Source organism: Primulina huaijiensis, chromosome 3, assembly GCF_012295235.1.
Source record: "Primulina huaijiensis isolate GDHJ02 chromosome 3, ASM1229523v2, whole genome shotgun sequence".
NCBI lineage: Eukaryota > Viridiplantae > Streptophyta > Magnoliopsida > Lamiales > Gesneriaceae > Primulina > Primulina huaijiensis.
This window is the reverse complement of record NC_133308.1, coordinates 2651879-2790572: the sequence shown is the minus strand read 5'-3', so window position 1 is coordinate 2790572 and position 138694 is coordinate 2651879. Positions and strand designations below refer to the sequence as shown.

At 34.6% G+C, this 138694-nt stretch overlaps 20 protein-coding genes, 2 long non-coding RNA genes and 2 pseudogenes across 39 annotated transcripts in view; 13 read left to right on the top strand and 11 right to left on the bottom strand.

Moving 5' to 3' along the window:
- The window catches only part of LOC140973063 (telomere repeat-binding protein 5-like), a 5139-nt gene extending 3345 nt beyond the window's left edge, over positions 1-1794 (top strand). Inside the window, exons 6-10 of the mRNA XM_073435611.1 lie at positions 7-86; positions 175-419; positions 511-828; positions 1156-1219; positions 1425-1794. Coding sequence (XP_073291712.1) covers positions 7-86; positions 175-419; positions 511-828; positions 1156-1219; positions 1425-1619 — 902 coding nt within the window. The 3' untranslated portion in view covers positions 1620-1794. The remainder of the gene's footprint in view (positions 1-6; positions 87-174; positions 420-510; positions 829-1155; positions 1220-1424) is intronic.
- Positions 1795-4396: 2602 nt separating this feature from the next.
- LOC140973061 (scarecrow-like protein 14) lies at positions 4397-7765 on the top strand. Of its 3 annotated transcripts, none has more exons than XM_073435608.1 (2): positions 4397-4603; positions 5238-7765. In XM_073435608.1, exon 2 carries the CDS (start codon positions 5257-5259, stop codon positions 7495-7497), a length of 2241 nt encoding a protein of 746 aa, XP_073291709.1. In that variant the 5' UTR covers positions 4397-4603; positions 5238-5256; the 3' UTR covers positions 7498-7765. The 3 variants fall into 3 exon arrangements, with proteins under 3 accessions (XP_073291709.1, XP_073291710.1, XP_073291711.1); XM_073435609.1 differs by having other exon boundaries at positions 4456-4635; XM_073435610.1 differs by having other exon boundaries at positions 4456-4730.
- A 2540-nt stretch (positions 7766-10305) lies between these two features.
- LOC140974650 (scarecrow-like protein 30) lies at positions 10306-12411 on the top strand (annotated as a pseudogene).
- Positions 12412-16531: 4120 nt separating this feature from the next.
- LOC140973060 (scarecrow-like protein 33) lies at positions 16532-19296 on the top strand. The gene has a single exon (XM_073435607.1). The coding sequence runs from the start codon at positions 16900-16902 to the stop codon at positions 19066-19068; it is 2169 nt and encodes a 722-aa protein (XP_073291708.1). The 5' UTR covers positions 16532-16899; the 3' UTR covers positions 19069-19296.
- Positions 19297-19687: 391 nt separating this feature from the next.
- LOC140974649 (uncharacterized) lies at positions 19688-21707 on the bottom strand (annotated as a pseudogene).
- A 7826-nt stretch (positions 21708-29533) lies between these two features.
- Positions 29534-30112, top strand: LOC140972240 (uncharacterized). The gene is made up of 3 exons (XR_012174480.1): positions 29534-29794; positions 29879-29997; positions 30084-30112. It is a non-coding gene; the product is annotated as an uncharacterized lncRNA (long non-coding RNA).
- A 1574-nt stretch (positions 30113-31686) lies between these two features.
- Positions 31687-38211, bottom strand: LOC140973059 (ATP-dependent zinc metalloprotease FTSH 3, mitochondrial-like). The gene is made up of 8 exons (XM_073435606.1): positions 38018-38211; positions 37658-37913; positions 37491-37562; positions 36793-36926; positions 35214-35708; positions 34331-35098; positions 32572-32799; positions 31687-32467 (listed from the first exon to the last, which is right to left on the bottom strand). Exons 1-8 carry the CDS (start codon positions 38066-38068, stop codon positions 31988-31990), a joined length of 2484 nt encoding a protein of 827 aa, XP_073291707.1. The 5' UTR covers positions 38069-38211; the 3' UTR covers positions 31687-31987.
- An 8834-nt stretch (positions 38212-47045) lies between these two features.
- LOC140974648 (E3 ubiquitin-protein ligase RDUF2-like) lies at positions 47046-47414 on the bottom strand. Its single transcript, XM_073438198.1, has one exon. It carries the CDS (start codon positions 47412-47414, stop codon positions 47046-47048), a length of 369 nt encoding a protein of 122 aa, XP_073294299.1.
- Positions 47415-48988: 1574 nt separating this feature from the next.
- LOC140973058 (pumilio homolog 2-like) lies at positions 48989-56431 on the top strand. The gene is made up of 10 exons (XM_073435605.1): positions 48989-49131; positions 49910-50647; positions 51693-53218; positions 53296-53437; positions 53555-53662; positions 53889-54101; positions 54206-54316; positions 54832-55026; positions 55478-55652; positions 56029-56431. Exons 2-10 carry the CDS (start codon positions 50015-50017, stop codon positions 56073-56075), a joined length of 3150 nt encoding a protein of 1049 aa, XP_073291706.1. The 5' UTR covers positions 48989-49131; positions 49910-50014; the 3' UTR covers positions 56076-56431.
- A 602-nt stretch (positions 56432-57033) lies between these two features.
- On the top strand, positions 57034-59779 carry LOC140973057 (transcription factor PCL1-like). Of its 3 annotated transcripts, XM_073435603.1 has the most exons (3): positions 57034-58077; positions 58176-58211; positions 59347-59779. In XM_073435603.1, exon 1 carries the CDS (start codon positions 57111-57113, stop codon positions 57957-57959), a length of 849 nt encoding a protein of 282 aa, XP_073291704.1. In that variant the 5' UTR covers positions 57034-57110; the 3' UTR covers positions 57960-58077; positions 58176-58211; positions 59347-59779. The 3 variants fall into 3 exon arrangements, with proteins under 3 accessions (XP_073291704.1, XP_073291703.1, XP_073291705.1); XM_073435602.1 differs by having other exon boundaries at positions 57034-58211; XM_073435604.1 differs by having other exon boundaries at positions 57034-59437; positions 59690-59779.
- Positions 59780-60010: 231 nt separating this feature from the next.
- On the bottom strand, positions 60011-64025 carry LOC140973056 (D-xylose-proton symporter-like 3, chloroplastic). The gene is made up of 14 exons (XM_073435601.1): positions 63585-64025; positions 63396-63472; positions 62794-62872; positions 62667-62726; positions 62514-62580; positions 62300-62424; positions 62100-62201; positions 61636-62013; positions 61405-61452; positions 61239-61301; positions 61047-61127; positions 60838-60936; positions 60549-60686; positions 60011-60455 (listed from the first exon to the last, which is right to left on the bottom strand). Exons 1-14 carry the CDS (start codon positions 63801-63803, stop codon positions 60321-60323), a joined length of 1671 nt encoding a protein of 556 aa, XP_073291702.1. The 5' UTR covers positions 63804-64025; the 3' UTR covers positions 60011-60320.
- An 837-nt stretch (positions 64026-64862) lies between these two features.
- LOC140973055 (DNA-directed RNA polymerase II subunit RPB7) lies at positions 64863-67129 on the bottom strand. Its single transcript, XM_073435600.1, has 6 exons — positions 66862-67129; positions 66543-66708; positions 66418-66468; positions 65979-66044; positions 65804-65872; positions 64863-65212 (listed from the first exon to the last, which is right to left on the bottom strand). The coding sequence occupies exons 1-6, from the start codon at positions 66975-66977 to the stop codon at positions 65147-65149; spliced, it is 534 nt and encodes a 177-aa protein (XP_073291701.1). The 5' UTR covers positions 66978-67129; the 3' UTR covers positions 64863-65146.
- A 1530-nt stretch (positions 67130-68659) lies between these two features.
- On the top strand, positions 68660-70664 carry LOC140973052 (metal tolerance protein B-like). Of its 2 annotated transcripts, none has more exons than XM_073435597.1 (2): positions 68660-68808; positions 69288-70664. In XM_073435597.1, the coding sequence occupies exons 1-2, from the start codon at positions 68695-68697 to the stop codon at positions 70413-70415; spliced, it is 1242 nt and encodes a 413-aa protein (XP_073291698.1). In that variant the 5' UTR covers positions 68660-68694; the 3' UTR covers positions 70416-70664. The 2 variants fall into 2 exon arrangements, with proteins under 2 accessions (XP_073291698.1, XP_073291699.1); XM_073435598.1 differs by having other exon boundaries at positions 68700-68808; positions 69159-70664.
- Positions 70665-71459: 795 nt separating this feature from the next.
- Positions 71460-74006, bottom strand: LOC140973054 (ras-related protein Rab2BV-like). The gene is made up of 3 exons (XM_073435599.1): positions 73747-74006; positions 73366-73588; positions 71460-72201 (listed from the first exon to the last, which is right to left on the bottom strand). Exons 2-3 carry the CDS (start codon positions 73528-73530, stop codon positions 71713-71715), a joined length of 654 nt encoding a protein of 217 aa, XP_073291700.1. The 5' UTR covers positions 73531-73588; positions 73747-74006; the 3' UTR covers positions 71460-71712.
- Positions 74007-75555: 1549 nt separating this feature from the next.
- Positions 75556-81575, top strand: LOC140973051 (uncharacterized). 5 transcript variants are annotated; one of them, XM_073435592.1, is made up of 6 exons: positions 75556-75906; positions 76015-76133; positions 76485-76710; positions 76832-76923; positions 78826-79370; positions 81169-81575. In XM_073435592.1, the coding sequence occupies exons 3-6, from the start codon at positions 76662-76664 to the stop codon at positions 81386-81388; spliced, it is 906 nt and encodes a 301-aa protein (XP_073291693.1). In that variant the 5' UTR covers positions 75556-75906; positions 76015-76133; positions 76485-76661; the 3' UTR covers positions 81389-81575. The 5 variants fall into 5 exon arrangements, with proteins under 5 accessions (XP_073291693.1, XP_073291694.1, XP_073291695.1 ...); XM_073435593.1 differs by lacking the exon at positions 76015-76133 and having other exon boundaries at positions 75556-75738; XM_073435594.1 differs by lacking the exon at positions 76832-76923 and having other exon boundaries at positions 75556-76133; positions 81169-81573.
- A 1602-nt stretch (positions 81576-83177) lies between these two features.
- Positions 83178-89499, bottom strand: LOC140973050 (cytosolic enolase 3). The gene is made up of 12 exons (XM_073435591.1): positions 89191-89499; positions 87002-87176; positions 86747-86818; positions 86547-86663; positions 86386-86466; positions 85919-85995; positions 85754-85857; positions 85100-85198; positions 84896-84981; positions 84571-84657; positions 83966-84163; positions 83178-83287 (listed from the first exon to the last, which is right to left on the bottom strand). The coding sequence occupies exons 1-12, from the start codon at positions 89448-89450 to the stop codon at positions 83219-83221; spliced, it is 1425 nt and encodes a 474-aa protein (XP_073291692.1). The 5' UTR covers positions 89451-89499; the 3' UTR covers positions 83178-83218.
- Positions 89500-98617: 9118 nt separating this feature from the next.
- Positions 98618-104006, top strand: LOC140973049 (asparagine synthetase [glutamine-hydrolyzing]-like). Of its 2 annotated transcripts, none has more exons than XM_073435589.1 (13): positions 98618-98950; positions 99728-99866; positions 101030-101125; positions 101258-101399; positions 101504-101694; positions 101785-101946; positions 102032-102112; positions 102210-102431; positions 102514-102648; positions 102723-102809; positions 102905-102991; positions 103297-103404; positions 103506-104006. In XM_073435589.1, the coding sequence occupies exons 1-13, from the start codon at positions 98871-98873 to the stop codon at positions 103749-103751; spliced, it is 1776 nt and encodes a 591-aa protein (XP_073291690.1). In that variant the 5' UTR covers positions 98618-98870; the 3' UTR covers positions 103752-104006. The 2 variants fall into 2 exon arrangements, with proteins under 2 accessions (XP_073291690.1, XP_073291691.1); XM_073435590.1 differs by having other exon boundaries at positions 98619-98950; positions 102729-102809.
- A 2539-nt stretch (positions 104007-106545) lies between these two features.
- LOC140973048 (acyl-coenzyme A thioesterase 2, chloroplastic) lies at positions 106546-109361 on the top strand. The gene is made up of 5 exons (XM_073435588.1): positions 106546-107173; positions 107485-107662; positions 108114-108577; positions 108720-108848; positions 109071-109361. The coding sequence occupies exons 1-5, from the start codon at positions 106787-106789 to the stop codon at positions 109215-109217; spliced, it is 1305 nt and encodes a 434-aa protein (XP_073291689.1). The 5' UTR covers positions 106546-106786; the 3' UTR covers positions 109218-109361.
- Positions 109362-109733: 372 nt separating this feature from the next.
- On the bottom strand, positions 109734-113865 carry LOC140973045 (uncharacterized). Of its 2 annotated transcripts, none has more exons than XM_073435587.1 (2): positions 113295-113518; positions 109734-111245 (listed from the first exon to the last, which is right to left on the bottom strand). In XM_073435587.1, exons 1-2 carry the CDS (start codon positions 113323-113325, stop codon positions 109918-109920), a joined length of 1359 nt encoding a protein of 452 aa, XP_073291688.1. In that variant the 5' UTR covers positions 113326-113518; the 3' UTR covers positions 109734-109917. The 2 variants fall into 2 exon arrangements, with proteins under 2 accessions (XP_073291688.1, XP_073291687.1); XM_073435586.1 differs by having other exon boundaries at positions 109738-111286; positions 113295-113865.
- On the bottom strand, positions 111943-113284 carry LOC140973047 (uncharacterized). Its single transcript, XR_012174567.1, has 2 exons — positions 112549-113284; positions 111943-112503 (listed from the first exon to the last, which is right to left on the bottom strand). It is a non-coding gene; the product is annotated as an uncharacterized lncRNA (long non-coding RNA).
- Positions 113866-115116: 1251 nt separating the features above from the next.
- On the top strand, positions 115117-118779 carry LOC140973044 (ribonuclease 2). Its single transcript, XM_073435585.1, has 9 exons — positions 115117-115422; positions 115969-115997; positions 116214-116287; positions 116882-116983; positions 117090-117093; positions 117216-117307; positions 117696-117857; positions 118077-118176; positions 118474-118779. Exons 1-9 carry the CDS (start codon positions 115196-115198, stop codon positions 118527-118529), a joined length of 846 nt encoding a protein of 281 aa, XP_073291686.1. The 5' UTR covers positions 115117-115195; the 3' UTR covers positions 118530-118779.
- Positions 118780-120101: 1322 nt separating this feature from the next.
- On the bottom strand, positions 120102-124211 carry LOC140973043 (uncharacterized). Of its 5 annotated transcripts, none has more exons than XM_073435583.1 (6): positions 124051-124209; positions 123114-123467; positions 121411-122540; positions 120556-120730; positions 120397-120472; positions 120102-120313 (listed from the first exon to the last, which is right to left on the bottom strand). In XM_073435583.1, exons 2-4 carry the CDS (start codon positions 123457-123459, stop codon positions 120656-120658), a joined length of 1551 nt encoding a protein of 516 aa, XP_073291684.1. In that variant the 5' UTR covers positions 123460-123467; positions 124051-124209; the 3' UTR covers positions 120102-120313; positions 120397-120472; positions 120556-120655. The 5 variants fall into 5 exon arrangements, with proteins under 5 accessions (XP_073291684.1, XP_073291685.1, XP_073291683.1 ...); XM_073435584.1 differs by having other exon boundaries at positions 120397-120446; XM_073435582.1 differs by having other exon boundaries at positions 120102-120446.
- Positions 124212-124466: 255 nt separating this feature from the next.
- LOC140973042 (GPN-loop GTPase 3-like) lies at positions 124467-129288 on the top strand. Of its 3 annotated transcripts, none has more exons than XM_073435579.1 (10): positions 124467-124524; positions 125256-125321; positions 125493-125601; positions 125670-125751; positions 125904-125989; positions 126960-127063; positions 127147-127277; positions 127360-127453; positions 128076-128131; positions 128920-129288. In XM_073435579.1, the coding sequence occupies exons 2-10, from the start codon at positions 125277-125279 to the stop codon at positions 129011-129013; spliced, it is 801 nt and encodes a 266-aa protein (XP_073291680.1). In that variant the 5' UTR covers positions 124467-124524; positions 125256-125276; the 3' UTR covers positions 129014-129288. The 3 variants fall into 3 exon arrangements, 2 of the variants coding, with proteins under 2 accessions (XP_073291680.1, XP_073291678.1); XM_073435577.1 differs by having other exon boundaries at positions 124486-124523; positions 125083-125321; XR_012174566.1 differs by lacking the exon at positions 124467-124524 and having other exon boundaries at positions 124532-125321; positions 128920-129126; positions 129159-129288.
- A 1987-nt stretch (positions 129289-131275) lies between these two features.
- LOC140973041 (large ribosomal subunit protein uL18-like) lies at positions 131276-134721 on the bottom strand. Its single transcript, XM_073435576.1, has 9 exons — positions 134596-134721; positions 133913-133982; positions 133738-133829; positions 133198-133324; positions 133036-133115; positions 132779-132895; positions 132136-132270; positions 131820-131992; positions 131276-131605 (listed from the first exon to the last, which is right to left on the bottom strand). Exons 1-9 carry the CDS (start codon positions 134596-134598, stop codon positions 131494-131496), a joined length of 909 nt encoding a protein of 302 aa, XP_073291677.1. The 5' UTR covers positions 134599-134721; the 3' UTR covers positions 131276-131493.
- Positions 134722-138694: the final 3973 nt, after the last annotated feature.

The following is a 138694-nucleotide window of genomic DNA, read 5'->3' as shown; positions in this document are numbered from 1 at the left end:
ACTCAGTGAAACTTAAGATCAAATCATTTAGGGTCCCGGAGCTATTTATAGAAATCCCAGAAATGGCAACCATTGGTTCCCTTAAGGTATTTGAACTTCAAGTCAGACTCGTCTGGCTGATCCTTCTGGCTACAATAAGCTTCATTGTTTACTTCCGGCTTTAATATCCCGCAGAAAACCGTAATGGAGGCAGTGAACGCAATATTAGGTGGCGGGCTACGAGTTGGAATGCTTCTTCGGGGTAAGAAGATTCGGGATGATACCAAGACTTTATTGCAGGCTGGAATTTCTCATGATAACAAGATGGATACATTGGGTTTTACTCTTGAGCCAAACCGCCCCCTTGCCCCATCATCACAGCTTTGTCCGGATGATCATCCATGCCAGCTTCTGCACAACAATCCTCGACCACTGACAAGGTATTCTTTCCTGTGTACGGGGACTCTTGAAGATTATTGTTCTGCATCTGTCTTGTCTTTTGTCTCACAGTTTATCTTGGTGCTCTGCCAGGTACCCTTCGAGTCCCAATGCCCCTCGAAGTGCCATCCAAAACCGGAATCTTGATACTCCACCAGATCTCTCGGAAAAAAAATTCAATAATTCAGTAGAAAGTGATAATGATTCAGCTCCTGATTCCTCATTAAAAATACCTGGTGCACAATCGAGAGCACTCGTTCCTGTCCGTTCGATGGAACCAGATGCATTGGCCGTGGTTCCTCTGAGGAAATGTAAGAGGTCCGATTCTGCACAGCGCCGTATCCGCAGACCTTTCACTGTTTCTGAAGTAGAAGCTCTAGTTCAGGCTGTTGAGAAACTTGGAACGGGACGGTATGTCAGTTGTAACTATATGCTAGAATTATATGATAAAGGGTATGGCGATACATGCTTGCTGAAACCTATGGAACCATTAGATTATAACGATAGTTTCAACTAATCCATCAATTTTTTGGCTTCCTGATCTATATTGTTTGTTGGGGGGTCATAGTTGGCCCATACTTGAATGTAGTTTCTTATGTGACTCAACAATTGAGTCATGGTACTTGTTTTATAGTTTAAACGATTTTGAGTTGCACATTAGTTATAGCTTGATAAAAATAAATATAGTGGCAAGTATTCGATCGTATATGTTGGCTCACCCATTTAATTTTACTGCAGATGGCGGGATGTTAAGCTGAGAGCGTTTGATAGTGCTAAACATAGAACATACGTAGACTTGAAGGTAAGAACATCGATCCACAACAGTTTTCTCATCTGTCTCTCTTTCTTGTTGATTTTGATGCATATGCTGGTTTCCAGCTATGCAAGAATACCGGGAAATCATATTTTGTGTTGCGGTTTTTTATAAAAACACATATACATTTACCGTTTGAATCCTCAAGCGGTCAAGTTCTACCCTTTTCCGAGTAACTGCACTTGTATTTCAGGACAAGTGGAAAACACTGGTTCACACGGCGAGAATATCACCGCAACAAAGGCGAGGCGAGCCTGTGCCCCAGGAACTGCTGGATCGAGTCTTGACTGCGCATGCTTACTGGTCGCAGCAGCAAGCCAAGCAGCACCTAAAATCTAGCTCCATTCTCACATTCTTCTCTGAAAATAGTCGCTGTACAAACTCCTAAGTATACCGGGGAAGGTGGAATTAGTGGTTGTAGCATATATATATAGGTCTTACTAGGTGAAGAAAGATATTGTTATTACATTGTAACATTTGTGATTAATTTAGTATCTGCAATAAGTCCTCAGTTCTTGGGATCGAGGACTTCTGTTTTATTTTAACCAACGACTTGTTTGGTTTAACTCTTTTTTTTTTTTTTTTTTTTTTTTTTTTTTTTTTTTTTTTGAGGATACGATTTGTTTGGTTTATCTGACAAAATAGAATGAGGTAAAAAAGGAAGAAGACATTTGTCAAAAAATAAACTTATTTTTTTATTATTATCATTATTATATCTAATTTCACTATTTAAATTCAAATTACATAATCAATAAATTCATTAATAAAATGAGCTGACTTGAATATGTGTCTGAGCTAGAGAGATTGACAATAAACAAACCTAAGTATGATTTGGTGCATGGAATTTGTCGATTTGACTAATACTATTACACAAAAACTTATCTGAGATGATATCAAATGTTCATTTTGTGAGATGAATATTATATTATTTTTTACGTAAAAATTATTAGTTTTTATTGTAAATATATATATTATTTACCTGTTTCGTGAATAAAAATCACTGAAATTGTATATAAAAAAAAAAAAACTACTCTAATTATGACATGGGTTCGACGGCAAAACATATGGCAATTGGAATATTTAATTAATTATTGATGAATCTTTTTTTAAAATGATTATTATTGATGAATCTTGGTTAACAAGACACGCTTTTCTTAATTGAATCTAATAATAACAAACTTGGACATTACGCAAATAAATGCTCAAATTGGGAGGAAAAATGGTAAAAGAAATTTAATAAATGCGTTTCGTGAAATTTCAAGTCAGCCAGAATCTGACTTGGTACTTTAGCTTAAGTTGTCAAATCAAATTATTATGAAATCTTCAGCTCACTACTATTCCATCTTCCTCTTGTCTGTTGCTTACATATTATTTCCGATTAATTTTTGCATTTTGAAACTTTTTTTAAATTTATCAAAATATTTCTATGAATTTTATTGTTTCGACACATGGTCAACAAGAACTATGGTTCATATTTTCAAAGGTAATTTGTTGTGGTGGTATTTTTTTTTTAAACCTCGATCAACTCTTTTTTCAAGATAATAAACTACTCCAGTGTATTTGTTACTTTAAATTTAACAAGTAGGCATAAATTCCGGGATGAACATGGATGCAAATTTATACCATTTTTTATAATTAGTAGCTACTTTGCACACGCAGTACGTCTGTACAGTTTTTTTTACAATTATCAAGAAAATAAAGTGAAATTTGACAAATTATCGAGGGGCTAAAGTGCTATTTGAATTATTGTAATTAAAAAAAATAAAAACAAAATTATTTGTTGAAATTAAAAAAAATGTAATATTGATATTATATAAGGGCAAAATTGGAAGTGTCAAAAACAAACCAAGACACCATTTTTGTCTCTATCATAGAGATTCTTATTTGCTAAAGTTACAATCAATATATCGTTACAGCGATATTTACAACCATTATATCGCAAGATTTTCTTGTTATATCGCGAGATTTTGCATTCAATATATAGTGAGATTTTGACAAATTGAATTTTTGCATTGAATTCTTTGTGTTGTACAAATTGATGTACAAATATGGATATACATATAGCATCACTCTTCTTAATAATAGTAATAGATATTCGGGGAAGGAGATTATGATTATCTCTCGAATTCGAATATCCTGGTACGGAGGATTAAGTCACATTAGTGATATTTGTTATGCGTTACGTGTTGGTACATTTTTTTATAATTAAAATATAGGTAATATCATAATTGTAATGATGAACCATACTGCAATTTGAAATTATTACAAATCGCAATATGATTTGATTATATTTAAATGATAATCATATCATAATTATGAAAATTGATGAGAAACTAAACTGCAATTTTAAAATAATGAATAAAAAAACAAAACAAAAAACAGATCATGTCATCAAGTCTTTTGACTTTATTATGCTCAAACTTAATAACCAGTAAGATATATACTAATATACTTGTACCATTTTCTACATAAATTGAAACTAGAGCTGACAATTCGAGTTAGGCTCAACCGATTGGCCCAACCTCCAACAAATTTAAGTAGGTTCAACCTATTTAAAGGCAGGACTAGGTAGGCCAATAGTCGGTTGAATTTTTTTAAAAAAATTATATATTATTATTTTTGTAATGAAAGTTGTGAGTTTTTTTTTACTAATTACTTTTAAAAGTGTGAAATCAAGGATGGATAATTTTATTAAGATTTTTTTATAAATATTTATTTAATAAATAATCAAATTCAATTAATTATTATTATTATTATGAATTTGTTTGCGAACCAGCCTATCTGAATCGCACCCCGACTAGCCCACTGGTTAGCCCACCCCGTTGGACAGCTTTAATTTGAAACACTAGACGGACACCATTTATAAATCTTCACAAAAATCAATTGTGAAACGGATATTCTCTATGTATCATTCACGAAAAAGTATTATTTTTTATGTCAAATATATTAATTTTTATTGTAAATATAGATATGAGTGATCCGTCTCACGAATAAAGATCCGTGAGAATGTCTTACGAAAAACCTTCCCTATAATCTTACATTATTATTTAAAAAATATAATATAATATGATCACATGGAAAAGTCGCCATGTCTTGGGGAAAAAAGGGTATAACGATAAGATTTGACCATGGAAATCAAATGATCTCTGAGTGGTTGGGTGAATCTATTCTCCTTCGTGGAAGCTTCAACTTTCACCTTGGAGCGAAAGTGAACATTTTTCTTAGGTTCTTATTTATTCATTCTCCTTTGACACAGACTTTCACCACCTATTTTATGAACTTTGCCAAATAAACTCAGTCAGTATCGCTCAGTCACCTACTCCAGATTTGTTAACTTTATCCACAGTCATTTATTTCATCAAGAAATCTAAGGTACAGACTGCAATTCCTCCTCCTTTTTGTGGGTATGTCTCGGTTTCATTGTTGACCTTTTGATATAATTTTTAAGTACTTTTTTTAAGATTATATTTGTTCATAATCTGTTAGCACAGAAAATTTGGTGAGCTGTGTTCTTTAAATTTCTTTTCGTCTAGGTTTTGTATTATCATACCTTGTGATTTGATTCTCCTGTGCTATCTTCTTTGTCAAAAAGACTGAAATAATAGGATTTTTGTTAATGGAAATGTGAGTTTTAAACATGTATTTCACGGTTCTTGTCAAGTTGGATTGTGTGCAAAGTGTGCGAGGTAATTTTCTTCGTGTGCTTGTGGGGTTTTCGTTAAAGAATTTTGGTGATTTTTTTTTTTTTTTTTTTGTAGAGTAAAAACTGTCTCGGGGGGTTGATGGTGTGGAAAGTGATTTTTTTTTTGCCGTGTAATAATCCTAAATATACTTATCTTTGAGATGGATGGATAAAGTGAGTTCCATATGAATTTTAGTTTGGTAAAGATTTTGAGAATTTCATTTTCACTTGATAACCAGTTTGATTTTCCTCCTCTTTTATTTGTCCTGTGAAACAAGTTATTTTAGTTTGACTCATTCAGGGATGATGTTCTATTTGCCATAGGAATTTCTGTTGTGAACTTATGGAATACCAATTCAATGGACTGAACGACCCTATAAATGGATTCAAATTCGACGATGAAGATTTCTTATCCACTAGTGACCAGCAATCTGCACACCCGTTCAATTGGCTTAAACATGAATCGTTAGACCTCGATGTCCTGGATATTCCTTTCCTTCCATTAAGCCCGAACTCTTTAAACTTCGCTCCATCATCAACTGCTAGTTATGAGGCAGAGTCTCCAGATGATCAAAATTCAGATCCGGTCCTAAAGTTCCTTGATCAAATACTGATGGAAGAGAACATGGAAGAAAAACCGAGCATGTTTCATGATCCTCTAGCTCTACAAGCTACTGAGAAAAACCTGTATGAAATTATTGGGCAGAAATACCCGCTTGATAATGTGGTTGATCAAACTTCGGACAGCCCTGATAGCTTTTTCGGGAGTTCTAGTGAGAATACAAGCAGTAGTAATTGTGGTAGTTTTTCCATTGACCCTCAATGCATTGTTGATCGCGGTGAATATAATTTGTCATTTGAACAGAGTTATCTTCTTGATTTGTTATCAAGTTCATCCATGCAAGTTGGATCACAGGTCTCACATTCTACAATCGACGGTTTCAATGATAATGCGAACTTTCAAGCGAACCTTTCTGAAAAAACTGGTGTATTTCCGAATATGATTAGTGATAGCGAGTCGATCTTGCAGTTCAAGAGAGGATGTGAAGAAGCTAGTAAGTTCCTACCGGCTGAAAATCAGTTGATCATTGATTTGGAGCAATACGAGTTACCACAAAAAACAGAAATCATTTCACTTGATGCTGTGGTGAAGGTAGAAGAAGACAAGACTGAGCAGTTTCGTAATGGTTCGAGGGGACGTAAGCATCACGATCGAGAGGATAGTGATTCTGAAAATGTGGAGAGAAGCAGAAAACAATCAGCTACTTACAAAGAAGATGTTGATTTATACGACATGTTCGACAGAGTTCTGCTTTTCCGTGATGCTTGTTGCGATGACAATGCTAATTTGCCAAGTCGGGTGGACACAACCATTCAACAAGCTCTTCTGCCAAATGGATCGACGGGCGGAAGAACTCGTGCAAAGAAAAATGAGAAAAAACGGGAAACAGTTGATTTGAGGACCCTTTTGATCAACTGTGCTCAATCTGTGGCTTCTGATGATCGTAGGACAGCATACGAGCTTCTAAAACAGATCAAGAATCACTCTTCTAATACGGGCGATGTGTATCAAAGGTTGGCTACTGTATGTGCCTCTGGTCTCGAGGCACGCCTGGCAGGCACTGGCACGGAGCTGTATGCCTCCCTTGCTCGCAAGAAGATTACTGCCGCTGAGAAGTTAAAAGCCTATCAGGTTTATCTTGAAGCATCTCCATTCAAGAAAACATGCATTATCTTAGCTAATAAGATGATTGGATCGATGGCATCAGAAACAAATACGCTGCATATAATAGATTTTGGCATTCTTTACGGTTTTCAATGGCCTATTCTCATCCAACATCTGTCACAGAGACCTGGTGGACCTCCGAAGCTGCGCATAACCGGAATCGAGCTTCCACAACCAGGTTTCAGACCAGAAGAACTAATAGAAGAGACAGGGTCCCGCTTGAAAAAATATTGTGAACGTTTTGGAGTGCCGTTTGAGTACCAAGCCAAAGCAGTACAGAATTGGGAGGAAATCAAAATCGAAGACTTAAAAATTGTGAGTGGAGAGGTTCTTGCAGTGAACTGTCTGTTTCGGTTCGGTAGATTGCTTGACGAAACCGTTGTGGACAACAGTCCAAGGGATGCGGTTCTCAACTTGATTAGGAATCTGAAACCAAATATTTTTGTTAATGCCGTATCTAATGGATCATATAGTTCCCCATTCTTTGTCACACGTTTCAGGGAGGCTCTCTTCCATTATTCTGCTCTATTCGATATGTTTGACTCTACCTTACCTCGGGATAATCCACAGAGAATAAATTTTGAACAAGATTTTTCTGGTCGTGAAATAATAAATGTCATTGCATGCGAGGGAGCAGAGAGGGTGGAGAGACCTGAGACGTACAAGCAATGGCAAGTACGCCATGTAAGAGCTGGTTTCAAACCACTCCCCTTGAATCAAGAGATTATGAAGAAACTTAAGCATAAGATTGCAGCGGGTTATCACAAAGATTTCCTGTGTGATGAAGATGGAAATTGGATGTTACAGGGATGGAAAGGCCGGATCATGTGCGCGATCTCGTGCTGGATCCCTTCCTAGAATTTCCAAGAAAATTCAAAGGCGCGAGTCCTTGCTTCTCTACTCTTTGCCAAGATGATGAGGGTGTTTAAGAGTTCGTTAACATGGCCTAGTTAGTTGTGTTTTTTTAACTATATTTTGTATTGTTCAAGTGCTTTTAGGGAATATCCATTGCGAATATATAATTGAACTGGTGACGTGTAATCTTAGTATACAATGTTGGATCAGACAGTTTGATGTTGTATTGCTGTATTGTATTGTATTGTATTGTAGTATGGAATCCTCAAAATCAATTTTGTTAGCCTGACGTGGCTTTGGCTGAGCTTTTAGGTCCTATCCCAATTAAGCTTAACTTTGAGTGCAGTGAGGTACATAGGTATGCATACACGTTGGTATATATCACGATTTTGGTCCACTGACAGCACGAAAAAGGGCTGCGTTTTATATGATTATAGGTCGATTAAGCTTAAATATTTAGCTCAACAACGATATGAGTCGAGCTCGAGCTGAAAACTAAAATGCGATATGTAGCTTGCTGTCGTCTAGTTAGGATCGAGCAAAAATTAATTTAACCAAACCGACATATTTATAGGCCTCTCCCCTTACCACAGATGGTGTAAGAACTAAGAACCGAACTAATACATCGATCCAATTAGATTATTATGTATTCCATTACTTTTGGCGACATTCAACTTTAACTTAGCCGCCACCTTCCCAGACTACCTACATAAAAGTATTGATGAAAACTAAAACTGACATTTTCTTCTGTTTACATCTTGTCGGAAATTTCTTCTGTTTTTTTACAAAAGTCCATTTCAAACTTTGTCCTTTGGTAAAGATGCCCTTTTGCACCAATAAAAGTTGGTCTTCAAATTCAACTCATATTCTTCCTCGGAAAACGTTGTCATGATATAGTGCATGTTGTTGGATTACTTCAAACGGTCAACTAACTTTTGAGCTCGAAATAAACTTGATTGACAAACTAGCTGTTATGAAATTTATTATAATTGTAGAAATATTTAAAGAATTACAGAGCATGCACAATGGATAATTTACCTTCAGCCATTGACAAACTTTGTAGTTCGAGAAAATCTAGGAACGTGTTTCACTCTTCTACTCTTTAATAACATCTTATATATGATGACGTATAGTTAGATATATATGGTTTGGTTCGAAAGAAGATATAATGAATTATATATAATATATATAGTTAATATAATGATTTATAATTATAATAGAAATACTTATTAGTATTAGTGCATATACTTATATAATTAAGTATTCGAAAACAAATAAAAAAAGATAAATATGTAAATAAATGTGACATTTTTTCAATTTCTTTTTTAAAATTCTAATTTGAATCTTATGTCTCTTGAATATAATCTATATTTAAGCGTTGATTATATCATTTTATTTAATTTCAGTTATGATTTTGAAATTTGTGTTACTTTTTATCGATTGTCCGCAAATGTCTATTATTATTATTATTATCTTCTAAATTATAACTTTAATATAAATATTTTTAACATATTATCACAAATAATTAAAATTTATTCATCTAATCGATTTTTTGAATAATATTTATTTATTTTTTTAAAATTTTGATGATAAAATAATATATGATTTTTTAAATATGTATTTTTATTTTTTTATTAGTAACAATTTCATTTAATTAAAATAAAGAAGTCAATTTAACGACATAATATTGTTATTCTTATTTGAACATTGTCTCAAATTTAATAAGCATATTTTATATAATATTTTTTATAATAATATTTCAAATTTAAATATATTCATTACGTTATATTGATAATTTTAAAATACTTGTTTACTGCAAGAGTGAAATACTAGTTTTACTAAAAAAATTAGATGAAAAATATGTGTCATTCCCACCAAACGGTTCAATGACATGTCAAGACCCAGTGATGCATTAAAAAATCCAATGACTTAAATGGTAGAATTGAGTCCAAAGTTTATGGAACACTCGTCCTAAGTGTAAAATTTATGTGTTCGAGTCGAGTCGGGTCGAGGTCCGTTAATCCTCTATTTTGGGTCCAATTTGACCATTTTTTTTTAATTTTTTTGAAAAAAATTGAAAAAAATAATCAATTCTTCTTTATTTAATTATTTTGATTAACACGTAGAAATGTGCAATTATAGATGACAATTTAAAAGATAAATTTCTCATCTTATACATTTACAATCTCTAACCAATTTTCATCCATAATAATTTCAAAACAGAGTACATTGTTTGTACGAGATATTGGCCTTCAATCCCCAGCCGTCGTTTTTTTTTTGTGTTCAGTCCCTGGGTATTTTTTTAGTACCACATTTCCACATGAAGTGTACCACATTTCCACATGAAGTGTACCACAATTTGTATGACATAGTACCACATTTTTTTGGATAGAGAGTAAACCCAAAAACATATTTTGATTGAGTATTTTTCACCAATTTCCCCATGTTTGTATGACAACCAACAATCACTCTATTTTAATTTTTCTTTTAAAAAAATAATACCACCTGTCGGGTCGGCAGATTTTCTCTCGGTTATTGGTCAAATCCGTTGACCCAGCTCGGGTCCCAGATGAATCTTTCATTTGCAACATGTTACATGCTCCATCGGAATCAATTTGGCAACATGTCCCTCTTTATATTCGATGATGAATACAAATCTTTTTCTCCATCAGCTCTCGTTGAGTCTCATCCAGTTTTAGATTCTGACATCTCTTTTCCCTCCTAAAAAGAGGAAAAGAACAACGGAAAGCAAAATCACCTGGTGGAGTTATCCAAATTTTCGATTTTTTTTAAAAAAAAACTGGGGTTTTAATGAGCACCGGCTGTGATCCTATCAATGAACTTCAATTTGATCGATCAAATTTCATGAACGAATGTAACTATGATCGTGGATTTTCCGACGTTCCCGGAATTCTTGAGGACCAAGTGCAGTGTCACGCCGATGCGAATCCGTGTGACGGAGAATCCCCGGTGGAGTGCGACTATTTCTCTGGGGTTTTCGATTACATAAAGCAGATGTTAATGGAAGAAGATGACTTGCAGGACGGGCCTTGCATGTCGCAAGATTACTCTGCGCTCCAAGCTGCTGAAAAATATTTCTACGATGCGCTGCTAAGTGATACAGACCCTTCTGCTTCTCCTAATGCTGGTTTTAGTTATCAGAATCCTGATTTGATCGGATCGGAACCTGGGTTTGGTCAAGTCTGTGGAGAAGGCTCAGGGACTGAAGATTTTGAAAAATATGTGTGTGATTTTCGTGGGTCCTTGCATTCCCCCTTTTTGCAGCAAAATTCCTCGAAGTTAACGTTAACCCGAGAACGTGGAGCTTCTAGTATCCGAATTGATGCATGCAGCAGGAGGAGGAGATGGTGAGACAAATTTGACGAACAAGGACTCATTCAGGAAGAAAAATCATAGTCGAAGTGATTCAGATGTTTGCGCCGAGTCTCGGAGCAGTAAGCAAGTGGCGAGTTTTGCCGATGAACAGGACCAGACGGAGAAATACGATAAATCATTGCTTTGTCGGAAGATGGATCCAGGTTTCTACAAGAATCTCCGGTTTGCCACTGCGAGGGACCATTAGACGCCCAAGATGAAAACCTGAGATTGTTTCGAAAATTGACAGAGGTTAGACGGGGCAGGCCAAAAGGCAGCAAGAATCACGATAAATCGAGAGAAGTTATCGACCTAATGAATCTGCTAAATCGTTGTGCGGAAGCTGTATCGATCTTCAACATAATAGGTGGCGAAGAAATACTCAAGCAGATCAGGCAGTACTCTTCTCCTTATGGAGATGCAAACGAGAGATTGGCGCATTGCTTTTGTAATGCCCTTGAGGCAAGAATGGCCGAACAGGGTCGGCTCTGCATACAGCTTTTGCTGCGAGGCGAATCCCAACGTCCGAGTTGTTGAAATCTTATCAAACATATGTGGCGTCATGTCCCTTTAAGAGGATGTCAAACATATTCGCAAACAAGTCGATAGGGAGGTACACGAGGAAGGCACCAAGGGTTCATATCATTGATTTCGGGATCCTTTATGGTTTTCAATGGCCTTGTTTGATCCAAGGCGTGTCATTGAGGCCGGGAGGCGCTCCTCGGTTGAAAATAACGGGCATTGATTTCCCTCAGCCGGGATTCAAGCCGGCTGAGAGGGTGGAGCAGACAGGGCGTCGTTTGATGAGCTACTGCAAGAGATTTAATGTCCTTTTGAGTATATTGTCATAGCTAAAAAGTGGGAGAATATTTGTATGGAGGATCTCGAAATTGAAAGAGATGAAATGGTGGTTGTTACTTGCTTGTACAGGCTGCATCATGTGCCTGATGAATCCGCAGGTGTGAATAACCCGCGGGATAGAGTCGTCGAACTTTTCAAGAAAATTAACCCGGATCTTTTTGTACATGGAGTGATCAACGGGACATACAACACCCCGTTTTTCATGACAAGGTTCCGGGAGGTTTTGCATCATTACTCGTCGTTCTTTGATATGCTTGAGGCGACGATTCAACGGGAGGATCAAGACCGTTTGATGCTTGAGAGGGAGATGCTTGGAAGGGAGGTGATGAATGTCGTAGCGCGCGAGGGATTGGAAAGGGTCGAGAGGGCGGAGACGTACAAGCAATGCCATATGAGGGACTTAAGGGCTGGGTTCAGACAGTTACCATTGAATCGTGAAATACTGAAAGAAGTGAAGACTAAAGTGTGTAAAGGTTACCACAGTAGTTTTTCCTTGGAAGAAGATGGTGAATGGATGCTGCAAGGGTGGAAAGGCAGAGTTATGTATGCCCTTTCTTGTTGGAAGCCTATACACGAATGAGTTTCGATGAAATTGATATTAAAATCTATGTCCGATTCGTTTCTTTTCTAAACTTTTTCAAACAAGTGCTTGATATTGAGTTTTACCTATCTATTGTACAACTATGTAGTTCAATTGGCTTTGAGATTATCATGCTGCAATCCGAGAGTTAGTCTATGCTCCATCGGTGTCTCCTTATATCTCAACATCATTAAATCATGTGATAATCTCATATTTTATTAGAAGTCGACACCATGTATTGACTATAACACCGTTAAACTGAGTTGGCCCGCCAAAAACCGTTAACTGGTAGGCCAACCCGTGGATCGACCTGTCTTTCGGCGGGTCGAGAAGGTTGAGAAATTCTCCACCCAGCTCAACCTAAGGTCGGTTGCGTGTTAGGTGGGCTGGCCCACGGGCTAACTCATTCAAAAATAATTTTTCAACCCAAGGTGGGTTGCGGTTTTAGCTGTGCTCACATCAAATTTGACAAGTTTATAAATCGGTTTCATTTTGTAGTTCTGCTTGTACACATTTGTTCTACCTGGGATGGTAAATAAAACTATTTTTGACCATTCACGCCAAGCATAAATTTATTTTTCTTCTTAATAGTGTAATATTTGTGTTTCTCAAATCGATAAAATTTATTTATTAAGAAAAATAATTGGAATTTTTTTTGTAAAAAACATTCTACTAAACATGCTCAGGATATGTGTGACACTCCAATACTTTGGACAAATTCAACGAATGTAGCTGAAGAATTAGAAATCTGGGCTTAATTATTGTCTCCAAACCCATTTCCCAAACTTTACTTCAATTTGGGCTATTGATAAATTGAAGATATTAACAAAAAAAAATATTTTTATATTTAAAATTTTCTGAAAACCATTATTTTCTCAAATAACATTTTAAAAAATCCCAATAATTTCATTCCAATTCCAACAAGTGATCAAATTTAAAAAAAACTAATACAAATATCATAATAAAAATATAAATACTTGAGACGTAGCTTGTCTTTATATCATATGGCTGCATTAGAGGCTATTTTTAGTGAAAGTTTTTGTTTATTTTCAATTTATATTAAGAGTATGTCTCTTGTGAGACGGTCTCACGAATCTTTATCTGTGAAACGGGTCAACCCTACTGATATTCAAAATAAAAAGTAATATTCTTAGCATAAAAAGTAATACTTTTTCATGGATGACTCAAATAAAAGACTCGTCTCACAAAATACGATTCATGAGACCGTCTCACATAATTTTTTGTCTTGTATTAATTCATATTCATTATTAACCTTAAATAAAGAAGTTTCAAAAAGCGGGCCTTAGACCAGTCAATGCCAAGTCTTGTCATATTACTTTGGCAACCTTTTACCGGTGGCTCCAGGTTGATTATTATTACACCTACATTGAATTATTTTTCTTCGTACATTAGTTTTCTATTATCCTAAATATTTTCAAATTTTTTTTATTAGTATATCATTATTAACTAAAGCATGAGAAGATGTGTAAAAACAGTTCTTGAATTAATATTATAAAGATAAAACAAAAAAATTTATTTAAATATTTAATTTTCAATGATATTTTAAATATGTGTGAAAAAAATAAACCGACTTGTATATTTGACAGATGAAAAAATGTATGAAATGGAGATATATTCATAATTATCCGCTTCTTTTCTTTTTTTTTTTTTTTTTTTTTTTTTTTTGCCAAAGAAGATAAATTCGTATTTTCAATGAGAAAAACCTACCAATATTTAATTAATTGCTTTTCAATTTTAATTGCTGAGGTCTACAATTTGTCTTTGACTTCTACTTGAGATGGATATATCTACAAAACTTATTAAAACTCTTACGATTGGTTTTACGGGTCATATTTATCATAAAAATTAATATTTTTGACATAAAAAATAATATTTTTCATGAATGAGTCAATTCGAATATCTATATCACAAAAATTAACATTTGAAACGGACTCAAGAGAGTTTTTATTAATTTATTATAACGAATTAATTTATATAGTTTATATCTTATATCCACATGATCCATCCAAAATTCGATTATTATTTAAAATTAAATTAATGTATTTATAAGTATTACATAAAATTAGTTGTTTGTGTGTTTTTTATAAATGGGGAAAAGTGATTCATGGATTAAATCGTCATCCCTTGACCGTTTACTTTCCACATCCACATATATACACGTGCATTTAATTAATGAAATTTGACAAAATGTTACACATTTCCATCTAAATTATAGTTTTTTTTGTATACAATGTTGGTGATGATTTCTTATCTAAATCACCTAAATACGCACATAAGTAAAATTTGTACCAAATATTTCATTCTCTCCAAACATTTTTTAAAAAATACCTCCCAAAGTGTATTTGAAATACACTATATATGTCACGCACCTATATTTCGCGTGTTTTCTGATATATTTATGCTATCAAATAAAGTTAAATCTTCAATAATAACTAAATTTTGGCACGTGGAGAAATATTTTTTTATATTTCAAAAAAAAATATCATTTAACTACCAATTTCATATTTTATATATTTTTTTCATTATAACTTCTCTCTTAACATTTCTATTTTAAAAAAAAAAATCGATGATTTTAATTTTTTTTTAAAAATACTTATTTATGATTTTTTTTCTACAATCTATACGCATCACGTGTGTCATAATCTCCTATCTAATAATAGTCAAACAATAGTTAGCCACCATGCCTACAATAATAGTTTGTGGTCATTTTAACATAATTCTTTTGTTTATTATTGATATGGCTTCTTACACTATATTTGTTCTCTTAATCTATATCATTATTGATCTCTTTATTTATCCTTTTCTTATTTTATAATATTTATTTCTCTAATAATGATTCAATTAAATAATAGTATAATATAATAAAAATATCATAGTCATGCAAGGAGTGACATCATAAAGTAAGTAAACGCGTTATAGTGAGACTCCACACTTGATCAATCTTGATTTTTACTCTAAACATGGATGGATTCACTAAGTGGAATTTATTGAAAGACATGCAAGGAGTTGGAGACAAGGCTTTTTTTTTTTTGTAACAATTAATATTGTATAAGTGCAAAATTCATTAATTTAGTAAAATATTTTTCCCACGTGTAATCTACAATTTTTTTTGTTAGAATTAAAGAAATAATTTTAATTAATATTGCTAAAAATGGATCAAGAAATTGAATTAAATAAATAATTATATGGTATTATCTACACATTTTGTTTGTTCCATACTTCCATTGTCTAGGAAAGATCACGATACATCATATAAGGTGGGCAAAAACTTGTGTGATACGGTTTCATTGGTCTTATTTTGTGAGACAGATATTTTATTTGGGTCATCCATGAATAAATATTACTTTTTATTGTGAATATCGGTAGAGTTGACCCGTCTCACAAATAAAGATTCGTGAGATCGTCTCACAAGAGACATTTGATATGTAGATTATGGTAGAATATTTATTGGTCGACGAGAGGCCAAGCATTTAATTACAATTAATTAGGGTATATACTTAAGACTATTGTGTTTTGAATTTATATAATCTATTTTAGATAATATCATCATACTAGAAAAATCCTAATGAAAAAGTCAAACCTCTTAAAATTAACTTTTTAGGATTTAATTTTTTGTTATTTTATTAAAAATTATAGTCGATTGTAATAGTACAACTCAAATTTTTTAACCCTCATAAATAAATAAAGTGTCATTTGTCGATAGTCTTCCTAGCATATACAATTATTTTACTTCAACATTCTCTCTCCGTAATTGGGTTATTTTCAATCATTAATAATCGAACACCCTGTCTTGAATTTGATAGTTTTTAAAACTTACATCTTTTCGAGTGGAACGTGATGAGCGCTTTCCATTTGCTAAACAAGTGCACACTATTCCCCTTTGAAACTTTCTTCAACATGAACACATCGTCAAAGAATCCTCCAAATTAATTATAATATATAATCAAATATTCGATCTTGTAATCAAGATTTATCCTCCACTCGTTAATTTATAATGCATGTCTTTCAAGAACAAACAGTCAAGACGAAGACAACAGGACTTTCTGGACAGGTTCATGTATGAATCTTTGTAATATATTCGAATCTTAGAAATCATTACACAGGCAGTGAAAAGTCAAGGGTGGGTGACTACTTTAATGGCTGACCGGCTCCACTACTTTTGGCCCCTGCTTTAAGCATCATGAATTTCCTCGAATCTTCTTTTTTCCCCTTAGCCATTTTCATCAGCATTTACTTGTATAAAAACCCGACCCTTTCATTTATTCGGAAACTTTCGGTCAAACTTTTTGTTGTCTCCATCTTTTTTTTTTCTGTGGCTGGAAACCTGTCAAGATTCAATCTTTGATATTCTCCTCCAAGGTACTCAATTATTTTGTTTTGAGGGGAATTGCTTATGATTTACGAGGAAATTTTTTTATTCTATTTTAGGGATTTGGGCCTTTTTTCACTTTCTTGTCCTGGTTTTTTGGATAGGGTAGCTAGCTATTTTTTGATATAAAAGTATCAAATTTCAAGATTTTTCTGTTTTAACTAGCTGGTATAAAACTCGATTTAAGTTTGAGTTTGGAATGAATACTGTAGTCCATCAATACCCGGTTGCTACGGAAGATTTTCAATTTAATCACCACGCAAAACCAAAATTTCCCGAAGAAAAAGGATTAAATGAATACAACTTCAACCATGATTTTGATGGATTCCCAGTTAACACAAAAGGGTCGCCCCCTGCTGATGAATCTTCATCTGAGGGGGAAAGTCCTACAGAATTTGACCATTCTGATCCGATGCTTAAGTTCATAAACCATATGCTTATGGAAGAAATAGACTTAGAAAATAAGCCTTGTATGCTTCATGATTGTTTGGCTCTCCAAGCCACTGAAAAATCCTTGTATGATGTTCTTAATAATGATCTTGGTGAAAATCCCGGAAGCCTGAGTGATAATTTCACGAAAAATACCTGGGATAGTGTTAGTGCAAGCTCCTCTGATGCCTCCAGTTTTATTGAGTCCAATTGGAATAATCGAAATCAGTGGGAGTTCGAGTCTTTTGTTGCTACCCCTTCATGTGAAGTTCTGAATTCTTCTTCGTTGACTAGGCAGTTAGATTCACAGTCATTTTTTGGTTCCTCGGAAAGGATCATTAGTCATGGTGGTTTTACACTGGATTGCCCTCCGTTGAGTCAATTTTCGGTTTCCAATCCATTGAGTGATAGCCCAGAACTCAAGCTTAGTGATAACTTTGTTAGCCATTCCTTAAAAACTAAGGATAAAAATGATGATTGTACTGAAGTCGTGGGAAGAGACGAACTTGACTGTTCTCCAAATAGTTCAAAAGAGAAGAAGAACCGTGGTAGAGGAGATGGTGATTTTCTGGAGGAGTACCGGAGTCGCAAACAAGTGGCTGACGATCTAGGTGAAGTGGAGCCACTGGAGATGTATGATAATGTGTTGCTTTGTTCAGATACCAAAAACCCCCTGATGCCCGCCCATGACGAAGTCAAGAAAAGTGAACCAACAAAGAAATCCCGAAAAAAAGATAAATCCAAAGATTCAAACAAAGGAAATTCGAAAGGTGGTAAGAAGCGAGGCGAGGCGAAAGAAGTGGTGGATTTGAGGGGCCTATTAATACAATGTGCACAAGCTGTGGCAAGTTTCGACAGGAGGACCTTCAATGATCTCTTAATCCGGATAAGGCAGCACTCGTCTCCTCATGGTGATGGCTCGGAAAGGCTGGCTCACCATTTTGCCAATGCCCTTGAGGCTCGTTTGGCTGGGACTGGGACAGAATCATACGCGGTGTTTTCTTCCAGGAGGATATCAGCTGCGATGATTTTGAAAGCTTACAAGACTTATATCTCAGCATGTCCGTACAGGAAGATGTCGAATGTGTTTGCAAACAGGACGATCAAGAAACTAGCCACTGGAGCTAAAAGAATTCACATTATTGACTTTGGAATTCTGTATGGATTCCAGTGGCCCTGCCTGATCCAGGCTCTTTCTGATCGACAGGAAGGACCTCCAAAGCTTCGAATAACTGGTATAGATTTTCCGCAGACAGGTTTTCGGCCAGCAGAGAGGGTCAAGGACACTGGCCACCGTCTTGCAAACTACTGTGATAGATTCAACGTCCCATTTAAGTTTACGGCCATAGCTCAAAAGTGGGAAACTATCAAACTTGAAGATCTCAGGATTGACAAAAACGAGCTACTCGTGGTCAATTCCTTGCACCGGCTTCAAAATGTGCCAGATGAGACTGTAACCGTGAACAGCCCGAGAGATTCAGTTTTAGATTTGATCAGGAAGATCAATCCTGATCTGTTCATCCATGGAGTCGTCAATGGGACGTACAACACCCCTTTCTTTATTACTCGATTTAGAGAAACACTCTTCCACTTCTCCTCCATGTTTGATATGTTTGAGGCTTCCATAGCTCCGGAGGACCCTGAAAGGCTTCTTTTCGAGGAACACATCTTTGGTAAGGAAATTATGAATATTGTAGCTTGTGAAGGCAGTGAGAGGGTCGAGAGGCCAGAGACGTATAAGCAGTGGCAGGCCAGGAATATAAGAGCGGGTTTTAGACAGCTCCCGCTCGATCCAGAAATCGTTAAACATGTGAAGAACAAGGTGAAGAAGGAATATCACAAGGACTTTTCAGTGGATGAAGATGGGATGTGGATGCTGCAAGGGTGGAAAGGTCGTGTCATTCATGGTCTCTCATATTGGAAGCCTACCAGCAAGTGATCTAACGATAGTACAAGTTATATCAAGATAGAATTTTTGTGGAGCATAATGTACGGAGCATGTTTGTAGAGCTCTTGCCTTAGTTGTGGATAGCTCTTGTCTATGTATGGAACTTTTCGTCTTTCGTATGATTGACCCTTCTTGCCTTGCCACACCTGCTTTTGATGTTACTCGTTTGTTACTTCCATAATTAATTTCAACCATTCAGCTGAGTTGTGTTGGGATATCTTACTGGTCTATTAGAATTAATCATCCAATGCGAGATATGTACAATGTGTGATGATGACCAAAAACTATTAAAAATTCTAGTAGGTCGTAAAGTTGTAGCCATATTGCATTTCAAGTACTGCATTTTTTTTTATCCATGGTACATAGATGACTACCGGGGGCTTGGATGGTTCGATAATTATGGATTCTCAATAAAAAATAGATTTAATCATGATATGGATGCAACGTAACTGATATAAGGAAGGTGGAGGATAAATGCATGAGAAAATTGCTACTGTTATTAAAGTGATCAGGTGGATATGGTAAAATCCACATCCATTAAGCCAAGCAGTACAGTTAGGAACGGTAAAAACAACGGTTATTTCCAATACTAGGAAGAAATACAGGAAAAAGAAATGAGCGAAAACAAGAAGTTCAAATTTGTATGTTCTCGATCTAGTGATGGAGCGTATCCGTCTTCTCTCTGGCTTCCCACAGCTCTGGCAAGGCCTCCTCCATATTGTGGATGCTCTCCAATGAATAATCTACACCTTTTTGGCTTATGAGGTTTGCCAACCTTTGTTCAAGAAATACAAGTACTTGGGAAAAATGTACACGTTTTATACTTTATTTTTTGTCCTGGGGAACGAGTGGTGGATTCAAATACAAGAACGGTTTGTAGGCTAAGGGCTTTGCTGTTTGTAGATTTCGAATAGTCATCAAAGACCAACTGGAAAACAAATTAATTCTGTTTACGATGTATTTCCTATCAAGGATCTAAATGTTGTTAAAGCTATATTTGTTAAGTATGCAAACGGATGTATCGGTCAGTATGAGATGCCAAGAAAAAACTAGGAATATAGTGTGCTTCATCTCCTACCGTTTTGTGAGGATTAATATCTGCGACCTTAAAGGCTTGTTAAAAGGCATTTTCAAATGGCTTGCACACAAAAGGGGACTTGGGAAGTCCTAGAACAAGAGAAAATCAAGAAAATAGTCAAATATAAGCCTAAAGCCTGACAAATTGCAAAATGCTCTTCAATCTTTTCAACTCATCACCAAAATCATCAACTACTACATCCTTGTGTGTAGGATTCAACGTCTCAAAACATATAATATCATCAGAGCAATCCTCTGTTCCTAGCCAGCTAAGAATTTGAGCAACATGAGCGTCTTTTCCATTCGAAAAAATCTGTATCAAGTCACATTGTCGAAGTCCAGACACTTATTCACTTCTACATATTAAAAGAAAGGAACTTCCAACTTTTCTTATCGGTAAGCTGTTACAACCTCAAATTTCTATCGGTTTATCAGCAATAATGAATCGAAATAAGAGAGGAACTTACAACTTTTCTTATCGGTAAGCTGTTACAACCTCAAATTCCATTGTGATGAAATATAATGGAATAAACTTCCTTCCCTGGCAAAGCTAGTCTCACTCACACAAACAAAAATAACCGAATGACCACCCATCTCTCCTTCCTCACACTTTATTCCAACATCAATTTGGGGTGTAACATAAGCTATGCAGAAGACTCCTTGATATTCATAAGGTAATCTTCCATGCACAAAAGAATATGGCGTCTTGAACACTTCCACGAAGACAAAATTTGACAGGTACAATTCTATTATGAAAGACAGCAAGGAATACGTTTCCACATTTGTTTCATTTCAAAGGAAATGCTTGTAATAATATAGATATGACACTTGGCATATCATTTCAATTTCTGATTTTATTTTTTAGCAAGATATCCATTGAAAACATTAAACTTTGATAATGATTTTGCTATAGAGGAGACTGCAGTAACAAACACTTCTCCTATGTACATTTCTTAGCAAAAAAGAAGCTATCATCAAAACAAAATAAGAAGATTTAAAAGGAACAATTTTAAGTACCTGTGACAATCATTATAATCAAAATCATATTCAACGAACTGAAAAAAATAAAGGATTTTTAAGTTATGAAGTTATAAGTTCTGATTCAACGGTAAATTGTTTCTCTTCAATCACCTTCATTGTCAAATGTGGCATTTAACAAAAAAAATTCAAGAACACATACCCTAAGACCAGCCATAGTGGTTCCATAATCCTTGTACAATAGAGCACACATTTCCGGAGCTTTATGCTTCTCTATCTGAAGCTTATTGATCATGTGCTCTAAATCAAATGAGAAGTCAATGAACGAATAATAAAATGAAATTACACCACTTTCACAAATTATATAAATAAACATTATCAACATGTTACCTGTGATGTTCTTGGTGCATTCAACAGGTATACCAGAACTCAGGGGATAAAGGGTATCATCAACATCTGCAAATGTCACAAGAAAATTGAAATTTTAATATAACCATCAAATAATCATTTCCCCATTTTTCCATTCATATTTTTTTGAGCAAAAAAATTACTCGAATGGACTTACTCAGATTCATGTGACCTAATCCTCTTGGTTCCTAATTTATACATGAAAATAAACATATTTATAGTTATTCAATTAAATGATTCAAAAGAACATCAAATTTAAGGACTATTACAAAAAGAAATAATTAAAATTTCAAAACCTGATATTTGAAATTCAGCGATTCACAATTCGTCGTATTATCGTGAGACTGCCTAATCTGAAGTCGTTCATGTCCATTGTCATGCATCTTCAAAGTTACAAACCAAAAAGAAAGAACCCAAAGAATTTATGAATTTGTCTTAAGATTGTTGGTGGGGGATTCTCCTTTATCATCTTCATTTAAACTGCAACGTTATGATAACTTAATGCATGGAAATATATTAGCCAATTTGAAGTCGAGGCAAGAGAAAACTCTTTGTCCTTAAGACGAATTTTCCCACGGGATATAGTTATCATCTCCTATGATACAACGACTTTCAACTTGTGATAATAACATTATAAATCACAAGTTTCATAATCATAAAATTAAGTAAACTACCTTTTGAGAATAAGAAAAGTTCAAAATGAATGTAAAATGCTTTTCTTTTGTTTATCATCTCAAAGTTGATGTTATGTTGTCTCTCCTTATGTAATTCATTAAGAATAAAGAGATTCATTAAGATGGATTGATATTTAAGTCATAAATCTCAAAAATGTGACAAAGAGACACATTTTGATGAAAATGATCCATAAAAACTCACAACCCTTGGTAAACAACGCCATCAAGCGCTTAGGCGACTCCTCTCTACCCTGGAATTTCCAGGGCATCGGGGAAGTGTTGAGGCGCCTCAGCACCTCCCTTGCTGCTTGAGAAATTTTCTCTCAGCTTTTAAAGCGCACATTTGAACATTCTTGTTCGGTCGAGTTTTCTTTGTCTTTTCTTTTGCTTAATTTATATTCACTAAGCTCAAACATTCCAGCATTTATCAGCCAATACGAGTTTTTTTTTTAAGTTTGGTTTTATTATAGCTGTATCTAGAACTTGATATCCCATCCAAACTTAACTAGTATCAGATAAGTTATAAGTCATCTTTCAATCAACATGAATTTGATTCAATCTTCGTGTCATAATATGATTATTTAGTAAATTAAAAAATCTCAATGATTTTTTTAAGCCAAAAATCTCAATGATTTTATGGACAAACATATGTTAATTTCCTTCCTCTCGACATAGTAAATAATTTTTAATCTTCCTAGGGTGGGGTAAAGAAACAGAGCATAGCAGTAATATACTTAAGGTTCGAAGAATTTTAAATTTTTGTGGAGATTATAAAGATTCTTGCCATATATCACCACTATGTTTGAATCTTTTAAAATTTATTTTGAATCCAAAACTTGAAAACTGTTTAGAAAAGAGTTTTGAAAGCGCATTAGATAGTAAATTTAGGATGTTGATTTGGATGTACTACAAAGATTTTTTTTAAAAGTGGCTGATTAATTCTAATAATGGGAAACGTAAAAGATGAATTTTAAAAATTGATTGAAATAAAGATTAAAAATCCAAACTCGTTTAAGCAATCATAGAATGCTTCCACATGTTGGTCACATATACAACATCTTGAGATATAAATATGAAAATAAAAAATAAAATTGGACACCGATATTTACGTGAAAAACCACTAAAAATTATTAAGAGAAAAATTACGGGCAAGATGAAAAGAATTCCAATATAATATTTTATGGTGTACAACCACTCACTATGTTTCCAAAAAGAACACACTCTCTTAATACATGAGAACAAAATACCTCACAAATATTATAGAATAACACACGCAAATAAGAATATATTGAGATGAGATAAAAACTAGAGAATGGAATGATTTCTGAATAAAGGGAGGGAACTCTATAAACCTCTTCCTTGTGAAAACGAGTATTCCCATATAAATGTTTCCTTTGTCAAATTTGCATCTACCATCATTAATGCATTTCCTGTTGTCATCTATTTTTTCGTCGACATTTTTCTCACTTGGAGATTTGATTGAGAATCAAATACATCTCTACACATACTTTCAATCTTGTCATTATGTGCTGCTTACGTTTCCGTTAGGCCACTTGAGGATCTACACGACTCAAAATTATCAGTGTTCACTGGCTTGGTCAGAACATCAGCTGTGTTATCCTTTGTATGAATCTTTTTCATATACACACTTCCTTCCTCTACTACTTCTTGGATAAAGTGAAACTGAACTCCAATGTGTTTAATCCTGGAACGAAAGGCTAGATTTCTTGAGATATGCAAGGCACTCTGACTGTCACAAAACAAATAAAAATTCTCTTGTTTGTGTCCAATCTCCTCAAATAATCTTTTAATCCATATTGTTGCCTTGCAAGCTTGAGTAGCTGTCATATATTCTGCCTCCGTTGTAGATAACGTCACAACTATTTGTAGATTTGAAACCCAGCTTATTGCTCCCCCTGCAAGTGTAAACACATAACCAATAGTAGATTTTCTCTTCTTAGAATCACCTGCATAATTTGAATCGACATAGTCCCTAAGTGTAAAATTCGATCTTCCAAAATATTATGCAGCATTTGAGGTACCTTTAATGTATATAAGAATCCTCTTAACCATAATCCAATGCTCTCGTCCAGGATTCGTCATATACCGACTAACTGCTCTAATTGCTTGTGCAATTTCCGGTCTTGTACAGATCATGACGAACATCAAACTTCTCACTACTGATTCATATGGTACTCAAGAGATCTCCATCATCTCTGCTTCACTGCTAAGATATATCTCGGATGATAACTTAAAGTTTACAGGAAAATGGGTGGAAATTGGCTTACTATCTTGTATTTTGAAGCGTTACAAGACTTTCTTCAAATAATTGTTCTGGGAAAGCCAAATCTTTATGATACTTTTGTCTCGGTAAACTTGCATCCTTAGAATCTTGTTTGCTGGTCTCAAGTCCTTCATATCAAATTCTCTAGCCAATTGTACCTTCAATTCTTGGACCTGATTTTTTTTAGGGCTGCTACCAACATACATATCCACATACAACACGAACCAGAGCTCTTGAAATATGTACAAGATTCTGCACTCGGTTTGTTGTATACAAGGTTCATGATATATGAATCAAATCTCATGTATCAACACATCGGTGCATATTTGAGACCATACAAAGATTTGTTCAACCTGAAAATCAAGTTCTCTTTGCCTATTTTCGCAAAACCTTCTGGCTAGAGTATATAGATTTCTTCTTCAAGATTTCCATGAAGAAATGCAGTTTTCACATCTAACTGCTCTAGATGTTGATCAAACACCACACACAATACCAACATTACTCTGACTTTTGTAAGCCAAACAACATGAGAAAATATCTAATTGAAGTCAATGCCTCCTTTTTTAGCATACTTTTTTACCACAAATTTAACACAATACCGCTCCACTTGGTTGTTGTCATCACGCTTGATCTTATAGACTCATCTATTACCAATGGATTTCATCCTTCGTGGTAGTGTAACAATATCCCAAGTTTTATTCATGTTTAATGCCTCCAATTCTTCTTGCATTGTTGTCATCCACAATGATTCATCTGAGCTTTGAGTAGCCTCATAGAAAAACTTGATGGCTCATCATCATCTGATAATAGATATTATGCAATATTACTTTCAGTGATATATCTGAAAGTCAACCTGGTGGTCTTCTCTCTCGAGTTGACTGCATCACTTTGAAAACCTCGGAGTCAATATTTTCTTGTTCCTCGTGCTCCGGTACTGCTTCACAAGAAATTTGATATTCGTTTATCTTATTTTCCACATGAATTATACTATTTTCTAAATTCAATGTGTTTTTGTCTCATTTTATTTTATCTTTCTCGAAGATAACATCCATGTTGATGACAAGCTTGTGGACAGTAGGATACCACAAGCGATCCCACAAGCGAAATTCATTTACTGCATCAGCATAACCTAAGAAGATACATTTTTTAGATTTTGAAGACGTGGAAAACATCTGCTTTCTTCTTGATTGGATACATCCAACATCTCGTATAAAAATCATCAATAATTGATACTAAATATATCGCTCCTCCTTGGGATATAACCGGTGCTTTCCAAATATCCTAATAAATCAGCTCTACTTCTGACTATAGAAGTTCAAAATTTTAAATTGTGATGTTTAATGGTAACACGATGCTTACAAAAATATAGAGCCACAACAACAGCTTCCGTTCTGAGAGAATTTTCATCTCATTCCACTTTTCGTGATCTGTCATTTCTCTCCGTAAATTGACAACAACATTAGCATTCATCTCATTCTACTTTCCATCATCAGTCATTTCCCTCAGTCTATCTCTAATAGCCTGTCAAGCAATTATCTTTTCTTAAAACTGCTTGTATCATTATTTTTCATATCATAAATTTGCTCTCATTGAACTTTGTTATCTTGTATTTGCCTGTCATTATGTTTACAATAATTTATTAGACTGGACAAAATAATATCGATTTAATAAAAAAAACTTCTCTGGCGTGGAAGATCAGTTTAGGTTGAAACCACATAGCATAGTCAGAATTTTAAGAAATTTTAAATCAATACTCTAATACCATTTGTTAGTCTCATGTACGGCATCTTGAGATATAAATATGAAAATAAAAAATAAAATTGGATACCGAGATTCACGTAAAAAATCCCTAAAAGTTATTAGGATAAAAAACACATGCAATATGAAAAGAATTTTATTATAATATTTTATGGTCTACAGCCACTTAATGTATTTAAAAAAAATACACTCTCTTAATACAAGATAACAAAACATCTCACAAATATTATATAACAACACATTTAAATAAAAATATATTGAGATGAGAGAAGAACTCAAGAATAAGAAATTTTAAATGAGACGAGGGAGCTCTACAGACCTCGTCCGTGTGAAAATTAGTCTTCAATGTTTCTTTTGTCAAATTTGCATCTACCAAGTCATCCATTTCTTTGCCGACACCACGTTTCGTTTACTTGTTGGGCATTTCTGGATGAGGTTTAATATTTAATTCAATGCATATATATATTTCCCTCGTTTTAATCACATTCTTCAAAGAATCCTTGGAAATCGTGTAGAACAATTTGTTTAATGTCCACATTTACATGTCACAATGTAACAAATCACCATAGTTTCATGGATTTATATCTATAATATTTTTATGGATTGATTCGATTGAAGTGAAAAATAAAACTTTCGATTTATAAAGTAATATATTTTTATTGTTGAGATCGGTATAAGAGATTCATCTCACAAAATTGTAAAAAAAAACGATCTTATATAAGTTTTTGTGCTATAAAATTTCAAAGATTAGTAAGTTGTGATATTACTAGTTTTTTCAAGAAAATTACTATTGCTTGGTTACTCCATAATTATAATAGCAAACAATGTTTTCAAAATCGGATCTGAATAATCGGTTCGACCGAAAACAGGTCACGAGTCCAGAACACACTCTAAAAAGGTTTTAGCAACCTATCAAACCCTGTCAAGAACAGATTTGGGCTTTTTTTAAAAAATATTATAAATTAATAAAATCATTATAAAAATATTGCAAATAGGAAATTTTTATAAAAGTAGTATAATCCGTGTAACACTGCAACAGATTCATAAATTTTTTAAAAAAAATAAAAAAAAAAGTAAAATAGGAGGTCACGGAACCCAGTCCCGTGACTTCCCCTTCTTTAAATGAGGTGTGCACTTCCTCATTTTCAATCACCGATCGAGCACTTCTTCCTTTTTTCTTAAGAGCATTTTTCTTTCGATCACCGAGCACGTCTCTTTCCGGCACCGGTCTTCAGAATTTTCCATTTATTCATTAACGTAACTCTTCGACATTTTTTCATAATATTAAGAGATAACGATATTATTTTTGTTTATTATATTTATTATTGTTCGTTAATTATAGTAATTTTAAGTAATAACAATAGTTATAATATTAATTGTATTATTGGAAATATAATACTATAATTTAGAATTTTTGCATCACCGAGCACTTTATGAACGCAGTTTTAAGTAATAATAATAACTATACTTAATTTAATTACAATAATTATAATATTAATTGTATTATTGGAATTAGTTATAATATTAATTGTATAATAATAAATATATAATTATAATATTAGAATAATTATAATATTAATTGTATAATNGTATTAAAACACAAAATAAAACTGAAGGGGACTGAATCATAAATCAAACATGGTCAGATGCATTTTTCTCCAAATTACCGTAATAATAACTATATAATTATAATATTGGAATAATTATAATATTAATTGTATAATTGTATAATGATGAACGCATTACGTAATAATTATAATAGTAATTGTATTATTGGAATAATTATAATATTAATTGTATAATAATAACTATACTTAATTTAATTACAATAAATGTATACGTTTTATAACTATTACTATACTTAATAATTACATGTTATAATAAATAACTATTACTAATGTATACGTTTTACAACTATTACTATACTTAATAATAACTATTAATAATGTATGTATTATAATTACATGTTATGTTTTATGAATTATTATTGATTTTTAAAAGAAATTATTTAATTTACAGTAATTAGTTTTATTATCAATTTGTCATCAACATATAAATTTATTTTTTCGAGTCGGAAATTGCAAATAAATTTTGTTTATTATAAAATATGTAGTTAAATTTTGTTGATATAAAATATAATATTTGTTAACTAATGATTTTTTGTTTGCAAGATGGCTGAAAATACGAATAATGTGTTGTATTTGCAGGGTAGACAAATATCAAATAATATCAACGCTGAAAACATGGATGCACTAATTCCGCCACGCCGATCTGACAAATGTATTTGGAGATTGCTTAATGCTGGGATTTACATCCGTGTCCGCCTATGTCTTGCACGCATGGGCTTCTATGGTGTCATTCAGTGTGGTCCAATTAAATATTATGATAATCATTTGCTTACATCCATTGTTGAGAGATGGCGTCGTGAGACACACACATTTCACCTTACAGTAGGGGTGTCAATCGGGTGAGTTGGGTCGGGTTTCGGGTCACCCGCGAAATTTTTTTTTTTTTCAACCCGAACCCAACCCGAACCCGAAGCAACCCGAAAACCCCCAACCCGAACACGAACCCGTATAACCCGACTCAACCCGTCTAACCCGCGTAACCCGAATTTTATTTTTTTAAATTTTTTAAAAAAAATTAATGAAAAAAATTCAAAAAAATAAAAAATAATAATAATATTTTAATTTAACACATAATAACAAAATTTCCGATTTAAATTTGAAAGTTTAATCGTAGAAAATTAAAAGTATATTTACTAAATCAAATAAAAAATTGTTAAAAAAATAAAAATATGCAAAATAAATATTAAATTATGAAAATTTATCATATAAATATACAATAAATTTTGTTCAAACATACAATATATAAAAATATAGGTAATATTTTAAATAAAAAAAAAGTTCGCGGGTCAACCCGCGACCCAACCCGAAACCCGCCTAACATGGCACTAACCCGAATCCACCCAACCCGAACCCGAAAAAACCCCAACCCGAACCTGATTTTTTTCGTGTTGGGTCGTGTCAGGTTGACGGGTCGTGTCGCATTTTGACACCCCTACCTTACAGTGGGCGAGGCAACAATCACCCTACAGGACGTTGTCCTTATTTGAGGGTTGAATATTGATGGTATGTCCATCACTGGTGTAGATACCGCGTACAACAAACATACTTTACAACAATGCTGCGCTACTTGGTTGGGTTTTACTCCTACATCTTCTCAGATTAAAGGTGCATATCTTTATCTGACCGCTTTGATAGATCATTGACTAAATAATATGATTAATGATCAAAGCACTGAAGAGGACGTGGCACAATATTCCCGTTGTGTTTCATTAATGATCATTGGTGGATGTATATTTCCGGACTCGAAAGGTGCTGCTGTGAAACTTATGTATTTGCAGTTTCTTGAGGACATAGAAATAGTGAATACGTTTAGCTGGGGTTCTGCTGTGTTGGCATATCTTTATAGAGAGTTGTGCGACACATCAATGAGATTAAAGGTTGATTTGTGTGGCACTGTTCAGATATTGCAGGTAATTTTACACTTCTACGGTCATTATATTTGTTGAACTTAATTTTTCTTATGATTTGACTATTTCTGTTGTATGTTATTGCAGATTTAGGTATGGTCTAGAATTACTCTTCTTTGCTCTGATAGAGAGCAACAAGTATCTATTTCAGAAGAGCAGGCTGCAGATGTGATTCTGGGTCTACCATTCCCACCATACGGCGCACGGTACTAATAAAAAATAGTTAACATTTATTATTATTATTTTGTTATTTAGTTTTAATGATTGTATTGTGTACTTTTAAAAATTGCAGGTGGAGACGCGGTTTCTCTTGGACACACGGCCCATCATTCGGTCCGTATAAAATTATTATTATTTTACAATTAGTTTTTTTCTCAATTTATTTTATTACATTATTGTAATTAATACACTAAACAGTGACAAAACCGTTAACATTAACTCATTCTCGTACTTAAATAATATAATATAATTTCATTTAAAATACGAAATTTGAAAAAAAATTTCCAACATCAACAATTTATATTTATTATTAATTTATTATTAGTATTCGTATTAGTAATTTTATAATATAATAATATTAAAAATACAAAATATAACAAAATTATACATAATATTATAATGCAACCGAAAAAATTTATAATCACATTAATAAAACATAAATAATACAACTAAAATATAAGAAATTATTGAAATTACCTTTTCAAATGTGGTTGTACGGAATTTGTAAATGAATTAGCGAACAATGTTTAATATCTGCAATAAATTACAAACATTATCAGAAATATTATACAAAAAAAATTAATATAAAAATAAATAATAGAGATTCGACTGAGACTCGGCGCAATTCTCCCAAATTCTGATACTCAACACAATTCTCCCAAATCAACTTCTGAATTACTGAGACTCGACGCAAATATCTAAAATTCTGATATTCGACAGAATTTCCTCAAATCAAATTAGAAATTCTAATAATCACACGATCGACGCAATTTATAAAGGGAAAAGAGTCACGGATTCTAAAAATTATAACTACCAAAAAAAACCACGGAGCGAAGAAAACAAAAATTGTGTAGGAGAATGTCGAATATTTGCGCCGAAGATCGATTAAACAATATCAAATACTCGGTGCAATTTATAGGGAGGAAAAGAAGCTTGGGAGGTCCCGGATTCAGAATCCGGGACAGTGTCACAGATTCATTTGTCCCGGATTCTGATGAATCCGTGACACACAATTTATTTTTTTTTAAAAAAAAACTCTGAATCCGGGAGTTCAAATTCCGGATTGTAATAATTTTACAAATCTCCCAATTCTACAATATTTTAATACATAAGTTTTAAAAATATATTATTTTTAAAAAAACCCAACAGATTTGACAGGTTATGAACCAATAAACCGATTCAATAGGTTTTCAGTTGATCTCTTTGAAAAATTTATTTTTCTTATTTTTTAAAAACTTAAATTTAATATTTTTTATATATATATGATTAATTGAAATTAAGAGTTTGTTAAGAATATTATTTTAGCATTATTATAGTTTATTTAATCTATTTCTTGTTTTAAATTTATATAACTATAATTGATGCTTTAAATGTACAATTTAGTTTTTAAACTTATGATAAATATATATTTTTTGTTTATTTATATGCATTTCTAGGTTTTAAATTTAAATATATTATTCATTATATTATATTAATATTTTATATAATATCACAGTATTTCAATTTGATGGATTGGCATGTTCTTTAAAAATAGATCGATTCGATTATTGCTCCGATCATGAAAATATTGGTAACAAGATAAAACTTGATTTCGTAAGTGCAGTCATTCCATAAAACGGACAGGATAATTGGAGAGAAGAAATTTTGAGTGAACAAGCGAAATTGGTACAATGATGGGAGAAAGAACAACGAAACCCCTTTTGTCGCCAAGATTTTATTGTCACTACGTTACATTTACAAACCAAATAATTACATCCTCCGCTGTCTTCTCTAAAATCCAGATTCCCTCCGCCAGGTTAAAACGAAGCGATGATCAAATGCAGAAAAGTTTTTAGTAATAATACATTTTTATGCCATGTATCGATGAATTTTTCCAGTGAGTACAAGAGCACCCCGAGGCATCATAGGTGCAGGTAGAACTTTGCACTCTGGATATGTCGAAACAAACATCAGAAATAAGCAAAGATCAATGGAAACTTATGCGGGAACTACTTCTGGAATAAGAGGTGAAGACCCGTCATCTTCTGTTATCCCATCCTCAAAAGTTTTCCCAACCTTTTGTTCTTCCTCCTGAAATCCATGCTTAAATCTGTCATAATTCGTCAACTCGCTTGATTTGAAAGGACGCTCGCCAAGTACCTGGACCAAATCCTCTTGATGAAGAGTTTCTTTTTCCAGCAACAACTCAGCAATCTGTGCCACTTGTTCTTTGTGTTCCTCTACGAGTTGCAATGTATGTGTGTATGCCTTTGAAACCCAGTCTCGCACTTCGGTATCAATAATAGCTGCAGTCTTGCTGCTGTAGGGTTTGCTCATCTCAAATCCATCATCCCTATGTGGAAACGAGAGAAGGCCTACTTTCTCACTAAAACCGTATACCGCAACCTGGGCATAAGTCATTTTCGTCACTTTCTCCAAATCATTCTGAGCTCCAGTTGAAATTTTCCCCAGTAATACCTGAACCAAAAAATGGCATAAAAGTATGAAAGATTTTATACATAGAGAAGATGGAATTAAGAATTTCAAAGACATTTTCAAAGTCAATTAAAATACTTAGCAACCTGTTCTGCAGCACGCCCACCAAGGGTCATGCAAGTCATATCAAAAAGCTGCTCTTTAGTCATGAGAAGGTTCTCACTGGGAACATATTGGGCGAAGCCGAGTGCTGCTGAACCACGAGGAACAATAGTCACCTTCAACAAGGGTTCTGCATGTTCCAGAAACCAACCGACTACAGCATGGCCTGATTCATGGTAGGCTACAGTCCGCCTTTCGAGTTTACTTATAACCTGTTGAGGGAAGAGCAGAAAAATGTTGTGCTTAATTGAAAAGAAAGGGGTCACAAAGTCTGCAGAAAATCAATTACGTTACTATGAAATCATAAATACATTATGCACCAGTCGATCTAAAGAATATAATTTTAAATGCAGTAATATATCATCGGGATTAGAGTTCGACTGCTATGAATACTTTGCACCACATATTAAAGACTGTTTTAAATGATAATGAGACCTATGGAAACTACTTCTCCAGGAACTTATTCCAAGTTCCATGAAAGAGAAAAACAGAATGACTTCAGAAAAGCACTTCCGTGCTGACGCCCATTTCTATATCACAAACTGCAGAAAGTCGACAAAGATAATAGACTACAAGTCCAACTCGCAACTCAAACCCTTACATCAGACCTTTGAGAGGGAAAAGGACGCCAATCTCTAAATCACAAACTGCAGAAAGTCGCAAAAGATAATAGACATAAGCCCCTCTAGATCCAACTCGCAACTCAGCCCCTTATATCAGACCTTTGAGAGGGAAAAGGAAAGAATAGAAATTCACTTAATGTGGCGAGCAAGTGGCATTCATAAGTAAAGAAATAAGAACATATATAATGTCAATTACACATCATGTTTAATGAGCCCATAACCAAAATCCTAGGCAACACGTTTGACGTGATTGAAATATTGCTAGAAAATTAAGGGACAAAATTCAAACATATTTTAGAACTTTAAAAGGAATCCAGAAGCAATTAAATGTGGGCAACTGTCAACTTTACATGGAGAAAATGTAAGATTTATATCATCATTCAACTGTCTCGAAATGAATGTTGCATTGTTATCAACTTTTGAACATGCTAACTTCAGCTATATATGAAGTCACCCCTCCAAGACATCCAACTAAGCTGTAAAATCATTACTCAACCATCCAACTCCAGAAAACTTATCATATTAAGCTAGATTTAGATTCTAAATTACCATGAAGATAATATTGTCAATATTTTGTTTGGATGAAAATGTGAAGCGAATACACGTACAAACAGTGACAACAGAGAATGCTTTCTTCGAGTTTTACATGATACTCAACCAATATATTAAATTTAAGATATACTATATTTTTAAGAAAAAGACGAAGACCAGCATATTCTGAATTTGGCATTTTCTTCTTATTTTCATCATCCCAATCAATAATTGTACTCCCACCTCATGATTTTGAAAACAGTGCATAATAGATGAAGAATTGACATCTCAGCAACTTATCAGTGATCACTAAAGTAGGAGTGTCGAGCGACGAGCAGTCCTCAATTTGTTGCTTATGTTAAATATAACTGAAGTAGGAGTGTCGAGCAGTCTCGATTTGTTGCTTATGTTAAATGTAACTTTAAGACTTAAATTCCTAAACAGTTGTTTAAAATTAGCCATGGTGATGAGAGGCTAAAATTCCATAAAATAAACTCATTTGCCTCGTACCAGAGCTTCCGCAAGCAGTAGAAAACTAGAAACAATTATACCCAAATAAACAAGAAGATCCCGATTCATAATGACATACCTTATTTTTCTTCTCAAGACCACCAATGATTCTGTCTATTGCTCCATCAAAATGTTCCATTTTCACCAGAGTTTCATCACATCTGGCAGCTATCAATGCAGCTTCATTGCAAACATTTGCAATATCTGCACCAGCAAATCCAGGAGTGAGGGCCGCTAGTCTCTGAGAATAATAAGGAGGTTCATGATCTAGTTTAAGCTTCTTCAAGTAGATCTGAAATATCTGATCACGGCCTTTGATATCCGGTTTATCTAAGCTGATTTGACGATCAAATCGACCAGGCCTCAACAAGGCCTTGTCTAAAATATCAGGTCTGTTGGTGCCAGCAATAACAACCACACCAGATGTAGTTCCAAATCCATCCATTTCTACAAGCAACTGGTTAAGGGTGCTTTCACGCTCATCATTAGAACCAGCAAAACCCCCACGTCCTCTCGCTCTTCCAATTGCATCAATCTCATCAATGAATATGATACTAGGTGCACATTGCCTTGCCTCTTGAAACAAGTTTCTAACTCTTGACGGCCCAACACCAACAAACATTTCCATGAAATCAGAACCAGATATGGACAAAAAAGGCACACCAGATTCACCAGCAGTCGCTTTTGCCAAAAGCGTTTTACCCGTCCCTGGAGGTCCAACCAGCAGAGCGCCTTTAGGAATTTTGGCTCCCAGCTCCTCATACTTCTTAGGGTTCTTTAGGAAGTGAACAAACTCCATAATCTCCTGCTTTGCTTCATCACAGCCGGCAACATCTTTAAAATAAATCTGAAACAAAAGGAAAAAAGAGAGGACAAAGACCTTTAGCCTCGGAGACTCATATCCATAGAATGGAAAATGGCTCAAAAATTTTGGTTCAAGATGGTAGGATTTGATGACAAACCTTATTTTTTGCATTTTTGTCCACCTTCGTGATGTGCGCTTTTCCGATGTTGAAAATCCCACGTGCGCCCTTTCCACCAGTACCTCCAACACCGATTCCCCCTTGCATTTTCCGACCCATGTAAAAGAGGAAACCCAATAACAAAACCGTAGGAGCAAATCTCATTAATTCTTGGAACCAGACCATTTCAGAAACATAAGTAACAGGTACATAATCATGTCGGTCAATCCCCAATGCTACCTGCGCTTCCTCCAACTTTTCTTCAAACGAATCAACACTCCCAATATTAAAATAATATTTATATTGGCTTGTTTTCTCACTTGCAAGGGCACCACCAACAGGATCTTCAAATTTAGATTCTTCAGTTGTATCATTGCTATTTTGACTTCGTGGTGAGCTTCTTACATAAATTTTAGCAACTGACTTATTAGACACAACAATTTGGTCCACTAAACCTGGTTCCAGCAGCTTGTTTTGGAACTCTTGAAAACTAATCTGCTAGGTTACAGTCAATAAGTTTATTTCAAAAGACTAAAGTAGAAAATTTATAGAAGTGTCATTGACATCAACAATCGTCACCATATCATTGCAAGCCTTAGTCCCAAATTAACCAGGCCCGACCACATAAACAATCATTTCCATCTTGCTATGTCAATAAGCAATCAAATGTTATCCAAGGCAGACATTAGTCTAAAAACATATGTTTTAACATTTCAGTGCCAGGACATTTTTGAAAATGACCTTAATATCAGAGTAATTTAAATATATCATGAAATTAAAGCTCTTGGAAGTTCCTCATAAATGGCGTCTGGAATAGTACATATACTGTTGCTTAATCCAATACTCCTCAAATTAAAGAGTAGCAATTTTTTTGCCTTTTTTCCTCTTTAAAACTATTTCTTAAAACCTGACATTATGTATCTATCCATAACAGAAAACCAATCTATACTAATTTTCTCATTTTCCTCTTCTTTTATGCCATGAATGTGAACATCCACCGCATAAAGTAAATTAAATTGTGACAGTTCAGCAAGTAATTACCAAGTACCAACAAGTGCTGATTCAGAAAGTCAAATTATTTGAATTGCGCTGCATATAATCTTTGATTATTGGCCTTTAAATGGTTTGATATTATCGTTAACAAAGTTATAGAACTGGTATGCTCTCCCACCACAAGAATGAACAAGCATAAAGAACATTATAACTTGCCCAATTACTTTTGAAGTCTAAACCTTATAGATATATACTCAAATGGCATTTGAAGTTACATGAATATGAGAATTGCAATCGAGCAATCAATACCAATACAAAATCAAACCAGTTCGTGACATACATAAAAAATAGCATGATGATTATTTTTCCCGGAGAAACCAACGGATTAGTATTCAAGAGAGAGACTGTAAATAAATCCACGGAGTTTTAAAAATTGTAACATTGTAAAATTTATATAGACTACTTATCCATCTACATTTTTAAGACAGAGAAAGCAACACAGATTAACTAGCCAAAGTCCAGAAGAGCAAAGAGTCCCGCAATTCTTCATTTTAGTATTAAAAATGGTAAGTGCGCATAATATTACCTGTTTCTCTTCATGCGGCATGTGTGTAAATAATGAAACAACCAATGCAAGCGCCAAGATTGGTGGGACGATATTTAGCAAATTCTTGGTGAAAGTGTCTTGAAAATTGCCATGATCGTCTGTATTTCCTTCCTCTGAGATTGAATAAACCAAGGTCACAGAGAGATATTTGATATGGCAACTTAAAAACATCTAAAAGTCTAACATTCAAATGTTGCGCCAAGATAAAATCTCAAAACTCAATTTCGTATTGTGGAAATTTCACGGCACTCATATAGTTATACAGAAGACACTTGGCCAAGCACTCAACTGTTATTGTGGAGCCATCACAACAAAGGAGAACATAGCCAGATGGAGCCAATTGACGAAAACATATTCCAAACAGTAGCAAAATTCTTAGCCATGCACCAATTGAATCACATATCTGAAGAAAACTTGAGTAAGATATGCATAGATGCATGATACTGCTAGAAGAAACACCAAATGAAGATTTGTTCATTAATCAATACAGGGTTCAATATAAAAAGACAAACAACCATGGGACTCAACCCTCAGGTTTATGTATTTTAACTGTCATAATTTATTTTAACTGAGTCATAATTTCCGCAAGGACTTAACTTGCAACAAATATAGCTTTAAACATCTCATTGATTCCACCGACTGTCTTCTATGCAAAAAATAAGGAAAGAATAACAAACCTTTCGAACCAGATTTCTGCTCATTTTGCTTCGGAATTTCCTTTTTCTGCCTCGGATAAAATTTTTCGTAGTCTAGCAACACAAAACACAACAAACAAATTAAAAGGCGCGACCTATGACACACAATTCCAAATTTTCAACATTGAACTAAAAATAGAAGCTCTCACTTTTCTTCTTTGGCGCTTCACTGGAGAAAAATCTACGTATCCGGGCGTTTTCAATTAAGTGCTTAGAATTTGATGAATAAGATCTAGAGATCAACCCATTTTTAGCTCCTTTCGTAGCTAAATACCCCCTGAGAAAACCTAGTTTTCCATGAGACGTATTATTCACAATATAATTCGAATGATACACATGCCGAGCTCCGAGAATTTCCTTGTTCAACAACAAGGACCCGCCGTTATCAACACCATTAATCACATTCTGCAAACACAAACAAAACAAAACAATAAAAATACTCCGATGAAAACATCTATAAACTTCACCCAAAAGATATAGATCAAAGCGGAGGCTCGAAAGTGGCTTACTCTTGAACGAGAGGCACGCGACAAGGAACGACCGATTCTGGAATAAATCATTATTGGGCAATCTGATCGATTTCGCGTGGTAGAGATGGATTTTATAATTTATTCTAATCAATTGACTAATTTACGATTGTTCAGATTTTTTTTTATCGAAGCCAATTGAAACCCAAACAGCATGAATCGAATGCTAAAAATTCTTTTTTCCAGTAAAAATGATAATAAAAAAATATTTAAGCTAATCTTTTTATTTTATTTTATTTGATTATTTGTTAGACCGGATCCACCCAAAATATGGAGCCAAGTCGAACATATTAAAAGGCGACTTTTCTTTTCCATTGTTTATTTAAAATTTCACAACTATATCTCTACTTCATGGAATAAATCAAACTAATTAAAAATTTATTAAAATCTAATAATTGAGTGCAACGAGAAAATAGTTATTATAATTTACAATTTAAAATAACTAATTTTGATGTCATTATATATTTTTTTATAAAACATAAATACTTATTTTCTGAAATTACAAAAACATTGTGGTACATCTTACCTATATTTATTATATCTCGATAAATTTTTGAAAATTTTTAAATATTAAATTAATATCACCTATAACATAAAAAATTTATTCTGAAAAACTTTAATCATGATTGTACTATATTGCCTTTTATTAGTAAATTTATTTCCATCATATTTATTATCTTCTATTTTTCCAGTTAAAAAATTGAATATATCATTTCAACTTAAAATTTTAATAAGCTTCATTTTTTAAAAAACATTGATTTTTATTTATTTTTTAACATATCACATGTAATATGTGTGCTTCGACTCGCTTAAAATTAAATATGTGACACTCTGAAAATTTGTAATTTAAGGTAAAAAAAAATGTATGTTTCATTAACAAACCCAATTATATATTATTTTACCTTCAGTTTTTAGTAGATTAGCATGTGAAATTATATACTAGTAATTATTTTTTTTAAAATTTATTTGTTATTTGATTTTCTATTGGCGGTATTAGAAAACTGTGTGTGATGAAATGAGCTTGGGAAACACGACATTTGACGTGTCAAAACAATCGCCCGAACTGCTTGACGACGTCTTTCAAGTTTCAACCTTATAATATAAATTAATATATAAATAATAAAAAGAGTGTGATAAATATTTTAAAAATATCAATAAAATTTCTACTTTTGATTTTACACTTCTAATTTAATACAAAATAATTAATAAAAAAATTCACTAACTTTCATTAAAAAAATCGTATCTCACTAAATTCATAATGTAAAAAAAAAAAAAAAAATTCCTACTCACTTAAGCCCACAACTAGCACGAGTTGACCGGCCTAGACCAACCTTCAAATAATCGAAAAAAATTCCAAACTCAACTCACTTCAATTGTGTTACAGAATAGACCGATCCAAAGAAACCAGCATAAATTGACGACTCTAATACAAAAACCAAACCCATAAAAGTCCAAATTACCACTTGTAGTAGGCCTTCCCCTCTCTTTATGGCCAGAAAATTAGCCATTTTTCTTACATTTTAAAGATCATACACAAAAATTTACGTGAAATGATCTTATGATTAAATTTTGTGAGTAATAGATCTTCCACCGCCAAAGGTGCAAGTGTAGCTGTTTCTGTCTTCTACAATTTTAAATCTTTGGTCCCATTTTGAATGCCGGGAGTAAGATTAATGTGATTTAATAAATCTTTTTAATGTGGTTCACCATTTGTGTATGCAAAATCCTTAAAGATGCTACAAAACCACACCACAATTTGAACAGAATATATAACAAAAATTACAGTTACATCGCGGGAGCAGAAGAACCAAACAAAAGCCATCTGCATCAACTCTTTGTCTAAGCGCAAGTCTCACGCCGAGACCACAAAGAGAAGAGCAGCTCCAGTTCCGGCGGGTGAAAGTACCCGTTCTTCGGAGGCTCTAGTTTCTTCCCAGCGCACACCTTCGGAGACTTTTTCCTCGGCGGAGGCGGAGGCTCTTTCCTCGACGGTATCCTGCGTTTAGGGGTACAGCAACCTTCTTCAACCGCCGTCATCTCAGTACCACAGGCATCAGTCATCTTCATTTTCTGGTATGTTTCTCGGAAAAATTTGCGTTACAGAGAGAGCACCGAGACCGGAGGGTTTGAGCTGTGTAATATAGGGGAAATGACACTGTGGGTAGGAATTCGAGCTGGGTGTTTATTCTGGAAGGTGCCAAGAAAATGTGGCGGAGAATGGAGGAGACAGATGGGTGGGGCTTCTGAGTCCACGAGTTCGAATGGAAGGGGTTTTGTCCCACGTGCACAGCACATGTGTCAGTATCGGAACCGTCGGATTAGGGGTAAACTTTAGGCGGGCAAATTCTACGTGCCTCTTTATTTGAATTGCGGTCATCTGTGACCCACTGACCCTGCACTTTTCCACGCTGCTTCTTGGACCCACAAAGCACCATCCTCCTCCGACTCGGAGCTGCCTACGGCACACCTAATATTTTAAAAACGATGGCCATCGATGATTGGAACAGTTGACTATTTGAATGATAATCAAAACACAACTACATATTATAATCTACAAAATATTATAATATAATTTTTTTAATTTTGTCTATTATTTTACTCTAATAATTATTAAAAAAATTCATTCGGTGTCTAATTTTATTTTTTATATTTAGTATTCAAGATGTCGTATATGAGACTAACAAGTGATATCAGAGTCTTTGTTTAAAATTTCTTAAAATCCTCAATATCATATGTGGCTGTATCCTTGTCTGATCTTCCACATAAGAAAAAATTTTGACATTTTTTTATTAAAGCATGATTATTTTATCTAATCTACTAAATTGTTGTAGACATAATGATATGAATTTACGATATTGTTAAGTTTAATGAAAACAATTTTATGCTTTGGAAAATAAATATACAAATAATTTAAGAAATGAGAATTGTTTGGCGATTGTTGGAGATAGACTGAGAGAAATGACGGATAATAGAAAGTGGGATGAGATTAATGATAATGTTGTTATCAATTTACAATTGGATATAGTCGATTAAGTACTGTCAAGTATCTTTGAGAAAAATACGAAAAAATATATTTGGGATACTCTGGAAAAAATTTACAAGGTCAATTCACTATACAACAATGTTTTCCTAAAAAAGGCTTTATATTATTCGGATGGCTGAATTCTCATCGATGACCGATTATATCAACACATTAAATATTATATTTGTCCATCTCACATGTATGAGGAATAAAATAGAGGAAAATGAACGTGTAGAGCTTCTATCTCAAACTATACCAGATTCATATGATCAACTTATCGTCGACTTAACCAAAGATCTTCTTATGGGTTTCTTAAAATTCGACGATATCTTAATGGTGGTTCTCGTAGAAGAAAACTGGGTCAAGAATAAGGAATTTAGTTTGGTAACTTCAAATCTTTACCGATGATAAGAAGAAGATTTATGGATCATGACTCCAGTGAGAGCCAAATTACACCCGATTTTGACAGAAAATCAGGTTTTTATATAAAATATTACTTTATCCCTCCATATATTTAGATTTGAGTATATTTTTATACAAATTTAAGAAGTTCATAGAAAAAAATTAAATTTTACTAAAGGAATTATTCATCCATTATTTGATAAATTTTTCAGTAACTAAATTAGTAATAAAAAAACAGAATAAATAAAGATAAATTAGTAAAAGAATAAATAAAATAATATTAAAAATGAAAATTAGACGGTATATTTGAGATAACTGAAAAATAAAATCCAAGTTAAATATATGACAATCGTTGTATTTTAAAAAAATTAAACAAGATGATCTTAAGCTTGGTTCACCATCTTTTCAATTCCTCAAATATTTCTTCCTACATAATGATTGTAAATTTAGCTTTTTTTATATAAATATTAAATTTATAAATATACATAATAAATAAATATTTTTAAAATGCGTATGCCAGTTGGAATGTTGACTAAATTTCCATTCATTATTTATTTTCAACGTAAACAAACAACACCATAAACCAGTCTTTCCAAACTAGATCGAAACGATAGATCATAAGATCGGTCGAAATAATCTTATAAATCATTTTATTGTACGAATCATTCACCTGCTTTTTTTAAAATATATATGATTATTTAGATTTTGAATTTTATTTAAAATAATATTTTAATAATATATATATATCACATTTAAAATATTTATAATTTTAAATATATTATTATTTTATACAATACAATATTTCTCGATCAGACCATCGATTCAACCAATTCGACCAATTGAACTGTTTGTCGAAATAAACTGGTTCAATCACCAACTTTTTTATAAAAACATCACGATAAACTATAGGTTACAAAGTCGTATTAAACAAATATCACATAGAAATAAAAAATTAAAATTTAAAAAATACTCCAACAACAACTAATATTTCTTTGGCGTGCGAGCAATGATCAACCTACTGAAGAGAACCTTTTCAGGAGACATATCCATGCATCAGGATGCTGTTTTTTCTGTGGTACGTCGGATGCCACGACAAGCCATAGTCTCATCTTTTGCCCCAAAGTTCTTGATGTTTGGAAAGCTGCCAATTTTTGGTCTTGTTTAAAGAAAGGCAAGCTACTGCCATTCATCTTCTGTAGCTTGAGTTTAATGAATTGTTTTTCTATAATTGAATTTGAGCAGTTCGCCATGCTAGCTTGGGCTATATGGACAGATTTATGCAAAATAAAGCACAATATTCATATCCCTAACAAAGAAATTAAGGTAAATTGGGTCTTCTCTTACCTTGAACAATTTCAGAAAGCTCATTGATACCCTGGTAAGAACCCGGGTCATGGATGACCCGGGATATTAAATGGATTCCCAAGTTAGGGTCAATTGGCAGGATGGATTCTTCTGAAGCCGGGCCGGTGCAAGCCCGAGCTCTACTCTCCGGGCAACCAGACGCCCGAGCTCTTGTATAAATCTCCAGGGAAGAATTCTACCTGGGAACCTCGAAAAGCGTGATGCACTTGAGTATATTGATATGGACAATCTTATCTGTCAGAGCAACTTGACTTTGGCGTGTCATATAAGTCATCAGGAGGTATGGACGGCCGACTTGACATATTTAGTAGGTAGGCGCGGGAAACGAGGTACCTACCCCATTTTCTCCTATAAATAGCAGGTATCCTTCTCATTTACTGATTCTGAAATCTTTGAACTCTTAAGCATTATACATATTTTCTCCCAAATATTGCTTGTGTTCATCTTCAACCTGCTGACTTAAGCATCGGAGTGGCCACGCCGGACACCCCTCCGGCGCCCATTCACGAGTTCCTTTCATTGTTTGCAGGTGCTATTGAAGCCATTATCTTCACTCAAATTCCCTAAAAACTATAAATTATTGATTTGACCCGTTGGAGCTCCTTACCCGGCTCATCCATTTCAACGAAGTCACATCATTGGCGCCGTATGTGAGAATTTGAGCTCAAGACGTAGATATGGTTTCCATTCAAAAATAAGTCCAACTCTGCTTGGCAAACATACAAGCCCGACCAGCTCGGCACTCAGATCTTATCTGTGGATTTCATATGGGCTCAAAGCTCAGCAGCTATCCCGGATTGGCATGAAGGGCATTTGCTATGCACTCAGTAGCATATAGCTATATTAGTCACCTAATTTAGCTCAACCAGAGAAGTTTCACACTACCGAAAATGAATTCGGATTCAGTATTTCCAGGTTAGTGATTTAATTTTAAGAAAACTAATATAGCAGGAAAAGCAGAAAAGTTAAGAGCCTGGGCTCTACTCCCCGGCCAGACCTGCCAGACCCCAGCCAAACCTGCCAGAACCCGGGCAGACTATGCCAGAGCCCGGCAGACATGCCAGATCCCGGGCAGATCATGCCAGAGTCCGGGCAGACATGCCAGAACCCGGGCATACCATGCCAGACCCCGGCCAGATCATGCCAGAGCCCGGGCATACCATGCCAGATCCCGGGCAGATCATGCCAGAGCCGATCTGCCAGAGCCCGGGCATACCATGCCAGATCCCGGGCAGATCATGCAAGAGCCCGGGCAGACATCCAGAGCCCGGACAGACATGCCCGAACCCGGGCATACCATGCAAGAGCCCGGCCAGATCATGCCAGAGCCCGGGCAGACATGCCAGAACCCGGGCATACCATGCCACCAGACCCCGGGCATACGCCAGAGCCCCGGCAGGCATGCCAGATCCCGGGCAGATCATGCCAGAGCCCGGGCAGACATGCCAGACCCCGGGCATACCATGCCAGAGCCCGGCCAGATCATGCCAGAACCCGGGCATACCATGCCAGATCCCGGGCAGATCATGCTAGAGCCCGGGCAGACATCCAGAGCCCGGACAGACATGCCAGACCCCGGGCATACCATGCCAGAGCCCGGCCAGATCATGCCAGAGCCCCGGCAGACATCCAGAGCCCGGACAGACATGCCAGAACCCGGGCATACCATGCCAGATCCCGGGCAGATCATGCCAGAGCCCGGGCAGACATCGAGATCCCGGACAGACATGTTAGACCACCCCGACACCTTCTTAAAAGTCCGGGAGGCATGAGGCCAAAGCATTCTTATTTAAATACCGGGAGGCATGAGACCCAGGCACCCTTAGCTTAAGCCCAGGGCACACACACCCTGGCTCGGGGAACCACACCTCGATCAACAAAAAGCCCCGGGCACTACACCCTGGCTCGGGGAACCACACCTCGACCAGTCACAAGTCCCGGGACATGTTCCCCGGCCCAAGGCTCCGCACCTTGGTTCTAAAAGCCCAGGGCACTACACCCTGGCTCGGGAAACCACACCTCGACCATTCACAAGTCCCGGGACATGTTCTCCGGCCCAAGGCTCCTCACCTTGGTTCTAAAAGTCCGGGGATCCGTAACCTGGTTCGGGGCTCCGTACCTCGACCATTCATGAAGGCCAGGGCTCCGCACCCTGGTTATCTATTAAGTCCAGGGACCCGTATCCTGTTCCGGAGCTCTGCACCTCGATCATTTCGAGCCCGGGAGACACGAGACCCCGACATCTTATCTCAAGTCCATGAGACGCGAGACTCCGGCTCCTCATCCCATCTTTGGGAGACATGAAGCCCCCGATGATTTTATATAACAAGATTGATCATCTCTTTGGGAATCCAAGCATGACTAATCGGGACAGCGAGTATGACTCTAGCCCGACTACTTAGGGATGAGTGGTGATACCCTGGTAAGAACCCGGGTCATTGATGACCCGGGATATTAAATGGATTCCCAAATTAGGGTCAATTGGCAGGATGGATTCTTCTGAAGCCGGGCCGGTACAAGCCCGGGCTCTACTCCTCGGGCAACCAGACGCCCGAGATCTTGTATAAATCTCCAGGGATGAATTCTACCAGGAAACCTCGAAAAGCGTGATGCACTTGAGTATATTGATATGGACAATCTTATCTGTCAGAGCAACTTGACTTTGGCGTGTCATATAAGTCATCAGGAGGTATGGACGGCCGACTTGACATATTTAGTAGGTAGGCGCGGGAAACGAGGTACCTACCCCATTTTCTCCTATAAATAGCAGGTATCCTTCTCATTTACTGATTCTGAAATCTTTGAACTCTTAAGCATTATACATATTTTCTCCCAAATATTGCTTGTGCTCATCTTCAACCTGCTGACTTAAGCATCGGAGTGGTCACGCCGGACACCCCTCCGGCGCCCATTCACGAGTTTCTTTCATTGTTTGCAGGTGCTATTAAAGCCATTATCTTCACTCAAATTCCCTAAAAACTATAAATTATTGATTTGACCCGTTGGAGCTCCTTACCCGGCTCATCCATTTCAACGAAGTCACATCACTCATCTTGCTTAGTGTGTTTCTTCTGAGACAACAAAGCTTGTTACAAATGAAAAATGGGAGCCTCCTCCCATTGTAGATTTACGGCTTGATGTGGATGCAGGGCTTAAGGAGAATCTTGGTTTATGTAGTGTGGGTGCTGTTATTCGTAACCACCTTGGTATGATTTGCGCAGCCTCTGCATCTTGTTTTCGTTTCTCAGGTTCAGTGGTGGATGCAGAGCTTCATGCAATCCATTATGCCATGTTGCTAGCTTTGAAATGCGACTTCCATAACGTGTGGCTATTTTCAGATTCTAGTGTTGCGGTCAAGCTGGTGACTTCGCTTACTGTTAGTTTAAATCACCAAGGAGTACTAGTTTCCAACATTTTGGATCTTCTTGATTATGGTAGTTTTTATGATATTAAACATGTTAGAGGATGTGTGAATCGAATAACGCATAGTCTCGCTCATTTTGCCTTTTCCCACCCTTCACCGTTGTGTTGGGTTGATGCTTGGTACCCATCGTGGTTGATTTCTTTGGATTTATCTAATATTTAAGTCTCTTTTATCCTCAAAAATTTTTTTTTTCCCTCTATTTCTCTTCACCGCCTCCTCAACTAAAAATAGAATAACCCAAACCCGATGAAGAATCGGACCTTAACCTCCTAAAAAAAGATCCGTAGTTATAGAAGAACCTCGGAATTTTAACGCCCTGTCCGCCGCCTTATCCACAGACCTAGCTCATTTTCCCTCTGTGCACCACCATTGAGACTCAAACAGTCAAACTACTCCATTTCAGGAAAAACCGTCGGCATATCGGCTTCTCTTCTCCCAACGAAACCCCCCCCCCCCCCAAACACAAAATCACCACCGTGTGACTCGGAATTGCGTCATGGCAATAAATGGGCAACTGGTACTGGCAGACTGGCGGGAATTGCAGAAACTCAGCCATGGGAGAATGCACTCCGGATGATAAATATGTTTGCAAGGAATTTCGCGGGCCTCGGATCCTATTGAGACAGCTTCTGTGCAAATGGCGCAGTGTGAATCTGAACTCACGTAGGTCGAGAGAATTTTCACCACCGGCAGGGATTCACCTGCCTTCTTGCTCGTCGAAGGGTTTTCAGGTCGGTTCCAGAGGCTAAACCCGATCTGCGAGAGGCGGTTGAGCAACAATTTGAATCCGGATCCAATCAAGACTCTGACATCGTCCACAACAAAGGTCGTAGACCCGAACTAGTGTTGTCTTCGTAGTAGAGCTCGTAAATCAGCCTGCCGCTCCCCTTATCTAGTGGAGGTCCAACTCCGACCGGCTGCAGAGTACAATCAGCGGGTTCAACGAGACAACGGCAACCCGTCACAGCGACGGTCGGGACCAGTCCGGGATAATCGAGCCTCCGTAAAGGGTGCAGCGAGAAATCCGTCGGATCCACGACCTGTATGAATCCACCGTCGCAGTGTGGACAAGTGACATTGTTCCCGCATGTGGACATCACGCTGACTGTGCTTGTGCAGGTGTAACACCAATACCCCGACGCCGTGGGAATGGTAGCTGAAGCCATTAGATTCTGCCTTTTGGGATCTACGCGAATATTTAAATTGAAACGATACTTAAATTATTTATCCTCAAAATTATAAAAAAAATTCGAAGGAATATAGATAAGACATAACAATATTAATTAAGAATCTTAAAATTTTGGATAAAACAAACAAAACGTAAAACCAAACCGAAAAAATCAAATATCGAACCAAACTGAAAGTCGAATTTTGTAATTTATATATAAATTGTAAAACGAAGTTTATTTAGTTTGGTTTTTATAAGATTACATATGTCAAAATGGAATCGACAAAAAATTGAAATTTTACTAAATTAATTTTTTGTTTTTATTTTTATTTTTTGTGATGTTATTTAGATAACGATAATTTTATTAAATAATTTTTAATTGATTATTTTTATTTAATTCATTGGGACTTTATATTTAAATTTTTTTTATTAAAAAATTACTTAAAAAGATAAAATATTATATTTTACAACATATTTATATTATTGATTTAAATAATTGTATAAAAACGAATTAANGATGGTGATTGTGTCAGAACACAAATTCATAAATTTGTGATTTGCCATATAAGTAAAATGATTTATTTCAGCCATAATCTCATTATATCACTGACAAAATTTTTTTTATATATAAAATTGCAAAGTATTTTTTATAAATCCCAACTTAGCCAACTTAATTATTATCAAAAGATGGCAATCTTTTTAGTTATAAATATTCGATTCGACTCATTATGTCAGAAGATAAACGAATAGAATTGGGTTTGTAATTGACTTGATAAACGTACAGAAAAAGTAAGAGTTGAGTTCAATGTTTTATAATATACAACGACAAAATGATTATACTTTAACTTCATCCCTATTACTTAGCTTATACTCTTCCACTAACTAAATGACACTTTACAAAAATTCATGTCATGATCTTACCGATCAATTTTATGAGACGAATATTTTATTGAAATCACTCATGAAAAATATTATTTTTACGCAAAAGTATTATTTTTTTATTGTAAATATAAGAATAGTTGACACATGAATAAAGATCCGTGAAACGATCTCACAAAAAAACTTACTTTTTGACACTTATGTTCCGATTCTTTAGTCAGGTAACTGAAAAAAAAAATGAATAAAAAAGCACATTATACTAAATTTAAGTGAGAAGTAAAATAAAATAATATAGCATTATTTGTCGATAAAAACCACGATTGATGATTTTATTGTCATCCTATAAAGTTTATTGGATTCAATTTTTAATTTTATTTAAAGTCATATTGTTAAACGGGTTATTATAGTTTGAGTTCATTTTTCGATTCAATCCCTCGAATTATTCATGTGTCTGAAATAATCATGGATGTTAGCTCAAACATAAAAAAAAAATTAATGACCAAGTGAGTCTCACATTATTTATTCCGCTCTAACATTAAAACCCCAGGAACTCTTATTTTCATTTATCATTCAAATGAAGAAAAATGATGTAGCTATGTCGGGGCATTTGAAAATTTTTAGGAACTAAATCCGCACATGAATAAAGAGAGAGAGAGAGAGAGCGAATCGGAAACGAACCAAACCATCAGGATGAATTAATGTGTGATTCCGTATGTGAATGACAATGGATAGTTCTATAATAAAAATAATAATAATCTCGGAGCCTAGTTTTTAGGTAAGTTAGCAGCAGTGATTTGGCAACAAGTGGTGCTCGCAGTTTGAAGATTCTCCAAAAGGTAAACGTGTCATCCGGATACTTCATTTGGAACACGCTCACGTCCTCTTTCTTCAATCTCTATCTTCATGCATCGTATTCGAGACTTAATGATCTCTTTTCTAATTTCATTTTATTATTATTATTATTATTATTATTATTATTATTATTATTACATATAGTAATAAATGACATTTGGAGTTGGTTATCCATCACCGAGTCAATTAGGCGTCCTAATATTTAGGGAAATTGTTGAAATTATGTATGAATGATACGGAAAAAAACCTGCCCAGAATTACCAAATGCTTTTAATGCATTTTTGGAAAGAGAGAATATATATATAGTATGTTAGATACAGTCACAGTAATGAGAAACAAAACCCTAAATGGGGCTTTGTAAGAACAATTCGCCGCCAGTTTGATCTTATCCCGGCAGGCTTTTTGCCCCACCAACACTTTCGTCTCACCCACTTCTGAGCTCAGCTTTATTTTGTTTTTATTTGTTTCACTTTGTGTTTTTGTCAGCTGAATTTATATGCTTATTTTTCTTGAAATTCATTGTGAAAGGAACATGAACCTTTTGCCAAGGCTCAATTTTCTTTAGTTCGTAAGCCGTGAAAGAAGGTCGTTCTTTGTTTTTGATCATCATATTTTGATATCCATCTTTAAGAACCGAGCTTTCTTGAAGCTTGAAGGTCAAAAGGTCGAATTTTTATGTGTTTGAAGCTATGTTGTTCAATATGCGCGTATGATTTTGTTTATCTTTAGTGTTAAATGGATATAAAGCTTTGATCTTGATAGCTTTCCAGGGCTTTTGGGATTGGTGTTTGTTGGTGGCCATTTAACCTTGTTTTACTCGCGGGATGCGCAATTAAATTTTTCTGGGTTTCAATTCTGTAAAGAAACATGTTATCTGAATTGGGTAGGAGGCCAAGGATTGGAAATAATGAAGGTTCCTTTGGAGACGAGTTGGAAAATGAGTTAGGGTTGTTGCTCCGTGAACAGCGGAGGCACGAGGCTGATGATCATGAAAAGGAATTGAACCTGTATAGAAGTGGGTCTGCTCCACCTACTGTGGAAGGTTCATTGAGTGCAGTTGGAGGGCTGCTAAAACGGGGAGGTGGAGGTGGTGGCGGCTTGGGTGAGTTTGCTGAGTTTGCGAGGAATAAGAGTGGCAGTGTTTTCTTATCTGAGGAGGAGCTTAGGTCTGATCCTGCGTACTTATCTTACTATTACTCAAATGTCAATCTGAACCCAAGGTTGCCGCCACCTCTGTTGTCAAGAGAGGATTGGCGGTTTGCTCAGAGGTTACAAGGAGGGAGTTCTGCAATTGGGGATAGGAGGAAGGTGAACCGAACAGATAGTGACACTGGAAGATCAATGTTCTCAATGCCACCGGGTTTTGATCCAAAGAAGCAAGATAGTGAAAAGGATATGGACAAACTGCAGGGTTCTGTCGAGTGGGGAGGTGATGGACTTATTGGTTTGCCTGGATTAGGACTTCATTGCAACCAAAAGAGTATTGTGGAGATGTTTCATGTGAGTCACCTGTATCGTTTTGCGATTATTTCCTTATATAGCAATTGAATATAAATTAATTATTACTGATTAATTTAATCTCCTAATAGAAAAAATTGATCTGGTATGTCGATACAAAAAAATGCTGATGTTTACTATGTTGGTTTGCATGTAAAATAGATATGCAATGGCATAAAAAATGCAATTTTGTGTGGTTTATTGACTTGTATGAATGTAATTTGCAACATCATGGGCTGTTGTCATAAGGACAATTGGTGCATTTGAATATCGTTCTGGGCATTGCCTGTTTTCCGGCAAATTTTTTTTTTTAGATTGAAAATCAACTTGGTTCCTACCAGTTTCACTGCTTTTATATCATCACAATCAATGTAACTTCATCCTTTCATTTTCGAGTATCAAACATACCTTATATCTGGTACCTACAAAAATTAGAATTATAGTTCCATACTTCCATTCCCAGTGCAACAACATTATTTATGTGTGAAATCTATCTATCTCCATTAATCATCTTTACCCCACGAGTTCAAAGATTTGGTAATAATTAGAAATTCGTGTTTTTATTTTCTTGGGGTTTTTCCTTCTCTCTCTGTCTCAATCTAGCGAAGATTATTTTTCCTCTGTATTAGTAACAAACAATGCTGAGTAGTTATTATCGATCGATCAATCATGTGAGTGAATTGGTGGGCGTTAATCCTTTATAGCATTTGCATTCATTATGATTTGCTTGCATACGGTAATGTTGCTCTTATCTTCTCTTCCCACCTTAAATAGACTGGCATAATTTGATTTCTCTGTTTCAACCTATCAAAACCTCGTGATGTGAATGCGATTAATGAATGGATAGCTAGGCAAATGAACGTGTGTGTAAGTTTTTCTGTAGTCCCCTATGTGACAAGAATATTACCAAGCATTTTTACACCCTACTCAGTGTTTTGTATGTGATTTAATCATTTATCATGTTCTTATATTTCTGTCCCGGAGCAAGATCAGAGATGAAGTTCGTTCAAGTCTTCTTTACTCAGCAGGGTAATCTCTATTTGTGCAGGATGACTTGAATCGTGCCACTCCGGTTCCTGGAAACCCTTCACGCCCAGCTAGTAGAAATGCTTTTGATGAAAATACCACTACAATGGGTTCTGCGGAAGCTGAGCTGGCTCATCTGCGTCATGGTTTGACAACTTCTAACCCTATACACTCTACTAATAGTATTCAAAATTCTTCGGCTGCTCATCATGCTAGGCAACCTGCATCATATGCCGCTGCGCTGGGTTCATCGTTGTCAAGAAGCTCAACTCCCGATTCTCAAGGACCTCAACGCATTGCAAGAAGTCCTAGTCCTTGTCTAACTACTATTGGAGGAGGCAGAGTAGGAAACATAGAAAAAAGAAACATTAGCAGTCCTAGCTCCTATAATGGTGTGTCTGCTCACCCCAACGAATCTGCAAATCTGGTAGCTGCTTTATCTGGCATGAATCTTTTGAATGATTCTATGGATGCTGAGAATCTTCCATCATCCCAGATTGAACAAGATTCTGATGACCATAAAAATTATCAATTGACTCTTCATGGTGGCCAGAATCCGTCAAAGCAGCAAAAGTATCTCAAGAAACATGAAAGTGATCAGTATAGTGCATCTTTTGTTCCTCAGCCAGGGAAAGTAGCCCGTTCCGCTTCAACCGTTAACTATGGCGGCGTGTCAAATTTCAGTAAGGCTAACCTTACGTCCGAACTGCCAAATAATACAGTTCCTTCTAATAACTCACATCTGAAAGAATCTTCTGCAACTGCTACCAATTTTGGGGGAGGCCTACTTTCTCAGTATCAGCATTTTGGAAGTCCTAATTCAGCGTGTTCAAATTATGGATTAAGTGCATATCCTATGAGTCCAATATCTGGTCAACTCGGCTGCCCCAATTTGCCACCTTTATTTGAGAATGCTGCTGCATCTGCTTTGGCGGCACCTGGAATGGACTCTTTAATGTTGGGGGGATCAGATCTTGGTTCTGCTGCTGTACATCAGAACCTCAGTAGAATGGGAAATCAAATGGCTGGGGGTGCGGTTCAGGCACAGTATGTTGACCCTTTGTATCTGCAATATTTGAGGACAGCTGACTATGCTGCACAAGTTGCAGCTCTTAACGATCCTTCTGTTGATCGGAACTACATTGGTGATTCATATATGGACCTGCTTCAGAAAGCTTATCTTGGTAATATGATATCTTCTCCAAAATCACAGTATAGTGTTCCACTCGGTGGCCAGACTGGTGGCTCAAGTCCACATGGCTACTATGGGAATCCTACCTTTGGGATCGGGTTATCCTACCCTGGGAGCTCGTTTTCCAATCCTGCTGTTACAAATTTACCTGGCGGACCTGGTAGCCCTATGAGGCATGGAGAGTTGAACCTTAGATTTTCTGGTGGAATGAGAAATGTAGCTGGTAGTGTCATGGGACCATGGTACTTGGACAAAATGGACAGTAGTTTTGCATCATCTCTGCTAGAGGAGTTTAAGTGTAATAAAACAAAATGTTTTGAGCTTTCTGAGATTGCCGGCCATGTTGTGGAGTTTAGGTATGTGTTTTCATCAGAGAATCTATATTATATTATCGTTCAGATCTGATTTTCTAAATCATATTATCTATGACTAGTACGGATCAATATGGAAGCCGGTTCATTCAACAGAAGCTCGAAACTGCCACATCAGATGAGAAGAACATGGTTTTCCAAGAAATTTTTCCTCAATCTCTTACATTAATGACCGATGTGTTTGGTAACTATGTAATCCAAAAGGTACCCAGAAATGTGCTAGTCATTCTGCAATAATCATGCCTCTGTAATACCAAGTCAGGAATCGGAGCTTTTTGAGTATGTTAGTTCATCTCTGATTCTAATATTGTGTTTTCCCAGTTTTTTGAACATGGAATGGCGCCTCATAGAAGAGAAATGGCCACCAAGCTTCTTGGACATGTTCTTACCTTAAGCCTCCAAATGTATGGTTGTCGGGTGATACAAAAGGTAAAGTTACCTATGGATCTAACCACCACCCTAATCAAAAGTTTTTGTTTGACAAATTCTGACTAGTTTTATCCAGTGGTGATAGAGCCTGTATAATTACCCTGTCAGTACATAATTGCTAACTCTGTTGAATTTATTCTAATTGTTATTCCTCGTGAAATGTTATAGCTAGTTCAAAATAGGACTTGCTCAAAAACCTAAGTGACATACTTTTCCAATTATTTAGGCGATTGAAGTCGTCGATATGGATCAAAAGATCAAAATGGTAGAAGAGCTAGAGGGGCATATTATGCGTTGCGTGCGTGATCAAAACGGGAATCATGTCATTCAAAAATGCATCGAATGTGTCCCAGAGGCGCATATTCATTTTATCGTGTCAACATTTTTTGACCAATTCGTGACCCTCTCTACTCATCCATATGGGTGTCGTGTGATACAGGTCAGCAAAATTATGGTGTTTCGTCTGTTTTGGGGTGGTGGGGGTGGGATGCTTGGGTTATTTTCGTGGAACATGCATTCTGAGATACGCTTTTTGTTCGGTAGCGAGTTCTGGAGCATTGTGAGGATGAAACAACCCAGAGCAAAGTGATGGGAGAGATCTTGGGGTCTGTTAGTATGCTCGCACAGGATCAGTATGGGAATTACGTTATACAGGTTCTTTTTTGAAATATTACTTTGTTAAGTATGCTTGTACTATAGAATATGCTTTTGCCATTATGGGACTTTTAATGAAGGTCTACAGATGTCTAATGTTGATTTACTTGTTTTTTAGTATCTCTTTTCCGATTTTTTCCCTAAAAGAGTGCCTACTTGAATGTACATTGATCACAGTTTCCTTCTTTTCCCATGTATTTTACATTATTCCTTTTGTGTCTCATTTCTTCCATGGAATAAGCAGTCACTATTTTTACAAATCTGTGTCAGGTTTTTTTGTTGAATAAATTTAACATCTTAGAGACATTCATTGATTGGCGTGTATTCCAAGATTTTCCGGTTCATATACTCTACTGCCGTTCTTTTACTGGTTGCAAAGGTCTTGAAAGGATTCAACTTTTCTAGTTGCTGATGGTGCTGTGTTCTTGTGAATGTTCTTCGACGGAATGCGATCTGGTCGTCAGAAGAGGCCACATAGATTTCCTCTAATTTGTTTCACGTATTGTTGTTATTAGCATGTACTGGAGCACGGAAAGCCACATGAACGGTCTGCCATTATCCAGGAGTTAGCTGGAAGGATAGTTCAAATGAGCCAGCAGAAGTTTGCATCGAATGTGGTTGAGAAATGCTTAGCTTTTGGCGACCAAAATGAATGCCAACTGTTGGTGAATGAGATGCTTGGAACAACTGATGAAAATGAGCCTCTTCAGGTGATGTCAGCATATTCGCACTGTTTCAGTTTTTGCTATGCGATTATTTTCTACTAGATTTAATTGCATTTTTATCTTGTCATTTCGGCATTCATAGATACATTTTTTGTCTTAGGATTTATTGCTTGAATGCCGAGAACTGTTTTATGTTAATCCACTTGAAAAAGAGTTAAAAAATTAGTTAGCCATATATGTTGTCTAAATAGTCCATTGTTGCAGTTAGTTTAAAACTCTGAGTTTCCAGCACCTTAAAGAGTAGCTTGCGTTTTTTGTGAAATGATATCTGCAGTTTTTTCTTATTATTGGAACGTAAAGTAGCATCAGATTATCTTACTCTGATGGTTGGGTGGGTGTTCAGAGTGGTGCACCATACATGTTTTTTCATTTTTTTTCCTCATTTTTCTAGCTTATGCGATAAAAAAAAGTGACATTTTTTTTTCCTTTCAACCAGGCAATGATGAAAGATCAATTTGCGAATTATGTCGTACAGAAAGTACTCGAAACTTGTAGTGATCAGCAGCGTGAACTGATCATGTCCAGAATCAAAGTCCATTTGAATGCTCTAAAGAAGTACACTTATGGAAAGCATATAGTAGCTCGTGTAGAGAAACTCGTGGCTGCTGGGGGTATGCTTATTTTGGCTTGCTATCGTTTATTTTAAAGTTCATCTTTTAACAAGCTTTTGATGTGAAAGTACCTTGATTCATCTATATCCCCCTCAGAGACTGACTTAGGTTCTTCAGCCTTTTATTCATCTCAATGGGTCATGTAATACTCCAGGTCGCTCCAAAATCGACGGCTGGATGCCTGGAATTGGAGTGGAGTTTTGAAAACAAAAACTGAATATTTCATTCTCGTCTTTAAAAAGAAGACACATGACTCTTAACGAGCCGAAATGCAGTCAACTCGGACCATTTAGGAACTAACGTTTGTGTGCTGACAATGATTCTTCATTGATACACTTTCTCTACGCCCACTTTAACTCACTTTTCTTGGTGACAGAAAGGAGAAGTGCTGCTCAATCCTCACATGCCGCTGCGACTCTTTAGGAAAGGAAGTCATTGTACAGCTAACCGAGGCTAGTTTGAACTACCCATCGTCTTTTTCTTGATTGCAAATAAAGTCGTAGTCTGTATCGAAACCTTCACATTCAGTTTTAAGCTTACTATATATACAAGTCTAGTGAGCCGACGAAGCTCAGAGGCGGAATGTTGCTAATGCTGGTGCAGTGGATTTTAAATTTAAGAATACAAATGCAGAGGGTGTGTATTATACAGAGGTGAGGGAGTGGGGTTCATGTATAAATGAGGCCTTGTGGAAACTTGTTTTCCTGTGTAGAGCCAACTGGGAGGATGTATGCCATTGTGTACGCTAAATTTAACATTTTTCTTGCTCTTCCTGTTTATTTTGTATTTGAATCATCGCTCCATTCAAGCTTTACTAATTTGTAATTTTCTTTTGTTCAAAATTCTAATTGATAATTTTTTAAAAAAATTTACAGTAGAGATATTATTAAATTATTTTAAATTTTATTTTGATGTCAACGACCAACCAATTTTAGTACGAACCGAAAATATCTTCTTCTCAACTTACAAAATATTCAATTTTTTTTAAAAAAAATTATCATAAAAATCTAAATTTGTAAATTCAATTTTATATATGAATATCGCTCATCCGTTTTTCTAAATAAAAATGTCATTTATTTTTTCATCCATCTCAAAGATTAGTCTATTTTTAATATTTTTTTATTATTATTGTAGCTATTTTATTTATTAATATATAAAATTTGTTATATATATTTGAGTATTTAAAAATCATATATTAATGTGAGATCTGAAATATTTATTACTCAAATATCATATATTAATATTTGATTTTTAAAGTTTTATATCGAATTTTCTTTGGGAAAAAAATATCATTAATATCAAATTTTATTTTATATTTTATAAATAAAAAATAACTAAGAATCGAGATATTTTAGAAAATATATGGGTAAAAAGCAGCGTGGCTAGTCTGGAATCTCCCACCGCGTACTCCACTCGCCTCTCCTATTTAACTCAGCTATCTTGATAAGAATCTAAATCATGGATGATCAGCTGAGGATCGAGGAGGATGATGAAGTGGCGGAATGGGAGGCCGGCCTTCCCTCCGTCGACCAACTGGCGTCCTTGTCTCTGTCTTTGATACCGGCGGATCTGGCGTCGGCGTTTAGAATCTTACCGGAGCCGCTGCGGACAGCGGGTGATGTCAACCTTGCCTCACACTCTACTCTTACCTCCCTTCGTGATATTAAGCCCGCTAGGGATTGCGAGGTGTACGAACAAGAAGGATCCGACCCGAAGAAGAGCCGGTTGATGGGCCCAATCGACGAGGAGGGCGGTGGTGATTGCATGGATTACCAGTCCATGGACGTGTCGGATAAGGCTGTGAAGAAATCGCGGCTTGTGTGGACCCCTCAGCTGCACAAGCGATTTGTGGAAGTGGTTGTGCACTTGGGCGTGAAGAACGCGATGCCGAAGACGATCATGCAGCTCATGAACGTCGAGGGTTTGACGAGGGAGAATGTTGCCAGTCATTTGCAGAAGTATAGATTGTATATTAAGAGGATGCAGGGGTGTTCCAACGAGGGGTCCTCCCCGTCGGATCATTTATTTGCTTCAAGTGAGGCGACATCCAACGGAGGTGGTCCCATCCATGAGACTGTGAATCGAAATGAAAACCGACTTCATAACAGTGATGAGAGTGGAAATCATGAAGCGTGCAATGGTAGAATACCGATTCAGATGCCATATCCGCTGCCACTACACTTTACGCCCGTTCCGGCTGAGAATGTTAACTCCGGGTATCATGGAATTCAGCAGCAGCACAATGCTTTGATGATGCAGCAGCCGCATCATAATAATATGATGATGATGCAGCAGCAAAGAGACTAGTCTGGAAACATGTATAATAGTATTCCATATCATGTTATGAATGAAAATCGGAAGTAACCAAAATTTTCGCAAATGGTATTGGGAGTGGAGATAGAGGATAAAAAGTGAGGTTTTATTGGCGAGGAAATTTTTTTTTTTTATCACGCCTGGTCGTTTCTTGTTAAATGTTGTCCTGTTTGTTCGTTATTTTACTTCGAGTTTAAATTGGTAATACAGGGTCTGGTGGATTCATTGCTTTGGGAAATTGGCTAGGTGAACAACTTTTAATACTTTCTTATTTTAAATCCTGGATGCTTATTTTCAACAATGATAAATTTCTAGTGGTTTAGAAGATTTCCCTTTTGTTGTTATTTGGTCCCTTTTGTTGTTATTTGGTCTACAACATAGCCCCATAATTTAACGTTCCCATTGAAAGATTAGTTCTTTGACTCAATCGATTTTCTTGGAAAGGAAATTAAGATAATTCGAATGTACTTTCTGATTCCTGAGAATTTTTGGCTGGTCGTGTTGCTTCAGGATGTCATATCTGAAAAGAATTGCAATATCTTTCTTTTATATATATTCAAATGAAGGGTAAATTGTATTCTTGATTCATTGGACTTTATTTCATATAATTTTTCCTAATTGAAATTGTCATTTACTTGTTACCTATTTTACTAGTTACTGATTACTGATTTGGTTAGTACCTAGTTATTTTTATTTCTATTTTTCTTTGGGAGAAGTATACTTTTTGAAATATTCTGATGCTACTTGTGTCCCCATCATTTCGTTTATAATGCACGACCTTGAATTACTGATGAGATGAATTAGTTAGCAGGAACTTACATGAGAAAAACCAATTTTGTTGACATGCAAAATAACATTGGAGTTTCTTAATTTAAGATTTATTAATGATTGTTCGTTTGTAATGTCTCTTCGTTTTAGACTGATGTGTAATTCTAAATTCGCCGCGTGTTCCGAATTTCGAATATGTTCAGTTTCTAGCATTATCAAGTTCGAAATATCTTGGAATTCAGTTGATTAAACTTTAACATTGTCTGTGTGGGATTGTTGAGATTTAAAGTGGACTTATTCTGGCAAATGAAATTTCTTGGTCGCATCTTTTGGGATCATAAGAAACTACTGAAATCTTGCATGTTTTCTGAAATGCTATACAATCGATCAGGTGAAGTTTAAAAATCCTGTGAGGATTTCTTTTAAAATTTCTCAGGTTTCATGCTGCTTTGAAGAGCTGGAAGTTGTTTACATTTTGGTGGGGACGAGTAATAAAATCTGTGTTTTCCTGAAATCTGGAGCATCATTTGTTCATTTTAGTCCTCGTGTGTTCAGAATTACATTGTTGACTTCATCTCCTGATAACCTGGATTTGTTTTACTGGATCTGTCAGGTGACGGATTTCTAAGGGTATCAGGCTACCAACATGGAATCTCCTCAGTGAAAGTCGACAATGGACGTGTCTTGGACACTGCAGGGACCAAGTACAAGCTCCTTTGATGATCTAGAATTGCGTTCATTATCTATCTATACAATTAGTTTATAAATCCCAGACCAACTTAGTTTTTTCGTTAGCTATCTTACATCCTAGGCGAATGTTTTTCCAGCCACAGTTAGCAAACCTGATGTTTGCTTGCCCTTAAAGTTGCCACAATCACCACTATTATAACATCTCGTCGTTTCCCTGTATTGGTGAGAACTTTTACACTTGATGTGTCTTATGTGCTATGTTGCAGCTAGTAAACGAGAAAACATCTCAAGTGCACGCACAATGAAGTACTAAAGAAAGGAACTTTCTTAAGGTGCTATTCAAGTTGCTTCCTTGATGATGTGAGCTGATTGAGTTTTGGAAGAATAAATTTTTTAACCCCACTCGTGAACATGCCTCGACTCATGAATATGATGATCACATAGCATGTTAGTCAAGATCTCGTGCTATTGATGAAATAAGTCCAGTAATATATATGCAAAGATTGATTGATTTTTTCAATTCTCATCTCCAAATCTTTCATAATGTTAGAATAATGCTAAAAAAATTTAGAAAATAAGTCGTGGAATGATTCTCTCATTTGTTCAAGGAATTGAGACCTAACATGTCGCTAAAATAAATTCGACTTAGATCAAAAGATTTGGAATACATTGATGCCTAGGACAAATTTAATAGGCTTTAGTGAAATCTTTCTTGAATTTGCATACGCCATAACAGATCATCAAAGGACAACACGCTCAGCAAGCCCGATGTTCTTAAGTTTACAGCACAAACATTTACACAATTATCTCTGATGGACAATATAAACATTGTGTGACAAATACCATTTTGCTTAAAAACCAGAAATCCGTGATCACATTTTTCCCACCTGAAGACTTTTACTGCAAAATTTTGGATTCAATTTCTTCTAAGCTCAAGCCTTTGGTCTCAGGAACATTTACTGTCACAAAAACAACTGCAAGTACAGCAATTGCCCCAAATAGAAGAAACAGATTCCCTGCTCCAAGCAACTCCTGAGAGAGGGATACCATTCAATATATATAACAATTTACTTGCACCTTGAATTTGCGATGAAAGAAGCCCGAAAGATGCAAAATGACTACTACCTTTAGAGGGGAGAAAGCGAAGGTCACTATAGCATTTGAGCCAAAATTTGTGAGCACTGCAAGACTGATACCCTTTCCTCTAGTGCGAAGCGGGAATATCTCTGATACCATAAGCCAACTGATAGGCCCGAATGATATCTAAATTTTGGATGAATATCGAAACATTTACTTCATCGGCTGACCGGTTCAAGAAAATATTACGAGGCAAGTTTTTGGTTTTTGATATTGATACTCTATTTCCATTTTTATTTCTGTCATAAAATAGTTTTAGGCGGTCATTGTCAATTACCTGATAGCAGCCTACATAGAGAAGTAAAGCAGCCACAGCAACAAAAGGAAACCCTCCGAGGAATTGGTAGTAAGCTGAAAGAAGCAGCAGAGAGAAGGCCTGTCAACACGAACACCAAGTTAAAAGATATTCATACTTTGGCTTTGAATTTTGGGATGAGAATATAAATTCAAATTTAGTTTTGGGAAAATGATGACGATGGCACATACAAGACCACCGACACCTCCAATGAGCAGGGGTCTTCTCCCAAGATCATCAACCTTCAGAACGGCTACCCCAGTCATTAGAAACTGCATATAAAAAAGGAAAATGTAAACGTCACAACCATTATTGCATGATGATCTGGTTTTGAGACAACCAACAAAAATATTCAATAATTTTGGTTGTTCCTCGCGAAGTACCTTAAACACACCGATGACAACTGAAAGTTTTGTGGCATCAGCAGCTGCAGAGAAACCAGCACTCTTCCGAAAAATGATTGGAGTGTGATCAAACAAGAAAAAGAAAAAGGTACAAGATTGGCATATGAAACCAACTGAAGTCAATCCAGTTTATAAAAAGAAGTACCTGAAGTATGGAGCCTGCATAGTACAGAACACTTGGTTGCCCAGTGATCTGTATGCAGTTGAATCCAGAAATCTTTGTCAAATATTTGAATTTTATGAACCAATATATGATGCGACATTTCTATAATTCAGTGGCATAGTAGGCAATTACACAAGTATCACATGAACTTCGAACAAGACAATAGAAAACATGAACAGCTAAAAACATGTGACTTGTAGAGATTATGTCAACCTGCTGAAATAGAACCAATCCACCTCCAATTATAAAGGCTTTCAGACTTGGTCCCTGGAACACCTCAAGTAAATTTCCCTCTGATTCCTGATCACTATAAGCAGATTTTAGAGAGATAAGCGTATCCTCGATTTGTTTTTCAGATACTTTGTCATCAAGAGATCCGCCTCTTAGTTTTCTCAATGCAAGGATAGCCTTCTCTTTGTATTCTTTTAAGGACCCTTTGCCTTGAATTGCCTTGAGAAGCAACCAACGTGGAGATGGCGGCAGACTCAACATACCTAAACCCATAATAAAGGCAACTGGGGCACTGAATCCATACATATAACGCCACCCTCCAACAGCATTAATTTCAAAACTTCCAATGAAATAGCCCAACTGCGTCAAGAAACCTAATTGAATGTGTATTGTTGCGTTTTGAACTAAAAATAAGGGAACAGTTGTGGGTTGGAGAGAAGACTAACCAATATCCCTAGAACTATGAAAAGCTCCTTTAGAGATATCAAAGTTCCCCGAATTTGAGATGGACAAGTTTCTGCTATGTAAAGAGGCGCCCCGTGCATTGCCTAAACAAGATGATCATTAATTGATGGATTATCATTTTATCAGCACCACATCACTTTGACTTCGAAGACAAAGTACAGGAGAATATTAGAGAACCAACCATGCCGATACCAAGACCATACACAAGCCGAGCTATCAAAAGAACTTCAAGGCCAGGAGCATAGGCAGTCAACAAACCACCACTTAAATACAAGAGGGATGCAATGATAAGTTCTCTCCTCCTTCCTATATGTATCAATCAAACATAATCCTTAAACTGTAGTTACAACAGAAGTTTTAAGAAAAAATATGTAATGACTGGTCGAAAACCATACCAAGGAAATCAGCCAGGGGATAAACAATGAGAGAACCAAGAAGAGCTCCATAAAGGGAACCACTAACCTTAATAAAAGAAGCAATCAAAGAAAAAGGGTCAGAAGTATTCCATGTAATTAAGCACGAGACATTCAATAAAATTTGAAGCTTACCACTAAACCAAGTTGAACTGCTGAAAGGTTGAACCAAGTTGTCCCACTTAGCTCAGGTGACTGTAAAATGACAGAAAAATTTATCGAAGTTCCAACAGAGATCCGGGACATCAAGTGGGAATGTTACCTGCAATGAGATGGTAGCTCCGGAGGTAGCAGCAATATCATAGCCAAATAATAAACCACCCAATGCAGGGAACACAAATCTGACAATCGAGTATAGCAGTCACCGTATACAGAAACAATAAAACTGTGGGAACATAGATATGACAGAAATAAAATGCGGAAAAGAAATGTTCACAATCCAGTCCCAACCAGCAACTCTGGAGAACTAAAGGAAACCAAACTCAAGGAACTTTTCTTCCATTCTTTAAGGTTCATACCTAGATGGGCGTTCTCAAATCTTCACCAACTGAGCACTACTAACAGCTTTTGTAGAATACCATGATATGTGTTTTACTCTAGGGTGAGGCAGAACATATTCATCACATTTTAGTGCATATATTGATCCAAATGAGAGAACATTTCATTGAGTCAAATTAGATATCATTTACAAACAAATTCGTCATTTTGCTGCGTTTCATGGACACGCCTACAAGTTCAAAATCAAAAAGGCCAAAGGAGAAATGGAAATTGAAATTAACCCGATCAGGCTTCACTACACCGGACAATTTATCCAAAATTGAACCGGGGCAAATAAACAACGAAGGAATCAAAGGAATGACTTACGGTAAGATAACAGAAGACCAAGAAAAAACTTCTTGCTGTGCTGCTTCAGATTTAGCTTCCCCCGACGAAGCTCTTACCTTCCAACAAGAAATAAAAAAAGTCTTCACAAAAATCTATTAAAATGCAACCAACCATTTTAACACAACCCAAGTAAAATACCAAGAAAAAAAATTAATCTTTCTTCATTACCTTCAACAAACTGGGTTTGGCAGCTGAGAGCAAATAAGGCATTCTAAATCTTATTTCCTTGGCGAAAAATGAGCGGCTTTGTGAACACAGATTAAAAGGGTCTCCACCTGCACGTGTACTAGTCGTACGAGTGGATTTCACGGAATTGCAGAAAGGGGTTTTTGAGTGGATCTTTGTGAGATGGATATCGAACGAAGGAGGAGCATAAGTCAAGGCCATTGTTAGACAAGGTTTGCTATTGGAACAGAATATCGTTCTGGAAGTTGGAAGATTCTTGTGGTATACAGTCTTGCGGTTATAGTACGCGTTTCGCTATCAGTAGTGGCCCATAAAGTATGAAGTGTTGTATGTATAGATAAAGAAATCGGGATGCATCTTGAAAATCTTTCTGGAAAAGAGTAAAGAAGAAGAATTTCACTGGAAAAGAGTCAAGCGACTGTTTTACATACATCTATAAATAATCCAGGATGATGGTAAACTTATATGCACTTTCTACTCTCCATACATTTTTTTTTCTCATTTGAACATTTATAGAGTTTCACTGGCAACACTTGTCTACACTCTACGATGTAGATTATCTTTTGGGAGACAGTTTTAATATTTTATTTGGTTGATGCGATATATATAATATTTTTAATATAAAAAAATATTTTTCATAAATTGAATAAGATAAAATATTATCTCACAAAATTGATTAATAATCATATTATTAGAAATTGTCTTATTATCTTTTTATTCTCATCCCCCTCTATTCTCATCTCTCTATTACTGTACAGGTCATCAGAGAAGATGAAATCCCAACAAATAGAAAATTAAGCTCGTCATTTATCTTTTAAAATTTACATTAAAGAGGCGAAAGATCTCATTTATTTATTTAATTTTGAAAAATAGAGATAAGAAAGAGTGAAGTTCCTAGAGCAGATACAAAGTTATTTCCCATTATAAATAGAAATTGAACACCAGAAAAGAAATTTTATTATCAATCAATATATCATGAAAATAAACGAATGCATTATTTACAGAACACTAGCATTTATGATCCAAAGTTAAACAACCACTATTTATCGTATGACGAAGTTATAGACAATGCATACCTATATTTTGGCATTCGCTTGTCACCGAATGGTTAGATATGGCTGAGAAAGACAAGTAGTTGAGATCATCCCTTCAAATGATTTGACACTTGGAATTTATACATAAATCATAAACCATCTACATCGAACCATAAACCACAATTTCAATATTTGAATATCGTGTTTACAAATANTTGCACAAGACTAATATGTAATGCTGATTCATTAAAACGATCATGGTTTGTGTTTACATATGATTTAGTTCGTCTTCCTTCAGACAAGGAAATAGAGAACATTAAAAATCATTGCTATTAATCCAACATTTAAATTTCAGCTGTTCTGGATGGATTGTCTCAATCTCCCTTCTGCAGAAACTTCACACAGCACACCAGCAATTAAAATGGTTTAACTTTGATACATCACTTGGCTCCATAAATGTCAATTTTCCAACCAAAGAACCCAATTTGGTTGTGTTGGTTGCCAAGTCCCTTATGAGGTCGCGCCTGGATCGCTAATCACACCCAAAAAGTCATCTTTTATGGTGCCAATACAAAACTGCAAAAGAAGAGTAAGTATGATAAGGCTCAAGGTCATGGGATTGAACAATATCTATGATATATGTTGTATTCAATATGACAAATAGTCTTTAAAGTGAATAAAACTAGACCCTGGAATAAATTACTCATCAAAACAGGATGCCACTCTTCACTCTCCAGTTCCCTGTATCTAGTTCCACTGTATAGACTTCAGATACAGGGAACTTGTCCGCCACCAGAAAATTTAACGGAAAATAATCTGAAACACGAAAAACTAGGGATAATTTTTTATTTTCTTATATAAAGTTCCACATGTTTCTCAACAACCCCGTACAGAACCCCACCCCTGTGAACTGCTTGATACCCTGTAAAAGAATTGGAGCTATATTAATTGAAAAAAGACAAAGACAATTTTTGGAATCATGTGTGCTAAAATTATATAGTTGTCGGAGTAATAATGGGAAGCTCTTACTTCCCTAAAAATAAAGTAAATGATTATACTCATTGTGGGATCTTAAAATAAACAGACAATTTTAGTTCTTACATTATATTAAGCACAAGAGAAATATTGAACGACATGTTGCAACCAAAGGGCAATTGGAGGACATACAATTTCTGTGGCATCAACCCGGGTTCCAATTATCTTCAGCCTAACTTCACTATCTTTCTGAATTTTGACCTGGCGATTATCAGATAATCAATTGCTAATGGTTTAAAAACTTTAGACAAGAACTACACACTTGGGCATCAAGAAATAGGATGGAAGCGATAGCGATAATACATACAGAACCATCTGAAGTTGTGTAATTAGGCATGTCCCCAGATTGAAACTCCATATCATCTGGTATCAACTACATATAAAACATGAAGTGACAATCAGAGACCATATGTTGATGGAAGAGAAGACTTTTGAAACAGAAAATCAGAAGATCACTGCATTTTGACGGAGACGACAAAAGCCCGTGTCAAAAGTAAAGACTATCACCATGTTTTACTAGTCGATATTACCACATGGAGTGAAGATTTGCAAGCAAGAGGGATGCACAGGGACAAACTCGTGATAAATTAAAAACCTCAAACCCTAAAAATCCTTGGAAGACAATATCCATAGTCCATACCACCAGCCAGAACAGACAGTTCCAGCAATAACTGTCGAGACATGGCAGCGGCAGCAGAAATTATCACATAAATGTTTCAAACACGAGAGGAAATGGAGAAACTCACATGATTAGACACGAAAATTTGGACGGGACCTGCTTCAGCAAAAAAACCCATCTGCAAAATTCTTCTTACTAGTCACTTAACTTAAAAAATACAATGAGAAATACAAACCAAAGGAAAATTTTCACCTTATTAACCATCGTAACAACAGCTTCCACAATCTCTCCTTTAAAGGGTCGAAACACAACGCACTGATACTTAACAGGGAACGTGACAAATCCAGTTCCATCACGAATTAATCCCTTCCCTACACTTTCAATGCCGGTAATCGCCACAATGAACCCATGTCGACCGCTGCCCAATTATAAAACGTCATAAACAACCGTAATTTAACAGAGAATCCCACTTCAATTGAATAATTTATCAAAAAAGTAACCGCTACATCAATGAGAATAGAGTCTGGAAGTTTCATTAAAAGGATAAACAATTCAATTGTGGATGAAAAACCTGCAAGTCCCTTCGACGTCCTTCATGAGCTTGGCCACGAGCTTATCGCGTAGGTCACGGCCGAAGTGGCGAGGATGCAACTGCATGTTCCGCTCCAATACTATGTGAAAAAACATCTCTTTCAGCCGAACCCAATTGTAGAAAAGTATGATTTCCCGGGAGGATATGAACGGGGTAACAAGCACTGTAGAATGATCGAGGCTTAGGGTTTGCAGTGTCTACGAGGGAGAATCAAGGAAAAGGGTCTGCCCGTCCAACCGGACGTCGTGATTATTATTCTATGTTAGTAATTATCAGATTTATTTATTATTTTTCACGAATATCAAATGAAATATATATTTAATATTTAAATATATTTGAGTTTTTTTTAATATGAAAAATTTATGAGAAAAGTGGATGTAATTAACCCTAATTCATTTTCACATTTAATAATTTTTTTCTTTCAAAAATATCATTTGTGTTGTCTCCCTCATATTAAAAAATCAATGATTATCGAGAACATTGATAATAACTTTTTATTTAATAGTTTCATTGTTTCAGATTTCAAATTCTTTTTAATAATTTGTAAAAAATAATTTTAGATATTTCAATAATATAATTGATAATAAATTGTACACGATGTCATGATCAATAATATAATACAATGTAATTGAGAAAAAAAATCATATATATTTTTTATTAATTAGTGCTCCTAAATTTCAAGCACTCGTATTTGTGCTCCAAATTTTTCTTTTTGAAAATTTATAATATAAAATTGCCCTTATTTAAATTGGTCGAAAGCTAAGTAAGGTTATTCGAGCTCTTACTTCTCACACATAATATATGTTAAGACCAGGGGGAAAAAAAACAAACTAACTAAAATTATTATAATATGCAATCATATCGAGTCATTTGAAATATATAACTTTAAATATATCACAATTTTTTTTTATTTTGTTTTATATAATGAAAGAATATTTGAAATTCATCTTCTTTCGATTTAATTTAATAGTGATTATAAATTATTTCAAATTCGTCAAACATCGATGTCATTTGAAACTCGTTTATCGAATGATCATTGATCAAATCAAACATTTTCTTCACAATCAAATCATTCAATCACACGAAATATGACGTTGTATTTGGATTTGATGAAGTTTTTGAGAGGATTTCATACGAAGATGTATTTAGAAAATAATATGTTATTTAAAACTGAATGTAAAATATTTTTACCCAAACAAACAAAATAAATTCCAAATATAGCCGTCCTAAATACGACCTTTATAGTATTGCATTGTTAATTAATCTCACACCTAAAATGGATCCTACAAATAGATATCAATATAAGAGAAAACAAAGGGCGAAAATATTTACTAGAAATTGAAGAATTTGCCCCATTTTTTTGCTCTCAGGCAACTTTTCACCCCGTTGACATTTTTTTATTTAGTTTCATTTTTAAATAAAAAGATAAAATTTATGTATAGAATTGTACGAGAAATACTTGTCACAGGAAAAAAGTGATTTTTTTGCTGTTTAATTTGGTTTTTTTGATTTTTTTAATATTAATTCAATTTATTTCAAAGTGGAGTTTGAGTGCAACGAGATTTATACAATAATTTTTGTAATAAAAAAATCCATTTATCAAAGTTTCATGATAAATTAATATAAAATTTAATAAAATAATAATAAAATCTCAAGATATAATTGTTAATATATGATATAATTGTTATATTTTTGGTCAAAGAAACCACCGTTTAACGTTTCTTTTCTTACCGGTTTTCATGCATTTCCTAAAATTCTAAGGAAAAAAAAGGATTTGCTTCTTTAACATATTCTTTACATGATCTCCCTAATATGTTAAATGCGATAATTTCGCCATTGACAAAGAAACGCATAGATGTGGTCTGCGTGCAAAAAACTTATTGGGTTTTGCCTCTTCAAATCTTCCTCTCATCCATCGGTTATCTGGTATGAGTTTCTCGCCCAATACTGGGATTAAATTTGTTCGTATATTCTACGTGAATTCATTGAATTGACTATATGTACACGGTTGATCTATTGTGAGTTTGATTAGTAGTTTGATAGTTTTAATTTTCTTGGTTTTTTTTTCTTTCGATTTTGGCTAGGATGTGTAAAATTTCTTGTGGAACGTTTATCGACATTTGAGCATTATATTACGATGATATGTGGTTTTGAACATTTCGAGTTTATTGACTTTTGGTTTCTGATGAAAATGTCAAGATATGTGCGCCTTATGTTATAGATTTTTGTTAATCCAGATGTCCAGATTTAGGAGATATTCGTCCTATTCTTTTCAGGAGCAATCATGAATCGAGTGATTTGAAAATGGTAGCAAGAATTATGGAGAAAAATCATTCTGAGTTCATGTTATGAAACGTGGTTTGGTGAAGAAATCTGCGAGATAACAAATCTTTTCCCCTTCGCAGATGGCATATGACTCGGCTGAACTGCGCCAGATAGAAACCGATGTACCAGAACCCCCCTTGGAACAATTCGACAAGAAAAAGCGATTTTCTTGCAGTTCAACATGTCCATTTTCGAACCAAGAATTTACAGAGTTCGATGCAGCACAACGATCAAAAACTACCGTTAAACTTTGTGGGCTTACAATCTTGTACACGATAGTGATGATAATTGAGATTTTTGGAGGAATGAAAGCCAATAGCCTAGCAATCTTAACTGATGCGGCTCACTTGCTTTCTGACATTGCTGGATTCTCCATATCCATATTCACCGTATGGGCATCTGGTTGGGAGGCAACCACTCAACAATCCTTCGGCTACAGCCGTCTTGAAGTCTTAGGAGCCCTTATATCCGTGCAGCTAATATGGCTAGTCTCTGCAGCTCTGATATACGAAGCGATTAACAGGCTCCTCACCAAGAATACAACTGTAGACGGTACGCTCATGTTTGCTGTTTCAGCACTGGGTTTTGTCCTCAACTCTATGATGGTTTTATGGCTTGGACATGGCCATTCGTGTCACGATTGCCATTCTCACCATTCCTGTAAAAACGAAGATCATAATCAAGAAATAGAGGAATCTTGTCAAGGAAGAAACGGGGAAGAAATTATGAAACTTGTACCGATGGATCTAGTTCAGAAGACTGAGACGACAAACATAAACATTCAAGGGGCGTACTTGCATCTTGTGACCGACCTTATACAGTCTTTCGGGGTGATGATTGCTGGATCAATCATTTGGTTGAAACCCAAGTGGTTGGTGGTTGATCTGGTGTGCACTCTTGTTTTCTCTGTCGTTGCTTTGAGTACAACGTTGCCTATGCTGAAGAATATACTCGGTATACTGATGGAACGTGCACCCAGTGAGATTGATGCTGATACCCTTGCAAATGGACTAAAACTTATTAGAGGAGTTTGTGATGTGCATGACCTTCATGTTTGGGCAATTACAGCTGGAAAACATGTGTTGGCTTGTCATGTTAGAATTGAACCTGGGATATGTCAAAATGAAATCTTGGATACTATTAGGAAATACTGTGAACGAACTTTTGGGATTCGTCATGTAACAGTTCAGATCGAACAAGAATTATGATATGAGAAGATTGAATGCAAATTTCGAAAAACGACAGGATTTCTTCAAATTTCTGCGTGTTAATAGAGAAATGAATTCTAAAGTTTTTTCACGCTAAGACGTGAAATCATGGTCGAGTCTGATGAGTTTGTTGAGTGAATTGGTAAAGGTCGCCGCACATTTCATGCTTTGAAACTATGTTGTTCGAAAAGGTAAAAGCTTAATGATTGTTTGTACAAACTGTACAATCCCCTGACGAAACACTTACAAAGTCAAATCCATGATGTTGGTTCTACTTGCTATTTTTAACCCATTTTTAAGTGATAATTACATTATTTATCATGTCATTTAATTTTTTTCATTGTTATCCTGTTAAAAAAAAATGTTTTTTTAATCATATAGCTTGCATGTTTTTTCCATTTTTGGTTATGTGTAGCATTGAATTTGTATTTTTAGTTCTTAACTTACACGTTTTTTCATTTTTGATCTTGCTGATGAAGAATTTGTTTTTTTACACATGTAATTAGATTTTTTTTTCTATGTTTTGTTATTTTTTTAAATCCAAATCCATCGTATTTTCATCCAAATTATATTATAGTAAAACCATGACACATATGAAAGTTTTCTTCCAAAAATCCATGTCAGTATCCACATTCACCACATAAGAAATTTTCGGCAGACAATTGATTTGGGTAAAAAAAGAGAAAAAATGAAAGATATGTAAGTTACAAGACTTCAAATCCAATCCAAATTGGCCATTAATTGGATAAAAAAATAATTAAAAATAACATGCAAGTTACATAACAAAAAATACAGATTTACGGTTAACACGGTCATAATTATGAGATATGTGAATTACACGGCCATGTAATTTTCCCCAATTTTAATTGATATATCAAGACCACAGTAACAAGCAAATAACTCAATTTTTTCAACATTTGAATTTTCAAGTCATATAGGCAACATATGGAAGAAATAGTCAAGTGAAATCACAAAGACCCGAGGGAGCATCCAAATTTGTAATGAATTCCAGCCCGAAGAATGCGAAAGTCGAAGGCAAAAGGCAGACCAAAAGACAAAAAATTGTTGCTTCCAAAATCCAAACAAACATCACCAGTAATAGTCATTTGGACAAAAATTAACAATAAATCTACCCTAAAACTCTTTGACCACCAACACCGCCTTTAAACTAACGCACTGAAAGTAAGAAAGTGTTGCACCAGAATATATTGGAACAAAAAATAAATGGAACCGAACCGAACCGAACAAGAGTTCGGAATTATATGGATCCCGATATTGTACCCAGAAATGATATAGCTCAAGTAGAACAACAGCCTCTTCTCGCATTTCCAGAAGTATCACTAACATTAATGGTGGTACCGTGACCAGGAACTGCTGCTGCTGCAGAAGCAGCTTCTTGAGCTGCTAATGCCTTCTTGCTAACGATATGATATATTTCCGTTAAAATAGTCTGAAATGCCTTTTCGATATTATGTGACTCCAGGGCTGATGTTTCAAGAAATGAAAGTTCTTCCTTCTCGGCAAAAGTCTGTCCATCTTGCTCTGCAACTGCTCGGAGATGGTTGAGATCGGATTTGTTTCCAGCCATCATGATAACAATGTTGGAATCTGCATGTTCCCTCAACTCCCGAAGCCATCTTTGAACGTTGTCAAAAGTTTGCCTCTTAGTAATGTCATAAACAAGGAGTGCTCCGACGGCTCCTCTGTAGTAGGCACTCGTGATGGCTCGATATCTTTCCTGGCCAGCAGTATCCCAAATCTGGGCCTTGACCGTCTTTCCCTCTATCTGTATAGTATGTCAAGCATACGGGAGTTACTAAGAGAACTAATGGTGTTTCCAAACTCGTCACCATCTGCGGCTTGGATTATTAACACAAAACAACAGTTTATGGAAAAAGCGAAGAAATGTATGAGAGTCATTAGACATGGCTTCTGCGCGGATAAAAAATAGACACCTATTTTCTGAATGAGGACTAAAGCAACTCAAGAAATGGTTACGAGAAATGAATAGTAAATTCATAGAAAGCACGGTTTATGAATGGAGTTAACCGAGACGTCAATTTCAAACAAATCACAATGCAGGCTTACATGATGATGTCACAGGAATAAAGGATAATTACGGTCATAAAGTTATACCAGGACCCTTCTCCATCATATCATAGACAAGGCAACATTTGACACGCACGCCAAATTGCATCCATCATAAGATGATTCAAGTCATAACTGAATCACGTCTGAATTATATTAACCATGTTTACAAAGTAATAAATAAAGGATACATCACATACAAATTCAAAATAGATAAATAATAGTGTACACAAACATACCAACCAGTATATTTATTACCAACATTCAAAATAGACATTTAGAAATATATACATATGTACCGACATATCCCGTGAGAAAAGGCCAACTGAAATCTAAAAGTACCGAAATCCCATGGGAACTCTAACCACCTAAAATGGTATGGTTTTATAATGCTTTCTCTAAACTCGATGAACATAAAACCAACCGAATTTAATTTAATCCAATCAACAATCAGCAGCGGAACCACCTAGACCTAGTGTAGCTTGGGGTTGTAATCCTTCCTCTAAAGTGCGATAAGGATCGGCATTTTCTTGTCCCATATACATAAACAGCATAAATACCAAGTACTCTTAATTGCCGTAGAACCAAATCACAAACTTTTATGACCATATCATGAATTTAAAATATTCAGACAGTACATCTCAGCCCCCGACAACACTACATTTGGCCTCTTTTTCACATGGAATTGAACTGTTTGTCGCAGACATCATATCCGAAGATCAAAACTTCATGAAGTGCACAGAAACATTTCTTAAGTCACCAATCATTCACCACGCTATGCATATGATTAGTTAATCAAACAGTAATAAAAAAAACTAGCCAGAAAACAATCATACACGTCAGAAAAATAATAGTTACTGACCTGAAGAGTTCTGGTAGCAAATTCAACTCCAATGGTTGATTTGGACTCCAAACAAAACTCATTTCGTGTAAAACGAGAAAGAATATTGGATTTCCCGACTCCTGAATCCCCGATCAACACGATCTTGAATAGGTAATCATATTCGTTATCCACTCTATTCGCCATCCGATTTTTTCCTTACTTTATTATCACCCTCTATTTCAATTTTCAACTCCCCTTGCACCTTCAAACACAAAACCCATAACAAAAATCAGAAATGAAATTCCTAGATCCAAAAATTTTCAGATCTACGCATTCAGATCCAAATATCAACCAAACCCACCAAGAAATCACAATAACCCATGCTGGCAAACATAAGATTAAACGAATAACGCGACTTACCGTGGTGGAAAGATCTTGAGCGTTCAGATTAAAATATAAAAGCAAACAGTGTTACTACCCAGTTTGAAATTGCTACTCAAATGGGGACGAACTATCACACCACGCCTTCCTCATCAAGAAAAAAAAAAAGAGGGTAAATAAATGGTTTGATTTGAAAAAAATGGGATCTTGGAGACAAAATTTATGGTGGCGTCAATGTTGACAGTTGGGATCGTGGGAATGTGAGTGACCTCTCATGTATCGAACATTGTCTTATTGTCCAATTAATTCACATGATTGGAAGAGGTCAACTTTATATAGTGTATTTGTTTTGTGCCTAAATTCAATCAAATCATTTTTTAGTGGACATGAGTATGTTGTAATTGGTCATGACTTGGATTGATGCATGAATTATGAGTAGATCTCTTGTGAGACGGTCTCACGAATCTTTATTTGTGAGACAGGTCAAGTATACTGATATTCATAATAAAAAGTAATAATCTTAGCATAAAAAATAATATTTTTTCATGGATGACCCAAATAAGAGATCTGTCTCACCAAATACGACCTGTGAGGCCGTCTCACACAAGTTTTTGCCATGCAATTATAGCAATCAACCATCAAAACCATTTTTTAGTAATATTATATTTATTTTATTATTATTTTTAATAGAGTAAGTATGATATAAGACTGTCTTACAGATCTATATTCATCAAAGAAGTGATCTGATCATTACTTATAATGAAAAGTAATACTTTTAACATAAAAATAATATATTTTTTCGTTTGTTGGGTCTAGTCGTAGATCTGTCTCACAAATTGATTCGTGAGATACAGTTTTTGTATTTTTTTAAAAAAAATTGATGAAATTTAAATGTTACTTTTTGTCAAATAAATTCTTTTTTCTCTCTTTTTTTTTTAAAAAAAATTGATTTGATAATTTTAATGTAAAAGTATGTTGATGTATACGGGTTGGTGGCCCGACGTTTGAGTTAGTTAAAAGGTGAGAATAGAAAGAAATGGCCCACAACTTTATTTTGGGTGAGATAATTTCATACATTTATGAAGTCATAATTATGAATTGATATTTGACAAATTATAAAGGGACTAAATTGATATTTGAATTATTGAAATAAAAAAAAAAAAAAAATAAAAGTGTGTGTTGAAATTTAAAAAAAAACAAAAGTTTAATATTAGTATCATATAAGGATAAAGTTGGAAGAATAAATTGATGTTCTTCTTAGGTGGTACTATCATGTCCTCAACTTTAATAGAATAGAATAGATACTTATTACAATTAATGGAAAAAAAACCAACATATCTTGGTAATGTCATGTTTGTCTTGAATTATTATTATTATTATTATTATTATTATTATTTTTTGCATTCTTTATATTTCATTCATTTCGTCTCATATATTTAGGCTTATGTATATTATCGTACAATCAAGAAAAATATTAGAAAAAACAAGTTTTATAAAGAAAAATCTCATTTTATTTTTATTTAATGAGTATTTTAATATGAGAAAAATTTGTTGAGAGTAACTAAAAATAGATGCAAATATATTGAATGTCAATAGAAAAATATGCTTCCAAGTCATTTGAAATATTTGAGCATTTATAAGTCATTTTGTAAATGTTTGGTAAATCAAAAAAAAAATCACAATAAATCCAATGCTCATCTTTATATTTCAAATTATTTTTTTTTACAATTTTTAATTTCTCAAAATTTTCCGCCTAAAATATTTTATTTTACTCAAATATTTGAGGAAAAAATATTAATTTTCAAAATTAGATATATAGTTCCTTTACCTTGCTAACCAAACAGAGACGATTAATTAATTCATTTATTTATCCAACGGAGGAGGAGTAAAGGAGGCAAGCTTCGGGAAGAATGCGGTGCAGCAGAGAAATATTCCACGATTTCATGGCTAATGGCGTGGAGATAACCACATCTTCCGGCCAATCTGATGGCCCCATAATGGAGAAGGTACTCCTTAGCTCGTCATTGACTGGTAAATGTTCCAAAATCACATTTTTTCCAGACAATAAACCATTGCTTTGTGTTACTGTGTATATGTTTGTGTACAAGTACCCGGAAGTAACTGGTTTTGGTTTATGTATATTATGGAGCTGCAAGACTGGATAGTGTACAAGTCATTATTTAACTTGGCAGGCAAAGGGTAATTTTCGAGAGTTCTGCGAACAAAGAAATCATATTAACTATTCGGGGTTGGGGAAGAAAAGACAGTCCCCGCGAATTTTCACCAGAATAAAACGTGGTCTTGCAGAAAATGAACGGAAGGGTCTTCAATTAAAGCCATTGTAGTTGTTTAACCAGGAAAATTATTAGATGTTTGAACTTTGAAGGCGTTCCTAAGCTTTGATGGTTGACCGCATGGCATTTGAGGTCCATCTCCCTCTCATATAAGATATCTGAGCATATATATCATTATGTCTCATTCATTGTGTCGTGTTTGGGCATTGGTATATGTAAGAAATGCCAAGACCAAAATGTTGTTGCACACAATCATTAATGAATTATCGCAAGCGATTTCAAGATTTGACTGAATTTGATGCTCTGCCCTTTCACCGGAGTATCTGCAGTTATGAATTGACCTTGAATCTAATTATATGATGTTTATTGTTATTGTTTTTTCCTGACCAGAAGCAATTTTTTTATCTGTCACACACGATGTTTCCTACATACTTTCTTCCATTTTACGTAGCTCTTTTTTAATGTGATGATGACTTGTGTCAGGTTGATGGAGCAGGGAGCGGCATTATGAAATTGCAGTTCTGCTTCAAAAAAGAAAATTCTCAATTATTGGAACTTTCTCACGGACTTCTGCTCCTTCACATTGAAGATGGCAACATGAATTCCTGGCTAAGTGGTAATCTGCTTCCAGTGCATCTAACATGACAATGATGAGGCTGGATGCTGGCGTTTTGTAAACATGATGAAAGTGACCTGCATGGGGATGAATGTAAGAAATTATATGCCTTGACCCAGGAATTCTTTTTCTCTTATTTTTCATCTGTTTGATTGATTGTTGCTTTGGTCCAATTTTTTGAAAGTGGGATTGCATTTTTCTTTCTATTAAGAAGTGGCTGGGTATGCTGAACTATATCATGAGATCTTTCTAGTGGTGCATATTCAGCTCAATTTGACGAAATTCCCTCATTTTCAGTTGGGAGAAGTATGTTAAGCCAGTTATCGGTAATTTATGATGGTGATGTATGTGTTGAATTGTGTTTAAAGTTTATCTATACCATAAACTATAAAATTTTCAGTTGTATCAAATCGTTTGTGGCCACTCTGTATGAATTACAAAACTTTGTTAATCTAACATTCAATAATACATATTATTCATTAGAAAACTCTCTTCCATTGTGAAATTCATTACCGTGAAAATATTTGATAAGCTGTCATGTTTTGGATAGTTAAAATACTTTCATCAATTATGAGGTGGAGAACATTATATAGTCGAGTATAGTTGATAATTGGCGTCAAGTAATGTTGCACTGGAACAGGAGTAGTACACTCGTGCCTGGTTATGATAGTAGTTTTGTTGTGCATCCATTAAGAGAAAACCAATTCCTTTACCAGTGGAAACAAAGTGTTATTCTATGTGTCTTGAAACTATATTTCCATTTTGTCCCATTCTTTTAATTAGTTGTTGGAGGGCCTGATGCATAGAAATTTATGAAAGAGTTCTTTTGTCACTTACCATAATATTTTGTTATGGCTGGCCGCCTGGCAGGCGAACTTGACCAATACTGGTGAATTTGAAGAAAAATTATTTTTATTTCACAAAAATTGAGAGTTTATTTTAATTCTTTTGTGTATCTTTTTGCGTTATCAAACATTGCAATTTATCAAATACTCGATCAAAGGAATGGACAGAAACCAAATACCCATACATCTCGCTATGAAGGAAGTACTATTGTGTACCTGTATAAATGATTAGATGTGTGTGCATGTTGACACATGGATAGATGCTCAACGAATAGATTTTTAAGTATTCAAATATTTTCTACGCATGGGACCATAGGCTTCGTAAAATTAGGATACAGTCCCACGCAGGTTTCATTAAATTAGGCTACGGTTCCACAATGGAAATCTTAAATGTGTATGCTTATTTGTGAGGTAGCATGTGGTGCACTCATTGGGTGGACTTTGAGGGGAAAGGAAGTGATATAACAAAGTGATAACTTTCTTAGTATGGTATCCAGATGAACTTGAGGAGACCAATTTTAGAGAATTCATTCAGTGATATCCCCTTGGTGACTTTTGAGAATTTCAGAGGTTGCATTTAAACTGCTGCATCAAAAGTTGCATGTGACATTGACAGTTTCAATATGTCCATGTATGGAGTCCAGATTTCTAACTTTTTAATTAGTAATTGCAAATTAATATCACCATTGTGGGAATTGCATCGTGCGTGTAAATATATCACGAGTCTACAAATACCAGAAGTGCTTTCATAAATTTCTTTTAATGTTCTTATAGTCACATTCTTAAAGAAATTAAAGCGAGCACTTGATTTAACTTTGCTTGCATTTTGCGAACTAGTGATGCATTGATACATCTGAGGCAAAAAAAACACGTATGTACGTTTTTCCTAAATGATATGTATGTACATTTTTCCTAAATGATATGTGCTATAACTCGTCCTGATAGAATGGTTTTACTTAATGTTTTGCCACAACAGCTTGCATTAAAAATAATATTAGCCTTCCTACTTACTCTAATGACTATAGTCGTAAGCTCCGAAAGAATTTAGCATGCAACAGCCATTTATTTAACAACAGAAGAATAGCTGAAAAATTTCACACTTAATAGTACCCTGTATGTGCTGTCCCTTTGATGTCGTGCTTCCTCTTTTTAGACGGACATTAAATGTGGACACACAATTTCACTTTAGGGATTCGCACAATATTGCACGCATTTAAAATTAGATTATATATACACTCTCCATTGGGAAACAAGGAATAGAAAATCTACCAACTTTGTCTTCCAATCTTTTATCTTTACCATTCATAAACAAAATCTTCCCTTTGTCTTTGCTTTAGATTTCTTTGTGGCTTTTTTCTTTCAGATGTCGACTGCAGATGATATCCACGTCGACGCAAAACCCAATGGCCATGCGGACGGTGGTGATTTTCGCCATCACCACCGCCGTCGCGCTCGGAGGTCCACTATGGCAAGCAGTAGCGGGACTGTAACAGATGGCAACAGCCTTTACTTTTCAGAAACTGACTCGGATGCGGTTGCTGATGGCTCACTGCCTGTTGCCCTAACAGATGAGCCCCTCCTCATGTGCAACTCTTCTAGAGGGTCTCCCGGCACTCTTGTCGTTCCAAGAGGCCGACAGAGATTAGATTGTCCAGTCCTCCCAGTTTCAGAGGACGAAGAGGTTGATCTGGAACGTGGTGAATCAGAGCTGAATTTGCAAAATAATGGAGACGGTAGAGGATTCAGATGTAGGATTTGTCATTTAAATTTGGAGGGAAATTATGATGATGGTCAAGGAGATGAGGATTCTGAAGGGGTTCCAGTTGAATTGGGCTGTAGCTGTAAAGGAGATTTGGGGGTCGCCCACGAGCACTGTGCTGAAACTTGGTTCCAAATCAAGGGAGATCGGTGAGTGCCGATTCATTTGATTTCTATATTTATTTACTTCTTTGAATATTTATTATTCTAATTCTCTTAAAAATGGATATTGTTGTTGTTTCCTGAACCAAAAAAGAGGATTTTGTTCATAAATTCATGTTACATGAATTTTGAATTCTGCTTGAAAATTAATCGCATTTTTCATCTCAAAGTTATTAATGAAACACAAAACTCACATAAGATCGTCTCAAGAGTAAATTTCGTGAGACAGGTTTCTGATCCGATTCAATTCATAAAAATATTATTTTTTAGTATTAAAAGTATTATTTTTCACTACACGTATGGACAGGGACAACCCGTTTCACGGATCTACTGTCATAGGAGGCCTACTCTTAATGAAATGACCGAGTATGTAAATAAATTTTTGTTGTTAAAGAATGTGAAACTGATTTTGAATGTAATTGTCAGGAAAATAATTTCCAAACCACAGCATACCTTTTCAATGGCAGTTGGTGAAAAAGATGCAAAAATGTTTTACTATTACTGTATTTTGTAATTGCTTTTGTTTGTCAAAAATCATTTTCTGGAAACATAGAACCTCCTTGTTACCATGTGAATTCTTCTGTTACTTTGCTTTTGTCCAACTCAAGTTAGAAAAAATCTCCATCATTAGCCCCTAAATGTTGCAAGAAGTATTAATCTTGTCTCTCACATTTTAAACCAAATACCAGCCTGAATTTAACATGAAAGTTACTTAGTAATTATTAGAATGTCTATCTATGAGTATAAAGGTAGAGTTATGGAAATGACTACCGAAATTATTTTATGATGACATAACAGAACCATCATTTTAAGAGGATTTTATAACTTACTAGAATTGTTTTGCATCTGTTAATTGAAAACCTTTTTCTTACTTTATAGCGGAAAAAATAGATTTAGAGGATAAATCCCCTTTTCATGATTAAATCATTTATCTGAACTTTTGGAAACAGTGCAAATATCGTGCGACTTTGATTTGATCACTATTCCATATCTGATTGGTTGCGACATTCTGATGGAATAAAAATCAGCCAAAATATTTAGGATATTAAACCTGAATTGTCAGTGGAAACTTGACATGTATTTAGAGGATAAATCCCCTTTTCATGATTAAATCATTTATCTGAACTTTTGGCAACAGTGCAAATATCGTGCGAATTTGATTTGATCACTATTCCATATCTGATTGGTTGCGACATTCTCATGGAATAAAAATCAGCCAAAATATTTAGAATATTAAACCTGAATTGTCAGTGGAAACTTGACATGTATTTGTTTGTAGCATGAGTGAGCATTATAGTAGGCATACGAATAATGCATTCAAAAGGAAAAGTATCACACGTGCTATGTTAATGCTTTAAATAACTAAACATGTTTTGACAGTGTAATATTTTTCTTATTTGTGGGATGGCTTCGCTTCAATGCGAGCACTGGATGAATAATACATCCTCGTTCTCTCATTGTGTATGTGCTAAAAGCAGTTCATTTTTGAATTTAAGAACTCAATTCAGCAGTTTGATTATGTCTGTTTCAGTCTTTTGTTGTTCTGCATGTTTCCTATATACTGGAAAATGAATTTTCGCACAGATACCAACAAAGATGGCTTTGAAGTTTTTCATTGTTTATGTATGGTGGTTAATCTACTGGTACCTATTTATGATTTACGCCACTTTTGAAATGGGATTGTTGGTCGTGTGAAGCAATGGTTTGTTTGACTTGTTTTATTTCAATCATACAGTAACTCCTCCACTTTATATCTCTTTTATCTCATGAAATCTATTGAATGCAGAATTTGTGAAATTTGTGGATCCATTGCCTTGAACTTTATGGTTGAGCTTGAAAATGAAGTAATCAACATAGAAGTGGCATCACAGGCTTCTGAAGCCGGCTCTGAGACCCATGAGTTTAAGCACGGTCATCTTGTTTTGACCTTTATGATTGCTTTCATGGTTTTGACCTTTGTCATTTCATATATTTTTCATACAAAAAACCTTAATAGAGAAGATTAGAAAAAACTCGGGGAATTCTTGATGACTTTCTTCGTGGGGTTGTGTTTCTGACATTTTCTAATTGTCCTTGGGACTTTTTGGTTTACTTTTGGTATGAATCTCGAGGGGTACAATGTAGTAAACCTTTTGTGGTTCTATTTCAATGGTTTAAAGTTGAGAAACTATGAATAACTGTTTTGTATGGTATTCTGCCCTGCTTATGTTATTTTTGGATTTGTACATTGCTTATTCAACATAATCCCAGATTTGCACATTTTTTTTATCCGCTCAAATTCGCACACTTCAAGCACATATTTTGCACACACTGAGTCAGATTTCTGCATGAGGTCTACATCATCTGTGGTAGAAGTCGTAATTTATATTCTTTTTTTGGTTAAGTGTGTAATTTTTTTATATTCTAGCCCAAATTTGCACAGTTCAAGAATTTGCACACTTCAAGCACATATGGTTCCTTTTTTTTTTTTTTTTTTTTTTTTTTTTTTTTTTTTTTTTTTTTTTTTTTTTTTTTTTTTTTTTTTTTTTTTTTTTTTTTTTTTTTTTTTTTTTTTTTTTTTTTTTTTTTTTTTTTTTTTTTTTTTTTTTTTTTTTTTTTTTTTTTTTTTTTTTTTTTTTTTTTTTTTTTTTTTTTTTTTTTTTTTTTTTTTTTTTTTTTTTTTTTTTTTTTTTTTTTTTTTTTTTTTTTTTTTTTTTTTTTTTTTTTTTTTTTTTTTTTTTTTTTTTTTTTTTTTTTTTTTTTTTTTTTTTTTTTTTTTTTTTTTTTTTTTTTTTTTTTTTTTTTTTTTTTTTTTTTTTTTTTTTTTTTTGAGGTTTTATTTTGACAAACATGTCTCAGGTTCCTACTTTATTTTAAACTATCCCAAACCTCCAGACTGCCAATCCATCATGAATTTTCAGCCAATTTTCCCTAGGTTTTCGTACAAGTAAATTTTAATCTTCCTATTTTTTTTTACAAAATAATAATAAATAAATAAAATCGTGCGCTCATCCATCATGAATTTTCAGCCCATTTTGTCTCAGGCTCCTACTTGACTATTGCATTTTTCCTCTTTAATTGTTTAACCATCAATAATATTAATTGAGACATCCGTTTAAGCAACGTCACAACTCACAACACTACTCCCACAACAGGGTTCATCAATGTTCGAAATTTACACCTCAATTTTATTTTAAAAAATCTTGAAAAATAACACAAAACTACACTTACAATTTTTGATTGATCGAGTAAACTATAACGTAACGCATGTATACATCTGATATAAAAAGCCAGAATCATCGCACATTCGTCATTTCTATAAGTGGAGGCAGCATGATCGTTTTTTATTGAAACCTCAACTGGAACATGATTATACCAAAACACACTAAAGACGAGTTATCAAATTTCTGATACAACATAGCCTCAAAAATTGCAGGCTCAATACATCATACTGAAGTTTTGGTATACGGAGCTCACTATGAAATCGTACAGGCTCACAATCATTTCATCTCATGTTTTATTAACACAGGTAAATGACGTGTTTTCACATTGATCGAATATGCGGATATCATCCATCTGCCTTTAGAAAGCGATAAATGAGACAACTTCGATACAAAATACCTGAAATGGCATACGCAGCAAAAATTGTACAAAACCCTCGAATCTCAACGAATGAAAGTCTTGAACCTTTAGCAAACACATTGCAAACTTATGGCTGGTATCTCAAAGCTCGGGAGTTTTGAGTCCCCCTGACCGCGTTTGTAGAATTCGATTTCTGATCCTGCTGGGAACAAATACTGGATAACTCAGGGAGAGGGGGGAAGACCAATTACTTGAGAACACAATGGTGGAAACTGTCAGCAATTTCTCCAGTCATCTCCCGCATAAAGTGCTTGATCCCCAAGCTCTTCTTCAATTCTGAGCAACTGCATTAAATACTTCGCTGTTAGCTTGTGCTCAAATTTCAAAATTTTCAAAGCCAGCATAGAACACACCAGGGAGTGCACAAACAACACTAGTCACATATTTTGCAACTCGGTTAAAATAGGAACGCAGATATGCATCCATATTCAATCCCATTGAAAACTAAGAATAAACCATTCGATCATATCACACAAGCCTAAATTTTGAACGATTTGGAATCTTCTGAACTTACCACTGTCTAATTAAATTGAAATACAGAACAAGATAGGTGTACAGCTATTTTTAGCCATCCAATCATTTATTCCCTTGGTTTACATGTTAATATAGTTGAAGATAGCTTGAGCACCCGAACGCGATTAAGAGCAGCTTTCAAGAAATTTCATACTTGTGGACAGACTAAAAAAAAAGGAAAGGAAAAAGGTAACTACAAGAAAAGTTTTTATTTCAACTTTATTCCAATAGAATTGGAAAAGGATCTAATTCACTGACATATAGATCCTCTACAGTACTTCTAGATTACAAAAAACCACATGGGGTCATGGTCCTTTGGTCGAATGGTACCCATCTTCCCAATTACGGGAATTGATTATCAACTCGTGTTCAAACCCCGTACAGTACCCACACCCAATGTCTCAAAAAATAAAATAATAAAATACAAAAGACATAATGCTAGATGTAACCTGATTGTACTTCATTAATCTCTCCCCCCGGCAAGGTGCACCGGCCTTAATCTGACCAGCTGAAAGGCCAACAGACAAATCAGCTATGAAAGAATCTTCACTCTCACCGCTTCTTTGAGATATCACCACACCCCAATTAGCATCCTTAGCCAATTTGACTACCTCAATGGCCTCGGTCACAGTGCCCACCTGATTAACCTGAAATTCAAATTAACAGCAAATGAAGTTCGCACAAATTTGAGTAATGATTGTCACAGAGAATGCAAACTATTTTCAAATCATTATCTAGAAATATCCTTAAGAAATCCACAGATACTGTTTCAGTCAGAAAGCCAGAGTCATGTTGAGAAATGAGACATTAAAAAGAGAAAGCAAAAAAGTTACAAGCGCCTCGACAATTTACAAATATATATTCACACGTGCAGAACCATGAACTCAATTAAACTACCAGCAGTGAAGCGTATAGTTTCTCACTGTTCATTTGTCATGAGCAGTGAGCACCTAAAAACAAAGTGAGTACTGGACTGTAGTAAAAAACAAACATGGTATGTACAAAAACATGGGGTAAAACCAGCAAAAATGTATAAATACAAATAAGTAAGGACCTTTAGAAGAATAGTATTGCAAGCAGCCTCCTGCATGGCTCTCTCAATTCTTTTAGGATTTGACATCAACAAATCATCTCCAACAACCTGAAAGAAGAAATACTTGTCAGGTTATCTTGAAACAATGTCAATCACACATCAATGTTTGAAACATAACACGATCAACATTTCAAATTTTTCGTCTTCCAAATTGAGTTACGCATTAAGATTACAAATAACTCTTTAACTGATGTGATAGTTGGTCAAATTGTAAACTTTCAGGCCATAACTTCGGCGGGATAGACATCGCGAATAAAATTCATCAGTAAGAATAAAAAAAATAAACCTGGCATATCCCAAGACTAGTAAAATACTTGGAATGTTCCCAATCCTCCTTGTCAAATGGATCTTCAATTGACACAATCGGGTAAGCTGAGATAGCCAAACATTAGGGAAATGAATGTAAGGTAAAAGAACAAAAGAAATTAAGATTTAAAACCTAATATTCAATGAAAGAACTACAACAGAAAACTGAATTGCAACTAAATACCTTCACAGAGTTCTTTGTACATAGCAATCATGTCCTCCCCTGACTTAAAATTTTGACCAGATTTATTTGGTGATTTATAATCTAAATCATACTTCGTACCTAAATAAGCAGGATAAAAGAAAATCAGTTTTCCCCCAGCTAGACCTGAACAACAGATATTTAAGGAGAAAATCGGTATCAAATATATTTGATGACCCCGAAGTCTAGGAAGGACATATTTGAATATGTATCAAATATGAATAAAAATTCTAAATAAATCTACATATACTCTAATAAGGTATTAAGGTTGCGAATCAATCAATTAAATACACAGTCAAATAAAATATAAGTATAACTTGCATGTGTGCCTAGAGAAAACTAAAAAATAAGTGATAAATTGTATTAAAACTCCTTATTCACAATTTAGAGACAAAAAGACTGCACGAGCCTCATTAATTTGGAGAGAGACATGTTTGCAAGAAGAATAAAGTTATCAAATATGTTGAAATGCCAGGATATGCATACTTGTACGTTTAAAAACCATACTGCATGTGATGTACTTAAAAAACTTGAGTACCATATGAAATACAGATGTAAACAAGTGCAAAAGAATGACTGATGTCTCGGGGCTGAAGCTCTGTGTTCACGTGGTTGTGCAAGGAAAGAACACATCACCTATGCAAAATTCAGTTGCAGCTATATCAATTGCTATCTTTATTTTCTCGTTATAGCCCGTTCTTCCAATTGCCTCCTTTACAAGATCTAAACCTTCTTTCAAACTGCAGTGCAGATATCAAAATTACCAACTTTCAACAGATCGAACTAAATCATAGAACTTGCCTGGATATATTTGGAGCAAAGCCACCATCTTCCCCAACATTACATCCATACAATCCATATTTCTCTGTAATCACAGCCTGAGGAAAAGATTACAAATACTAACTGAGAATTTGATGCAAGCAACAGACCATTCAGCAAAAGTCAGCCAACAGTAAATTCGCAAACATATTAAATGTTATACGATGCAAAAAACAGATAGACAAGAGATCTTAGAGTCCCACAAGGATCACAAAGAACTAAAGTTCCAATCCACAAGAAGCAATAAAAATCAAATGCAGAAATTGATGAAACAAATCATAAGTATCACAATATATGAAGCGGATGAAGAATCAAATGCTATATTTCAACTAATTCTGATAAACATGATTGCAAGAGAGTATAAGATGATTTAAGCAAAGTATTAAGATGAACATAAACTAGGCGGAAATAACAGTAAAACGAGGTGTATTACAGTTTGAAAATCTCACCTTCAAATGATGATAAGTCTCTGAACCCATTTGCAATGCCTCGTCAAATCTGAGTGCTCCAACAGGAAGAATCATAATATCCTGACAATATCTTTATTGTCATTGTTTATGAGTTTAAAACAAAACAAAACAATTAAGGCCCATATTCAATTGTTCCTTACCTGTACTGACAAATTGTTCCCAGCATGTTTTCCACCATTTATTACAGTGAAAGCAGGGACAGGAACATTGAAAGTAGTTCTACCAGCAAGATCAGCAATGTGTTTGTAAAGTGAAACCTGAAGGAGAACATAGAGAAAAGGATAAGGAAAAGACAGATAGCCTACAAAAGAAAAGTAATAACACGTCCCATTTTGCATGCCTCTTTTTCAGCAGCCCCAGCTTTGCAAGCAGCCATTGAAACTGCTAAAAGTGCATTAGCTCCAAGTTCACCCTAAACAGTAACCACAAAGTTTAATGGAGAGAACCAATCAATTTACCAGAGTCCAGCGTAAATGCAAGGCATTTAAACAAAATCTAAGAGAGCAGTGACATATGTTATATGAATTTTAATCATTGCATGCGCATGCATAAACAGGCAACGATATACACATAACTAAAAAAGTCTGATCGCTACCTTTTTATCAGTCTTGTCCAGGTCTATCATGGCTTGATCAATTTGAACTTGAAGAGTTGGATCCATACCAATTAAAGCTTCAGATATTTTCTCATTAATATTATTAACAGCTCTACTCACACCTTTCCCAAGATAGGTACCCTTGTCTCCATCACGTAATTCAACAGCCTCATACCTTGATATAAGAGCACATATTTTGATTTCATGCACAATTTAAAAGACTTCAAAGATGATATCAGTATCTTCTATCAAACAAAGCTTGAAGAAATATACGTGACTGGGCAAACAAGTTGATTCATGTGACAAGAATAAATGAAACGTTTATGCAGACCGCAGAGACAATTAAACGTATGAGAATCACTCGACATCAACCAAGATTTGAAAATTCTAGCCCCACAAAACTGGCTGAAATCGATGCAACAAACACTTAATCCTTTGTAGTGGGCATCAATAACATAACAATTAACCATCAATGTGTTCCTAGATTAAAATGTTTTGCCCTTCCGGCTTTCTATAGCAATTTTAATTATTCTCAACAAACTACTGCTTCTGTGACCAACAAATAACAAGAGCATCAACTATTAGCTGCTTTCCTTGGACTTCCATAATGACAACAAGAGGAAGATCAAAAGCCACTGGATTGAGCAAATGAAGGAAAGCAACAGACAAGCAGAGGCATTTAATAAGACTAAGGTTCGGGTGAAAAACTCTGGTTATACCTGTCCAGACTCCAGAGTACTCTCATTTACAAATAACATGAATACTTGAAAAATAAGGGTTGAAAAGAAACATCATCTTATCTCCCCCGATAATCTTATACATCGAATCACACAAACTTCTTCTATAAAAATTCCAATTACATCTGCCTGCCTTGGAGGAATTAGATAAAAATAGTGTAGTCATTTCATATCAATATGTGTACATTTTTCAACTTCATTGGAGGTAGATGCAACAATAATTAAGGAGAGGAATTTGTGTAACTTTTCACGAAACTCCGGGGAGGTAGATGCAATATTTGCGACTTATTGCACACACCAGAAATACAGCATTTCACATAAGAACTTCTCGACTATTCTAATTTACTTTTATTTCTCCATGATAATGCATCTTTCTTCTAGACTAAATTAGAAGTGAACCCCACAGTTGGCGTGCAAAATTTCCCTTCAGACAAATAATCGCCGAATCATACGAATAATTGTTTTCCGGACAGTGTTATCCATTTTCTTGTTCTTTCGATAAAATTTCTGAGGAAACAATTTCTAGTAATGCCTCTACAATTTTAAGTTTGAAAACCAAGTCTTTGTCCAGCACTGTGTCCACGGTTATTTGCAAAACCTTGCTTCTCATCAAGGAATTCCATCTGCTTACATTCACATTTATTTTTCACATCACCATTTCAATAGCCCCAAGCACCTATGCTCAAATTCCTCGAAGTTTGTTTGACTCCACTAAGTCAAGCTCACATGTTTCAACAATATGAATTCATCAACCATCATATTCTTTATTACTTGGGGTCTTGAGCTAAGCCTTGAAAATCTTAATGCCATAATGCTTTTCAAATCCTCCTAGCCATTGTCCTACTGCAATAATTCTTGCTAAGAAGAATGCCCACGTTGTGGCAATTCAACCCAAAAGGTAATGGGTTACTCCTACAGCACTGTCTTGTACAATGCTCAAGGCTCTCGGCTGAGTAATACGAGCAAATTTTAATTTATTACGAGCCCAAACAATAGATTCAACAAGTTCTTGCCAATAAACACATCCACTAAATAGAGCATTAAACTAAAAGCCCAAAAGTACTTTACAAGAATCATGGAGTATGTATGGTGTCTGAGCACCATTCGATTGTCATTCAACAAAGTTTGAAGAAGCTTCAGCGCAAAAGAAAGCATGCTTTCAGCTGGAGTCACTAGAAATGGTTGCCAACATTTCACCATTCCAAAACTACCGAGTAACAAAAGAATTTCAACCTTGTTTGGTTAAAGCATTCATAAACCTGCTGAAGCTAAAAGGAAATTCTAACATCAAGTTTGGGTTATCTATTGTCGTCTTTGTACCCCGAGCCTTGATCTTACACTGATAAAATCATCCAGAAACGTTTTACCTAATTCTAACAACGTAAACTCACACTGAATCAAAAAATAATAAGAAAAGACGTGATGCCAAGAGAATCAGGAAATGGCTCTTACATCCCGGAGGAGGCACCACTGGGGGAGGAAGCACGAAACACGCCCTTGTTGGTGTGCAAATCGACTTCAACAGTAGGAATTCCTCTGCTGTCGAGGATTTGCCTGGCTTTAACCTTGGTGATGACGGAAGGAACAGATTTCCTCATGTGATTGGAGATGAATAGAACAGGATCGGGCGTTTTTGCTCTAACGGCGGCATTGACGGCGTCTTCGATCTTCCGAGCGAGCATATGTTTGTCCAGATACTCCTGCACTGACATTTTCTCTCTCTGCGCAAATCCGTTTGCACAGGATCGAATGATACCTATTTTAATACCAATCCATCCCTTTTATAGCAAGTGAGGTGAAAAAATGTTTCTAATAAATATAATTTATAAATTAATAATACATATATATTTAAAAAAAATTGACGTTTATTATATTGAAGTTATAAAGTATACAAAAATCTTTAAAAAAAAATTATACTAGGAAGTAGGAATGACATATGGATACAAGATAGATTGATATATCTCTTGTGACAGATAGATTGATATATCTCTTGTGACAGATATTTACTCGTGGGACGAGTCATACTTATTTACGATAAAAAGAAATCTTGTTGGTGTAAAAAATAATACTTTCGATGGATGACTCAAATAAAATATATGTATCACAAATTGATTTGTAAGACTATCTTACATAAGTTTTTGTTTTAATTGACCCAATATTGTAATAGGTTTTCTATATTTTTCTTTAAATAAACGAGTGTGTGCCATCTACCCAAAAATATAGTTTCTATTTTCTAAAACTTTTGTAAGCGAATTGTTAGCCCCGAGCTCTAATAGAAAACTCCACCGTACCAAATTTGATATTCAAGCATCTATTCTATATAAGAACTGAGAAATCAGATATCTCGGTCCAGTCTAATAAAAACATGGGCTATAAGCTATGATTGAGTTGGACGCCAGAACAAAAAGCCCACTTCTCAAGTTCGGCCTCATTTGAATAACTTGCTCGAGCTTAGAACCCGATATAATTTCACAAATTATAAAAACTTAAAATACCTATTTGGATAACATTTTTGTAAAATGTTTTTAAAAAAATTTTCTCTAATTAAAATTTTTAACTAAAAATATTTTTTATAAAATAGTTGTTCAAACGCATATTTGTTATAAAAAAAAATTTAAAATCTTTTGAAAAAAACACTTTTATAAAAATGTTTATAAGTATGTGTCCAAATCAAGCCTATAAATTGAAAAAATCTCAGTCACTCCTAAAACCATGATGAGTAGGTCTCTTGTGAGACGGTGTCATGAATCTTTATTTGTGAGACGGGTCAACCCTATCGATATTCACAATAAAAGTAATAATCTTAGCATACAAAGTAATACTTTTTCATGGATGACCCGAATAAGAGATCCATCTCACAAAATATGACCATGAGACCGTCTCACACAAGTTTTTGACAACCATAAATCCATATAAACTTTATATCTTGTCAATATTATTAAATGTTAGGGACCCCTGAACTGAAGATATGTAAATATATCGTCCTTAGGCTCGTGAGATTGGATGATTGAGAATAAAATAATAAATAAGAATAACGTAATTAGTTTTCAACTCTAATTATGATAAAATCTTAGCCAAAATGATATAATAATGTTGATTCGCATAAAACAAAAAAAATTAGTAGCTTTTTTTTTTTTTTGGTGTCATTTTGTGGTACAAATATCCATTAGAGATAAATAGGCAAGACCGGAGGAGGCAAGCTGACTCAGCTTCGAGAAATTGGAATGGATAAACCCAATATATTTTTTTTGTTATATATTTTTTACCATGTGAACCAAACAGTGTGTTTCAACGTCGTCATTCTTGTCTTACCTATGCCCACGAGCATGTATGTACACTTTTTGGATTGAAAACTGCGTGTTTGATTAATTAGTTTTGTCATTTTGCAATTTTGATCATTTAGTGTCACGCCTTCGAGCCTGAGGCCGAGCATGCGTAATTGCACAATGTGTCCTTATAGCAACTATTTCGTATTCGTTCTCACTTTACGAAATGATTAACTCAAGTTGTTATAAAAGTCCATTGTAAGCCCATTATAAACTCATTTTAAATCTGTAATTTTTTAAAAGTGGGACAAGAGATATTGCAACCACCTCTCTTTCAGAACGCGACGTCTTCGTCGCCGCCTGACCTCTCGATCCACCAGCTCCGAGAATCTAGATCAAGAGGTGGCTCCCATCATGTAGCACTTTGCCTCGAAGGTTCAAGAGGTGGCTCCCATATACGTAGCAATTTGTCCCGTATAGCACTTATTTCTCAATGCTCCTCTTAGTGACCGGCTCTAATATCATTTTGTCATGTCCCGAGCCCGCGTGACTGCACAATGAGCCTCTATAACAACTACGTCGTATTCGTTCTCACTTTACGAAAATGATTAACCAAGTTGCTATAGAAGTCTATTGTAAACTCATTATAAACTAATTTTAAATATTTAATTTTTAAGATGTGAGACAAGGGGTATTACATTTACACTATCAAATTTCAATTTGTCATATATTTTCTGATTTTTTTTTTTATTTTTTGCAATGTTAATCTTTTTCATCGGAAGTGTTAATATCAGACTATACACGTCATCGTCACATCAACATTGTATTAATGTCATGCAGCGCCAACTCGAAAAATGAATAAAATTGTCAACAAAATATTATATACCAAAATTGAAATTTGACTACAATAAAAAAAAAAACTAAAAAAATAAATAGACAAACATACATGACAAAAAAACAAATTTCCCTTGTTGATTACCGTATAAGTTTTAGGGTTTACACGTACATATGAAGATTGTTCAGCTAAGAAACTCAGCACATTAAAATTGAAATAATAAGATAAAGATTGAATTTTATAATATCATACATACACTCGTTTAATTAGAAGGATGAGCGGTTGAACTCACAAAGAATCAAAGATAAATTAGGTTGAGTTGAGAAATCCAACACGTAAAAATTGAGAAGAAAAAACTTAGAAATAAAAAAAAAACATATAAGTACAATTAAAAAATAATCAATACATCAAACAACTTAAAAAAATAATAATTAAACCATTTAATCTTTTATCATAGCAAACGTGACATCAATTTTAAGACCAGGTTCGAAACTTGTGGTTTAAGGAACACTCAAAATCCAAAACGTGTGAGAAAATTTAATCTAGACTGTTTAAAGTCTAAATTCAAAGCACGCGATTTAAACCCAAATAGGTGTAAGAAGTAATAATAAGATCTAAAACATACCAATTCAAGTCTAGATTCGGGGGGAAAAAAAACCAAAATGTGCTCGCTTAATGTAGACCGATTTAAGTCTACATTCAAAAAATGCAATATATATATATATGCTAGTCCGTACGAGGACACCGAACACCCAATTTAATCTAGACTAATTTAAGTCTAAATTCAAAAGAAAAAGAAAATTGTTACAGGCTTTAATTTAGACTGTATCGTGTCTACGTTCAACCGTGAAGGCCAGCTCCGAAATGGTACCCAATTCCATCCTTTACCCGAGGAGTGACGCCCGTTTATAGCGCTACATTTAATTATCTTGATCAATTTTACATCGAGTATGTCTCTTGTGAGACAGTCTCAAGAATCTCTATCTGTGAGATGAGTCAACCCTAACGATATTCACAATAAAAAGTAATACTCTTAGCATAAAAAGTAATACTTTTTTATGTATGACCCAAACAAAATATCTGTCTCACAAAATATGACATGTGAGACCGTCTCACTTACATTTTTGCCTTTTACATCATGCAAATAGTTGTAATACCGAATTTTAATGATATTATTATTTATATTTTTATGAAATTAAATCACATTTCAAGTTTTGTTAGGAAGTTTTTAGTATTTTTCATATAAGTGATCAAATTTATAGGTCGTGAAAATGGATTTCTTTGAAATTAAAATGTGAAAAACTACGGATTTTTAAATTTTGTGTCTGTGATAAATAAATGATTCTCTTAATAGTTTGCTGATAAAATTACAAAAATATTCTTATTAGAAAATACATTTAGATTAAAAAAAAATTCGAGGTAAAAGTGTCGAGAAGATTTTCTATTTATTCACCTAAATTCCATAATCACATTTGAAGAATTAGAATTAGCATTAGCATGAGACTAACTGATTTTTTTTTTACGTGAAAATGACAAATAAATTTTTAGTCCCTTATTCTTTTCGTATGATTTATTCGCCGTTTTACCAACTCAGCTCCCCAAATAGTCCGAGCTCTTTAATTTAATTACTGTAATAATGAATAGGTTTAATAAATTGAATTAATTATTTAAAAAACTAAATTTCTTTTTTCGTTAGTTAAATTAAATGTAAAATTAATATAAAACACCAGTAAATTTATAAATAGACATTTGATTAGATAAAATAGTTATTGTATAAAAAGCAATAGGGAACATCCTAAGAATATTTTTACAGGGTGAAATTTGATGTTGATGAGGTGGAATAAAATTTACGTTTTTTTAATACAAAAATCAATGTTTTCATTTATAAAAATAAAAAAAATTTAAATGGAGAGATTACGATATATCTGTGATACGGATCAATTCTACCTATATTNGAAGAATATGCGTCCTCTTATCCACTACAATCAATATTGGTTGGTGCCTATAATTTATTGATACGGACACAATAGCATGTGGTATGATAAAGACGATTAATCTTTTTCCAACGAATCTGTCGCATGAAGTTTTTAAAGGAAAGTTACGTGAAAAATTTCTAATCAAAATATTTTTTTGGGTTTATTCTCTATCCATAAAATTGTGGTACTATGTCATATAAAATGTGGTACACTTCATGTAGAAATGTGTTACACTTTATGTGGAAATGCGGTACTAAAAAAGTACACAGGGACTGAACACAAAAAAAAATCGACGGCTGGGAACTGAAGGCCAATTTCCCGAGTTTTTAAATATATTTTATTATGTTAGTCCGTGAATTTACCTATACACATAAAAAAATAACAAATTATGAGTTCTAGTATCATCAAAGAAAGAAACATAATACTTGGTATATATGCATACAAATATCATATAGAACAATAATATGTCTCTCGTTAGCCGGTCTAAAAAAATTGATCTGTTAGCTGGTTTGATAAGAGTGTTTGTGATAGAACAATTATTTTATAATTTTAAGTTAATTTTTTTAATATAAAGTTTGTGTGTGATGAGAAATTTTTTCACATTAAAATTATAGATTTTATGATTTGAATATTATTTTTATTGATAGATGTTGCATACTATAGAAAAATTTGCTTCTTTGCATACCTTTATTTTTAAAATTTAATTATTTGGTGTTATTTTAGGTGACATTTGAGATATTAAAGTTAATTTCTTGAGAAAGTAGGTAGATATATTTCTAAATTATAGATATTTTAAAAGACATTGTTCGAGGATCCGAGCTTATCCATAAATTTTCGGGAAGCGTAACAATTATTGGTCAAGTTGGTACTTTTTTAAAAAATAAAATAAAAATAAAAGCTACCATTGAGCAAATATTCGAGTGGTTTTAGTCAAATGTATTTTTTAAAAATAGGCATTAATATGTGTGTGTGTGTGTGTGTGGGGTGGGGTGGGGTGGGGTGGGGGGAGACATGTCAATCCGAATTATACTTGTTGATATCAAAAAATAATATTTTTTTATTAGTTGAATCACATATTCATTTCACAAAATGAATACATAAGGCGATAGCATAAGAGCTTTTGTTAAAAAACAACGAATAACAATTTATCGGAATTCAATCTTTTTATGTGCTATTTAAATAGTTATATATATACACAGCAAATTTTGTGTAATATTTTCTATACACCAATTACATGTCACACAATATCTTATGGATTCATCAAAATTTTCATATTTAGTTACGGATTTGTAGTCCAAGTGACGAATCATATTTCATTTAAAGGAAAATGTCTCGTGTACGAAGCCTTTGAAACCCAACTCCGATATTAAAAAATTCAACATTTATCGGACCAATAGGCAACATAGGGGACCATATTTTGTTTTGTCATATTTCGTGTGGGCCGGTTTAACGGGAACTGAACACGTATCTAGTCCACTCCAACAACCATCGACTAATGCCTGATGGTCCGTCATTTGACCAAAACACAAAAAATAATAATAAAAAACTCGTGATGGATAATATAATCTTTAACATATAGTTTTATACATGAGATAAAAGAGAGATTTATTAATAATCTCTTTATCTAATGTTTGGTATCTTTTTAGAAAACTCATGATATTACTCGTGATAAACATGTTTATACAAGGATAATGTATCTCTTTTATGACATGTGATAATTTTAATTTAATGATAAAAAATGCCACAAATGACTTAATTGCACTCGATATATAAAAATTTTAAACCTTATCGTTCTCTCATTTTACCGTCCCATTAAATAAATATTTTTATTTATTTTTATATATTATATAATGTGATAATTATATAAATGAACTCGAGATAATTATATAAATGATTTTTATAAATTTCAATAAAATCATTGATATCACTCGATTAACCTTAAAAATTGATATTTGATTTGACTCACAAAATTAAGGACTCAATTATCATATTATATAATATATAAAATTAGTTAAAAATAAATAAATCATGCAAACACTGCCGGCGCATGAACAGATAAGAAATATGAACTTGAGCAACAACTTTGAAATTATAAAATTTATTATGAAAGGTTAATTTTGTCATTACAATCTAATATATAAATTTAATCACTCTTATTAAAATCATACCAAACATTAAATATAATATCCTACATCTTATATATCTTTAACTTATCCTTATATTATATATCACACGTTTATCCTATCATGTGTACCAAACTATGCCTAATTGATTTATTTTTGAAAAATTCAATTTTATATTTCGGATAATACATTATAAAATATTTTTTTTAAAAAAATACACAATAAAATGATTTTTTTTAAAATACACAATAAAATGATAGTTGACGCAAAAACGACGATAAAAGGTTGTGATTTAAAAATTGTTGTGAAGAAGAGAAATCCTGTAGGCAACAAACATTGTCCAATTTCCACGGTTACTTGTCTGATAATGTAAGAGGAAACTAACAAACATATATAAATTTTATTTATAAGTTCTATCCATTATTTTAAAAAATAGAAATAAAAAAAGAAAATATTTTTATTTGCCCAAAATTCAAACAAATATATACCCATTATTTAATAATTATTTCCAAATATATATTAATATCTATTGCACATTAAAAATATATCTGTTTTTTTTAAAAAAAATAATTAAATAATTGTATAAAATATGGAAACATTATCAACATATATTTATACGAGATGATCGCTACAAAAAATATATTTATCTTTTTTTCTAAAAAAACATGATGGAGCAAACATCGTATTCGATAATTTTTTTCTCCTAAATATTTTCCAAATTAGAGTAAATATGAAAAAACATGCCCTTATTTCCTTTAAAAAGTGCAATAATATATTAAATTTTATATTATTTTATGAAATAATATAGTAGACGTGGTTCTATTTTCATTCTAGTTCTAATTAAAAGACATTACACATGCAATTTAATCAAATCGAGATCGGGCTATCCATCTTTCTCTTTGAAATTTTAGACGGTTTCGAAAGTTGATCTTATTTAATATCGCTTTTGAGTTTAGAGTATGTCTCTTGTGAGAGGATATCACGAATCTTTATCTGTTAGACGGGTTAACCCTACCGATATTCACAATAACAAGTAATACTTTTAGCATAAAAAGTAATTTTTTTTATGGATGACCCAACTAAGAGATCCGTCCCACAAAATACGACACGTGAGACCGTCTCACACAAGGTTTTGCCTTGAGAGTTTATTAGATGTTTGACGTTGGTCGGATTAAGTTTTTATATTTGTATATATAGATTTTAACAATTTTTCCCCCTTGAGTTAACTTTTTGGTTGAAGTTAAGTCCAAATTTTTGAGCTAACTTTTGGGTTGAAGTTAAGTCCAAATTCTTGATCTTAACATGATTTCAGTGCCTAAACTCTCCGTTATGTGTGTTGAAGTGTTGAACTGTCGATATGAACCACCTACTGATGTCTTGTAAATATCACGCTTCATATGTTCATTCCTGGACTTGATTGAGATACGTTAGATGTTTCACATCTATTGAATTAAGTTTTTGAAAGTTGTATATATGTATTTCGAAAATCCTCAAGATTTTGGGTAGAATTAGACCCAAAACCATGATCTTAATAGATTTTTTTTTTTTTGTATTTTTCTAAAAAACCAAAATAATGCGAGGAAGAGGTACTTTTGTGGGAAATTTTGGTGTTTTAATATAATTATGTAGATATGGATATAGATACAGATTTTAAACTTAGTCCTTAATTCCCGCAAAAGATTATCTCGTAAAAAACCATAAATGATATGGATTGTCCAATTTTTATTTGGAATCTAAAAAAAGAGAACGGTAAGATAAACTCAAAATTGTCAATTTCTTAGGGTTGATTTGTATAAGAGCAAGAACGCTACGGCATATTTCTTGTGCCAAGGAGTCAGATCTTAAAACGTTGCCGTATTATCTCTATTACAGATCCAATGATTATTCACGTTTGATCCATTTATTTTGAGATAGTAAGAACTCAATCAAAATTTTAAAGTTTTTCCCAAACTATCAACATCCAACGTTGTCGTGCTAGTATATCTTGCGCCAAGCTAATGGAATTCCAAAGATGGAATAAAAGGTGGCGTAAAAGGTCTTGCCATTCTATAAAACTCAATTATATAAAATTTCGACATAGAAAAGAGAATAAGACGGTAATAATATAATCCAAAAATAAATACATAATTATATAAAAAAATTTAAATAACGAGTTTGGATTTAGGAACCTCATCCATTCCTCGGTAGATGGCATGTGACAACAAATAAATAAATAATACACTTAATTTTAAAATTTATCACAAGTTGGGTGCCACACGTGATAATGTCCTAGATAATGTCGTTATGTCACTATGACTATTTTTTTTTTAATTTTTGAAACAATGTCACTCTAATAATAATAATAACTAATAAATGACTTGAAATGCATTATGGAGACTATAGAACAATACATATACGATGTGTATATAAAATAATGACAATCACATATATGAATTATAATCATGATCTATGATAGATCGAGTTAATTCGTAAATTTTTTTATAATTTTTAATTACTAAATTATATGAAAATTATTTTTATTCGTTTTCATAAAAACTAATTGATGTTATAAAATCCAATAAGCTTAATCTATATAAAGTGTCGCCGCATAAAAAGAAAAAAATATGGCGAGGAAGTGTCGCCGCATGGGAGGTCATTTTCTGGCCCCCTCTTTCTTGGCTATAAATAAGCAATTTCAAGCGGTGCATTCAACACAAACAAACACTAAAACAAGATCAGAGACTGATTCAAAGCTATTTGTTTATTTTTTATGCGTACGTCTCTCGAATCTTAGGATCACAGTCTTTTGCTTCCCTCCTCAAATCACGACTTTTAAGTTTATCTTGGTTCTGTTTTCCGTTTTGCAACTGTTCCATTCTTGGAATTTGCACTTTTGTTTGTTTGGGGAAGGAGATATTGATTTTATTTTTATTTTTTAAGCCGGTAAGTAGTGATGTGTGGAATACTAGCAGTTTTGGGTTGTTCCGATGACTGTCAAGCCAAGAGGGTTCGGGTCCTCGAGCTTTCACGCAGGTTTTTTCCTGTGATTTTTGCTTTGTTTACTGAATTTTTTGTATGCATTATCCTTTTTCGTAACTGGGTGATGGACATATGGATCTGGGAACGTAAAAAGTTTCGATTCTCGCAAAAAATAATAACTTTTTTTTGTTAAAAAGGTACTAGTTTGGATGGACTGTGTGGACTGATGAATTATTTTATTCTACCTTGTTGTCTTAGTCCAAATTAATTTCATGCATGAAACGTTACTCCTTGTCAAGTTGAAAAGTCAGGTCTGGATTTCTCGTCATCTCCTTAAAAACACCAACTTGTTTCTATTTGTTCTATAAAAACATTAATTAAACAGAGATAGATCAGCTACTAAAATTCTTAAAAATCGAAAGATACACGACTAAAATCCACTTTTGATGAACCCAGTTGATAAAAATCGCAAAGACAAAAGTTACAATATTCTATTTTTGGTTCCTACAGTTTTACAAAACTTTTAAATTCATAATAAAGAACTTGTCATGAATTTACGAGTCGTTTGTGTGTGTCTATCCTTCTATGTATGTACAAATAGCTATCTAGTCGAAAAGTCTAGCCCCCGTGGTACTAAATCTTGGGTCCATTTGTATGTATGTGTATGTGTTTATGGACAAGAGATGAAATTGTTATTGGACTGGAATATTTTCCAAGAAAAAAAATCTAAACTGGAATGAAGTATTTGACATTTGTTGGTTTGTCCTGTTGGTGCAAATTTGTGTTAGATTGCATAAATTGAACAGTAGCTGATATCTTATTGTTGGATAGATTGAAGCACAGGGGACCTGATTGGAGTGGACTTTATCAGCATGGGGATTGCTATTTGTCCCACCAAAGGCTAGCGATTGTGGATCCGGCTTCTGGCGACCAACCCCTATTCAACGAAGATGGCAAGATTGTAGTCACGGCAAGTTTTTTTATCTTGGAATATTATTACACATGCAGTGGTTTTGGTCGTTTTTTACGGGGAAATTTGGAGATTGACTCAAACTCTTTTTGTCTTGTGTTGCATTATTTGCTGGCAGCAAATAATGTACGGTCTCAAGTTTTAGTACTCAGTAGAGCAAAAATATCGATCTAACAGGGAATGCAATTTAATTATAAATCAATTACCACAATTAAAATAATGCAACACAAGAATATAGAGATACGATTTCATTTGGTATTCAATATATTAAATCATCATCAACATTTATATTTATAATATTAACTCGTTCACTACCCAAAAATTCTATAAACACTAACAATATTTTTTTTTTCGATCCTATTCAAAATCCCTTATGTCATGACAATCCAATTAGTTATCAAGTAATTGAAAACAATAAGATCTGGAAAATATAAATAATCAAAGAAGTAATTCGCATATATAAATCAGTAATTCATAAATAAAGATTAGACCAAGCTACGTCGTCCTCCAAATTTAATAAATTAATTCATAAATGAAAAACGACAAATAAATTCATGTTCTTCAACATCACTATAGACTAAAATAAAGTAAGAAGGGAAGAAGATTCAAATTAGAGTTGCTACTCCGTCACCGATAGATGCGTTGTTTGTTCTTGCTCACTTTCCCGTTCTCTGGATTTTTGTGCTTGACCGTGCTTTCTTTTTTGTGTCTAGGGTTTACATTTTTATAAGTGCATCAATGATTGCGAAAGTCCAAGAAAAAGCCCGTCGGATTAGCTCCTGAGTGGGAGCTTCTGTTTTTTGAGCACCCGTGCCCGCGCTACTTTTCATTTATTTTTTCCGCTCGTGCTTCTTCTGCTTTCTTGTTAACTTCATTCTTCAATTTCGAAATTTAATTTATTCCTTGTTGATCACAAATTATGCATTCATGCTTGATTACATAAACAACTGACAAAACACGTAAATCCGCTCGATATTCTCACTCTTTCATGCCACTTCCTTCGATTATTTAAGTGCAAAACATCTTGAATACAGTAATAATACAAATTCCGAAATATATCTTTACCTCGTCATGATTCAGATTGTCCTTGTTTACTTAAAAAAATCAAGGAGGTGCGGATTTGAAAACTTATATTCAGTCATGATATGTTCTCCTGAATCCAGGTAAATGGAGAAATCTACAACCACGAGGAATTGCGCAAGAATTTGCCTAATCACAAGTTCCGAACTGGAAGTGACTGCGATGTTATTGCGCATCTGGTGAGTATTTCATTTTTATTACACAAAAAGCCTCTGGAGGCCAAGAAATTTGTTTTTGTTAGTTCTTGATGTCAATCTATTTAATTTACTAAACAATGAAATGTTATCTTTTATTTAAAAAAAAACATTCAGTATGAAGAGCATGGAGAAAATTTCGTGGATATGCTGGATGGAATGTTCTCATTTGTGTTGCTAGATACTCGTGACAACAGCTTTCTTGCTGCACGTGATGCTATTGGGATCACTTCTTTGTATATCGGCTGGGGACTTGATGGTAGTGATTCTCAGTAATCTATGACCTTTATTTCATGGTGAATGAAATTTGTAATGCCAGAAACAATGGAGTTGGTGTATTTTAAACTCAATTTATTGATATAGGTTCCGTTTGGATATCATCGGAGCTGAAAGGGTTGAATGATGAATGTGAGCATTTTGAAGTTTTCCCTCCAGGGCACTTGTACTCGAGCAAGATGGGTGGTCTTCGAAGATGGTATAATCCTCCATGGTTCTCCGAGGCCATTCCATCGACTGCATATGAACCTTTTGAACTGAGGCGTGCTTTTGAAAAAGTGAGATTTTTTGCAGATTTATGTAAGGCTGATTTAGTGAATTAAAAAGATGTTTTAGATTGATTATTTTTTCGGCGAAAAATCATTCAGGCTGTTATTAAAAGGTTAATGACTGATGTTCCATTTGGAGTTCTTTTATCGGGAGGACTTGATTCATCATTAGTTGCTGCTGTTACTGCTCGTCACTTGGAGGGCACGAAAGCTGCGAAACATTGGGGAGTACAGCTTCATTCTTTCTGTGTTGGCCTTGAGGTCAGTCACCATCATCCTGAAAATTTAGTGTTTATCGAGACTCATTTTTGTCAACGCGAAAAGATTTTAATATTTTCTTGTTCAGGGGTCGCCTGATCTGAAAGCTGCAAGAGAAGTTGCTGATTATTTGGGTACAGTTCACCATGAATTTCATTTCACCGTTCAGGTTTACTTTTTCGAGCCTACATGGGATTTTTCATTTGATTTTCATCTGAATTTTGTTCCTGTTTTTGAGACAACTAATCTTTTATGCTATGTTGCAGGATGGTATCGATGCAATCGAGGATGTGATTTATCATATCGAGACATATGATGTAACTACAATTCGAGCAAGTACTCCCATGTTCCTTATGTCACGTAAGATCAAATCACTTGGAGTAAAAATGGTCTTATCAGGTGAAGGCTCAGATGAGATTTTTGGTGGTTATTTATACTTCCATAAGGCACCTAACAAGGATGAATTCCATCGTGAAACTTGCCGCAAGGTATGAAATGTGGAATCTACCCTGTCTAATGTCTGAAGAACTTTGATGATGTCAAATTTATTTAAGTTTTATATAAATTCAGATTAAGGCCCTTCACCAATATGATTGTTTGCGAGCAAATAAGGCAACTTCTGCTTGGGGATTAGAGGCACGAGTTCCGTTTTTAGACAAGGAATTTGTGAATGTCGCAATGAGCATCGACCCTGAGTGGAAGATGGTAAGGCCATTATTCATAGTTGTTCACATTATAAACTTTCATATTATCAAATTAATTTCCATATTTTCACACTGTCTCAGATCAAACCAGAGCAAAAACGTATTGAGAAGTGGATTTTAAGGCAAGCCTTCGATGATGAAGAGCGGCCATATCTTCCTAAGGTATTTATAATTGATCCTCTCGTGTGCTTTCGTGTAGCTAAATATTCATAATTTGAAAAAGGCGTCTCACAAATTTTTCTGGTTGATTCTTGCAGCATATTCTCTACAGGCAAAAGGAACAATTTAGTGATGGTGTGGGTTATAGTTGGATTGATGGACTCAAAGCTCATGCTGAACACCATGTATGTATTGTATCAGCTTTCACTAAAATGGCCGAATCTCGACTTTTCTGTATTCCCAATCTTTGTGAAGATTAATTTTTTTTTGTAAAACATAATTAAGCGGCAAGAACAGTCGACCCTCTGGCTAAAATTTACGACAAATGCGAAGAACTACTAAATTAGTATTTTAACTTTGGCCTACATCCAATCATGCTTTTTATGTGTGAAAACTTGAGATTGTTTCTTCTTTTTGCTCCTCAGCCTGTTGTATCTGGCATTTCTGCAATACAAATTGACATACTGGAATCGGTACGTTCTCTTAACAGGTCAATGACAAGATGATGCTCAATGCTGCGCATATCTTTCCCCACAATACTCCAGTCACGAAGGAGGCCTACTATTACAGAATGATATTCGACAGACTCTTCCCACAGGTATGGTTTGTTTCAGATGAACGAATGAAGAGAATTTGTGCCAACTTCTTGGCATTGAAAAGGGCGATAGCATTATACATCACCATTATTTTTCAATGCAGAACTCAGCCAGCCTCACTGTCCCAGGTGGTGCAAGTGTGGCGTGCAGCACTGCTACGGCTGTGGCATGGGATGAATCTTGGTCGAAAAACCTTGACCCATCAGGCAGGGCTGCCATTGGTGTGCATAATTCGCCCTATGAGAAACGTGCAACCACCGTTGTCGCTAATGGGAAGTTGACGACTAAAGTCACCGAGCCTGTGGCACGAGTGATGGAGACCACACCAGGGCTAACCATTCGGGGCTAGCAAGCAACTGCTCGTATAAGTTAGAAATATTATCAGCAGCAGTATCTATTATAATTGCTGCTGTATTTGGGCTGTCTGTACTATATATTCAGTTCAATAAAAGTACTGCTGGTGTTATATAGTAAATGAATTTATACACCAACCTCTGTAGTTTTCTTTTTGTATTTGGCACGTCTGTTCTTCCCTACCTCGACTGTATTATTCAAGCAGCTTAATCTCAAGAACTTACTCGGCATCTGGTTTGTTGGCACTACATTGTCCGTATTTTGTTTTCAAATCATGAATCAGTGTGTTTTGCATAATCACTGCAAAATACATTCTAAATATAGCATGAAAGTTCCACTTATTTTACCATTTGTCATTTTTGTAAATTAACCTTCAAAAGATCTAATAAAACTAAAATCAGACAAAGATAAAAACAAATCTATACATTAAAATTTTGGTCCAACCAATGCAAAGTTTTAAAATTTCAATTCCTTTTAGTAGAACAACTGATTTTAAAATGAACGTTTTGTTTCGTCATATTAAATTAGTATTTAATATAAAATTGAAAAATAAAAAAATTTATATCTTTTTCTATCCAATTGATATAAGTATATTTTCTTGTAATTGAGGGAAAATCGCCTTTTCTTTTCTTTTTTTGAAGAAAGGAATGTTGCATATTCGACTCTTGTCAAAAATGCGAATAAACAAAGTTGGACTCATTTGTTGATCATGTAATAAATGCTGCTCACCTAGCTTTCTCCGAACCCGCCGAGGCCCTTGCTAATTCTAGGATTTAGAAATATTGGCTACATTTTATATTGTGTGTGTTTGAATTTTTTTTAATTGTATATCGATATCATAAATTTTCATCATATAATATTTATTTTGTAAAATATTGGTTTTTTAAACAATTATTTATTTTTTGTATCAAATATATTTTAAATTTTCTATATCACGTCCCGAAACCGAGATGTGTCATCGACGTTGTTTAACAATTAAAATCGCAAAACAACAAGTCACGTATTATATAATTTATCCAAAATCCTTTCTATTACATAATCATTAATGTTTTTACAGTGCAAAACACAATTGCGGAAGCGATAACATAAAAGAAATAAAAATAAAATCGGTGTTTGAAACTTCATGTCTCGAACTTTATCATCAACCCCAAAACATGTGTTGTTCACCTTCTTCAACTTGATCTTCGCCATTAACTGGGGATGTAAGTAAGGGGGTCAGTGTTTGGAGAAACACTCAGTATGTATCGAACACAATAATGCGAAATATACATACAATTAGAGTTCAAAGGTGACATGTCGGAACATGAATCAATACATGAGATAAATAAAATTCGAAACAAGGCATCAAAACATATCGTAATTGGAGTATCAACTTATACACAACAATCTTATTTATCTCCTTGTCCATGATATACTGATCAGTCTCTAATTGCTACTCTTTTAAGAGACGATGCCATGTATCGGTTATTATAACACACCGCATCATGGGTCAAAAATTTCCTTACCACTTTAAATTTGAATCTTAACAGTAAATTTCCAAGATTTCGTTGCATAACAAAAGGGATCATGCAGAATGAAACAGACATAGAAGCAAAGGTCATAAACATGTAGTGCACCATCAAGTTTTCAAAAATGACATAAACATCATTATTTTAAAACATACTTATAAGTCCACTTGCTTCTTCTTTTCTCAAAAGAAGTGTGAATGGCTTGTTGCTCGAAATGATATTCTCTTGATGCTCAAACTTGGCTCAATCAAGGGTCGAGTGTTGTTTAGAATTCGGTGCTGCTTGGCTTGCTTCTTGGACGAAAACTTCGCTTGAAAACGAGTAGAGTGTTGCCGGAATGTTTTGTTGTTGAATTGCTTTCGAAACATGAGAGATTTCAAGCTTGTGAAATATGATTTATGTGTGCAGTTGGTGCCCTTTTATAGAAAATTGGTATGACATCTCACTACATGTCATGATCTCGTGTCTTAAGCCACTACTCCTTGATAATTCAATCACTAAACCACGTTTTTATGTCACTAAGTAGGTGAATTTTCAGGGTCTTCACGTTCTATGAATTGACTTTCAAATTTATGAATTTGTTCATAAATTAGAATGCCTAATAAAATATTTTTTATTTTTCGTTATTGATCTGATTAATTATTATCATGTAATATTTATTTTGTGAAATATTAACATTTCCTAAACAATTGTTTATTTTATAAAGTAATTATAGTTTACACAAATTTTACTTTTATATAAATATTTAAATCCACAAAAACATAATCATCATATATTTACGTAATATTTTGTTATTATGTGTCTAAATTAAAATATTTATTATGTTTGAATGTTTATTTAATTATTATGTTAAATAATAAAATAATAATATTTGCACATTTGCATATTACAAAAATCATATATTTTTTTTAAAACTTTTTCGGGTTTGTCTGGTGGGTCGAATTAGTCGGATTGGTTTGGGCTCAAGTTCATTGTTTTTATGTTGGTTCGGGTTCGGATCGAGATCTTTTTTGTAATTCTCATGCTTAGACTCGACACACCCAAAATAACACCCTTAATTTCAAATCTTATTCTTTATTATTTAAATTTTGATATATTAAATTTTTCATTATTATTATTATCAAATATGTTAATTATTATTTTTATATATTATTATTATTATTTAAGTTAGTATTAGATATTTTTTTATATAATATAACCAATCACGGGACTTATTTATTTTTTATTTTTTATTTTTTTATTCCCATGAAAGTCTCGCCAACGGCAGTGGCGTGACTCATTTTTATCACACCCAGTCGGTTGTTTTGGGTTTTGCGGTAAACAGTGAAAAAGCCCCGGCTCTCCTCCATCCGCTTACGATTTCCCACTGTTTTTGCTGTTTTCCTCTGGATTCTTACCACCCTCTAGATTAGTTTCAGCAAAGATCCTTGTTTTATATCGAAATTTCATAAAGAATCAATATTCAAGAATCCCCATTCATTTTCCCTTTTCAGGTGATATTCTCAGTTCTAATTTTAATTCAATGGAGACCAATCCCGCTTCCCCAACTCCCATCCCAATCTTTTCCAACTTTACCTCACCATTTGACTACTCTCCCAAGAAAAGTGAATCCAATTCTTCAACAAGGAAGCCCCTTAGTTTGTGGCCTGGAATGTATCACTCACCTGTTACAAGCACCCTTTGGGAAACAAGGTCTAAGATCTTTGAAAGGCTTCTTGATCCTCCGCTTGATGCACCTCCACAGAGCGATTTGCTCACGAAAAAGCCATCACAGAGCAGAATGACTATTCTGTACAATTTCTCTAGCGATTATACGCTGAGAGAACAATACAGGGATCCCTGGAACGAGGTCAGAATTGGAAAGTTGCTCGAAGATCTTGATGCTCTTGCAGGAACCATATCTGTCAAGGTAAAATGCTTTCAAGATAGTTTCTTTTTCTTTTTTCAGTATGTCTATGACACGTTATTTCGATGCTTGTACTCAGCCTTGCATCTGGACGGTGTATTCATTTTCTATCACTGGTGATTTCTGACATCGATATGTTTCAGGGCTCGAATTTTCTCAGATTGCAAGTTTTATACCATTATAGTTTGCTGTATTTGATTAAAATATATGAGTCATTATAGGAATAACCTTGTTTGTGAGAAGGGTCAAGGCTGGAGTAGAAAACGACCTTTGTTTTGTCTTGAAATCTTTCGTTTCTTCCTTGTGTGATATAGCACTGTTCAGATGATGATAGCACCACTAGACCGCTCTATCTGGTGACCGCTTCTGTCGACAAAATGGTGCTAAAGAAGCCAATTTTTGTTGATGTTGATCTGAATATATCCGGTGCTGTAATTTGGGTTGGCCGGTCTTCAATTGAGATTCAGCTCGATGTGACTCAGCCCACTACTGGTACTTTCTTTTCAGCCAATACCGTTCTGTGTTGAAATTATTCCCTTGATTCTGTTATACTCGTGTCTAACTTATCTGGGACGGGTGGAGCTGTAATCACTGTCCTGTTGTTCTTGTGGTTGTGTATGTGAGTTGACTATCAAAATATAGTGCTCAGGCTGCTCTCCGGTGGAAAAGATCTGTCGCACCACTAACACCTAAGCGTACTCTTTGGTATCAAAATCAAGTTTATGTGGTTATCTATGTGGCACAATGATTAAAATAGGTCGTTTTGGCCACAATTCAAAATTTTTGAGTAACACAGTGACCGATACTCGAGGTCTCACATAATGTCTAGTCCGACCCAAAAGGGAGGATAAAACTAAAAGCTCGAAGTTCTGCCCAAAGTCAAATTAATTAAGATAACCTTATGCACATCTTTAACTAAAAGAAGTTATTCTTCACTGTGTAGCTGAAGACACTGATTCAGTTGCCTTGACCGCGAACTTCATTTTCGTGGCTCGTGATTACAAAACGGGCAAAGCTGCTCCTGTGAATCGACTAGCACCAGAAACAGAGCAAGAGAAGTTGCTCTATGAGGCCGCAGAAGTAAGAAGCAAACTGAGAAAAAATAAGTTAAACGGTGATAAAAAAGTTATTGAAAATGGTGAGGTGAATAAATTCAAAGCATTACTAGCTGAGGGACGCATCTTTTGTGACATGCCAGCCTTGGCAGATAGAGACTGCATTCTTCTTAGAGATACTCGCCTCGAGAACTCTTTAATTTGTCAGCCACAGCAAAGAAACATCCATGGTCGTATATTTGGAGGGTTTCTGATGCTCCGAGCATTCGAATTAGCTTTTTCAACATCCTATGTGTTTGCTGGAGTGATGCCATCCTTTATGGAAGTTGATCATGTTGATTTTTTGAAACCGGTACGGGTATATGGTTAAATCTATTTTATGTCATTCTGATCATAAAATTTAGTGAAATATGAAAAGACAAATAATTTATCGTGTCAAATGCTACATTAGTCGTTCTACGGCTAACCAATTGTCATTTTGATGAACAACGCAGGTAGATGTCGGGGACTTCTTACGTTTTAAATCATGTGTATTGTACACAGAATTCCAGGATTCGGATCAGCCCCTAATCCACGTAGAAGTTGTCGCTCATGTCACGAGGCCTGAATTAAGGACTAGTGAGGTAATGCCCTCTACACTAACCAAGTGGAAAACACATATTTTCCAAGTTTTGATCTCATTTAATAACAGTGTGTGCATGCATATACTCGATACTGGCTTAGATGTGCAAAAAAGAGCGGATGGTCCCATTCGTGATTTTTGACCCGCTACTTTCGTCAGATAAAACAACTAACACTCTTTAACAATAGCAAAAATGATATGCTTTGTGCTTTTGATGATATAGGTGTCGAATAGGTTTTACTTCACATTCACCGTTCGTCCAGAGGCAAAGGCGCTGATGAACAACGGTCATAGGGTTCGAAAGGTAGTTCCAGCGACGGAGGAGGAGGCACACAGAATCGCTGAGCGTATGGACGCCGATGTGTTGTAGCTGTTTCAATTTATGAACCTCGTTGCAGATTTAAGAGCATACGTGCTACAGAAATTTGAGGCATGGAGGAAATATAATTTTATATCTAACGATTAAACACCAAGTATCTGAATATGAACATCGACCCCTCTTGAGAGAATCAAAATCCCACGTCATTTTGGTCTATTGGATAAATCATTTTTATTTTTCAACATAACCTTTATAAATTCAACATTTGAAAATAATAATTTCTCAACTTTAGTTATACGACTGAATTGAATAAAATTGCGCATACTTTCAAGCTCAAATCTATATAAATCTAAAACACGGTTACATCTTATGTATTATTTGATGTGTGTGAAAAGATAAATTTTGATTATTCATCTAATAATTAACCTACAAATCAAATATCATATAATCGATAATTTTACCATAACTTCTTTTTATCAATATTTGTATCACTCATATTACGTATCCATATCTTTTCACTGTCTCATCTTATGAGTGAAACGGTAAAGATATATGTTTATAAACAATTGTTTCTCTACTATCCTTCATGCTCTCGATGACATTTTCCATTTCAGAGAAGCGCGTTGTGCAATTTCCTTATTGATCAACAAGATGTAATAGTTACATGTATAGGCTAAAGGCGAGTTGGAGATATGTGCAGTCCATATATATTTCATCATATATAAAGAATAGTTATAATGTACCAATGATGTTAGAAAAACCACCGTGGAGATGAAATGACAGCGCTTTGCCTTGGCCTGTTTTGTTGCTCCAAATTGTTCCGCTTCTTCATAATTGAAGAAACCGTTGGGCTAAAGTAGTCATTGCTCCTATGAGAAGTTGTCCCTTGAGAGTAAACCTTCCTTCCTTGCATAAAGCTCCTGTGCTTTTCCAGCGTTGCCCCACGGGCAACTAAATTTTTCGGCATTGGCCCCCATCGGTTGTAGTTGACACAACTTTGGCTCCTCCCTACTTGATAAAACATTCCCTTTCTAGGACTGCTATAGTTACGGCTTTCAGCCGTTTCGGCAGAGTACATGGTTGTTTCTCCTTCGCTGCTGTATTCATGTGGTGCTTCTGCTATCTCAATGGGTGAAGAACTTGACTGGATGTCACTATGAGCAGCCCCGTTGACAGACCCTGTTGATTCAGCATCTACCATGGGGCAGGGTGGTCCTATGTCATGAAGCTGTTGTCCTTCGGCTTGTAGCTGAGATAAGTTTTTGGCATAATTTTGATCACAGTTGGTCAGTACTTTTCTTGATGGTTGAGGTGACAGTGAAGCTTTAGCAGTTCTAGGTGGAAAATTGATGCCCAAAAGCTGAATCTGAGTGACATCCTTGTTCTTTACTGGGAACAAAGTTAGCATTGGGGACTCGGAAATATCCGGAGTTGGAATCCCCTGGACATGAGTTGCAGCTTGTGGGTCAAGAGTAAAAGTCCCAGCAGCAGAACTTGATCCAGGTTGCTCAACAGGTTTAGGTATCAAGTTTGAGGATGTTGGAGTCCCCATGTTTTCACCTTCGGTTGCCTTAAAAACTCGTCGCATTGTGAGTGATGCACAAGAATGCTCACTTTTCTGACCAGTAGACATCAAGCGTATCAAAGGTAACTTTGGTTTGTTGAGTTCATCAAGGTTGCCTTCCCAGTGCTGGTTTAACCAATCACATATGATCGGGATAGGGATACCAAATTGCATGGGCACGTCTTTCTTCCATGATGAAGTTGAAGACGTTGACGTAGAAGAGGATTTAGTGTTTGGTGATGTTGCAAGCTTCATAGGATCACAAACCATGAAAGCCAGGTTGCTGTGAACATCAAAACCAGCAGAGCCCGCACTCCAAGTCACTCCATCGGTTGACAGCTTTATAAGATTGTCTGTAGCTATAACTACCTTTCCTTCACCCACAGCCAACTCCTGTTTCTCCGTACATCCTAAAAGATAAACCACACTTCCAAGTTCCAAATTTGGCTTTGAACAAGTTTTCAAGTAGTGAGACTGTGCTTGTGCATTCGACTCTCCATCTAGGGCATCAAGCCCTACAATAGTCAGATCAAGAACAGAGCTCGTAATAAAGAATCTGGAGAAATTTAAACATCAGTTATCAGAAAATGCATTTATACTCCTTTTAAAAAAATAATATTTCCAATCAGACATTGAGAAGCCGGGGAAATTCACTTCTGGGAGACTAGCACGCAGCAAATCATGATTTATGTCACGGGATTTCAATCAAGGTAAAAATAATCCAAGGAGTTGTTCCTCGACTCACAGTTCCAAGAATCAATTAAAACCATGTCCTGAGACATTCCGAAAACATAGAATCTGACACACCCATTGGAGCCAAAAAAGGAATGAGTAAAATACGATGTTTACTGGTGGATAGGCCATTATAGAGTATAAATGGCACCATATGATATTGTTTTCCAGTTCCATTAGGGGAAAAGTGAAGCTAGTGAGTTGGTTTCAAGCTAGAGGCCATTCTTAGACATGAAAGTCGCAGGATCCACCCTCCCCACCACAACTAATCATTAATGATTAAGAATACTTACACCAACTGATACATAAAATATAAAAGCTGTTACACGATTCTTATTTTTTCATATGTTGTAGAAGACAACCTTGGATGCATAGCTAACGATTCAATGACTAACGCTGGTAATTTTTTTTCCAGTTTTCATCTAGTACTGATTTTTGGATGCTAAAACACAAAGATCTGAATTGCTTGTAACTTTCTACGACAGACAATTGTGAATTAGAAAAGTATCAATAATGAGAGATGCAACTATGTGTGTCAGGCACAAAATAGAAATTCCAGCTGTAATTTCAGTTTGGGTTGTACTTCCAAATCTAAGCAGTTAATGATCAAAAGTTCAAAGCATATAATTGATGGAGCTTCGTATCTTTGTCAACCACCAACAAAGAAAAATATGTTGTGGTGGTGGCATAGGACAGCCATAACCAACGAGAAACGGCCGGAGGCTAGCCAACCACCTTCCCTTCTGAGATTCGCCCAATTTCTACTGAAGGACGGTGGATCCAAGAGTGGATACCTCTCTGGTTGAAAGATTTCAAAAGTCATTGAAATTTCGACTTACCTGATAGAAACATTGTTTCTTTCTCCAAAGAAAAAATTGCACACCATTAAGAATACAAGTCTTAGACTGGTTATACCTCAAGATTCAGGGTGGGATGATTAAGAGACCATGGGTTATAGCAACTGTAACAAGCCTAAAACATATGGTGTAACAAGCTTAAAACATATGGTGAGACATAGGATGGTCGTCTACTTTTTTGGGTCTAGACCCCCAATTTCCAGAGCCACATTAGAATTTAGGTTCTGACTAACTCGAAAAGCCAGATCAGAAAACTACATGGGGTGAAGCTTTTCCAGCACCTATCTCCTCGTTTGTAAGACTTGTACCAACATGCTTTTGTTATCACAATCATCCATTTAATCAAACACTTTACATAAAGTTACGCTGGAACTGAGTAGTTCATGTGTCTTTTTCTGGTAATTTTTGTATTTTAAGCTGGAGCAGGAAGATTATGCATGAAAATTGACGTGTTTGGTACACCTGTATGATACACTCACGAATTAATCCATGTTCAAACATCTTATAAACCAATTTTATCTCAATGAAAATACTAGCTGGCTATAATATATCATAATTATGGAGAACTGAATATCAGTTAACTCGACAGTTAACTGGCGACTTCATTATGAGTACATATCCCAGGATAAAAACGTTCTTCCCATATAAAACCGACAAACTTTTCGCCGATAATAACTGATGAATTCGCCAGGATAATAATTTTAGCAACTATCTTTATTCAAAACTAATAAGCCAAATTCTACCAGATCCAAAATCAACTCCAGGCCCCCAACAACGGACACAACAAAATAACTTCATTTATCCATCAAAATTTAGCGACTCTTGAAACTTCCCAAGATTTCATCAATCATCTCTCAACAAACATCAAACAGCATAAATCCCCGACAAGCCACACATTGAGCACATGCATTCATCCCTAGCTCCCCACAAACCCAAAGCTAAAAAGAAGGAAAGAAAACAACATTATAAACTGACCTATGAGGAAAAAGGCTAGCGGAAAGTCCATTCTGGAGCCTAATGTCGGCCGTCTCCGCAGCAGCGACGGAGGGGATATTAGCGTGGGTGGTGAGCAGGAGATTCCGGTGGATCAAGAATCCGGTGCCTCCTCCGTGGATTCTAGCCATAGCCATTGCCTTGCCGGAGAAAATAGCAGCCTTCATTCTCTCCGACTTGCCACCTCCGCTGCAAAAACACCAGGATTCCCCCAAAACCCTCATCCTATCTTCTATCCCGAGAATGACTGCAGATTTCAGGAGACGAAACAGGCGAAAATTGTTAGATCCAAAATGTGGAGCTGGGAGTGGAAGCGCATTTCTTCGTTCTTCAGTACACTTTTCTCTCACCTTGAACTTGAATGTGTACTTTAGCTGTGAGCCATAACCATATAATAGCTGGGAAAAACCAGATCTTTATCATTAAAAAAAAAAACAGATCTTTACATATATATAATAATATTCCTAGTGACTGATCTTCCACCAATCCGAATTGGTTTACAAATTAATTTAGATGGAACGTTCGACATCCACAGGTTTGCTTCAGTAATTTCAATGTCCAAAAACAAAGACTGAATCTTTTATTGAAAACAATATTTTAACCATTATTTTGAACATATTATGTATGCATTTATCATGTCATTTTAATCTATAATGAACATTATCATCTAAAAACCTCATTATACTCAAAATAAATTGTGTAATTTTGAAGGAAATTTGACAAATAAATGTGTAGGTAAGAATGGGCATGGCCGCATGTTCTATGCATCTGAGTGTGTGATTATTTATGATGATAGGAATTAGGAACAAGCTGGACCAGGCGAACATGTGATTGTAATATTAATTCCTCCTTTTTGTGCACATACCACGTGATACAAAATGATCATGTGTCGTCTTAACTATACTAGTGAAAAAATAAGTGATTGTTTGATAAATAGTAATAAGTTCGATTTTTTTATCAATTTTTTTTCGGACGAGATTGTCACATTTGACTTATCGAACGTGATTTACTTAACTAGTTTGATTTGCAACCTATTGCGTTAACCTTAAAGTTTACTCGATATACCGAAAATTAAATGTTGCAAGGTCTCACTCCATAAAAAAATGTGTTTTGTTTACTTTTGTATTGTTATANATCCTCCAAGTAGATTCAAAATGGCCCACCGATCCAAAAATAAATTCTCATATTGATTAAATTGGTCCATAATAATCGTTACACGTATCATAGCCTCTTCCGATATAATTTTTTTGGAATGTAATAATAAAAACTTAAACCAATTATTTCCGATTAGTATTAATAAATGACAAAAATTTGTGTGAGACGGTTTTACGGGTCGTATTTGTGAGACGGATCTCTTATTTGGGTCTCACTCTTCGTAAATATAAGAAAATAACAATTTTGAAAATTTGTATTTGTTTATTTACAATTTTATCAATTATATTATAAAATCGAATATTAATCTTATATATTTTTAATTTTCATTAATTTTAATACATTTTATTAAAGATGTCAATGAGTGGTTCCAATTTGTCGCATTAATCTCGTCCGTTCGTAGTTGTCTAAACACGATCATAAATGTGTGCATATTAAATTAATAATTTATTTAATTTTTATTATATTGAATAATTTATTTAGTTTTTGTTGCATATAATTCTTAAAATTGAAAGTATGTATACTCAAATTGAAATTTGAAAAATATAAAGTATTTATGTGTAATTTGTAACTCAAATCGAAAAAAAACGAAAATTGTAATTTTCGATGCACACCCGAATATTCCGTTTCATCCTACGGAGTTTCGGCTTCCATATAAAAATATCTATGTCCATTTTCAACACGCATCTCCATCATCAACCACAGAGCGGTGCGATTCTTCGGCTATAGCCATGGATTCGCTCCCCACCCGATCCCTTCGTCGTGTATTCGTCTTGATTTTCTGGATTCGGTTGTTATGCGTTGCAGAAACTAACGCAGGTGGGGACTTTGGAGAAATGTTGCGAAAAGGAGGAAGTGAGCAGAGAGAATTCGATTATTTTAAGCTGGCTCTTCAGTGGCCTGGCACATTTTGCCGCAAGACTCGCCGGTGTTGTTCCTCCAATGGCTGTTGCCGAGGGTACTTTTATTTTCTCGCTGTGCAAGTCTTGTGTTTTGTTGGTTGTGGTTGTGGTTGGTTTCATTGGATCCAATTTTTTTAGCAATTTAAATTGTTGAAGTCGATGCATGTTGATGCATTTAGGGCTAAAATTAAATTTTTTTTTTGGAACTGGGTTAGATGATCAACCTTTGTTCGAAGTTTACTTCAGCCTTATGAATCTATTTATTCGTTAATCCTTTGAAAATTCAATTTAACGTTTCTTCTCCTTAATGTTCCTCTTGACGCAACTATCTTGCTTCTTTTATGTGTAAATATTTTCATTCTCATTCATAACGAATATGTGGACTTTGATCTTGAGCAGCTTGCTTAATATTTCAAAAATAATTCCGGCGGATTAAGACACAATCGCTTAAAGGAGGCTTATATGGTTCATCCACGTGCTTATACTGGCTTCGATTTATTTTTTCTTACTGCTCTTAGCTTTTAACAGTCTTTGCTTTTAAATGTGAACACTTTCATGAGAATGTCAAGGAAACTTACTTTCTTCTGTTTAACTTGCACCAGTTCGAATTCACCTGCGGAATTTACAATCCGTAAGTCCAATTGTAATCCATTCTTTTGCATATGATAATCAAGCTAGAGTTTTATTATCATTTGAAATGTTATTTATGCATTCATCATGTTTAGCCTCCTTTGTGTATTTCTAGCAATGAAGTGTGTCGGAATTTCAGTTACATTGTTGTAAATATTTTTTCATCCAGACTTCTAGTCTAATTAGGAATCCTCATGTGATAACGTTTCTTTTCCAGATGGACTTTGGCCAGATTACAATGATGGCACGTGGCCTGCATGTTGCTCTGGTAAAAGATTTGATGTTAAAGAGGTATTAGTTTGTAATTTTTGTTGTGCAGCTTGAACATGTAGAGATGCTCTATATTCTAGAACATGTGACATCCTGATATGTTGGTTTTGCACTTTGAAGGTGCAGTTTGAATCTGGAACATCATGATGCTTGATCTACATTAAATTATGAGCTTTACTAGTGTCACTGCTAATAGCATCCTTGAATAACTTTGATACAGAACTACTGGATGTGCATATGTTTACCAAAATCACTGTTTTATATAGAGAAGAGAATCAGTTCCTGACCCAGAAATCAGCGTGAGATTTATAGGTCTCAGTTACTATGTCAACTGGTGTGATCCCTTAGAAGCTTACATGATCTATACATTATGCAGTGGATAAGAAGCTTTGATCTTGTATCCCTGCTTAAACCAATAGGTTTAGTTAGATGTAAAATAATCAGTGAAATACCTTGAAGTGTAGGTTTTTTATTGTATGATTATATCTGTATCTTGTATTCCAGACTGCCTTTTTTTTTAAACTTTGACAAATGTTTACTGTCAACAACATATAGACTCTTATTTTTGGGAATAACCTCGCACCTTTTCATTTTTTGACTGTTTATCAACTGCAGATTTCAACATTGCTTGATGACCTTAATAAGTACTGGCCATCGCTAAGCTGTGGTTCTTCATCAAACTGCCATGGTGGAAAAGGATTATTTTGGGAACATGAGGTTTTTCAACTGTCTGTTTTTTTCAATTCCAGGCGATTTATTACATGGAACTAATATTACCTCATTTTTTTTTACCTTATTTTGATTGGGACGATAATGATGACAGTGGGGTAAGCATCTTTCTTATGGTCTTTAATCGTTTATGTCAGAGAACTGCGGCGGCATTTTAAAGTTTTAACATTTAATCCGCTGGCTATGTTAGTGTTAACTTCTTTATTTCCTTGTTTTGTAGAAAAACATGGAACTTGTTCCTCTGCAGTTACCGGGAATGAATATGACTACTTTGTGACGGCACTTAATACTTATTTCCATTATAATGTCACGGTAAGGGATTATTTCATTGGATCACTCGTTTTATCTGTAAACTTCCTTACACCAGCATCTGATGCCATTGTATGTTATTCTGCTTTGTGGATTTTTAGTGAAGAGAAAATAAAACAATTTAGAGTATGTGGGGTTTGGACATGATCCGTGTTACAATGAACAAATTGCTAAAATTCTTGTTATTCTCTTTAAAACTTAACATTAAAATTGCTTTTGAAGTTTGGGACTACGTTGCTATTCCATTTTCCGTCCCAAGGACATGATAAATCTGGACATTCGTAGAAGATACTAGTTGCATCCAGCACTTTTCGAATATTTGTTGGTCCCTTTTTACCAGCATTGTTTGTATTTCATTTAATTGGTTTTCAATTTTATTTACATCATGCAGGAAGTTCTAATAAATGAAGGATATGTAGCATCAAATTCTGAAAAGTATCCTTTGGGAGGCATTATCTCAGCCATTCAAAATGCTTTCCATTTAACTCCAGAACTTGAATGCACTGGTGATTCTGTGGAGGAACTTCGGTTATGCTTCTACAAGGATTTTAAGGTCCAAACCTCCTTTTCGAGAATTTATATTTTATTTGTCATTTTTATTTTAATGAAGATCCTCGATACCCTATTAATCATCTTGACTTAGTTAATATCTTATGTTTCTTGTGTTTTCTCTTATTAAGATTTTAATCCCAGGTAGTAAGTATCATTTGCGTGTCTCTAAAATTTTCTATCTAAGATTTTTGATCAAGTTCTAAACATGATGTTTGTGCAGCCTCGGGATTGTGCAAACGACTCCAACTCTCTCAGTAGCATGGTTAATGCGAAAAAGTCATGTCCCAATTATGTTAGGTTGCCAGCATCTGTCTCATTGAGTGAGTTCAATTCTCCAAGCACTTTAGCCACTTTAAATCTTAACATTATTTTTATCCAAGTTTCTTATTTTGTGAATGTGGATACAAGATATAGACACGATAAGTGGCCAACATGAACAACACAACTAAATTGTTTTGAATCCATTTTCTTACTTTTAAACATCTAGCTTTAGATGCTACACACCACCTACACGTGCTTCCAAAATTTTCAGATTGTTTTTGTTCAGTGTAGTGCGTTTCATATATATTTCATAGCATCTAGTTAAGCCTGATACACTGCTTTTCTTTTTATTGCAGCACACGGAAACAATATAATTGATGCATCTCAATGGCCTTCACTCTCATCTATTTGAATTATGTTGCCTGGGGTAACAAACTCGATCAACCACGAGTCTCCCGTTGGTTAATTACCTATATTATGAAAAACTCTGGATATGTTTGTGTTGTAAGTTATATGTATATACAAACGAACCCCATTGATGATTTACTGCAACTGTCGTTGATTTATCAATATTGAGATTTGAGGTCATAAAATTGCTGTGAATAATTTTGAACCCGAAATAAGTTGGAGCCCTTTTAAATATTCTTGAAGATGTTTCGTTTTCTTGTTTTGTTTTTCTCCCTGTTTTAACAAGAGCTTTGATCAGTTGCTTCATATGTTCTCTTGCATTTCCTTCACTATCTTTTTTGTTTAAGTTGTGTCTGGATCTTTAGATATATTGAAGAAGGTAATAAATTATATTGCATAGATCCAAGGATTTTGATGAGTTGGAGGACCCAGAGATGTTGAAAGAGTTGTGTTTTTCAGAAAATTATGCTCCCTTTGTCCCCATCCCAATTACAGACTACTTTTATTTTTTCGGTTGTCCCAAATATATAGTCATTTAGTAATATTTTTTCTTGTTTTTTTTACCATATGCTCTGTCAACTATGTTATGGGAAACATGCAATATTTTTGAATGAACTAAAATTTGAATGAACTAAATAAAGATTACTTAATAAGATGAAATATGAATTATAATTGTAAAATTTTGTATTTCCAATGATTTTTTAAATATGTGTAATGCGAAAAATTAAAACAAATATTTATTTGAGACTAAGCGAGTATATGACAACATTTGTTGATCCAATCAATAAGGAGTCAAGTTTCGGTTAAAGTAAAATCTCCAGATCCAATGTTCTGAAGGGAGGAAGTATGTTTTGGGAAAGCTTTTCTATAATGGGTGATGGGTCCATCGATGGATTCTAGGCGGAGAGCGATGTTGCCTGACGACCCCTACTTCCTAGAGCAAAAAATATTAAACAGCGTGTCTGGGTTAAATTTCCATGTAGACAAGAAGAAAATGATAGTAAATCTTTCTTTCGTCATTATTATCATTTAAAACTCTATCCTGTGATATTTTGCCAATTGATCTTGATTTTGTTCGAAAGTGAAATAGAACGAATGTAGTAAGCCACCGTGTAATTACTTTTATCTGATGTGATTAAACACTTAGTTACATCAAGCAATAATTCAAATATTACGATCAAATAAAAAATCGTCACATTAGTGTATCTATACTATACTAGATTATATTGTTAAATTTGAGACATACAGAGTAACTAATTTTTGGTATGATGGTTTGTTTTAATAATAATATATATTAATAAATTTTTAAAAATAACATGTAACTCAGTGGTTAGAACTCTCTTTTCTAAATATTAAGTTGTAGGTTCAACTCCTGCTTGTATTTTTTTTTCCTTTTTTTCTTATTTTTTTATTTATATATCAAAATTACAGTTCAATCCCTCATCCCTCATTATTTGTTATAATTACATTTTGATCCTCATTTAAATATAAACAAAATAAATTATAAAAAATATTCTATAAACACGCATGATGCGTGTATCTTTATACTAGTTATATCTGAACAATCCAAAGCGAATGACCAAAATGGAGAAATATCGTCGGAATTAAATTTGTTAACTGTAACAACAAAACAAGTAAATTACAGTCAACACACAAAGTACAAAAAAATACGATGTGAAATTCAACTCCCACCCGCGGTAGGATTTAACTCAAATGTGCCTGAAGCAGATGCTGGCAAGTCCTATGATCAGCACTTCAGGTGGGCTTCGAATTTTAAGTTCACCCGGACTGATACAAGGTATAAGCAATCGCTTTAGCAACATGTACAAGGGCTAAAAATAGGTCTATCGGCATTTTCTCCTGCAAGATACCTGGCCGGGGAAGTATATTCTCATCTTCATACTCAAGATTTTTTTAGAACCTGCTAGGAACATTGTTCACCTCTTGCTACACGAAACACATCTATAATCAATACCAGTCGAATGGATACAACAGAAACAATGACGAAAGGATCAAGTTTTAATACAAACCTTAAAAAAATTTCATCCTTAGCTTTGTCAGATGAGGAAAGAGCAAGGACTTCCCAACTCAAACTTTTGACAGAAGTCCCAGGCCAAACGGATCAAGCAACTACCTCATCTTGATGAAAACCCACTTTAGCCAAGTTGAAAAGCAATGCTGTGAAAGGTGTTCAGGTAGATCCACCTAGATAACATTGTTATGCTGAGTAAACTAAGGATATAACAATGAATTTGGACGTTATGAGCAAGAATCTGATACTAAGTAAGCTAGTGGACAGTCACAAAATGAGTACGGTCAGTGAAAAACAACAAATTGATAAGGAAACAACACACCCTAACATCAGTTCATTTGAAAATCATCTCAGAATGTAATTGCTTCAACACTTGGTCATAAATTCACAAAGAAAATTAAGGACAAAATGGCGCTTGAACTTTGAAGGTTGAATATGATCTAATGCACCAGCATTATTATAAAGCAGGCAGAAGGTGAAACGGCCATATACTAAGTGCCGACAATTTTTGGAGCAACCTGCTGAAAAAGATGAGCAAACAAGTTGGGACATTTTACATTTGATTGAACTGGAGAAACAAATGTCTGGAAGAAATTTTTGTTTTGTGATATCTAACATCCAAGTTTCCCTCCATGTTTCTGAACAACGGAAGAAAACACCCCTCACAAAAGAAACTGGTAAGTTTCAACTTCATAAAAAGGAGTTACTCCAATCTTGGTGATTGCCAAGAACTCTTGTCATCATAACATTTGGCAACATTTATGAGCAGTAGAATGTCATAGCAATGTAAACCATAGTATACAAAGAGAGAAACATTGAGAAGAATTTTGTGAAAGATCAGTTCAGAACTTACACTATTCCATGTTGTGGAATAGTCATCAATAGAGAGCAACCAATCACCGGCCTTGGATGGCATAGCCAGCATGTTACTTGATAAATTAACATCAAGTTTCTCATTTTCATAGATTTCAGCAGGATCATGATCCCGTCTCCTTTTTCTTCTTTTTTTCCTGCCCTTTTTGGACTTGAGGCCTATTGAAGACCTCTCGTTCCTATCTGATCCATAATCTTCCACAAACTCATCATGTAATATGGCATACTTGTCAGACTTACGAAACCCTATCCCATTACTGATAAAAAGAGATTCCCAGGTCTCAGGAGAATGAAATTCCTCCAACAGCCTAAAATGTAAAGCCCAAGACTGCACACCTAACCATTTAATGAGTTCCAATGGTTTCTTTTTAAAGCCTTCTTCCATTAGCAGGACAAAATCATGACCATGGCTAGGGGGATTGCAAAGCTGAGAGACCAAATTCTTTATTTTAACCATGTCACCCTTGCTGCCTTCTTCCTGAACAAGTCGCAGGAGCCGCCGACCTTGAGTCGTCACAGCATTGAGTAACAGTAGCTGATCGATAGAAATAGAAGCAGAGTACTTGGACAGTATAATCTCGAACCACTCTGATGCATTACGAAACCCTAAGAATTCTGACCTTGGTTCCATATATTTAGGTATCAAATCTAGGAAAAGATGTAGATCCTGCTCTTCGAGAATGATTAGAAGGTGACTACACAAGAAAGAGAAAGATTCCTCCATTAGGAAATCCTCCACAACTTTCCATACTTCTCCAAGTTCCTTGTTATACATCAAGTCAATAAACATATCAATAAAAAATCTAGTATCAATCAACAAGATTTCACCATCCTTTAACGACTCGGAGAACTCCTGAGATGACCAAAATTCAGGCACATACTCAAGAAAATTTTCAACAGTCCGCTGGACATCCAGATCAAGGAAGTAATGAGGCTTTGTCGCAACCATGGCAGGTGACTGCCCATGTTTACCTTTCCACTCAAGTTCCTCCCAACAAATATCTCGGTTTACAAAAGCAAATCTGGACAATGCCTTTGCACCCTTTCCATGCTCCGAATAACCAGATTCAGAAAAATTAGAGAACCACTGCAAGATCCTCCTTGGATTACCTGGATAGATTAAAAAATTGTCAGCTCAAATAGAATATTCGACAGAAACATGTAACACATGTAGTCCACTGAAAGCAATAAAAAAATGCACTGCCAAGTTCACTCTATTTGAAAATTTTGAGAAACCAACTAATTACGAGGCAAATAAGCAAGTTTTCAAGCAGTAAATTACTATTTCTCTCCAAGTATTATTTGCACAGAAATTATCAACATTGTAATATCTGCATTAAAAAAATCTGTCCTCGTTGAATATTAAAGCATGAAGTGTGATGCTTGGAGAATCATGATCAACAAGTAATTTGGTTTTTACTACATCATGGGGGAAATGTTTCTTCCCATGCTGTATGAAACTAAGGTATTAAGAATTCTTGATACTATTTAATCTGTTAACAGGGGAAACAACAGAAATATTCTTTGATTAACAAATCTCTGAAACCATCCGGCGTTACAGATATTTCATGTGATGAAAATGAACACTCATCCATGATTTTGTAGATTCAACCCCTCAATTAAACCAAACTACGTTAACAAAAATTTATGCAAAGCACATTTCCTCAATGACTTAGTCAGCACCTTTGAAAAAATTCTCCAATTTTTTACTTCTCTTGGCTATTATAGGCCCGACTTTTTGTGGCCACTTCTCAAAGATAAGTTGAAGAAGTTGTGATGCCAAATACTGCTTCACTGGCATGGATCTCAATAGACTCACAAACAGCTCCCTTTGGCAACAGTGGCTGATAGATCTTATGCCCGAGAGAGTGTTACAAAGCCAAAGCCGAGCTTCAGATCGGCCATCGGATGACATCAAAGACCAGATTACTATTTCTAACTCATCAAGCAGAGATTTTCTCCACGCAGAAGATTCATCACTCCCATTGCCATCAGCCCATGTGGGCTCAGATAGAAACAACTGAAGCATTTCTGGGTCTGCAGCATTAAGAATATCAACATGAGAAAAGTACGTCAATATACACTAGTACACTACCCGAGACATCAAAGGAAAAAACTGAAAGCAAGAAACAATTAACAAGCCAAAGAAATAGCAGCCGAAAAACAGTAAAAACTTTACAAATCGAAAGGGAGAACTTCAACACAAAGATTGTTCGTAAAAGTTGAAGTCTGGAAACTTAGAAGCTCAAATCGAGCTAAAAAAACTACTGAATTGAAAAATTCTATGACTCGGATCTTTAGTATTTTCTTATTTATTACCAGAATACCAAGAGCGAATCTTATTAAAAAAACTGAAAGAAGCCTAAAAAACGGAATAAAGGATGGAAATGAAGCCAAATCAACACCAACAAGATGAATTCACTGAAGAAGATGGATATATTTCCTTTTTTTGGTCAAGCTATAAGTTTTTGCCTTGTTTCTCAATCAATTTATAAATTACACGTATAATCTAATACCAAAGCTCCTGGAGACCCTCCCTCATCAACAAGTCTGGCTGACCCAATCAAATTAAAACAGTATGCTAAATAAACGGAACAAAAAATAGATGAAATTTACTTACCAGAAATCTGAAATGCCTCCGTCGAAATCCTCTCGGAAAATTAACCGAAACTTGGGAGAATTGCAGTAATTCTTTTTTAAAAAAGGAAATAATATATATAGCAGCGTCGAAGTTAAAAACTTAATACGAGGCAAACGACCGAAGGCAAAGAATTTTCAGATTTCAACAGAGAGGGTGAAGGTGAGCAATTGGGCCTTAGACCTCATATTGGGCTTTTAGCCTAAATTATTTGGTCCGTGCAGGTCAATCTAATTGTCCTCCGATGCATGAATTTTAAAAAGTTCGAATAGTTTTGTTTCGTTAAAGTTTGTGATAATTTATTGTTGGGCTTGTTTGAGTAGCAATACTTATGGCCCAACAAGTGGCCCAATTTAAGCAGATATATTCCATTTTGTTTAGTGTTTAATTCGAGCTGTTCGTTGTGTTTTTGCGAAAAGGTCCAGTTCTGTTCTACGGAATACATGGAAACCTAGGTTGCCCTTTCCCCCTCTTTTCGTTCATCTTTTCTTAATTTAATCGAAGATTCTACTTTTTTCTAAAGTGTCAAGTTCCAGTAAAAATCGTATATCTGCACATTTTGAGTTAAATATGTGTTGAAGAATCGGGAAAAAATGGAATACTGTTTGGGTTTCGGAATGTGCTATCTTGAAAAATTTTTGTTTGCAAATGGACTGATAAAATTCGCGTTGTTCTTGGTTGATTATAGATGATAGTTGTGCTGTATAAAAAGTTTTGAAGCTTTTTATATCATGATAATAATTTCTGCTTGTCAACGGTATGTTTCGTGAGCTTATTCAGTTTCGAAGTAGCGAGGTAGGGGCCGAGTAACATTAGAAAAATAATTTCGTATAAGTTAACTAAAAAATTTCGGGAGTGGGTGGACTATTAAACCATCACCTGTGAAAGTTGGCACCGTTTTTTGTTCTTCTGGGCTGCGCTGGTTCCTTAACTACTTAGAGTGAAACTGAATTAATTATTATTATCTTTTCATCCGTTTCTTATTTTTCTTTTCTTGTTTCATTGGTCACTCAGGTGGTATAGTATGTTAATTTTTGGCGGACATGATTTATGGGCTTCAATGATGCACTGAGCTTGTTATTTGGGGCTGCTATTTGGGTTGCTACTTACGCAGTCGTTGGTGTCTTTTATATATTCAAGTACTCAATTTCCCCTTCATTGTAAAGGTCTTCCGAAATATATAGCAGGGAACCAAAGAAGACGTCTCCATGGGCTATGCACAACTAGTTATTGGCCCTGCTGGCAGCGGAAAGGTTATTGATTGAATCATGTGACCTTGTCCATTAAATGTGCTCAAAACGTCATTATATTGATTCCAATTTCCAATCTGATTTTTCTCGAAAGAATGATGTGTAAGAGTGTCGTTGATAATGAAGTTGACAGTTCTGATACACGTTAAGACACTGATTAATTGCTTTATGCAGTCTACTTATTGTTCTAGCTTGCACCAACATTGTGAAACTGTTGGCCGCTCTGTGCATATTGTAAACTTAGATCCTGCTGCTGAGAACTTTGACTATCCTGTAGCCATGGGTAAGCATGCTGAGTCATGATTAGCCTTTCCTTTCTGTGGACTCTAATATGGGAGTTTTTAATTGCAGATATTAGGGACCTCATTTCTCTGGAGGATGTGATGGAGGATCTCGGATTGGGTCCAAATGGAGGCCTTATTTACTGCATGGAGTATCCTGTCATCACCCAACTTTTCTCCTTGGCATTTAATTTTTTATATTGTTTGTTTTGTTTTATACCCATCAAGCTAAAATCTCTACTTCTAGAATCTTGATCGTACATAATTTTATTGCAATATGAGGGGCCTTAATGTTTACTTCCAGACACCTTGAAGAAAATTTGGATGATTGGCTGACAGAAGAGTTAGATAACTACTTGGATGATGATTATTTAGTTTTTGACTGCCCAGGTATGTACTTTTATCTGCTTCATTGCTCATATTATGATATTCCAGTGTCCTCGGTATTATTTGTCCTGAAGCATTTCCTTACTAAAAATGTAATATTTTGTCAATTCTTAGTTAAATTATTTATGAATTGTGTGAAACATGAAAGTATTCCCTGGGATAAATTTGTTCCTTCTCTTTTTGATTGATGAATTCATCTTGGCAAAACATTGAAGTAGTTTCCTCACATGTAACCATCCAAAGAAAGTAGAATAAATTGTATAAAAGGAACATATATACGGAATACATTCAAGTATTACAGTCGACATAGCTTGTTTGGATTTTCTGGTATTTGTTGCACTACCAGCTGGATTGTTTGCCTTGATTTACTCTTTTGTATATAGAGTTATATCTGAAAGAATTCTGTTATTACTCTTGACCAGTCGTCTTTCTTTTGTGTTGGGTTTCACAGCTTTTGAAGAACTGTTTACCCATTTGAAGAATGTGGATCTTTTCTTCTGAAGGAATCATCTCTCCATTTGTTCAAATTGCCTTGATTTTCGTTTTTCTGTTCATTTTCTAGCTAGCATGAGCAATGTGGCCATCTTGGCAGCAATACTTACTAATACAATGTCTTGATAGTCATTTACTCATTTATGAAAAAATTTGTCATGTGGTTGTTGAAATTCTATTGAGTTCAAATCCCTTAGTTCCTAGGTATGTCCCTTCAGATTTTGTAGTGGCTGCTGGGTGCTATCGTGATCCTATTGACAGCAGACTCTATGAGTTCTAAGTTTGTACTTCATTGATTATCTTTCTAAGTTATTTCCCTTCGTTAGTATGAGAAATTTCGAATTAAATTTCTGATTTGTAATACGGTTAATTCACTAAAATAATGTCAAAATGATAATGGGGAATTGTTGTCATCAGTAAACATCTATATGCCCCGACTTTCTGTATGCCGATCTTTTTTTAAAATGTTCTAATAAAACAGGTCAGATAGAGCTCTTCTCCCATGTTCCTGTGCTGAAGAACTTTGTGGAGCATTTAAGACGAAAAAATTTCAATATATGTGTTGTATACTTACTCGATTCTCAGGTATTTACATCTGAAATTTAACCATCTACTGTCATGCCTTTCCACTGCCTTTATGCATACTGAATTCTGTGTTTTACCATTAGTTTATAACGGATGTAACCAAGTTTATAAGTGGTTGCATGACTTCACTTTCTGCCATGGTTCAACTGGAGCTACCTCATGTTAATGTTCTCTCCAAAATGGACCTTGTGACGAACAAGAGAGACATTGAAAAGTCAGTGCCCTTTTACATTATAAAGAACACTTGTTCATATTATTTTGTCCTTGGATTTTTGCATGATTTTGTTTTCCTTTAGTTATTTAAACCCAGAACCTCGGACACTGCTGGCAGAGCTAAACCAGCGCATGGCTCCACAGTTTGGAAAGCTTAACAAATCTTTAATTGACTTGGTAAGTTTGAGCATGCCTCAATTTATGTGTTGATCTCGATTCTAAAAAACTTTTAAATTTGAAAAGGATTTGGTCCCTTATTAAGAAAGGGTATGTTCCCGACATCGGTACCATTAAATTTCTTTTTTGAGGAAATATCGTCAAGTTTTCGGAAGAGCTTATGATGTAAGTAATATGTTTATGTGCCTGACAGCCTGTAGTGATAGGGAACGAATCTGGCATTTTCTTGATTTTTTTTGCTTTATGCGGGTGTGTTTTTCATCACTCCTTCAGTAATCTTTTCAAGAATATTTGTGTTGGTTCTGGAGTTGAATGAGAGAAATAGTTAGTTCCTTTCTAGTTAGACGTGGTGGTGTTGAAGATGGTGGTTTCTGACTATGCGATTGCAATTTCTATTGGTATGTTTTTTGTGGTGTTGAAGATGGTGGTTTCTGACTATGCCATTGCAATTTCTATTGGTGTGTTTTTTGTGTGATTGCATGCATATCTATAAAATATAATTGTACATTTCTGTGTTTTGCATGAGTATCAATGCATATTATCCCCATCAAGTATTTTTAAGACTCCAATTATGAATTATCTAACTATATTCTTAATCATTCCTTTAACTTCTTCGAATCAGGTTGATCAGTATAGTATGGTGAGCTTTTTCCCCCTTGACCTGAGAAAAGAGAGCAGGTATGTTGCCAACTTTTCCTACATTATTGATTCGAATTTTCAAATTTAAAAGGAGGGTGTCAGTTGTGACTAACTTAATCGTGACTTGACATGAGAAAAGAAATCATGTATGTTATGTTGCCAACTTTCCCTACGTTATTGATTGGAATTTTCAAATCTAAAATGAGGTGTCAGGTATGACTAACTTAATCATGATAAAGATACCAAACTTCCAAACCTGGATTCCCTCTCACCTCTTTCAAACTACAATATTAGTAGTTACCTCAAGTCCTCAACTTGTAATTATACAAGTTGATATGAATGAAGGTTGAATTTATTCTACAAGACATCTCGAGAATTTGTTCTACTTTTGTCGTGTCCTTTTTAGTCTCTTGTTTGCTTCATAAGCAAAAGAAGCCCTAATCAAGGATTTTTTTTTACAAAGGCTTGCGTGATCAATTCTAGCTCATCTAAAACATTCATCGATATTATCGATCTTTATCATTTGGAACTCACTTTTTTGGCTCATTCATGATCTGCTCCTCAAGACCTCTAGCTCTACATATTTAGTTTCCTTTTGCCAATCTCCGCGATTTCGTCTTCATTGTCTGGGGAACCTTAAACTTGAGGATAAACCTCGGTTAAATTTATGCATATGTATGTGAAAATCGTTGCGGTGTCTGTATGATTGAAGCTTCTCCCATTTACATTTTAGTGGTATACCCAGAGTCCGAGATAGGCAAAAAAGAAGACTTCTAAGCTTCGAGTAATGGCTAAGGGAAACATTAATATCTCCTCGTTTTGTGCAGTATTCAGTACATATTGTCACAAATCGACAACTGCATTCAGTATGGAGAAGATGCAGATGTGAAGGTTAAGGATTTTGACCCTGACAATGATTGAAGCTTTCCGTGTTTCTTTTGCTTTGAAGGACGAGTAATTGAAATGGTTCAAATCATATATGCTGTATATCATTTTTGTCCCTCTGAAACAAATGGTCGGAGAGTGGGATATGCGTTTCTGGTTTCTGGTGCAGATGAAGAATTAGGTGTTTCTTAGTTGGCTGGTAACTTCAGCTTGTATCAAGAAAATGGTTTTGTCTCCATGTGAATTTGCCAACCAAATATTGTCATGTAAAAATGCATTTGAAAAGAGTAATTGCAAGGTTGTTTGTCTTACTACCTGATTCATTTTTTTTCATTAATAACAAGGTTGAACAGAAACTTGAATGGTTATTTCCTGCCCTACCTGAAAACTGACAGAATGAATATTCTATGTACTTTCTGCTAAGCATCAATAGAGTATAAGAAATTAGAAAATTTATTTTAAAAAATATCAGATAATTAGACCTGCCTGATCATTTGAAGGAAAAGTTCCATCCAATAGATTGGGATTTGATGTTAACCAAGCTAGCTAGCTTAAAATGCATCAAATATCATTTAGCCACCTAGATGGAATATTATTTTGAATTTCAAGACAAACACTAGCGATGTAAAATAGAAGCCACACAAATAAGCACTTAGCCAAACTAACCTTCGTCACGATACACGGTAACTACATGGGTATTTATGTTTCAAATTATCAAAATTTACGTCCTAAAGAGTTGCGAATAAAAAGTTTCTGTACTACACCGAGAAAAACTATCGGTGCATATTTTTTTGTGAGACTTGAGGCTCATCGGTATTTTTTTGTTTTCAAGCAAGATATTATCAATCTTGTAGAAATATACCAGAAGTGTTTTTCTCAATGTTTCTCATAGAAATATATCGTAAATGTTTCTCTCAGTATAGCATAGAATCATCTATCGAATATAAAGTTTTCTTTATGCTTACTGCTGTAGGCAGACGAAAATAAACGATTGTCTTGATATGGTCCAGAAAACCGTGCTCAGAAAATACATTAAAATGATCAGAAAATACATTAAAATTAGCGTTAAGGTTAGATAATGCAAGTCTCGGAAAATGTCGATTGTATTGAAGTTCTAATGGATTTTTTTGTTGAACGGGAGTATGAGAAAGTGAAATGATTCAGTATCCAAATCTCCTTTTTTTTTTTCAAATCTATAAATTTATGTCATTCTTTGCACGTACATATGCCTTCGGTTAAGGAATCCTTTACCTTCTGCATTTGACTAATTACTTTAACTGATCGAAATAATTAAAGAATTATTTGATGTGAAAAATGGAACAATCATTGATTATACATATTTATTTAATTTAATTTTTGACTCAAATTTTATAAAATATTAGAGTTATAAATTATAATATCATCTATTATCATACATATATATCATGCATCATTATTTTCATCTCACGATTGAAATAATATCTATTAATCAAGAACAGAGAAGTTGTGACCAATTTTAAAAAAACTCAAATAAAAAGTACACGTGCAAGAGCTATTTTTAAAATAAATCAAATTTTGTGATGGTATATATATTTACTCTTTTTCGGACAGATACATATATATACATACAACCGACTCATTTTGGTTATAACAAGGAAAAAACACAGAAAATACCTTGTTCTTCTAGTTCTTTTTTTTTTCCTTCCATGCCAGACTATTACAGCCAATTCCCGAATCATAAAATAGATAACGTATCTACAAACATGTACGTTTAAAACATACATGTACAGTCCAAATTATCTTAAACTTTAGTTATATTAGTAAATTAATTTAAAATTTTATTTCGTTTGAACAAGTAATTTGAAAACGTGTAAAACTTTTTTGAATAATATTTTGAAAAAAGATTTTCAAAAATAATTTTTAAAGAACGATTGAGGTATTTTTAGAATAAAAACGCAAATTAAACGAGAACTTTAAAAAAAAATTAGATAATTATTCAAACAATTTTTAAATTATTTTTTAACTATGAATCGTTTTTTAAAATAAATAGTTATCCAACAGATGTTTATTCATAGATTTTATATAGATTTGCAACAAACGCTTTTATTAAACCATTTTATAAATCAGTTCAAAGCCCAAACAGAACCTTATGATGTATGTTTTATTAGAAATTTGACAGTTTAACTAATATAGAATGATGCAGGTCCTTGCGGAATCGTGTGCCATAAAATTATCAAAAATTTCTCTTTACCATATCGCGTCAATCTTTGAGAAGCATAAGCCAAATACCCGTTGTTGCCGCCGGTTGGACAGCGTCTCTCAAAACTAAAACCATAAATAGCTGATTTAAAATTCAGAAGGAAACACGAAATTATCCAGTCCACAAGTAGCATGTGACCAAAAACAATAACGAAACTGCTAAATCTCCTTGCATTTGAGGTGTTGACAAAAGCAAAAATTTCCGAGGACTTAATCCGATGGTGCAAAAAAAAAAATCAAAAATTTCCGAGGACGTAAAATGCAGGGTGTGCTGCTGTTCACTCGTCATCATCCTCGTCTTCTTTGTGAGCTTCTGCAGAATTCAGAGCATTCAACCTCTGGATCAGTTTCTCCCTCCTCTCCTCATAAGTTAGCTTCTTAAGGTTGTATCTGCGGAAGTGATTCCAAAACACAAATTGCAAGTGAGAAAATAGTTTGAGTTAAAATAAGACTGATTTCTTGATTAGATAATTTATCGACCGCGATTACTTCAACTTATCATGGAACTCATGACGGTAAACCATTCATCACAGAATGTTCTAGCCTCTAGGGAATAAGATACTTGTCGAGAAATGGTCTTATCAGATAACAAGATCTTCGTTACCTCTTGTGCTGCGACTTCGATGGTGGTTTTACGGATTTCGTTTTTGCTGGATCAGCACGAATGGCAGCATGAACCTTCTTGTACATCTCCTCCATGTTCTCTGACTCAATACCCTTTTTAATAAACCTGCTAAAGTGAGATTGGTACTTATCGGGCTCATCTTCCATCAAATTCTGCACAGTTAACGTTGTAAATCAATTTAAAGCACTAGCAGAAATAAGAAATTGTTACTAGCAGAATGACCAACCAAAAGAAAGTCGAGAGAACGCAATACAAATGTTACAACACGGAGCAAAGAGCTCTATTTAACACTTACATTCATGTAGGACGAAACGTGCCCTCCATAGATGTATTTCCTATGGACTTCAGGGTCAAGTAGCTGCTTGTCCTTGTTAAATCCAGCAAACCTTTTATCACTATGAGGGATGTCGAGTCCGCCATCCAGAGCTCCCTGTGAAGAGATAAAGGAGCAGAGTTATGCACTAAATCCTGACTAATAAATAAAACGATTTATTCCAAAATCATATAACCATACTCCAGTAATAATTAACCAACGGTTCACACGTGGAAAATTAAAGGTCAAAGGATAGGGCTCTGGTCATTAATTGATGCAGGACTCTAGCTTATTTATTTTGATGTAGGGACAATGCTCATAAATAACTCAGAATATATGAGCAGCTCAAATTCTTTTTACAAAGCATTTGCAATGAGCTTGACAGGTTGAGGTTCTCCCCTTAAAAGCCTCAAAACCAAACAATCACAAGAGGTAGGTGGGCAATGAAGAAAGCCCATAAAACCAGAAACATTAAGGAACCTCACAATCATCCCATAAAATCACTCAGTAATAAAAATTTCCATGTGACCATATACACACACACACACACAATGCCCAGAAAATGGCTACCACAGGCATTGGGTAAAGTCCACTATGTAAAAGGCTAATCAAGTGACGATGATACCTTGAGGGCACCAAAAACCCGATTTCCAGTGGTAGTTCTTAAAAGTCCGACATCGAGGAGAGCACGAAAAGGCCTTCTGCTTTCGGCTGCTTCAACAGAATAATTCTCTCCAGTGGCCTGAAAAGATTATTTGCCATTTGCATACATCCAAAACACTTGTGACAAGTAAAACACCTCACACGATATGTGTTGCCTGACACTGATATAAACACATCCACCAAAAGAAAAATAAGATATGCAGAGAATAGATTAATTACCTCAACATTTCCTTCATAATCCTTGTCCATTTCAAGCTTTTTCAGAACTCTACGAGCGAGCAGAAGTCCAGTGCAGTACGCTACATCAAAACACCTTGTGTTAAGACAACATTTATCAGCAAGTCTAAGACATCCGTAAAAATAATTTACTAAAAACAATACCAGCAGCATAATTGGTGAGGCCGACTTCAAGGCCATAGTGAGGCAGCTCATGGGAATAAGCAGAACCAAGGATGTGGTCACCAGCAATGCTTGCAGAGACAACTTGGGCAATTATATCTTTATTGGTCTAAATATGAATTAAAGATCCAACTATCCAAAGAGATACATGCACACCAGAAAACATCGATTCCGTGTGAATAACATCAACACAAATACACATTTAACTTATGCCAAATCCTCAGTCAGTAGAGACAGCATACTCGTTGAGATAGTTATCATTCTCGGATTTCAAATATCACGTGATACACTGCCTACGACACCCCTTCATTCACTTCAAAAAGAATTTACAATATAAGAGAAATATGAATTGGATTTAAAAATTATGATGTCAGCCAAATATACGATGTGGAGTATATCCGTGATGACATTTGTGCATTCAAGGTAACTGGGACTCTGACAAAGTAAAATTTATCTGCTTAAATTAATTTTTTAAAAACAAACTATTTAAGTCGTCATGTAAATGAAATATGCTCAGGATACAAATCGCACGACAACGCGATATTTCGGAGTGTTGTACTTATTCTTGTCCTGGTTGATCAGTCGAATCCTTGCCCGATAGTCAGTCTTCCCCTCTAAATTAGAAAAAAAAATATCGTGATCATCAAGCTATTGACTTAACATGGAAGCCGTACATAAAAGGTTGTCAATTACTTACGCCTCCTTCTCTTGAATTTAACTTGGAACCGTTTGAAGTAGGCTCTCGTCTTCTGCGCCTTGACAAAGACCTGTAAATAGATAATAGAATGTTAAAACTTCGAAATAGAGTAAACATAAAGATGGACAACGTAAATTCCACCCTATCTCATATTAATTAAACTACATCTAGAACAAGTAAAATCATGTAAAAGATCAAACAAAAGTTATTTGTCAACACAAGAAAATTCAAATGATGACCCAAAAACATATGCCATACGTCATATAAACCTGAGAGCTCACCAAATGTTACCAAAAACCATACCATCGCACTTGCACAATAAACTCACAGAAATGTTAAAACTAACAAAATTAAATTAAATAAAAGCCATTGTTGCTCGGTAATGATTTCACTAAAACACTGAGATATACGAGTAACAACACATTAAAAGGAGAAAAAAGATAAGTGGTAACCACATTTCGTCAAAAGTTAACAAAAACAGTTTTTCGATACAACCTCAGTTGAAATCTATTTAACGAACCAACGAGAGCTTTCGGTATCATTTTTCCTTTCAAAATTTAAGTACATTCAGATGATGTTCTGAAGAGAAACATCAAATCACACAACAAATTATTGAACAAAAGAACGGCATAATCTAAAAATCAGAAACCGCCGCAATTCTCATCTCAGAACCCAAATCTTACCATTGTCGACTGTTTTTCGCGATGCCGCAGCCTGCAAACAGAGGACGAAACGAACACCTTAAATTCGGTAAGGTGTAATATAGAGTAAAACCCTAGTGAAATTGTGGGCCGAGATTCAGCCCAAATACTAATATTGCAACTGGGCTCACAACCGCGTTGTGTGTGATATAATTTTATATTTTAAATGTTTAATTTAATTATGATATTTTTATAAATTACATAATAAGAAATAATTTTCGTAAATGAGAAATATTAGAAAAACTACGATATCAAATTAAATAAAATTGATTATAAGTAATCATAAAACAAAATCTATTGTTAATTATGATCAAATACCAAAATTGAAAGAAAATAATGAAGTAGTTGAATCGAAAGTGTGGTTTACTTTTCAATTCAATCTCATTGAGACATTTCATATTTGAACATTTTTTATTTTCACAATTTTTTAAAAAAAATTTGAACGAAGGGTGACCATACTCGTTTTGTAGTACAAATTCAAATATAGCAAAAACTCTCGTGAGACGGTCTTTTATCGTAATAACTCTCATGAGACGGTCTTTTGTGGGTCGAATCTCTTATTTGGTCATTTATGAAAAAATATTACTTTTTATACTAAGAGTATTATTTTTTATTGTGAATATTAGTAGGGTTGATCCGTCTCATAGATAAAGATTCGTGAGACCGTCTCACAAGAGACCTACTCTTCAAATATATATGGAGGGGAAATTTTTTTTTCCTTAAAAAATAAATAAATCGATAACATAGACATTAATGACTATAATTGTTTTTATTGAAAGAAAATAATCGAGCCTAATTAAAATATCAAAAAAGTCTCGATCGAATTCTAATCTCAATATAGTATAGAAAGAAAACATGATGACATAACTTTCAAAATTTACATCAAATTTAATATCACGAAAAAATCATAAAATAATAATAACATTTTATTAAAAGTGTCGAAGCTAAAAGCACGTACGCCACACTTGAATTTGTTATATAGAGAGGGGTCGAAGTGATAATACAAATTCATTACTAATACAAACTTGAACCAATTTTACTCTGTTGTTATAGATCGTTTAAAAAATTCAAAAGTATAGATAAAGATAAAAATAAATTTAATTATGCTTTTAGAGTTAGAGATTATACACAAACTTAATAAAATAGAATTTTATGAAATAAAAAGGAATATTTTTATAATCTGAGAAGATGTGTATTTTTTGTTTATAAAAAACATAATACTGTATTAGTTATTACAAGCATGTCAATTACAATAATATTTTATTTATTTTATTTTATAGTATAGATAGATAAGTAGAAGTAAATTTTAAAATCGGACCTAAGTTGTTTATTTTGATTTTGATTAGATCGAGCTAAAACTCGAAGAGGTTGCAAGTATTAGGAGAAATCGAAGTTAGTTTCGAAACTTAGGGACTTTAGAGCATCTCTAATGGATGCTTTATCTTTGTTTTTTACTTTATTTTGGCGTTGATAGCAACTCCAATGCAGAGCGTAATCTTGCGCCAACTTAGTGAGATGCTACAGTTATGCGTCAATTTTGGCGCATCACTGTAGCTGCGCCATCTTTTTTTTTTCCTTTTTTTTCTTTGTTAATTAAATTTTATTGTATGACTTAAGAACTTAAATAATAATTAAAGTTAACTACTTGTTTATTTTAAAATAATCATATTAAGATTTTTTTTAAGAAATTAAATATATTTATTGTTTCGAGAAAAATCTTATAAAAAAGGCAAGGCTTGGTAATTATATTAATTATTATTAAAAACAAATTAATTAATTAAAAAAATTATTTATGCAGTAAACAAACACAAACGATATGAATACAACATAACATGAAAAACATAAAACGATATGCATATAACATAACATAAATTAAAAAAAAAACATCAAGAAATATTAATGCAACACACATAAGTTTAAATAAAAAACATCAAATTTCTAAAAATCCGGTAAGTCGGGTGCAGATCCTCCGATATCTCCAAAGAAATTTCTGAAATTATTATCATTTTTTTCACGTTTAATTTCTTCTCTTTTTCTCAAAATCATGTCATGTTCCAACCGGAATTTCTCACGCATCGATGGATCTTCGATAGATCTCAGATCAAGCATCAAGATTTGGTATCGTTATGATATGTACTCAGTTCCATTTCTTTATTCTTCATTCCCATCATTTTTTTCTTCATTTAAATTTTTTCTTTTTCGTTTTGTAGACGTCACAGTTGGATCTGATTACTGTGTTGCTTGTCAATAGATCCCTGCTTCAACACATCCAAAATTTCTTGTCGTTCTGATCTCATTGTTTCAATCATGTGTAAATAATTATCATCTTGTTTTTTCTTCATTTTTGATTTCTTCACTCCAAGCGGTCTCTGCGATGAACCATCACTAACATTTTCAGCACTTATATTTAATTGAAAAGAAGACAAACCAGGTGATATAGAAATTGGTGAATCCATTCCTTGTGTATCTGATTGTGACGAATTTAGAGAAATAACACCATGCTCAAAATTATTTCTTGAAGGGTTGGCAGTAAATTTCTCCACATCTTTCATAACAGACCACACATGATCAAATTTGAATCATTTTGTAAACTATTTATCTTGCGTCGTTAATTGCCTTGCTCGATTCATCTGCATCATATTATCATCCAAATATTAAAATTTTAAAGGTCATATTATAATTTAAATATTTAATGAATATATATACTCAAAATATCTTCTTCTGAAGCTCCACTTGGATTGAGCTGTTCCACTTGTCGGATGCAAGATATGAATTTACTAACAGCGGGCATTATAACACCAATCCGGCATTGCAATGATCTTTTGTTACGTTCTTGGATGTGAGATGGCTTGGAATCATTGTAGTTTGTCTCGATACGATTCCAAAATTGATCCTTTGATTGGTTGATACCTTTGATTGGATCTTGTGATACGTCAAGATAGACATGACAAAGAAGCATATCTTCTTCATTGGTATAAAAAGCACTTCGTGACTTTGAAGTCATTTGATCAATAATAGTTTGGAAATGAATATGCGATGTTTATGTTGAAATTTTGGATGTTATGAGATTTTATGCTATGTATTTAAAGAGCTAATATAGATAAGATGAAATTTTTTTTTACGATTGAGATCAAAAGAAATCTAATCTAACGATGTCTGGTATTGATTAGATTCTTGTAGATAGGATAAAAATCCGATGGTTGAGATCGAGGAAAATCAAATCTAATGGTTCATAGCGTGGATTAGATTTTTTGAAATAAGATAAAAATCCGAGAGTTGAGATCAAAAGAAATCCAATCCAAAGATCCATCTTTGACAAGTAGATTTTTACGTCCTATTATATAATGTAATGGTTTCTACACCTTTTGTAAGCTTAATTCAAACTTAGCCCAAGATGAATTCTGATATATTGAATTCAACTCCTGCATCACCTTACAACTCATCTTCATCATCTGATGATTTCAGTATAGAGTATGAAAATACTATTGATGAAGCCGAAGAAAAAATAGTGCGAATTTTGGTTGCAGAGAGAAAATTATTATATACTGCTTACATTGACCAACACAATTCAGAAGCCACATGTCGAGGGTCGATTCCTGGTCATATAGTCATCCCACGTGATCGGGAAGCGGCTGATCAAAACCTGTTCAATGATTACTTTGCAGAAAATCCTAGATACAATGAAGCAATGTTCTGAAGACGATTTCGAATGTCTCGAGATCTATATTTTCGTATTGTTGATGATTTAAAAAATCACGATCATTACTTCACACAACGAAGAGATGGAATAGGCAGACTCAGATTGTCTACCAATCAAAAAATAACAACATCATTGCGAATGTTAGCGTACGGTACAACAGCAGATGCTGCCGAAGAGTACATCAAGATAGGAGAGTCAACTGCACTTGAGTGTATGCAACGTTTTTGTCAGGATATTGTGGAGGTCTATGCAGAGCGATATCTTAGATCTCCTACTGCAAACGATATATGTAGACTAATTTCTATTGGTGAACAACGAGGCTTCCCTGGGATGTTGGGAAGCCTTGATTGTATGCATTGGACATGGAAAAATTGTCCAACA

Excerpts from the sequence above, each read along its gene's own strand:
- LOC140973061 (XM_073435608.1), top strand. The coding sequence starts at position 5,257 with ATGGAATACCAATTCAATGGACTGAACGACCCTATAAATGGATTCAAA.
- LOC140973060 (XM_073435607.1), top strand. The coding sequence starts at position 16,900 with ATGAATACTGTAGTCCATCAATACCCGGTTGCTACGGAAGATTTTCAA.
- LOC140973059 (XM_073435606.1), bottom strand. The coding sequence starts at position 38,068 with ATGATTTATTCCAGAATCGGTCGTTCCTTGTCGCGTGCCTCTCGTTCA. Across the intron at positions 37,914-38,017 it reads CGCGTGCCTCTCGTTCAAGA|AATGTGATTAATGGTGTTGA; the intron begins GTAAGCCACTTT and ends TTGTGTTTGCAG. Across the intron at positions 32,800-34,330 it reads GTCTTGAGAAGAAAAATAAG|GTTATAAGTAAACTCGAAAG; the intron begins GTATGTCATTAT and ends TTCCCTCAACAG.
- LOC140974648 (XM_073438198.1), bottom strand. The coding sequence starts at position 47,414 with ATGGCTTCAGCTACCATTCCCACGGCGTCGGGGTATTGGTGTTACACC.
- LOC140973058 (XM_073435605.1), top strand. The coding sequence starts at position 50,015 with ATGTTATCTGAATTGGGTAGGAGGCCAAGGATTGGAAATAATGAAGGT. Across the intron at positions 54,317-54,831 it reads ATGGGAATTACGTTATACAG|CATGTACTGGAGCACGGAAA; the intron begins GTTCTTTTTTGA and ends TGTTGTTATTAG. Across the intron at positions 55,027-55,477 it reads ATGAAAATGAGCCTCTTCAG|GCAATGATGAAAGATCAATT; the intron begins GTGATGTCAGCA and ends CCTTTCAACCAG.
- LOC140973057 (XM_073435603.1), top strand. The coding sequence starts at position 57,111 with ATGGATGATCAGCTGAGGATCGAGGAGGATGATGAAGTGGCGGAATGG.
- LOC140973056 (XM_073435601.1), bottom strand. The coding sequence starts at position 63,803 with ATGGCCTTGACTTATGCTCCTCCTTCGTTCGATATCCATCTCACAAAG. Across the intron at positions 62,873-63,395 it reads TGGTCTTCTGTTATCTTACC|ATTTGTGTTCCCTGCATTGG; the intron begins GTAAGTCATTCC and ends CTCGATTGTCAG. Across the intron at positions 60,687-60,837 it reads TCTATGTAGGCTGCTATCAG|ATATCATTCGGGCCTATCAG; the intron begins GTAATTGACAAT and ends TCCAAAATTTAG.
- LOC140973055 (XM_073435600.1), bottom strand. The coding sequence starts at position 66,977 with ATGTTTTTTCACATAGTATTGGAGCGGAACATGCAGTTGCATCCTCGC. Across the intron at positions 66,709-66,861 it reads GACGTCGAAGGGACTTGCAG|CGGTCGACATGGGTTCATTG; the intron begins GTTTTTCATCCA and ends ATAATTGGGCAG. Across the intron at positions 65,873-65,978 it reads ACACAACTTCAGATGGTTCT|GTCAAAATTCAGAAAGATAG; the intron begins GTATGTATTATC and ends GATAATCGCCAG.
- LOC140973052 (XM_073435597.1), top strand. The coding sequence starts at position 68,695 with ATGTTAAATGCGATAATTTCGCCATTGACAAAGAAACGCATAGATGTG. Across the intron at positions 68,809-69,287 it reads TCTCATCCATCGGTTATCTG|ATGGCATATGACTCGGCTGA; the intron begins GTATGAGTTTCT and ends TCCCCTTCGCAG.
- LOC140973054 (XM_073435599.1), bottom strand. The coding sequence starts at position 73,530 with ATGGCGAATAGAGTGGATAACGAATATGATTACCTATTCAAGATCGTG. Across the intron at positions 72,202-73,365 it reads TTGCTACCAGAACTCTTCAG|ATAGAGGGAAAGACGGTCAA; the intron begins GTCAGTAACTAT and ends CATACTATACAG.
- LOC140973051 (XM_073435593.1), top strand. The coding sequence starts at position 76,662 with ATGCTGGCGTTTTGTAAACATGATGAAAGTGACCTGCATGGGGATGAA. Across the intron at positions 76,711-76,831 it reads TGACCTGCATGGGGATGAAT|TGGCTGGGTATGCTGAACTA; the intron begins GTAAGAAATTAT and ends TCTATTAAGAAG. Across the intron at positions 79,371-81,168 it reads TTCCAAATCAAGGGAGATCG|AATTTGTGAAATTTGTGGAT; the intron begins GTGAGTGCCGAT and ends TATTGAATGCAG.
- LOC140973050 (XM_073435591.1), bottom strand. The coding sequence starts at position 89,450 with ATGTCAGTGCAGGAGTATCTGGACAAACATATGCTCGCTCGGAAGATC. Across the intron at positions 86,467-86,546 it reads GGAACAATTTGTCAGTACAG|GATATTATGATTCTTCCTGT; the intron begins GTAAGGAACAAT and ends AGATATTGTCAG. Across the intron at positions 84,982-85,099 it reads GTACAAAGAACTCTGTGAAG|CTTACCCGATTGTGTCAATT; the intron begins GTATTTAGTTGC and ends TGGCTATCTCAG.
- LOC140973049 (XM_073435589.1), top strand. The coding sequence starts at position 98,871 with ATGTGTGGAATACTAGCAGTTTTGGGTTGTTCCGATGACTGTCAAGCC. Across the intron at positions 101,947-102,031 it reads CTTTCTGTGTTGGCCTTGAG|GGGTCGCCTGATCTGAAAGC; the intron begins GTCAGTCACCAT and ends TTTCTTGTTCAG. Across the intron at positions 102,649-102,722 it reads TCGACCCTGAGTGGAAGATG|TCTCAGATCAAACCAGAGCA; the intron begins GTAAGGCCATTA and ends ATTTTCACACTG.
- LOC140973048 (XM_073435588.1), top strand. The coding sequence starts at position 106,787 with ATGGAGACCAATCCCGCTTCCCCAACTCCCATCCCAATCTTTTCCAAC. Across the intron at positions 107,663-108,113 it reads TGTGACTCAGCCCACTACTG|CTGAAGACACTGATTCAGTT; the intron begins GTACTTTCTTTT and ends TTCACTGTGTAG. Across the intron at positions 108,849-109,070 it reads CTGAATTAAGGACTAGTGAG|GTGTCGAATAGGTTTTACTT; the intron begins GTAATGCCCTCT and ends TTGATGATATAG.
- LOC140973045 (XM_073435586.1), bottom strand. The coding sequence starts at position 113,536 with ATGAGGGTTTTGGGGGAATCCTGGTGTTTTTGCAGCGGAGGTGGCAAG. Across the intron at positions 111,287-113,294 it reads GCTAGCCTTTTTCCTCATAG|ATTCTTTATTACGAGCTCTG; the intron begins GTCAGTTTATAA and ends AAATTTCTCCAG.
- LOC140973044 (XM_073435585.1), top strand. The coding sequence starts at position 115,196 with ATGGATTCGCTCCCCACCCGATCCCTTCGTCGTGTATTCGTCTTGATT. Across the intron at positions 116,288-116,881 it reads AAAGATTTGATGTTAAAGAG|ATTTCAACATTGCTTGATGA; the intron begins GTATTAGTTTGT and ends TATCAACTGCAG. Across the intron at positions 117,858-118,076 it reads GCTTCTACAAGGATTTTAAG|CCTCGGGATTGTGCAAACGA; the intron begins GTCCAAACCTCC and ends ATGTTTGTGCAG.
- LOC140973043 (XM_073435580.1), bottom strand. The coding sequence starts at position 123,459 with ATGCTTCAGTTGTTTCTATCTGAGCCCACATGGGCTGATGGCAATGGG. Across the intron at positions 122,541-123,113 it reads ATTGGAGAATTTTTTCAAAG|GTAATCCAAGGAGGATCTTG; the intron begins GTGCTGACTAAG and ends TAATCTATCCAG.
- LOC140973042 (XM_073435579.1), top strand. The coding sequence starts at position 125,277 with ATGGGCTATGCACAACTAGTTATTGGCCCTGCTGGCAGCGGAAAG. Across the intron at positions 125,602-125,669 it reads TGACTATCCTGTAGCCATGG|ATATTAGGGACCTCATTTCT; the intron begins GTAAGCATGCTG and ends TTTTAATTGCAG. Across the intron at positions 128,132-128,919 it reads GACCTGAGAAAAGAGAGCAG|TATTCAGTACATATTGTCAC; the intron begins GTATGTTGCCAA and ends CGTTTTGTGCAG.
- LOC140973041 (XM_073435576.1), bottom strand. Across the intron at positions 133,325-133,737 it reads ATCGCGTTGTCGTGCGATTT|ACCAATAAAGATATAATTGC; the intron begins GTATCCTGAGCA and ends ATTCATATTTAG. Across the intron at positions 131,606-131,819 it reads TCGAAGTCGCAGCACAAGAG|ATACAACCTTAAGAAGCTAA; the intron begins GTAACGAAGATC and ends TCACTTCCGCAG.